Raw genomic sequence first — 144,179 nt, 5'->3', positions numbered from 1 at the left:
CGGAGGATCGGTCAAGAGAATTCTCGACAGATCGCAAGTGCCGGGTTTCAGCGCGTGCGCTTCGTGTGCCTAAACGCACCTCGTACGCAACCTTGGGGGGGGGGGGGGGGGGGGGGGGGGGGGGGGAAATAATTCGCAAAATACGGCCCACTATACTGTCCGTGGAATTGCGAACGGTACTTTAAATCTTCAACTTACCTGAAATTGATAATTAGGTTAACAAGGCCGTAAAAAAATGCCTCGGTTTCTAGAGGAATAGAAGAAGTGAAAAGCAGGGAAGTTATGTTAAACTCATTAAGAACCTCAGCTTTAGACCACACTTGGGAGTACTGTGCACAGTTCTGGTCGCCATGTTATGAACAGGATATAGAGGCACTGGAGAAGGTGCAGAAGAGATTCACAAGGATAATTCTAGAACTGAGGTTATAACCATCAGGAAAACCTGAACAGGCTTGGGGTCTTTTCTCTGGACACGAGAAGGCCGAGGGGTGACCTGATAGAGGTCTTTAAAATTAAGAAAGGGTTTGATAGGGTAGACGTAGAGAAGATGATTCCAGTTGTGGGGGGGGGGGGGGGGAAAGAGACCAAAACTAGAGGCCATCAATATAAGATGGTCACTAATAAATCCAATCGGGAACTCAGGAGAAACTTCTTTACCCAGAGAGTGGTGAGAATGTGGAACTCGCTGCCACAGGGAGTGGTTGAGGCAAATAGCGTAGATGCATTTAAGGAGAAGCTAGATAAACACATCAGGGAGAAAGGAATAGAAGGATATGTTGATGGGGCGAGATAAAGAAGGGTGAGAGGAGGCTCGTGTGGAGCATAAACACCGGCACGGACCAGTAGGGCCGAATGGCCTGTTTCTGTGCTGTAAATACTATACAATTCTAATAAACTCGCAGATAATCAGGCCGGGGGGTTACAACACGTTGCTGGGGAGCCGGCAGAGGTCAACGAGTCCAAATGCTTGTGGATCGACCAGTAATTTATCAACAGCAATTGGTCCTGTGACATTTCCCCTCCGAGCCCCAGACTCGGAAACACCTGTAAGTCACCCAATTGTAACAGGCACCACTAGTAAAACCCGTCGCATCGAGCAGACACGTCAATAATGCGCAGACTTGCACTGGACATTACGTACTCAAGTGGCACGTACTCCAGCTTTCTTAAAACTGGTTGTACTCGCGAAGGGGCGGTGGGGGGCGCGGGGAAGGTAGAGCGGGCGGGGTGAGACTGCGTGTTAGTGAGGCCATAAACGTCACACTTCAGCTACAGCAACTGCATTAGAAAAGCTCCAATAAACGAGGTGAAAAGGTGAAAGCCGCACGATGGCATCCAGCCACTCGAAGGACATGAGGAATTGATCATGGCAAAGAAAGAATTCTGCCAACCTTATGCCAAGGAATATAGAAAGACTTGCATTTCTATAGCGCCTTTTACAACCTCAGGACGTCCCAAAGAGCTTTACAGCCAATGAAGTACTATTTGAAGTGTAGTCACTGTTGTAATGTAGGAAACGCGGCAGCCAATTTGCGCACAGCAAGCTCCCACAAACAGCAATGTGATAATGACCAGATCGTCTGTTTTTTCCACTGACGTTGGTTAAGGGATAAATAGTGACCTCAGGGCACTCGGAATAGTGGCCGTGGGATCTTTTGCGTCCACCTGAGAGCGCAGACGGGGACTCAGTTTTTAGCGTCTCATCCGAAAGACGGCACCTCCGACAGTGCAGCACTCCCCCAAGTACTGTGGGAGTGTTGGCCTGGATTATGTGCTCGAGTCCCTGGAGTGGGGCTCGAGCCCACGACTTTCTGACTCGGAGGCGAGTGTGCGACCCACTGAGTCACTGGCCGACACCTTCTATAGGCTTCAGACCGCATGCAAAATTCCAAGTCGCTTCAAAAGGATGTTGCAAATGGCGCCTCCTACTGGATACCTTTTGTTGACTTTCGGTATTTTGGACTATCCCGCCTCTATCTGACCTTTTACAGGGGGTGGAGCCAAGTCAGATTTTGTTATAGGCCACTCATACAGACTTCCAGGTAGAGTATTGGAGGCAATTATAAAAGCACATGGAATCCTGGATTTTTGTAAAGGAAGTTATGCTAAACCTTTATAAAAAACACAGGTTAGGCCTCAGCTGGAGTGTTGTGTTCAATTCTGGTCACCGCACTTTAGGAAGGATGTCAAGGCCTTGGAGAGGGTGCAGAGGAGATTGACCAGAATGTTTCCAGTGATGAGGGAGTTCAGTTACGTGGAGAGACTGGAGAAGCTGAGGTTGTTCTCCTCCTTAGAGCAGAGAAGGTTAAGAGGAGATTTGATAGAGGTGTTCAAAATCATGAATGGTTTTGAAGAGTAAATAGGGAGAAACTGTTTCCACTGGCAGGAGGGTCGGTAACCAGAGGACACAGACTTAAGATCATTGGCAAAAGAACCAGAGGGGAGATGTGTAAGAATTCGCAATAATTTACAGTTCTGAAGATTCATTTTTTTGATTAAAGAATCCCTGGCGATGTGCTTTTAAATTTCCAGGGGTAAAAATGGCTGTCACCACATGGCCGAAGACAAAGGACAATGCTTTGTTTACAAAGCAATTGAATGCTATTAGCATTTGTTTGTATATCGAGTGGATACATCTAAACTGCAGAAGAGACTTTTGCACCTTGAATGGGAATCGTTCAAGATTTGAATGGGTTTTAAATCACCCAGCACTGGACAATAGAGCAGTTGTATCTCCCTTTTGTTTCAGCCCAGGGAGCTCCGGAAGACACATTAACCCAGTCTAACCACTCTGAGGTAGCCAATCACAGCTTTCTCTTGTGTATTGGACCCTTTTGGGTGGGGAATTTTGCACACAGCCCTTGCAAGGCAGGACGGCAGGGGCTGCACCAGGTATAACGATAGATGCTGAAGCTATCTCTCTCTCTTACTTCGCTGGACCACAGGTGAGCAGGGTGTTCTGACTCCTCAGCATAGCAACCTAGTTAAGGAGTTTGGGGGATGGTGATTTAAGGGAATTGCTAAGATTTTTTAAATAACATTGTAGCCATTGTATCCCTCGTTTTCGCCGTCTGCAACCCCTGTTATATAGTTTTACTGTAATTACTGTGTTCGTGGTATAGTTTGATATTTTGATTATAGTTTCTTTTAGTTAATAAAACTTGATTTTTTTCTCTCATCCAAACTATGCGTCTGTTTTAATATCAATAATTATAAGCCCTGCAGTCAGAACTGGAAGGTGGGGTAGCGATTCGAAACCGCTGTTTTAAAATTGGTTTTATTTTAAAATTGGTCTGAGTGCAGGCAAAGGCTGCAAGACCAGGAAAATTACTTTAAACCAGTTTAAAGAAGCCCCAAACCCTTACAGATGAGGAGAAATTCTTTTGCACAGCGAGTTGTTGTGATCTGGAACGCACTGCCTGAGAGGGCGGTGGAAGCAGATTCAACAGTAACTTTCAAAAAAGAGAATTGGATAAATACTGGAAAAGGAAAAATTTGCAGGGCTACAGGGAAAGAGCAGAGGGGAGTAGGACTCATCTCGCAAAGAGCCGGCACAGGCACGATGGGCCAAACGGCCTCCTTCTGCGCTGTATGATTCTACAAATTAGCAGTTGGGTACAGTGATTTTGCGTGGGGGGGGTGGGGGAAGAGGTGAACGATGATGGGCCAAATTGCCTTCCACACCGGGACCCATTTTCTGATCACTGAAGTAATGTACAATTCCCTGACCTGTAACATACACAATAGAAAACAGAAAGTGCTAAAAAAAAAACACACTGCAAAAACCACGGCAGGTTTGTCGACAAGTATAAAGGGAAGAGACAGGTTAATCTTTCAGCAGTGAAACCCCCCTCAGCGTTAACCCATCTCTTCCCAGAGGGCAGGCCTGCTACGTATCTCCAGCATTGTGCTCGTTTCTTCCAGCCCCTTTCCATTTCTCAAAATATCCACGCTCCCCCACCCCCCCACCCTCACTAAATCCTCCCCCAACCCAGAGAGAACCTTTATTGACAATGACTGACTCCTGGCTTCAATCACCACTGAATCATTGAGCACAGGAGGAGGCCATTCGGCCCGTCGCGTTCTTTGAAAGACCTATCCAATTAGTCTCACCGGCGCACTCTATCTCAAAGCTGCCCGGGTCCTCAGTTCCACTTCATCCTTCGACTCATCCGACGCTTCAACAAAAAAACTTTTCTTCTTCCTTTCCGATGTCAAGGATCGCAAGCTTCGTCAACTCTTGGACACCAACGCCCCTCCGGAACCTTCTTCCCCTTCACTTTCCTCTGACCCCCCCTTCCCCCAATCTCACCCCCTGCCGTGTGTTCACTATCCCCTCTGACCTTCCACTCTCTGACCCTGAACGATCAGTCCTCAGCAAAGGCCTGAGCTTCATCCCCTTACGCCCCCACCTCAATGAATTTCGAGCTCGGCACGATGCTGAGCTCTTTTTCGCCGCCTTCGTCTCCGTGCCCACTTCTTTGGCCAGGAGTCCTCCCCCCGGCACAACTGACCCTTTCTCCCGCTTGCAGAATTCCCATTCTACCTGGACCCCTCCCCCTGGCCTCTTACCCTCTCTAGATCTTTTCATCGCTAACTGCCGCCGTGACATCGGCCGTCTCCATTTCTCTGCTCCCCTCACTCACTCCAACCTCCCTCCCTCTGAACTTGCAGCACTCCATTCTCTTAGATCCAACCCTGACATTGTCATTAAACCCGCTGACAAGGGTGGTGCTGTTGTTGTTTGGCGTACTGACCTCTACCTAGCGGAAGCTGAACGCCAACTCTCCGACACCTGCTCCTACCTCCACCTGGACCATGACCCCACTACCGAACATCAAACCACCGTTTCCAAGACTGTCACTGACCTCATCTCCTCTGGAGATCTTCCCCCCGCTGCCACCAACCTCATAGTTCCCCAACCCCGCACAGCCCGCTTCTACCTCCTTCCCAAGATCCACAAACAGGACTGCCCTGGTAGACCCATCGTTTCAGCCTGTTCTTGCCCTACGGAACTTATCTCTTCCTATCTTGACTCTATCTTTTCTCCCCTTGTCCAGTCTCTTCCCACCTACATCCGCGACTCTTCGGACGCCCTCCGCCACTTTAACAGTTTCCAGTTTCCTGGCCCCAACCGCTTCCTTTTCACCATGGACGTACAATCCCTCTACACCTCATCCCCCACCCGGATGGCCTGAGGGCACTCCGCTTCTTCCTCGAACAGAGGCCCCGACCAGTCCCCATCCACCACGACCCTCCTCCGCCTGGCTGAACTTGTTCTCACATTGAACAACTTCTCCTTTAACTCCACTCATTTCCGCCAAATCAAAGGTGTTGCCATGGGTACCCGCATGGGTCCTAGCTATGCCTGCCTTTTCGTGGGCTATGTGGAACAATCTTTGTTCCAGTCCTACTCGGGTCCCCTCCCTCACCTCTTTTTCCGATACATTGATGACTGTATCGGTGCCGTTTCCTGCTCTCGCCCCGAACTTGACCATTTCATTCACTTTGCCTCCAATTTCCACCCTTCCCTCACCTTCACATGGTCCATCTCTGACTCTTCCCTTCCCTTCCTCGACTTCTCCATCTCCATCTCTGGGGATAGGTTATCGACCAATATTTACTACAAGCCCACTGACTCCCACAGCTACCTGGACTACACTTCCTCCCACCCCGCTTCCTGTAAGGACTCTATTCCATTCTCCCAGTTTCTCCGCCTCCGCCGTATCTGCTCCGACGACGCCACCTTCCACACCAGTGCTTCAGACATGTCTTCCTTTTTCCGCAACCGAGGATTCCCCTCTACCGTGGTTGACACTGCCCTCGACCGTGTCAGTTCTATCTCCCGCACCTCTGCCCTCACCCCTGCCCCTCCCTCCCGGAACCACGATAGGGTTCCCCTTGTCCTCACCTTTCACCCCACCAGCCTCCACATTCAACGGATCATCCTCCGGCATTTCCGCTACCTCCAAAGTGATCCCACCACCAAACGTATCTTCCCCTCCCCTCCCCTTTCAGCATTCCGCAGGGACCGCTCTCTCCGAGACACCCTAGTCCACTCCTCTATCACCCCAAACAGCCCTTCCCCTTCGCCTGGCACCTTCCCGTGCAAGCGGAGGAGATGTAACACCTGCCCCTATACCTCCCCCCTCCCCACTGTCCAGGGCCCCAAACACCCCTTCCAGGTGAAACAGCGATTTACTTGTACTTCTCGCAATCTAGTATACTGTATTCGCTGCTCACGATGCGGTCTCCTCTACATTGGGGAGACCAAACGCAGATTGGGTGACCGCTTTGCGGAACACCTCCGTTCAGTCCGTAAGGGTGACCCCGAGCTTCCGGTCGCCTGTCATTTCAATTCACCGCTCCATTCCCACTCGGACCTCACCGTCCTCGGCCTCTTGTACTGTTCCACGGAAGCTCAACGTAAACTCGAGGAACAGCACCTCATCTTCCGATTAGGCAGTCTGCAGCCTTCCGGTCTCAATATCGAGTTCAACAATTTCAGATCATAACCTCGGCCCCTATTTCATTTTCACTTATATTTTTCCACTCCTTTCCTTTCCCCCCCCCCCCCTTTCCTTTTGTTTCTCTCTCACACCTGGCAGCTATCTTTTGCCCTGCCAGTACACTTTACACCTAATCACAGCCTATTACCATCTCGTCTAGCTTCTAATCTCTTTTACTTCTTTTGGTTCTTTAATTCTTTTGTCCGATCGCAGCCCTGCCTTCGATCTAGTTCCTTTTCTCTCCAGTTTTGAAGAAGGGTCAAACCCGAAACGTCAACTCAAATTTCTCTCCACGGATGTTGCCTGACTTGCTGAGTTTTTCCAGCATTTTCTGTTGTTATTTCAGTCTCACTCAAATGTTCCCTTTAATTGTTTTTTGGGTGCGCGGGCCCTTCAAAACACCGTGCACGCGTGGTTTTTCCTATTTAAAAGCCGGTGAGCCGGCTGTGCGGCTTAAAGGAAACATCGGTCTGACTCACCTGCACCCCCCCCCCCTTTCTCCAATACCCCTGCAAATGCTTCTTTTTCAAGTACATATCCGATTCCTCTGTTGATAAATACTGGCCAGAACACCGGGGAAGAACTCCCCTGCGCCTCTTCGAAACAGTGGCCGTGGGATCTTTTACTTCCATCCGCACTGCCGGTTTAACGTCTCATCCTCTGGAAACACACCGAGTCTGCTGACCGGGGGGGGGTCTCCACTTGAACGATTAGCCCAACCTGTAACTTTCCTTTCTAGTCGCCGACACACTTGCCGTGTATTTCTTTTATTTTTGAACTAGTTTTCTATCGTAGGTATCGTGGGTCGCTGATTTGTACAACATTACCATCACACTTCAATCCCCCACCCCAACCCTCGCCAAACCCAACCCCGTGTAAATGCAAAAATCCACGTACCAAAATGTTTTCATATCAAAGTTACTCATTTCTCCCGGTCACAATACTTTTGTTTCCAAACTCTTCTCGAACATAGTTTATATTTTGGGGGGGGGGGGGGGGGGGGTGGTTACACGAGTGGCAACAAGAAGGGTGCGAGAGGGACAAGTGCAAGGTTCCACAAGTTGGTCACTGGAAGCACTGACAGAAACCGCGAGCGTCTCTGTCGCCACCCCTCTCCTCTTTTCAGAAGCTTCTTAAAACCTACCTCTTTGACCAAGCTTTTGGTCACCTGCCCAAATATCTCCTTATGCGGCACGGTGTCAAATTTTTGGCTAATAACACTCCTGTGAAGCATCTTGGGATGTTTTACTACAATCAAGGCGCTATATAAATACAAGTTACTGTTGCCGTCTCAACCAAGCACTGGGTTTGGAGGTGTCGGCCGTAGCTCAGTGGGTAGCACTCTCGCCTATATGAGTCAGAAGGTCGTGGGTTCAAGTCCCCACTTAGGAGACTTGGATCACATGATCTAGCCCAGCACTTGTGTGCAATACTGAGGGAGTGCTGCACTGTCAGAGGCGCCGTCTTTCAGATGAAACATTAAACCGAGTCTGCCCTCTCAGGTGGACGTAAAAGATTCCATGGCCGCTATTTCGAAGGAGGGCAGGGGAGTTCTCCCAGGTGTCCTGGGCCAATATTTATCCCTCAATCAACAGATAATCAAGGGGCCACAGGGAGGGGGGAGCTAAAGACAATCACTATGGAAATAGTACAGGAGACTTTCTGGTATCCGGCACTGACGGGACCGAGCTGTTGCCGTCCCATCAAAACTGCCGTAGAAACCAGCGCCAATATTAAAACATACGGAGCTCAGAGAGCTCCGTGTGAAGCAACAAACCCTGTTGCTTAGCAACAGCTTCAAAACAGGCAGCTGCAAGCGTCTCTGTAGCTAAGCAACAGCTTCAGCTAGACCTTGCAGAGCCTGACTGGAGAAAAAAAGCAATGAAAAGAAAAAAAAATCTGAACCGACTCCTGAATTTTGCCGGTGGATAGGGCTTTCCGGACATTTAACCTCCGGATAAACAAAAGTTTCCTGTACTTGGTAAAATAATGGGACTAAAAGATGACAAGTCCCCTGGACCAGATAGCCTGCATCCCAGGCTCTTAAAAGTGGCTGCAGAGATAGTGGATGCATTGGTTGCAATATACCACAATTCCCTGGACTCTGGAGAGGTCCCACCAGATTGGAAAACCACAAATGTAACACCCCTAGTTAAGAAAGGAGGGAGACAGAAAGCAGGAAACTACAGACCAGTTAGCCTAATATCTGTTGTTGGGAAAATGCTGGAGTCCTTCATTAAGGAAGCAGTAGCAGGGCATTTGGAAAATCATAATGCAGTCAAGCAGAGTCAGCATGGTTTTATGAAATGGAATTCATGTTTAACAAACTTACTGGAGTTCTTTGAGGATGTAACAAGCAGGATGGACAAAGGTGAACCAGTGGATGTGGTGTATTTGGATTTCCAGAAGGCATTCGATAATGTGCCACATAAAAGTTTACTGCATAAGATAAGAGCTCACTGAATTGGGGGGTAATATATTAGCATGGATAGAGAATTGGCTAACTGACAGAAAGCAGAGAGTCGGGATAAATGGGTCATTTTCTGGTTAGCAAACAGTAACTAGTGGGGTGCCACAGGGATCAGTGCTGGGGCCTCAACTATTTACAATCTACATTAATGACTTGGATGAAGGGACCGAGTGTAATGTAGCCAAGTTTGCGGATGATACAAAGATGGGTGGGAAAGCAAGTTGCGCAGAGGACTCAAAGAATCTGCAAAGGGGTATAGACAGGCTAGGTGAGTGGGCAAACATTTGGCAGATGGAGTATAATGTGGGAAAGTATGAGGTTATACTTTGGCAAGAAAAATAAAAAAGCAAATTATTTTTTAAATGGAGAAAGATTACAAAATGCTACAGTTCAGAGGGACCTGGGGGTCCTTGTGCATGAAACACAAAGTTAGCATTCAGATACAGCAAGTAATCAAAAAGCAAATGGAATGTTGGCCTTTATTGCAAGGGGGCTGGAGTATAAAGCAGGGAAGTCCTGCTACAACTGTACAGGGTATTGGTGAGACCACACCTGGAGTACTGCGTACAGTTTTGGTCTCTTTATTTAAGGAAGGATATACTTGCATTGGAGGCAGTTCAGAGACGATTCACACGGTTGGTTCCTGAGATGAGGGGGTTGACTTATGAAGAAAGGTTGAGCAGGCTGGGCCTATACTCATTGGAATTTAGAAGAATGAGAGGTGATCTTATTGAAACATATAAGATACTGAGGGGGCACGACAAGGTGGATGCAGAGAGGGTGTTTCCCCTTGTGGGGAAATCTAGAACTCGGGGCCATAGTTTCAGAATAAAGGGTCGCCCTTTTAGAACTGAGATGAGGAATTTCTTCTCCGAGGGTCGTAAATCTGTAGAATTCTCTGCCCCAGAGAGCCGTGGAGGCTGGGTCATTGAATACATTTAAGGTGGAGATAAGGGAGTGAAGGGTTATGGGGAGCGAGCGGGGAAGTGGCTTTGAGCCCAAGATCAGCCATGATCTTACTGAATAGCGGAGCAGGCTCGAGGGGCCAAGTGGCCTATTCCTGCTCCTATTTCTTATGTTATGATCACTAATACAGATTATCTGGTCTATCACATTGCTGTTTGTGGGAGCTTGCTGTGCACAAATTGGCCTGTGTTTCCCACATTACAACAGTGACTACACTGCATTGGCTGTAAAGCACTTTGGGACATGCTACGGTCGAGACAGGCTCTATAGAAATGTAAATCTGTTTCTCTGCTTGTAAATTAGAGACTGACTCAGCCACAAGGATCAGGAAGGTCCCTCAGAATTTGAGCCCCGGTCTGCACGGAGTCAACTTATCCCTACCAGTAGGAGGCGCTACAGTTGAATTCAATGCCCAGTGGGTTGAAGGGGGGGGTGAGGGAAAAATCCATGGCCAAAACCAAAAAAAGTCAGATCACTCCCCGGTGACCCACTTAAGTAGGTGAAGACAGCAATGAGCTCAATCGTGTTAACCCCCCACCCACAGCCGAATTGAAACGTATAAAATTCTGACAGGGCTAGACAGACTGGATGCAGGGAGGATGTTTCCCCTGGCTGGGGGGGGTCTAGAATGAGGGGTCACAGTCTCAGGATACAGGGTGGGACATTTAGGACTGAGATGAGGAGAAATTTCTTCACTGAGGGTGGTGAACCGGTGGAATTCTCTACCACAGAAGGCTGTGGAGGCCAAGTCACTGAATATATTTAAGAAGGAGAGGAGATAGATTTCTAGACACAAAAGGCATCAAGAGGTATGGGGAGAGAGCGGCAATATGGTATTGAGATAGAGGATCAGCCATGACCGTGTTGAATGGCGGAGCAGGCTCGAAGGGCCGAATGGCCTACTCCTGCTCCTATTTTTCGATGCTTCTAATAGAACCAGAGAAAATTGAACCAGAGGAGGCCATTCCATCCACTGTCTGTGCTGACTTTTTGCCAGATAACCCTCAAAGCAATCCAGGAACATAGATTTCTCGTAACCTCAGTCTCTGAGGATATTAAACTGATTGACCCTTCATCACTGACTTCCCGGCCAGAGAAAAGTCTTTCCCCTTTGCACTCCATCAAAACCTCTATTAAATCTCCTGAGCCTCATCGACTCCCGTGCAAAAAAGGGAAGGCAAGAGAAAACATTGATATAGCGCCTTTCACGACCTCAGGAATTAGTGTTTTACAGCCAATTAAGTTCTTTTGAAATGGAGTCATTGTTGTAATGTCAGAAACGCGGGAGCCAATTCGCGCACAGCAAGCTCCCACAAACAGCAGTGATAATGACCAGGTAATCTGGATTTTTTTTTAATTTTTTTTAATTGATGTTGGTTGAGGGATAAATATTGGCCTAGGACACCGGGGATAACTCCCCTGCTCTTCTTCGGAATAGTGGCCGTGGGATCTTTTACCTCCACCCGAGAGAGCAGACTTGACCTCGGTTTAACGTCTCATCCGAAAGACGGCACCTCCGACAGTGCAGTGGAAGCTGCCTCCGCACCGCACTGGGAGAGCGTCAGCCTAGATTCTTTTTGAATGGCCGAGCTGGATGGACAAGTGGGCTTCCCTCGGCATTCGCGATTACGCACGTCAAACGCCAGGAGTGAAGAAAACAGCGGAAGGGCCAGGACTGCTGAATCAGGAACCCATCCCACCGTATACCGCGCATTGTGACCCGTACCGAGTGGCCAACATAAGCATTGGAGAAGGAGAGAGAGTAGCAGAATGTAGTGGCAGCTGGCCAGCAAGGCCCTGCACAAAACTCAAAACTAACCAAAAGTTTGAGGGGCTACTGTTCGCCAAGATGAGAAAGTGGAAACGTGCCACAGCAAGATAAAAATGCGTGGAGATACACACAGCCAAGCCAAGACCACACACACACATTCGACACACGACAGGGAGGAAAAGAAAACAGGATTTTCCCAACGGCCCGACATGTACAAGACAAACAACCACCGCTTCCACCGCATCCTTCACTGCCCAGATTCTTTACATCGAATGTACAGCACAGAAACAGACAGGCCATTCGGCCCAACCAGTCCATGCCGGTGTTTATGCTCCACTCGAGCCTCCGCCCACCCCCATCAGCACATCCTTCTAGTCCTTCCTCGCTGGGGCGCTTCCCCGGCTTCCCCTTAAACGCATCCATTTCAAATTTACAAAGATTCTAACTTGCGGTTATACTGTGACCAGACTGAAGATGAAGCATTGCAAAAGTGGTCTCGCATCACATAGTAAATACCAAGCTGAAGCTCGTTCAGCTGCAGTTACATCGGATACACAGCACAGAAAGAGGCCATTCGGCCCAACCAGTCCATGCCGGCGTTTATGCTCCACTCGAGCCTCCTCCCGTCTTTCCTCATCTAAATCTATCAGCGTAACCCTCTATTCCCTTCTCCCTCATATCCTTGTCTAGCCTCCCCTTAAATGCATCGATACTATTCGCTTCAACCACTCCCTGTGGTAGCGAGTTCCACATTCTCACCACTCTCTGGGTAAAGTGTCTTCTGAATTCTCGATTTGATTTCTTGGTGACCATCTTATATTGATGGCCTCTACTTATGCTGTTCCTCACGAGGGGCCGAATGGCCTACTCCTGCTTATGTTATGTTAAGTGGAAGCGCACTCTCTATCTACTCTATCCAAACCTTACATAATGTTAAAAACCTCTATTAGGTCACCCAGCATGTTCATCCTTTCCCGATAGGTGTACCCTCACAGTTCTGGTATCATCCTTGTAAATCTTCTCTGCACCCTCTCCAGTGCCTCTCGGTCCTTTTTATAATATGGCGACCAGAACTGTAGACAGGAACTCCAAGTGTGGTCTAACCAAGGTTTAGCTTAACTCCTCTACTTTTCAATTCTATCCCTCTAGAAACAAACCCCACCGATACGCTTCAACCAATATTTAAATTATTCGGTACACTAGCTTCAGTTGGCACTTTGGCAAAAGAGGAAGAGTCAAGAGTTGGCAAGTGTAAAAATCAGGAGTGCCTCTTGACCCGGTGCGTCAGAGGGGCCACAAGAGGCCGTGCCCAGCTTGACCTGGTATGCGTCCCGGACAAGGTTGGGAAAAATGGAACTTCCACTATTTGAAGGGGCTGCTCCTCAACTTTTGGTTGCACTTCAGTCCCACGCTCCTGCTCCTTGGCCACCAGGTGCGCAGGGGGAGCGGGCATATCGGAGGACCTCCTCGTGGGACTGGCCAAGACTTGCATTTCTATAGCGCCTTTCACGACCTCAGGACGTCCCAAAGCACTTTACAGCCGACGAAGTACTTTTTTTTTGGAAGTGCAGTCACTGTTGTAATGTGGGTAATGCGGCAGCCAATTAGCGCACAGCAAGCTCCCACAAACAGCAACGTGATAATGACCAGATAATCTGTTCTAGTGATGTTGATTGAGGGATAAATATTGGCCCCAGGACACCGGGGAGAACTCCCCTGCTCTTCTTCAAAATAGTGGCCGTGGGATCTTTTACGTCCACTTGAGCGAGCAGACGGGGCCTCGGTTTAACGTCTCATCTGAAAGACGGCACCTCTGACAGTGCGGCACTCCCTCAGTACTGCACTGGGAGTGCCAGCCTAGCTTTATGTGCTCAAGTCTCTGGAGTAGGGACTTGAACCCACAACCTTCTGACTCAGAGGCGAGTGTGCTGCCCACTGAGCCACAGCTGACTGAATGGACAAACCTTTCTGACTACCACCTCCCTTCTGTATCGATAAACTACAGTGGGGAGGGCCCCCGCCCCGCCCCCACTTCTAAAAGTCTGCGTCATCGACCCAACAAACAACCCCATCAGTACAGGATACATTTCACTGTCATCAGTGTACAGCCACAGATATCATGTGCCAGCAAGTCTAGAACGATCGCGATGTCGATGACCAGGGGACAGACACACGCACACAAACAGGAGGCATCAAGTAGAGTGGATTATATACGGTGAGGCAGACATTACCCAGCCATGGCCAGAGTGTCCCTGGGGACAACCTATGGTATCAGAAGACCATCACAAACAGGACTGGCTACAGCTCCAGGCCAACTCCCACAGCAAGGCAGCGCAGATTCCCAAAGCACTTCACAGCCAATGAGTTACTTCTGAAGTGCAGCCCACTGTCGTAATGTAGGAAACGCAGCAGTCGCACTACGCACAGCGAGAGCCCACAAACAGCAATGAGGTACGCGACCAGATTATCTGGGTCTGATGTGGGTGGAGGGAAATATGGGTGATGAAACAGTCAGCAATACGTCCGACCAGACTTGGCGACCCTGTGTCTTCGAAAGGTGCCAGGTGTCCTTAGAGATGCGTGGGGATTTAGAGCTACTGAACTCTGCTCTCAGGTTAATACAAGGCTGCACGGGGAGAGGTACTGCGTCTGAAGGGGAATGCAAGGATCGCTCAATGCTACAAAACACAAATTGACATGGTCTGTAACTTAAAAGTAAAGCAAAGAAATCTGTTTAACGAAATGTACTCCTCTCCCACCGTAGCACTCTCACTGAGCACTCATCTTTCTTTTCACTTGGAAGTATTACATTTCTCTCCAACAATAATAATTTGCATTTATATAGCTGCTTTAATGTAGTAATACATCCCAAGGAGCTTCACGGGAGCGTTATCAGACAAAATTTGCCACTTAAGGAGATATTAGGGCAGATGACCAAAAGCTAGGTTTTAAAGAGACTCTTAAAAGGAGGAAAGAGATGTCGTGAGGCGGAGGGGTTTAGGGAGGGAATTCCAGAGCTTAGGGCCTCGGCAGCTGAAGGCACGGCCCCCAATGGTGGAGCGATTATAATCAGGGATGCTCAAGAGGGCAGAATTGAAGGGACGCGGAGATCTTGGGAGGGTTGTGTCCTGGCCAAAATTTCTCCCTCAACCAACATAACAAAAAAACAGGATTATCTGGTCATCATCACATTGCTGTTTGTGGAAGCTTGCTGTGCGCAAATTGGCTGCCGCATTTCCCACATTACAAGTGACTCCACTTCAAAAAAAGTGCTTCATTGACTGTAAAGCGCTTTGAGAAGTCTGGCGGTCATGAAAGGCGCAATATAAATGCAAGTCTTTCTTTTTTGTAGGGCTGAAGGAGATGAGAGAGATAGGGAGGAGCGAAGCCATGGCGAGATTTGAAAACAAGGATGAGAATTTTAACATCTAGGCGTTGCTTAATGGAGGACGGAGGGGTCAGGGGTTGGGTTTTTTTTGTGAGAGGAGCAATGACAGCAGATTTGAAGGAGAGGAGGAGAGGTTTAGGAAGGGAATGCCAGAGCTTAGGGCCGAGCTGAAGGCACGACTGCCAAAATTGGACAAAGGTAAAGTTCTCGGGGGTGGGGGTGGGAGGGGGGTTGTGGAGATAGGGAGGGGCGAAGCTAGAGAGAGATTTAACAACTCATCAAAGCTGCAATGAGAGAGACAACCTACGTAACTTGTTTATTTTAAACAGACCAGGTTCGGTCTCCAGACCTTGTTGACTGTCTGATCTCAGTGGGAGCAGTCGGAGAAACGCTATCCCTGGTCTCAGCACACCCAGGGTAGAAGGAGGCAAAAAAATTAAAAAATGGCCAGAGTTCAACCCATGCTGAGAAATAAGGGAGGTTTTGTGTGTTCTGGGTGTTGGGGTGGGGGGGAAAGAAACGTCAATCGAGGAGAGGATTGGGCACGGCCGTGGAGCCTCCCACAGTGGAATAGCCAGCTCAACACTCAGCGTGCTGAACCATCGCTCGGTCAAGATGTCAACGGGCACCCAGCGCCCGTGTAGCCCTCCCCAGAGAGAAGCCCACGCCTCCGAGGCGGATCAAAAAACCGGGTGGGGATGGAAGGGAGAGTCGGGACGGCGCACGGTTGATGGTACAGGGTTCCTCGCTTGAAGAATTGAAAACTGCGATTAACACTGCCCATGTACACTGGGTCATTAGACTGCTGTTAACACACTGGTATTTACAACACTTCGAAATCAGCTTCCAGTAACCATAGTAATACAAGTTCATTATCAAGGAGTGGAAAAAACTGATAGTAGATTCCTGGGAGCACGAGAATTAACTGAAGGCCTGCATGTGGCATTGGACCTCAGCCCACGCTGGAGTCGGTGCCATTCTACAATTGCTCTGTGGTTGAGTCCAAAGAAATTGTCCATATAGAACTTTTATTGCTATATAATCAGGAGCAGATCACCAGGCACATTAGAGGTTTCCAATTCGCAATCTCAATCCTGGGATTACCTAGCCAGTTATCCAACTGGGAAAAAATCTGCAACATGCATAGGAGGGAACTGAGAGAGAGAGAGAGAGAGAGAGAGAGAGAGAACTGAGAGAGAGAGAGAGAGAGAGAGAGAGGGAACTGAGAGAGAGAGAGAGAGAGAGAGAGAGAGAGGTGGGACATCACACCACTGTCTCCGGATTTAACCCGATGCAAGTGTACAACTGTGTGTTTTTCAGAAAACACAAGGTGACACGGTACAAAAATCTCTCGTCCATTATCCTTTTATCCTTGGCTGAGAAACTTTCCTGGCTGGATTGCAGCCTAGTATCTGTTACCCAACTTCTTCATTAAATGAAGGGCCACACCCAGAAACTGAACCTTTCTTTTTCAGATCGTCAATCAACCAACCTACTGTGCATTTCCTGTTGACTCCAGGCCACACACAGAGATATTAGGGCAAGTGACCAAAAGCTTGGTCAAAGAGTAAGGTTTTAAGGAGCGTCTTAAAGGAGGAAAGAGGTGTCGGGAGACGGAGAGGTTTAGGGAGGAAATTCCGGAGCTCGGGGCCGAGGCAGCTGAAGGCACGACCGCCACTGGTGGAGCGATTATAATCAGGGATGCGCAAGAGGTCAGAATTGGAGGAGCGCAGGTATATCGGAGGGTTGTTGGGCTGGAGGAGATTCTCCTACTTCTTAGGCAGTCCCTCGGAATCGAGGATGACTTGCTTCCACATTAAAAATACGAGTTCTCAGGTGACTGATGAGTCCAATGCGGGACCTACAGTCTCCGTCACAGGTGGGGCAGACGGTGGTTGAAGGGGCGGGTGGGGTGCTTGGGTTGACGTACGCGCCTTCCGCTGTTTGCGCTTGGCTTCCGCTTGCTCCCGGCAAAGAGACTCGAGGTATTCGACGCCTTCCCGGATGCTTCTCCTCCACGTTGTACGGTCTTGGGCCAGGGATTCCCAGGTGTCGGTAGGGATGTTACACTTTTTCAAGGAGGCTTTGAGGGTGTCCTTGAAGCATTTCCTCTGCCCACCTGGGGCTCTCTTGCAGTGTCGGAGCTCCGAGTAGACCGCTTGTTTTGGGAGTCTCGTATCGGGCATGCGGACGATGTGACCCGTCCATCGGAGCCGATCGAGCATGGTCAAAGCTTCGATGCTAGGGATGTTGGCCTGAGCGAGAACACTGACGTTGGTGCGCCTATCCTGCCAATGGATTTGCAGGATCTTGCGGAGGCAGCGTTGGTGGTACCTCTCCAGTGCTTTGAGGTGCCTGCTATACATGGTCCATGTCTGAGGCATACAGCAGGGCGGGTATCACTGCTGCTCTGTAGACCATGAGCTACAGAGCTATATGTGACTCCACTCTCACACTGACACGGATGACTCTTAACTGACCTCTGGTTTGCTCGGTCAATTCATTCAGTTGTGTCCAAACCATCACCGGCCATTCAAGAAGGCCCACCATCGCCATAACTTTCTCAGGGCAACTAGGGAGATGGGCAACCAACACCGTCCTAGCCAGTGACCCCCCCCCACCCCCGAGAATGAATACCAAATTAAGTAACCGCCTCCGGCCAGGAGGAGACTGCTTCAGCAAAGCATCGCGCTTCAGCCTGAAACGAACACAGCAAGGCACTGCGGCCAACTGACATCATCAATGGGCCTCATTACTGAGGCAGAACAGACCACAAACGTTCCGAAGAATTACACTGAATTCATAGCACAGAAACAGGCCCAACCGGTCCATGCTAGCCCCTGTGCTCCACACGAGCCTCCTCCCACCCCTACTTTATCTCACCTCATCAACATATCCCTCCATTCCTTTCTCCCTCATGTGTTTATCCAGCCTCCCCTTAAATGCATCTATGCTACTCGTCTCAACCACTCCCTGTGGCAGCGAGTTCCACATTCTCCCCACTCTCTGGGTAAAGAAGTTTCTCCTGAATTCCCAATTGGATTTATTAGTGACTATCTTATACTTATGACCCCGAATTTTGGACTCCTCCACATTTTTCTCTACGTCCACCCTTTACAATTTTATAGACTTCTCATAGGTCACCCTAAGGCTCTACACATAAAACACTAGTCCGTGCTTTCTCTATCCAGAGATGCTGACTGACCTATTGTGTAGTTGCAGCATTTGCTGTTTTTATTACCAATCACTAAATGTTGAGATTAGTGCACTTGCCCTGTACAGGTACGTACACCTGTATGATTGGATAGAGGGGTAAACGGATGGGATCAGCTGTGGCTCAGTGGGTAGCACTCTCGCCTCGGAGTCAGAGAGTTGGGGGTTCAATCCCCGCTCCAGGGACTCGAGCACAAAAATCTAGGCCGACACACCCAGTGCAGCGCCGAGGGAGTGCCGCACTGTCGGAGGTGCCGTCTTTCGGATGAGACGTTAAACCGAAACCCCGTCTCGGGTGGACGTAAAAGATCCAATAACACTCCGGCACAGACACGATGGGCCGAATGGCCTCCTTCTGTGCTGTAAACTTCTATGATTCTACAAAATCAGCCTAAGAAAACCTATGGGATTTCACAAAACCGAGGATGGTATCAAAGCCCCAGACGCACACTAGGAGAAGTCCTTCATCTGAATAAAATGCTGTCACACTTAGTCCGAGTTTAATCCCATTTGTGAAGACACGATGCTTCCCCGGATGATCCCGAGTTCAACCCCAGATTCACGTCGGGTTTGTCGATCTTAGTGGGCGGCAATGATGGGGGAACTACAATGTCTCGAGGCCCCTGGGAAGGTGAGGAAATAAAAACCAACCACAATTCTTGCTCCTGATCATTATACAGCAACCACTGCAGGATCAGCCGTGATGTCCCTCCCACCAGCCCACCCCCCAACGATCCCTCTAATTTTATTTTTTTGAGCGCGGTGCCTTCAGATTTGTTTCGTGGCCGCGCGCGCGCGAACACTGCCCACCACCCAGGTCAAGTGCCCTGCCGACATTCACCCTTTAGGCAAGGTACCAGAAGGTACCCCAGCACAGAGTCAACGCTTCCAGGGGACGGGAGGGAAATCGTAGGGGAGGCAACCGACATAATACAGCCAGCAAAAAAGAACAAACTTGCATTTCTGTAGCGCCTTTCACGACCTTAGGAAACCCCAAAGCGCTTTACAGCCAATCACAGAATCTTACAGCACAGAAAAAGACCATTTGGCCCATCTTGCCAGTGTCGGCTCTTTGAAAGAGAGTCCCACACCGCTATTTCCCCACAGCCCTGCAAATTTGTCCTCTTGAAAGTATTCATCCAATTCCCTCTAGGAAGTTACTATTCAATCTATTTCCACCACCTTTATAGTGAAGGACTTTGAAGTGTAGTCACTGCTGTAATGTAGGGAATGAGGCAGCAAATTTGCACACAGCAAGATCCCACAAACAGCAATGAGAAAATTACCAGATTATGTTTTTTTTTTTTTTTAAAAAGTGATGTTGGTTGAGGGATAAATATTGGCCCCAGGACACCGGGGATAACTCCCCCCTGCTCTTCTTCGAAATAGTGACCGTGGGCTCTTTTACATCCTCCCGAGAGAGCAGACGGGGCCTCGGTTTAATGTCTCATCCGCAAGACAGCACCTCCGACAGTGCAGCGCTCCCTCAGTATCAAGGGATATGGGGATAGGGCAGGAAAAGTTGAGGTCGAAGATCAGCCATGATCTTATTGAATGGTGGAGCAGGCTCGAAGGGCCTGCTCCTACTCCTAGTTCCTATCTTTATGTTCTTAGTACTGCACTGGGAGTGTCAGCCTGGATTATGTACTCAAAGTCTCTGGAGTGGGACTTGAACCCACGGCAGTCTGACTCAGAGACGAGAGTGTTACCCACTGAGCCACAGCCGGCACTCGAAGAAGAAAATAAATGAAGACACATGCACTCTAGCTGCAGACTCTGGACCCTGGGCTATGCTAAAGATATTGATTAGAGCTGATTACGTGCCATTGCCACTGCACTCTCTCTGTAGTCCCTTGGTTTCATTAGTAACTGTTCTTAAACAATTTCAGTTCATTTGCAAAGAGTAGGTACTCCAATCTAGAATCCAGAGAGAGAAAGAGAGAACGCGAGAGAGGGGGAATGGATGGATCCCCACCCAAGGAGTTAGGGGGGTAAAAAGGATGAACTAAGAATTCAAACACTCACAAAAAGGAAAAGCAGGCAGCATCAGGATTATCCACCCAAGGGGACTAGGGGTGAAAATTTCTGCCTGAACTGGGGGGCTAGTTGGAAGCACATAGCCAAGGGGGCTAAAGGCAAGGGGTGGGCAAGCAGGAGATAAATGCACAAGTGCCCACCCAAAAAGGGGAGTGGGCGAGGGAGCACAGAGAGGGGAGGAAGGAAACCAGGGTTATAAACAAGTACCCAAGGGGAAGAGGCGCACTGGGTGTTGAATACCCTGGGGAGGGTGGGGGTATAAAAGGGATCATTAGTTGAAGCCCCCATCGAGGTGGGACAGGCAGGGCCTGGCATGAATACCAGCCAATGCCCCCTCCCCCCTTGCCCCCCAAGTAGCGACTGCAGGAGCAGATACAGAGCCCCGGGAAAGAGCGGAGAACATTTCCCCAAGCATTTACAGCGGGCCAAGGGGGGGTGGAGGAAGAGAAAGAGAGTCGGCCGCCTGCTTCACCCTCCTCAACAGCCAGGGACCGGAGTAAGGCGAGGAGGCCGAGCAGAGTTAGGGGGAACAGAGAGGGGGACAGAGAGAGGAGGGGGGCTCGGGGCTGGGTCCGTGCGGCCTTGCAACCTCTGCACACAGAGCAGGGAGAAAGAGAAAACCGAGGAGGAAAGAGAGGGGAAAGGCGGATCCCCGGCCCCCGGGAGCTGAGAGTCACCGGCGGCCCCAGCAAAACCCAACACAACCCCAGCCCCAGCAAAACCCACCCCAGCAAAACCCAACACAACCGCAACACAGACACAACCCAGCCCCTGTATCCCAGCCCAGGAAGCGATACACCCTCCCATTGTTCTCCGACACAATGTTGCCCCGCTCTCTCTCGCTCCTTTACCTTCTCGGGCTTTCAGCAGCACCGTGTTCGCTACAATGTTTTCTAACTCCATCGGCGCCCAAGCCCGCTCTCCCTCTCACACTGACTCTCCGCTTCAGCTGCCCCAACACACCCCTCCCCGCACCACCCTCATTGGTGCTCGCCCGCCAACTACACCCCCTGATTGGCTCACTCCCAAATCTTAGCATTATTATTATTTTAGATATATGTATGTGTGTGTGTACAGTTCAAACCCGTGTGTGTTTATATTATATATATATGTGTGTGTGTATATAAGTATATACCAGTATACCTATATATGTATGTAGCTATATTTATATATATAAAATAATAAAACCTGTGTGTATATATAATTTATATGCGTGTGTATAAAACCAGTGTGTATATATAACCAGTATTATATATATATGTATGCAGATATATTTTTATATATTCATATATATAAACAGTGTGTATATGTGAAAGAAAGACTTGCATTTATATAGCGCCTTTCACGACCACCAGACGTCCCAAGTACTATATATTTATATTATGTGTGTGTGTATATATAGATATAGATATATATGTAGGTATATATACATCAAACCAGTGTGTATATATATATGTATGTGTATGTAGGTATATTTTAGTAATATATATAACGTGTGTATATATAAAAAACCAGTGTGTATATATACATATATATGTATGTAGGTATATTTTATATATATATATAATGTGTGTATGTATAAAACCAGTGAGGTTATATACATGTGTTTGTGTGTATGTAGGTATATATTAAATATTATATATATATAACCTCTGTGTGTGTATAAAATCAATGCATATATATATAGGTATAGTTTATATATATAAAACCTGTGTGTATATATATATATATATATATATATGAAAGGTCATCACCTGAAATGTTAACGTTATTTATCTCTTCACAGATGCTGCCTGACCTGCTGAGCATTTCCAGCATTTTCTGGTTTTATTTCAGATTTCCAGTATTTTGCTTTTTGTGTATGTGAAAGAAAGACTTGCATTTATATAGCACCTTTCACGACCACCAGACATCCCAAACATTTTAAAGCCACTGAAGTACTTTTAGTCACTGTTGTAATGTAGGAAACGTGGCAGCCAATTTGCTCACAGCAAGCTCCCACAAACAGCAATGAGATAATGACCAGATAATCTGTTTTTTAATGATGTTGATTGTGGGATTAAATATTGGCCCCAGGACACCAGGGACAACTCCTCTGCTCTTCTTCGAAATAGTGTCATAGGATCTTTAACGGCCACACAAGAGGGCAGACAGTGCCTCGGTTTAACGTCTCATCCAAAAGACAGCACCTCTGACAGTGCAACACACCCTCAGTACTGCACTGGAGCAGCAGCCTAGAATTTTGTGCTCAGGTTTCTGGAGTGGGACTTAGAACCCACAACCTTCTGACTCAGAAGTGAGAGTGCTGCCCCCTGAGCCATGGCTGACACTTTCTTTTCTTTCTGTATATATTCTATATATATATGTGTGTGTGTGCGTGTATGTGTATATATATGTGTGTATTATATATATATAATATGTGTGCATGTGTATGTATATATATGTGTGTATTATATATATATATAATATGTGTGCGTGTATATATGTATATATATGTGTGTATTATATATATATATATAATATGTGTGCGTGTGTATATGTATATATAGGAAAATGAGCAGGCCATTCAGCCCCTAGAGCCTGTTCCGCCCTATTCTAGTTAGAAAGGCTAACATTCCATTAGCTTTATTTATGATTTTTATATCTGACTAGAAGCTTTTGGTCACCTGTCCTAATATCTCCTTATGCAGTTCGGTGTCAAATTTTGTTTGATAACGCTCCCATGAAGCGCCTTGGGACGTTTCACTACGTTAAGGGCGTTATATAAATTCGAGTAGTTGTTGTGTTGTAGGCATCAGCCCCTTGAGTCTTCCCTGCATTGCCTCCAGGGTCTAAATGTCTCCCTTGTATCTGAGTGACCGGAACTGGACACAGTCCTCAAGATGTGGTCCGACCAGTGAGCTCTGTACAATCTAAATGTGATTCCTCTGACTTGGCAATTTACTTGCTTCATTTCCCTACAGCGACTACACTTCATAAAATACTTCATTGGCTGTAAAGCGCTTTGGGACGTCCTGAAGTCATGAAAGGCGCTATATAAATGCAAGTCTTTCTTTTCCTTTGTTGATTGATGCTTCACACAGAAATCTTTCCTCTCGGAGTTGCTGCTGTGACTGGTTTGTAAAAATGTGGGACAGGGAGAGAGGATATTATCTGTCAACGAGACATTTTATAACATTTATGCACAATTTTGTATTTATTTTTTATTGAATTTTCGTTTCTTCCCCTCTGTGGTGATGATGTGTTTGGTGATGTAATCAAATCACTGCATCAAAGAAAGACGAACTTGCAGAAACCCCTTGGCCACATAATCCAGGCTGACACTCCCGGTGCAGTGCTGAGGGAGTGCGGCACTGTCGGAGGTGCCGTCTTTCAGATTGAGACTTTAAACCGAGGCCCCCCCTGTCTGCTCTCTCAGGTGGATGTAAAAGAACCCATGGCACTATTTCGAAGAAGAGCTGGGGACTTCTCCCCGGTGTGTCCTGGCCAATATTTCTTCTTCTCCTCATCTTAGGCAGTCCCTCGGAACCGAGGATGACTTGCTTCCACATTAAAAATGAGTTCGCAGGTGACTGATGAGTCCAACGTGGGACCTACAGTCTCGGTCACAGGTGGGGCAGATGGTGGTTGAAGCGGCGGGTGGGTGGGGTGTTTGGGTTGACGTGCGCTCCTTGCGCTGCCTGCGCTTGGCTTCCGCTTGCTCCCGGCGAAGAGACTCGAGGTGTTCGGCGCCTTCCCGGATGCTTCTCCTCCACTTTGTGCAATATTGGGCCAGGGATTCCCAGGTTTCGGTGGGAATGTTACATTTTTTCAAGGAGACTTTGAGGGTGTCCTTGAAGCGTTTCCTCTGCCCACCTGGGGCTCTCTTGCCGTGCCGGAGCTCCGAGTAGAGCGCTTGTTTTGGGAGTCTTGTATCGGGCATCAAGCAAGGCTGTGTCATCGCACCAACGCGCTTCTCGATCTTCCTGGCTGCAATGCTCCATTTCACCCTCAGTAAGCTCCCCGCTGGAGTGGAGCTAATTTACAGAACAAACAGGAAACTGTTCAACCTCCATCGCCTCCAGTCCAGATCCAAGGTCGTCCCATCCTCTGTCGTCGAATTACAGTATGCAGATGACGCTTGCGTCTGCGCTCACTCGGAGGTCGAACTCCAAACCATCGTCAACACCTTCACCGAAGCGTACGAGAGCGTGGGCCTTACACTAAACATCCGTAAGACAATGGTCCTCTACCAACCTGCCCCCGCCACACAGTACTGCCCCCCGATTATCAAAATCCACGACAAGGCCTTGGACAACGTGGACCAATTTCCATACCTCAGGAGCCTACTGTCAACAAGGGCAGACGTCGACAAAGTCCAACACCGCCTTCAGTGTGCCAGTGCAGCCTTCGGTCACCTGAGGAAGAGAGTGTTTGAAGACCAGGACCTCAAACCCGGCACTAAGCTCATGGTCTACAGAGCAGCAGTGATACCCGCCCTCCTGTATGCCTCAGAGACATGGCCAAAATGTATCCCTCAACTGACATCACTAAAACAGATTATCTGGCCATTATCACAGGAGCTTGCTGTGTGAAAATTGGCTGCCGCATTTCCTACATTGCAACAGGCTGTAAAGCACCTTTTGGACATCCTGAGATCCTAAAAAGCACTAGATAAATGCAAGCCTTTCTTTCTTTCTTTCTTAATCTCACAATCTGTGTTTGACTCAGGGCAACTCGGGGTGTGTAATGATCAGTAACATGTCATTCTAGAATGGTACACTAGGTGGAGCTGTATGTTTAGTAGTGGGCTACCCACAAGGCAGTAGTCAAGATGGATGCCTGTACACTAGTCCACGTGGCTGAATAAATGACTAGCTCAAGCTAGCTGTTCACAATGAAAACGTCTATTTATTTATGAACATAATAACAGGGTGGACATTAGATGCTGTCTTGCGAGCGTGGTCCACATTCCAAGAATTAAAAACAAGACTTTGTTCATTTATTTTCTCTGTCATTTTCTTCACCCTCATCGCTCTTGAAGGCACTGACCCCTTGCTAGTTCCACGGGCATCTCACACCCTCTGCGCCTAACCCAAGTAGCCATTATTCATACATAGTGGAACTCGCTGCCACAAAGTGTAGTTGAGGCGAATAGTGGAGATGCAATTAAGAGGAAGCTACATAAACACATGAGGGAGAAAGGAATAGAAGGATATGCTGATGGGGTGAGATGAAGAAGGGTGGGAGGAGGCATAGACCAGTTGGGCCGAATGACCTGTTTATGTGCTGTAAATTCTATGTAGTGAAGGTTAGGAGGTTTCTACATTACCAGAGTGACTGCACTTCAAAAATACTTAATTGGCTGTAAAGTGCTTTGGGATGTCCTGAGTTTGTGAAAGGCGCGATATAAATGCAAGCTTCTCTTTCTTTTACTTGATGTTGAACCTGATCCTGTTCCCTCCCAACGTCCGCACGTGTAACAGGGGTCACTGGACAGCAGTTGGGAGCGGGAAAGCCGGCCGATGTTTCCTGCTCTAAGTTGGAGGGCTGCCTGGCTACGTTAAGCTAACTCCGCAAGGACCAGAGATCGAACTGTGGGGGGGGCGGCGGGGGAGGTCTGTTAGGGTCGCCAAACTCTGGCTGGATGTATTCCAGGAGGTTGCGTCACACGACCTCCCACCTCCAACCACCCCGCCCCCACCCTCCCGCCATTGGTCGCCTGCCTCATCCATCCCTCGTGGCCCCAGCCAATTGGACAGCGAATAAACTGTTGGTTACCCAATTGGATGAATCTTAACTGTCAGTCAAACAGCCTCCTTGAAAAAGTGTAACATCCCCACCGACACCTGGGAATCCCTGGTCCAAGACTGCACAAAATGGAGGAGAAGCATCCGGGAAGGCGCCGAACGCCTCGAGTCTCTTTGCCGGGAGCAAGTGGAAGCCAAGCACAAATAGCGGAAGGAGCGCACGTCAACCCAAGCACCCCGCCCACCCGCCCCTTCACCCACCGTCTGCCCCACCTGTGACAGAGACTGTAGGTCCCGCATTGGACTCATCAGTCACCTGCGAACTCATTTTTAATGTGGAAGCAAGTCATCCTCGGTTCCGAGGGACTGCCTAAGAAGAAGAAGTTCCCATCTTGAATATTTTTCTAGCTATTGGAGTTCAAAGAAAGTAAATAAAACACCATTTTTTTTAATTGCCAGTGTGATATTTCTCCTGGGTTTTGCACCCAGCGGTGTCCTAGAGATTGCTCTTTAATTCCTGAAGACTCCAGGACAATCCTGGAAAGTTGGCAACCATCTTGTCCATGTGGCTCAGTGAACTCACTAGGGGCAATTTTCTGAGGTTGTCTTTTGAGTGTCAGCTGTGGCTCAGTGGGTAGCACACTTGCTTCTAAGTCCAAAGGTTGTGGGTTCAAGTTCCACTCCAGGGACTTGAGCACATAAAGCTAGGCTGACACTCCCAGTGCTGGGAGAGTGCTGCACTGTCAGAGGTGCTGTCTTTTGGATGAGATGTTAAACCGAGGTCACATCTGCTCTCTTGGGTGGATGTAAAAGATCCCCTGGCACTATTTTGAAGAAGAGTAGGTGAGTTATCCCTGGTGTCCTAGGCCAATATTTATCCCTCAACCAACGTAACAAAAAAAAACAGATTAACTGGCCATTATCACATTGCTGTTTGTGGGAGCTTGCTGTGCGCAAATTGGCTGCTGCGTTTCCCACATTACAACAGTGACTCCACTTCAAAAAAGTAAAGTGTTGTAAAGCGCTTTGAGACGTCCGGTGGTCGTGAAAGGCGCTATATAAATGCAAGTCTTTCTTTCTCTGCTGAGGGAGGGGACCTTATCTGCCGAGAGCGCCTGGTCGGAAAACCATGGGCGACACGCACCTGACTTAACGACCTGGGAGCTCAAAGTCGGAAAATTAGCCCAGGAGTCCTCGAGGAAAATAACTTGCAATGTTTAGGGCGGCACCCGGAGGACTTATTGACATCTTGAGTGGGTCACAGGGTTTGTCTGAATGGAAATGACAAAAGTCTATTCAAAACAAGGAGCGTATCTTCATCAAATGTTTCTTTCAACACAAGATGTTTTCTCCTGGACAAATAGCCAACTGTATCTTCTCTCAGTTTGTTGCTATTCATTTTACATTCCATTCTTAAAGGAGAATATGTGTATTTGTGTGTGTGCCTCTGTGTGTGTACGTGTGTGTGTCTATGTGTTTGTGTTGTGGGTGTGTCTGTCTTTGTGTCTATGAGTTTGTGTGTCTGTCTTTGTGTCTATGAATTGTGTGTCTATGAGTTTGTGTGTGTCTGTATATCTATGAATTGTGTGTCTGTGTGTCTATGAGTTTGTGTGTGTCTGTATATCTATGAATTGTGTGTCTGTGTGTCTATGAGTTTGTGTGTGTCTATGAGTTTGTGTGTCTGTCTGTGTGTCTATGAATTGTGTGTCTGTGTGCCTATGAGTTTGTGTGTCTGTCTTTGTGTCTATGAATTTGTGTGTGTCTGTGTGTCTATGAATTGTGTGTCTGTGTGCCTATGAGTTTGTGTGTCTGTCTTTGTGTCTATGAGTTTGTGTGTGTCTGTCTTTGTGTCTATGAATTGTGTGTCTGTCTGTGTGTCTATGAGCTTGTGTGTGTCTGTGTGTCTATGAATTGTGTGTCTGGCTGTGTGTCTATGAGTTTGTGTGTGTCTGTGTATCTATGAATTGTGTGTCTATCTGTGTGTCTATGAGTTTGTGTGTGTCTGTGTATCTATGAATTGTGTGTGTCCGTGTGTATCTGAGTTGTGCGTGTGTGTCTGTGTGTCTAAGAATTGTCTGTGTATCTGAGTTGTGCGTGTGTCTGTGTGTCTATGAATTGTCTGTGTATGAGTTGTGCGTGTGTCTGTCTCTGCATCAGTGTGTTTGCCTGAATATTTTCCAATTAATTTGCTGCCTCCCCTTGTAGTTTCAGGAAGGAACTCTCTTACCTCATAGGAGAAAGCTTTGCATTGGTTCCCACCCAGTAGCCCCTAGAGCCCTGTCACTCCTGGTCTAAAGACACCCTAGGGAGCTCCTGAGTTACATCGATTGCCTGCTCCACCTGGCCCAGATTAATGAGATCAGTATTATTTTCAATCTCAGATGTTTTTTTTGGGAGCCATCAGAGTTCGAGAATATGAGCACTGACTGTGCACTGCTGTTCCTGGTCAGGGCTGAGTTTCTAAGGTATGCGTTTAACTGTGCAAGGAGAAAATATGGTTTCAAACACCGCAGAATCTGGTTTTTTTTTCTCACTCCTCTCCGCAGGCATCTGTTGCCCTCTCCTCTCCCCCCTCACCCACCTGACTATCACTTGTATACGATATAATTTAAGGTGTCAGCCTTGGCTCAGTCGGTAGCACTCTCGCCTCTGAGTCTGTGAAGGTTATGGGTCTCAAGTCCCATAACTGAGCACATACTCCAGACTGATACTTTAGTGCGGTACTGAGGGAGCGCTCCAATGTTGGAGGTGCCGTCTTTCAGGATGAGACGTGTTAAACCGAGGCCCCGTCTGCTCTCTCAGGTGGATGTAAAAGATCCTGTGTCACTATTTCGAAGAATAGCAGGGGGAGTTATCCCCAGTGTCCTGGCCAATATTTATCCCTAAAAAACAGATGATCCGGTCATTATCACATTGCTGTTTGCGGGAGTTTACTGTGCGCAAATTGGCTGCCGCGTTTCCTACATTACAACAGTGACTCCACTTCAAGAATACTTCATTGGCCGTAAAGCGCTTTGGGACGTCCTGAGGTTGTGAAAGGCGCTATATAAATGTAAGTTCTTCTTCTTCATAGCTCAGATACTGACTGCGTTAACCCACTGAGTCTTTCATTGATGTGGGATGGGGTGGGGTGGGGTGGAGAGTGAGGGGAGTGGGAAGGTGGGGCGCATATTTATTTTAAAGGGGTATCACATTTGTGGAAAAAAGTTTGGCAAACATTTTTGCTGCCATTTGTTAGTAAACAGATGATGCAACGACAACAGATTGTTGTTACTTTATAATCGCAGCTGTTGTTACCGCCTGGGAATTGCTGCTGTAACATGTTATGCTCTCCCATTTTTTTGTTCTGCTCTCAACTTTGCTTTGACAATTGACGGTGCAACTCCCTCAACGGGAAAGTCAATGGCCGTCTGCCTGGACTGAGTGATCCACGCTTTACCTAAACAAGCACTGAGCTTCTTCTATAGCAAGACACAGCATGCGGTTACATGACACCTTTCAGCCGTGTCAGCTGTGGCTCAGTGGGTAGCACACTTGCCTCCTGAGTCAGAAAATTGTGGGTGACCTAAGAAAACTACTAGGCACTTGGTCTAAGCGTTAAACAAAGCTTTAATCAACTGTTTTTTAACATGGAGATCTAGTTGTGTCCTTCACTAGTTCCTGTTAAAGAATGTCCTGAGCAAGCTGGGCCTGTGCACGAGTATTTATACTCTCCCTGGACAGCGCCACCAGCAGGCCGCCCAGTATTATTTCATAAGTCATTTCCACAGGAATGACAAGATTCATGTCAGTGGGTTCAAGTCCCCACTCCTGTAGAACTAAACACAAAAATCTAGGCTGCCACTCCCAGTGCAGTACCGAGGGAGCGCTGCACTGTCAGAGGTGCCGTCCTCTGGATGAGACGTTAAATCCAGGCCCCATCTGCTCTCTCAGGCACTATTTCGAAGAAGAGCAGTGGAATTATCCCCGGTGTCCTGGGACCAATATTTATCCCTTGATCAACAGCACTGGAAAAACAGATTATCTGGTCATTATCACATTGCTGTTTGTGGGAGCTTGCTGTGCGCAAATCGACTGCGCATTTCCCACATTGCAACAGTGACTCCACTTCAAAAAAAGTACCTCATTGGCTGTAAAGTGCTTTGGAATGTCCTGAGGCTGTGAAAGGCGCTGTAGAGTGTGCCAGTGCAGCCTTCGGTCGCCTGAGGAAGAGAGTGTTTGAAGACCAGGACCTCAAATCCGGCACTAAGCTCATGGTCTACAGGGCAGCAGCGATACCCGCCCTGCTGTATGCCTGAGACATGGACCATGTACAGCAGGCACCTCAAAGCACTGGAGAGGTACCACCAACGCTGCCTCCGCAAGATCCTGCAAATCCATTGGCAGGATAGGCGCACCAACGTCAGTGTTCTCGCTCAGGCCAACATCCCCAGCATTGAAACTTTGACCACGCTCGATCAGCTCCGATGGACGGGTCACATCATCCGCATGCCCGATACGAGATTCCCAAAACAAGCGCTCTACTCGGAGCTCCGGCACGGCAAGAGAGCCCCAGGTGGGCAGAGGAAACGCTTCAAGGACACCCTCAAAACCTCCTTGAAAAAGTGTAACATCCCCACCGACACCTGGGAATCCCTGGCCCAAGACCGCACAAAATGGAGGAGAAGCATCCGGGAAGGCGCCGAATACCTCGAGTCTCTTCGCCGGGAGCAAGCGGAAGCCAAGCGCAGGCAGCGCAAGGAGCGCACGTCAACCCAAGCACCCCACCCACCCGCCGCTTCAACCACCGTCTGCCCCACCTGTGACAGAGACTGTAGGTCCCGCATTGGACTCATCAGTCACCCAAGAACTCATTTTTAATGTGGAAGCAAGTCATCCTCGGTTCCGAGGGACTGCCTAAGAAGAAGCGAAGATGCAAGTCTTTCTTTCTTTTCTTTCATGTCCTTCAGGTGACCCAAAGCGCTTCACGGCCGGTGAAGTACTTTTGAAGTGCAGTCACTGTTGTAATGTAGGGAAACACGGCAGACGATTCGCAGACTGAGATAGATAGAATTTTGTGAGACAAGGGCTATGGAACCAAGGCGGGTGGATGGAGTTAAGATACAGATCAGCCCTGATCTCATTGAATGGCGGAACAGGCTCGAGGGGCTGAATGGCCTCCTCCTGTTCCTGTGTAACAGGCTCGAGGGGCTGAATGGCCTCCTCCTGTTCCTGTGTAACAGGCTCGAGGGGCTGAATGGCCTCCTCCTGTTCCTGTGTAACAGGCTCGAGGGGCTGAATGGCCTCCTCCTGTTCCTGTGTAACAGGCTCGAGGGGCTGAATGGCCTCCTCCTGTTCCTGTGTAACAGGCTCGAGGGGCTGAATGGCCTCCTCCTGTTCCTGTGTAACAGGCTCGAGGGGCTGAATGGCCTCCTCCTGTTCCTACGTTCCTATTTCGGTGTCCAAGCTTTTATCACTTTGTGGCCCACTGAGGTTCATCTCCTGGAGCCTCAGGGAGCCTCGCATAAAGTTCAAACAAAACGTCCCCATTAATTTGCATTCACAGATCTCGGTTGCAGCATTTTATTCAGCACTGAGTGAACAGCGCTGGAAACCCACAATGTTCAAACAGAAGAGACCAGCGACTGAGAAATATAAAGAGAAGCAAATAGCGCTGAGTTGCTTGGGCTGGGGGTTCGGGGCCATGTGAGTCCCATGGGCTGCAGTTTACCCCAGCAAAGAGTCATAGAGTCATAGAGTCATAGAGTAATACAGCACGGATAGAGGCCCTTCGGCCCATCGTGTCCATGCCGGCCATCAAGCCCTGTCTAATCTAATCCCATATTCCAGCATTTGGCCCGTAGCCTTGTATGCTATGGCATTTCAAATGCTCATCCAAATGCTTCTTAAATGTTGTGAGGGTTTCTGCCTCCACAACCCTTTCAGGCAGTGAGTTCCAGACTCCAACCACCCTCTGGGTGAAAAAGTTCTTTCTCAAATCCCCTCTAAACCTCCCGCCCTTTACCTTGAATCTATGCCCCCTAGTTATTGACCCCTCTACTAAGGGGAAAAGCTCCTCAGCATCCATCCTATCTATGCCCCTCACAATTTTGTACACCTCAATCATGTCCCCCCTCAGCCTCCTCTGCTCCAAGGAAAACAAACCCAATCTGCCCAGTCTCTCTTCATAGCTGAAGCGCTCCAGCCCTGGTAACATCCTGGTGAGCCTCCTCTGCACCCTCTCTAACGCGATCACATCTTTCCTGTAGTGTGGCGACCAGAACTGCACACAGTATTCCAGCTGTGGCCTAACCAGTGTTTTATACAGCTCCATCATAACCTCCTTGCTCTTATATTCTATGCCTCGGCTAATGAAGGCAAGTATCCCATATGCCTTTTTTACCACCTTATCCACCTGTTCCGCCGCCTTCAGGGATCTGTGTACCTGCACACCCAGATCCCTCTGACCCTCCGTCTTGCCTAGGGTCTTTCCCTTCATTGTGTATTCCCTTGCCTTGTTAGACCCCCCAAAGTGCATCACCTCGCACTTTTCCGGGTTAAATTCCATTTGCCACTGTTCCGCCCATCTGACCAACCCATCTATATCGTTCTGCAGACTGAGGCTACCCTCCTCGCTATTTACCACCCTACCAATTTTAGTATCATCCGCGAATTTACTGATCATACCCTTTACATTCATATCCAAGTCATTAATGTAGACCACAAACAGCAAGGGACCCAGCACCGATCCCTGTGGTACCCCACTGGCCACAGGTTTCCAGTCACAAAAACAACCTTCGACCATCACCCTCTGCCTTCTGCCACTAAGCCAGTTTTGTATCCAATGTGCCAAGGCACCCTGGATTCCATGGGCTCTTACCTTCTTGACCAGTCTCCTGTGCGGGACTTTATCGAAGGCCTTACTGAAATCCATGTATACCACATCCACTGCGTTACCCTCATCCACACACCTAGTCACCCCCTCAAAAAATTCAATCAAATTAGTCAGACATGATCTTCCCTTGACAAAGCCATGTTGACTATCCCTGATTAATCCTTGCCTCTCCAAGTGGAGACAAATTTTGTCCCTCAGGATTTTTTCCAGTAATTTTCCTACCACTGATGTTAGGCTCACTGGCCTGTAGTTCCCCGGTTTTTCCCTACTACCCTTCTTGAATAATGGTACTACATTAGCGGTTCTCCAGTCCTCTGGCACATCCCCTGTGGCCAGAGAGGTCCTGAATATATGTGTTAGAGCCCCCGCAATCTCCTCCTTTGCCTCACACAGCAGCCTGGGGTACATTTCATCCGGGCCTGGGGATTTATCCATTTTTAGGCCAGCTAAAACCGCCAATACCTCCTCCCTCTCGATGTTAATATGTTCGAGCATATCACAGTCCCCCCGCCCTATTTCTATGTCTACATCGTCCTTCTCCATAGTGAAAACAGATGCAAAAAATTCATTTAGAACCCCTCCTACATCTTCCGGCTCCACACACAGATTGCCACTTTTGTCCCTAATGGGCCCTATTTTTTCCCTAGTTATCCTTTTACCCTTAATATACTTATAAAACATCTTCGGATTTTCCTTTATTTTGCTCGCCAGTGTTATTTCATGGCCCCTCCTTGATCTCCTAATTTCTTTTTTAAGTATCCCCCTGCACTTTTTGTACTCCTCTAGGGCTTCCTCCGTCTTTAGCCTTTTGTATCTACCAAAAGCCCTCCTTTTTTTCCTAATCCATTCCCGTATATCCCCTGACATCCACGGTTCCCTGTGGTTTTTGGAACCACTCTTGACATTTATGGGAACATGTTGCCCTTGTATGATCTCAATCTCCCTTCTGAAAGCCTCCCATTGCTCCGATGCGGATTTTCCTACAAGTAGCTGATCCCAGTCCATTTTGGCCAGATCCTGCCTTATCCTATTAAAATCGGCCTTCCCCCAATTTAGAACCTTTATTTCCGGCCCATCCCTGTCCTTTTCCATGACCACCTTAAATCTTACCATATTATGGTCACTATCACCAAAGTGCTCACCTACTAGCACTTTTTCCACTTGGCCGGCCACATTCCCTAGAATTAGGTCCAGTACCGCCCCCTCTCTTGTAGGACTTTCTACATGCTGGCTCAAAAAGCTCTCCTGGATGCACTTTAAGAATTCTACACCCTCTGAGCCTTTCACACTTTGACTATCCCAGTTAATATTGGGGAAGTTGAAATCCCCCATTATTATTACCCTATTATTTGCACATTTCTCTGAGATTTGCCTACATATCTGTTCCTCTATTTCCCCCTGACTGTTTGGAGGCCTATAGTACACTCCCAGCAAAGTGCTTGCCCCCTTTTTGTTTTTAAGCTCCACCCATATGGCCTCATTAGAGGACCCTGCTAATATATCATCCCTCCTTACTGCAGTAATTGACTCCTTAATTAATATTGCGACACCCCCTCCTCTTATACCTCCCCCTCTGTCTCGCCTGAAGATTCTGTACCCCGGAATATTGAGCTGCCAGTCTTGCCCCTCCCTCAACCATGTCTCCGTGATAGCAACAATATCATACTCCCATGTGTTTATCAACACCTTCAGTTCATCCACCTTATTTGCAAGACTCCTTGCATTAAAATAGATGCCATCCAGCCTTGCCCTTATGTCAATGCCTTCTGTACAGGGGTGGATGAGGGGGTGGATGGGGTGGGTGGAGAGGACTTATTTTCAAATGAGAAATCAGTCAATAAGCCCACCGTTATATAAGTCTGGTATACAAGCCCGCTGTTATACAGATTTGTTATTGTACCAGCCTGCTGATATATAAACCCGTATGGCTGAGTAAACCGACTGTTGCAGAAGTCTGGGGTTGTAGAATCCCGCTGTTGTACAACCCTGTTCTTATACAAATCGACTGTTGTAGAATCCTGCTACTGTACAAGCCTGCGATTACATGGGCTTACCGTTGTACAAGCCTACTGTTGTACAAACCTAGTGTTACACAAGTCTAGTGTTACACAAGTCTAGTGTTAGGAACATAGAAACAGGAGGAGGCCATTCAGCCCCTCGAGCCTGTTCCGCCATTCAATTAGATCATGGCTGATCTGTATCGTAACTCCATCTACCCGCCTTGGTTCCATATCCTTTAATACCCTTGCCCAACAAAGGTCTATGGGCTGGATTTTCATTCAGGAGTCGGGTAGGAGGCGGGACTACAACTTTCGGGGTTGTAGTCCCGCCTCCATCGAGTTCTAGCCAACCCATGCAATTTTAACTTGATTGACCTTGTTGAGCCCGCCCAGCGGGCTCAGCAGGCCAATTAAGGGCCACCCGGCAACAGGTGATGTCACAGGCTGAAATTTCATCTGTCAAGAGGTTTTGACAGATGAAATATCAGTGTTTCACAGCTGTTGTAAGCTGTCAAACACTGACAGTCTTACTTCTCCACAGACTCAGTTAGAAATCTCACCGGCACAGAAAGCTGAAGGCTGTCACTTTTGACAGTTCGCAGCCATTCTGTTTTCCGTGCCGGTGAGATGAGGGACTCCCGAGATCTAAAGAAAGGAAGGCTGAAATGTTAAGAAAAGGTCATTTAAACTTCTTTAATCACTTTAGACACACCAAACACACTTACCTTTGCACTCATGCACACATCACTCACCTGAACACTGACATCTCGACCCCTCCAAGTCCTTCAACCCGACGGCACGCCTCCTCTAACTTGGTGTGGTTTGGAGCCGTCGGGAATCCCACACTTCAACCTTAAAAATAGGGATTAGGCTAAAAACTGCCTGTGGCAGTTAATTGGCACTAATCCCTTCCTGCCTCGGGGAGGCGGGTCCCAGTGCGGGGCGGGTACCCGCCTCCTTTGAAACTGGCATGGAGGCGGGTTGGGGGCGGGATGGGTTCGTGCCCCCGATTTCGGGATTTTAACCCCCCCCGCACGCCTCCAATCCCAACTCCACGGCCCAACAAAAATCCTGCCCTATGTATCTCAGTTTTGAAATTTTCACTTGGCCCCCCAGCATTAACAGCTTTTTGGGGGCGAGAGTTCCAGATTTCCACTCCCCTTTGTGTGAAGAAGTGCTTCCTGACATCAACTCTGAACGGCCTGGCTCTAATAGTTTCTCTCCACCTACCTTATCTATTCCTTTAATCATCTTAAAACATGTCAATGAGATCACCCCTTAATCTTCTCAACTCAAGGGAATACAAGGCCCGTCTATGCAACCTGACCTCATACTTTAACCTTTTAACCCCAGTATCATTCTGGAAAATCTGCGCTGCTCCCCCTCCGAGGCCAATATATCCTTCCGGAGGTGCGGTGATGTGCCCAGAACTGAACGCAACACTCTAAATGGCCTCTAACCAGTGCTCTGTATAGCTGTAACATAACTTCCAACTTTAGAAGATTAAGAGGTGATTTGATCAACGTGTTCAAGATATTAAGGGGAACAGATAGGGTAGATAGAGAGAAACTATTTCCGCTGGTTGGGGATTCTAGGACTAGGGGACAGAGTCTAATAATTAGAGCCAGACCTTTCAGGAGTGAAATTAGGAAACACTTCTACACACAAAGGGTGGTAGAGGTTTGGAACTCTCTTCCACAGACAGCAATTGATGCTAGATCAATTCATTTTAAATCTGAGACTGATAGATTTTTGTTCACCAGAGGTATTAAGGGATATGGGCCAAAGATGGAGTTAGGTCACAGATCAGCCATGATCTCATTGAATGGCAGAGCAGGCTCGAGGGGCTGAGTGGCCTCCTCCTGTTCCTGTGTAACAGGCTCGAGGGGCTGAATGGCCTCCTCCTGTTCCTGTGTAACAGGCTCGAGGGGCTGAGTGGCCTCCTCCTGTTCCTGTGTAACAGGCTCGAGGGGCTGAATGGCCTCCTCCTGTTCCTGTGTAACAGGCTCGAGGGGCTGAATGGCCGACTCCTGTTCCTGTGTAACAGGCTCGAGGGGCTGAATGGCCGACTCCTGTTTCTGTGTAACAGACTCGAGGGGCTGAATGGCCGACTCCTGTTTCTGTGTAACAGGCTCGAGGGGCTGAATGGCCGACTCCTGTTTCTGTGTAACAGGCTCGAGGGGCTGAATGGCCGACTCCTGTTTCTGTGTAACAGGCTCGAGGGGCTGAATGGCCGACTCCTGTTCCTGTGTAACAGGCTCGAGGGGCTGAGTGACCGACTCCTGTTCCTGTGTAACAGGCTCGAGGGGTTGAATGGCCGACTCCTGTTCCTGTGTAACAGGCTCGAGGGGCTGAATGGCCGACTCCTGTTCCTGTGTAACAGGCTCGAGGGGTTGAATGGCCGACTCCTGTTCCTGTGTAACAGGCTCGAGGGGCTGAATGGCCGACTCCTGTTCCTGTGTAACAGGCTCGAGGGGTTGAATGGCCGACTCCTGTTCCTGTGTAACAGGCTCGAGGGGTTGAATGGCCGACTCCTGTTCCTGCATGGGACCCGGGTTCGAATCCGGCCTCGGGTGACTGTCTGTGTGGAGTTTGCACATTCTCCCCGTGTTTGCGTGGGTTTCCTCCGGGTGCTCCGGTTTCCTCCCACAGTCCAAAGATGTGCGGGTTAGGTTGATTGGCTATGATAAATTGACCCTTAGTGTTAGGGGGATTAAATATGTGGGGTTACAGGGATCGGGTGGGATATGTGTCGGTGCAGGCTCGATGGGCCGAAATGGCCTCTATCTGCACTGTGGGGTTTCTGTGGTAATTCTGTGGTAATAACAGGCTCGAGGGGCTGAATGGCCGACTCCTGTTCCTGTGTAACAGGCTCGAGGGGCTGAATGGCCGACTCCTGTTCCTGTGTAACAGGCTCGAGGGGCTGAATGGCCAACTCCTGTTCCTGTGTTCCTATCCCTTTGTATTCGACTTCCCTTGAGATAAAGGCTAACATTCCATCAGCCGCTTTAAATCATTCTTTTGGTACCTGTCCATGAGCTTTTAGTGATATCTGTACACGGGGCCCCTAAATCTCTCTGCTCCTCCACAGTTTCGAGCATTTCACCATTCAGAACATACTCTGATCTATCTGTCTTAGGTCCAAAGTGGATGACCTCATGCTTTCCCCACATTGAACTCCATCGCGCCACAGTTCTGGCCACTCACTTAACCTTATCAATGTCCCTCAGCCACCTTTGCCGGTTCTGACGAAAGGGTCATCGGCCTGAAATGTTGACTCTGTTTCTCGCTCCACAGACGCTGCCTGACCTGCCGAGCGCTTCCCAGCATTTTCTGTTATTATTTCAGATTTCCAGCATCCGCAGTGTTTCTTTTTCGCTTTTGTTTTCCCTCAGTAACATCCTGCTCCCATCCACACGACTTACTGTGCCTCCTAACTTAGCATTGTATAGGCCTGTATTATATAAGCCTGCTGTTGATCAAGTGCACTATTGCTCAAGCCCACAATTACATAAACCTGCGATTGTATTACCCTGCTAAACAAACCTTTGTTGTGAAATATTGCTGGGTAGGAAGAATGCTCTGTACACGCCTGCATTCCACATTTACCTCACGCGATTTAAAAAAAAAATTAGGCACAAAGTTACTAAATAATTGGTCCACTCTGATCTGTTATGCCTGAAGATTAAGTTACAACCAGAAAGGCTGGTTGTGATTTGCTAAAATACCAACAACAAAAAAAAGGTGGCTCCGTCTATAACAAAGTGTCGGCAGCTTTCCAAATCCTTCCCTTGCTCTGGCAATGGAATGATGTCACACCCATTGTGTCCAGGTTCTTGCTGCCGAACCAGATCTTCCTCGAGTACGAAACGAGCGAGATGTTTGTTATAAATCTCATCATTCATCAAGAAACTACTCATGAAATATCGCCGGATGGCCAGCTGGTGGCGCCGTCCAAGGAGTATAAATACTCGGGCGTCGGCCCCAGCTTTGCAGGGACATTTTGTAAGACAAGGAACTAGTGAAGTACAACTAGACCTCAACTTATTTCAGAACATGGAGGTCTAGTTGTACTTCACTAGTTCCTGGGGATAGGTTATTGACAAACATTCACTACAAGCCCACTGACTCCCACAGCTACCTGGACTACACTTCCTCCCACCCTGCCTCCTGTAAGGACTCTATTCCATTTTCCCAGTTTCTCCGTCTCCGCCGCTTGATTAAAGCATTGCTTTATGCTCAAACCAAGTGCGTAGTGAGTTTTATTATGTCAATTTAATCAACTTGTTTCAGAACATGTAGGTCTAGTTGCACTTCACTAGTTCCTTGTCTTACAAAATGTCCCTGGAAAGCTGGGGCCCACGCTCAAGTATTTATACTCCTTGGATGGCGCCACCAGCTGGCCGTCCAGTGATATTTCACGAGTAGTTTCTTGATGAATGATGAGATTTATAACAGTGTTCATTCAGATTCAGCGGTGCGCTGCCCTGCATTTGCACTTCCAACCCTCTCCGTCATGTTCACTGTTTTTGCTTCACTCTTGTGTCTTTACCACCGCCTCTCACCAGGCTTCTCACTTTAGGCTACTGCAGGGCTGCGGAGGTTGTTCTGGGTCTCTGCGGGTTGCTCCGTTGGCTCTGGGAGGGGGGGGGGTTTATTACATAGAATTATGTTGAATATACGGCACAGAAAGAGGCCATTCGGCCCAACCAGTCCATGCCGGAGCTTATGCTCCACTCGAGCCTCCTCCCGTCTTTCCTCATCTAACTCTATCAGCATAAGAAACTCAGCAGGCCAGGCAACATCCATGGAGAGAGAAACAGAATCAACGTTTCGGGTTGAAACCCTTCTACAGAACTGAGAAAAAAGGCAGGAAATGCCAGAACCAGGGGTCACAGTCTAAGGATAAGGGGTAAGCCATTGAGGACAGAGATGAGGAGGAATTTCTTCACCCAGAGAGTGGTGAACCTGTGGAATTCTCTGCCACAGGAGGCAGTGGAGGCCAATTCATTAAATATATTCAAGAAGGAGTTAGATATATTTCTTAAGTCTAAAGGGATCAAGGGATATGGGGAGAAGGCAGGGACAGGGTACTGAATTTGGATGATCAGCCATGATCTCATTAAATGGTGGAACAGGTTCGAGGGGCCGAATGGCCTACTCCTGCTCCTATCTTCTATGTATCTCTGAAACAGCTTACAAGGCAGTTTGGGGGCTGGGAAATGGTGGAGGGGATGAAAGAAGAGACATTAAGAGATATTCAAGGCGAGACGAGATGGTAATAGGACAGGTAAAGAGACAAAGGATGGCTCTAGATGAGGTGTGAAATGCGCTGGCAGAGTGAGAGACAGCTGCCATGTGGGAGAGAGAGGGAAAAAAGGAAAAGGCACAAACCAAAAGTGTGGATAAAAAATATAAAAATATAATAGGGGCCGAGGTTATGATCTGAAATTGTTGAACTCGATATTGAGTCCGGAAGGCTGTAAAGTGCCTAATCGGAAGATGAGGTGCTGTTCCTCGAGCTTCCGCTGAGCTTCCGTGGAACAATGCAAGAGGCCGCGGACAGTGAGGTCCGAGTGGGAATGGAGCGGTGAATTAAAATGACAGGCGACCGGAAGCTCGGGGTCACCCTTACGGACTGAACGGAGGTGTTCCGCAAAGCGGTCACCCAATCTGCGTTTGGTCTCCGCAATGTAGAGGAGACCACATCGTGAGCAGCGAATACTGTATACTAGATTGCAAGAAATACAAGTAAATCACTGTTTCACATGGAAGGGGTGTTTGGGGCCCTGGACAATGGGAAGGGGGGAGGTATATGGGCTGGTGTTGCATCTCCTGCGCTTGCACGGGAAGGTGCCGGGCGAAGGGGAAGGGGTGCTGGGGGTGATAGAGGAGTGGACAAGGGTGTCTCGGAGGGAGCAGTCCCTACCGAATGCTGAAAGGGGAGGGGAGGGTAGGGGAAGATGCGTTTGGTGGTGGGATCACGTTGGAGGTGGCGGAAATGGCGGAGGATGATCCGTTGAATGTGGAGGCTGGTGGGGTGAAAGGTGAGGACAAGGGGAACCCTATCGTGGTTCTGGGAGAGAGGGGCAGGGGTGAGGGCAGAAGTGCGGGAGATAGAACGGACCCGGTCGAGGGCCGTGTCAACCACGGTAGAGGGGAATCCTCGGTTGAGGAAAAAGGAAGACATGTCGGAAGCACCGGTGTGGAAGGTGGCATTGTCAGAGCAGATGCGGCGGAGACGGAGAAACTGGGAGAATGGAATAGAGCCCTTACAAGAGGCAGAGTGGGAGGAAGTGTAGTCCAGGTAGCTGTGGGAATCAGTGGGCTTGTAGTGAATGTTTGTCAATAACCTATCCCCAGAAATGGAGACAGAGAAGTTGAGGAAGGGAAGGGAAGAGTCGGAGATGGACCATGTGAAGGTGCGGGAAGGGTGGAAATTGGAGGCAAAGTGAATGAAATTGTCTAGTTCAGGGCGAGAGCAGGAAACGGCACTGATACAGTCATCAATGTATTGGAAAAAGAGGTGTGGGAGGGGACACGAGTAGGGCTGGAACAGCATTTTCCAGCGTTTTCTGTTGTTATTTCGGATTTCCAGCATCCGCAGTATTTTGCTATCGTTCTATCAGCATAACCCTCTATTTCCTGCTCCCTCCCCTTAAAAGCATCTATACTATTCGCCTCAACCACATCCTGTGGTAGCGAGTTCCACATTCTCACCACTCTCTGGGTAAAGAAGTTTCTCCTGAATTCCCTATTTGATTTCTTGCTGACTATCTTATATTGATGACCTCTAGTTTTGCTCTTCCCCACAAGTGGAAACACACTCTCTGTGTGTCTACTCTATCAAAACCTTTCATAATTTTACTGACCTCGAGGTAGATCCCTGAAGGTAGCAGGACAGGTAGATAAGGTGGTTAAGAAGGCATACGGGATACTTTCCTTTATTAGCTGAGGTATAGAATATAAGAGCAGGGGGGTTTATGCTTGAACTGTATAAAACACTAGTTAGGCCGCAGTTAGAATACTGCGTACAGTTCTGGTCACCACATTACAGGAAGCATGTGATTGCATTCGAGGGGGTGCAGAGGAGATTTACGAGAACGTTGCCTGGGCTGGAGAATTTTCGCTATGAGGAAAGATTGGATAGGCTGGGGTTGTTTTCTTTGGAACAGAGAAGGCTGAGGGGGGGACCTAATTGAGGTGTATAAAATTATGAGGGGCCTGGATAGAGTGGATAGGAAGGACCTATTTCCCTTAGCAGAGAGGTCAATAACGAGGAGGCACAGATTTAAAGTAATTGGTCGGAGGTTTAGAGGGGAGTTGAGGAGAATTATTTCCACCCAGAGGTTGGTGGGGGTCTGGATCTCACTGCCTGAAAGCGTGGTAGAGACAGAAACCCTTATCGCATTTAAAAAGTACTTGGATATTCACTTGAAGTGCCGTTACCTACAAGGCTACGGACCAAGTGCTTGAAAGTGGGATTAGGCTGGATAGCTCTTTGTCGGCCGGCACGGACAAGATGGGCCGAATGGGTTCTGCTGGGAATCCGGGGTTCTGCTGGGACTCTGGGGTTCTGCTGGGACACTGGGGTTCTGCTGGGACTCTGGGGTTCTGCTGGGATCTGGGGTTCTGCTGGGACGCTGGGACTATGCTGGGTCTCTGGGGCTCTGCTGGGGCTCCGGGGTTCTGCTGGGTTACTGGGGTCCTGCTGGGACTCTGTGATTATGTTGAGTTTCTGGGGTTCTGCTGGGACAATGGGGTTCTGCTGGGACTCTGGGGTTCTGCTGGGGCTGTGTCAGGCGTGGCTCAGTCTTGCCTCTGAGTCAGAAGGTTGTAGATTCAGCTTCCTCTTCTGTAACCCGGGCAGCAAGATCCCTTGAAGAAGAGCAGGGGAGTTCTCCCCGGTGCCCTGGCCAATATTTATCCCTCATCCAAAACCTAAAAGAGATGATCTGGGTTTTTATCTCATTGCTGTTTGTGGGAGCTTGCTGTGCACAAATTGGCTGCTGTATTTCCTACATTACAACAGTGACTCCACTTCGAAAAGTACTTCATTGGCTGTAAAGCGATTTGGGACGTCCTGAGGCCATGAAAGGTGCTATAGAAATGCAAGTCTTTCTTTTGTTTGTTCTTTCTTCATGAACACAACGAGTGCGAAATTCGGTTACGCCCTGTCTGGGGGCGGTAACCGAATTAAGGCCGGACATTGAGCGCCTGGCGCGGAAGTACCGCCCCGGCCGCTAAATTCCACTCACTGCCCCGCACAGGAAGTGGAGCGCAGTCTCGGGCACCCCACTTCCTGGTGGGGCGGTAACCGAGGTGGTGTCAGGCCGCGATCGGCAGCGCTCCGTGGAGGCTTCAGCTAAAGGGGAAGGGCCACTGCGCACTCTGCAGGGCCTCCGATGGCCCCACACTAGGCCACCAGGGTGGCGTGCTGCCGCGGCCTCAGCCCGACACCGAGAATTTTATATCGAGTTTGAAAGTGATTTTAGTTAAATCCGAATCTAGGGTCTTAAATCTAAACAAAGCAAACTACGTAGGTATGAGGGGTGAATTGGCTAAGGTAGATTGGGAAACTACATTAAAAGGCATGACGGTAGACAAGCAATGGCTAGCATTTAAAGAATTAATATATAATTTACAACAAATATGCCTTTCTTTTGAGGTTGTTACTAGCAGAATAGATAATGGGGAACCAGTGGATGTGGTGTATTTGGATTTTCAGAAGGCATTCGATAAGGTGCCACACAAGAGGTTATAGAACCATAGTCATAACGGCACAGAAGGAGGCCATTCGGCCCATCGAGTCGGTGCCAGCTCTCTGTGGAGCGATCCAGTCAGTCCCACTCCCTCGCTCTATCCCCGCAGCCCTGCAAGTTTATTTCCCTCAAGTGCCTATCCAGTCTCCCCTTGAAAAGATTGAATGTCTCCACTTTATTAAACAAAATTAGGGCTCATGGGATTGGGGGTAATATACCAGCATGGATTAAGGATTGGTTAACGGACAGAAAACAGAGAGTAGGAATAAACGGGTCATTTTCGAGTTGGCAGGCTGTAACTAGTGGGGTACCGCAAGGATCAGTGCTTGGGTCTCAGCTATTCACAATCTACATCAATGATTTGGATGAGGGGACCAAATGTAATATATCCAAGTTTGCTGATGGTTCGAAGCTGGGTGGGAATGTAATTTGTGAGGAGGATGCAAGGAGGCTTCAAGGGGATATAGACAGGCTAAGTGAGTGGGCAAGAACATGGCAAATGTAATGTGGAGAAATGGGAAGTTATCCACTTTGGTAGGAAAAATAGAAAAGCAGAGTATTTTTAAATGGTGAGAGATTGGGAAATGTTGGTGTTCAGAGGGACCTGGGTGTCCTTGTACACAAATCACTGAAAGTTAACATTGCAGGTACAGCAAGCAATTAGGAAAGCAGATGGTATGTTGGCCTTTATTACAAGAGGATTTGAGTATAAGAGTAAAGACATCTTACTGCAATTATATAGGGCCCTGGTGAGAGCACACCTGGAGTATTGTGTACAGTTTTGGTCTCCTTACCTAAGGAAGGATATACTTGCCATAGAGGGAGTACAACGAAGGTTCACCAGACTGGTTCCTGGGATGGGGGGATTGTCCTATGAGGAGAGATTGAGTAGACTAGGCCTATATTCTCCAGAGTTTAGAAGAGTGAAGGGTAATCTCACTGAAACGTACAAAATTCTTACAGGACTTTACAGGGTAGATGCAGAGAGGATGTTTCCCCTGGCTGGGGAGTCTAGAACCAGGGGTCACAGTCTCAGATTAAGGGGTCGGCCATTTAGGACTGAGATGAGGAGAAATATCTTCACTCAGAGGGCGGTGAATCTTTAGAATTCTCTACCCCAGAGGGCTGTGGAGGCTCAGTCGTTAAGTATATTCAAGACAGAGATCGATAGATTTTGAATATTAAGGGAATCTATGGGGATAGTGCAGGAAAGTGGAGATGAGGTAGAAGATCAGCCATGATCTTATTGAATGGGAGAGCAGACTCGAGGGGCCAAATGGCCGACTCCTGCTCCTATTTCTTATGCTCTAATGTCCTTATCTGCTTATGATGGTGGCCAGGACCACACCATGGCCCACCACGGAGAGCTGACCTGGAGGTCGGTCAAAAAAAGAAAATGGCGGCGCGGGTCACGGCTGCACCTCCCCTTCAATTACCGCCCGCGAGCAGAGGTCATCACGGTATCGCAACCCGCGAGGCTGGCGCTGACATCGCCCATGGCAGGATCGCCGGGCGCAGCCGAATTTCTACCATGGGGCGGTGAGGGGACGCTACAGGGGACGCACGGCGACGACGCCATTGCCGGAGACGCGGGATGCTACCGGCGGGGGCGCGGCACTATTGGGTAGCGCCTCAGCAATGCCTCGCCGAATTTCCTAGGAGGCGTTTTTATCGCCCCTTCCCCCCCCCCCCCCCACCGCCGGCCGATAAACCCTTTACGCCCCGTTAGCGCCCCCGGAGGCGATAACGGCAGGCGTGAAGGAGCCGAATTTCTCGCCCTTGCTTATGGTTTGCAAACAGGTGTACTGCATCGCCACCTGCTGTCACAGAACGGGACTTCCACACCAGGCTGGCAAACTACAGCAGTGCTTTTCAAATATTTTACGTGGACCAGCAACCCCCTGCAAGTATTGACAACACTCTAGGAGCCCCCATCACCCCGCCACCCCCCCCCCTCAGGTGGATGGAGTTAAGATACAGATCAGCCATGATCTAACTGAACAGGCTCGAGGGGCTGAATGGACTCCCCCTGGTCCCACTCTCCTAACTTTAAAAAAACCTCCGTCAGGTATCCAAAGGAAGATCGTGCTATTACCCACAGGGGAATTGGGCATTTTGATGTCCCATTATGAATCAGTTCGAACAGATACTCTACGTTGTGCTTCCCTGTGTGTTTTCCACTTTCCTTCCTCTCTCTCTCTCTCTCTCTACCTCAGTCACGCAGCCGAGTGTGGATCGGCTTCGGTTTGTCGCTGAAGTGATGTCATTGAGTCGGCCACCTTACGACGATTGAATACGCCGTCTTTCGGATGAGTCGTTAAACCGAGGCCCCGCCTGCTCTCTCAGGTGTACGTAGAAGATCCTACGGCCACTATTTGAAGAAGAGCAGGGGGGTTATCCCGGGTGTCCCGGTCAATATCTATAGGGGAAAAATTAGCAGGGCTATGGAGAAAGAGCAGGGCTGCGGGACTAATTGGACAGCTCTTTCAAAGAGCTGGTCCAGGCAAGATGGGCCGAATGGCCTCCTTCTGTGCTGTACTGTTCTATCCCCCCCTGGCCTCGCCCCCTCCCTATCTCTGTAACCTCCTCCAGCCCTACAACCCTCCGAAATCTCTCCGCTCCTCCAACTCTGGCCTCTTGTGTGATGTGCCTCAATGAATCCGAGACTCGACGTTAACGGAGCAAAGCAAGGCTTTTATTAACTCAGAAAGTAATACACATTGGAGAAGTGTCTCTCATCCAGAGATCTGCTGTACTGCTGTGAGACACGCTGGGGCTTGCTTAAGTAGGGGCCAGGTATGGGCGGAGCCCTACACACAATACAATACAGGTAAGGAAATGAAACTGAAACTAAACTAAACACAGGGAATACAGTGCCTGATGAATGGCATATTTCATCACATTGTGCATCCCCGATTTTCTTTGCCCCCCATTCGGAGGGTTGTGGGGCTGGTGGAGGTCACAGAGATGGGGAGGGGTGAGGCCATTGAGGGATTTAAAGACAAGGATGAGAATTTTAAAATCAAGGCATTGCCGGACTGGGAGCCAGTGTAGGTCAGCGAGCACAGGGGGTGATGGGTGAACGGGACTTGGTGCGAGTTAGGACACGGGCAGCAGAGTTTTGGATGAGCTCAAGTTAACGGAGGGTGGATGATGGGCGGTGGGCCAGGAATAGCAGCCCCCATTGCAGTGTCCAATTGTTTCCAGGGTTCCTGCCTCCACCATTCTGTCCTGAAGCTTATTGATCGCTCCCTGTGTGTGAAGAAGAATCTCCCGATACCAGTCCTGAAATGACCTTTTACTAGTTCCCCCCCCCCCCCGTGTCCCCTAGTTCTACACCCCCCTGATATAAAGGAATATTCTCGGTTAACTTTTTCTATACCCTTAGAAACCTTATAGGATTCTTCCCCCATCCCCCCCACTCAGACACACCCTTTCTAGGTTGAATAGCCCGAGTCCCTCAGTCTTTCTACATAACCACTGACAGCAGGGAGAGCAATTTTAATCTAACCTGCTCATTGGGCAGCTGACGGGATCGGGCTCACTGCTGGTTTTACACAACGCCCAATTCTGCTCTCTACTGAAGTCGATGGGCGGGTCGTAAAACCGACCCAACATCGGGGCGGTACTCCTTCAGTACTGGGCCAATGTAAAGCAAGGGTAAAGGGCAAGGCTGGGGTGGATGAACATAAGAAATAGGAGCAGGAGTAGGTCACACGGCCCCGTCGAGCCTGCTCCGCCATTCAGTAAGATCATGGCTGATCATCTGCCTCAACTCCACTTTCCCGCACTATCTCCATATCCCTTGATTCCCCGAGAGTCCAAAAATCTATCGATCTCCACCTTGAATATACTCAAAGACTCAGCATCCACAGCCCTCTGGGGCAGAGAATTCCAAAGATTCACAACCCTCTGAGTGAAGAAATTCCTCCTCATCTCAGTCTTAAATGGCCGACCCCCTTATTCTGAGACTGTGACCCCCCTAGTTCTAGACACTCCAGCCAGAGGAAACAACCTCTCAGCATCGACCCAGTCAATGGAGGGGAATCTCTTGAAGGAGTTGAAAGGAAATCCCTTGAGGTGTTCTGGAGAAATTCACAAAATGGAAAGAAGAAAACAAAATAATCAAGGCTCAAAAAATGAAAACTGTGCATTCATTTCCAATCCATCATAAGAACATAAGAAATAGGAGCAGGAATAGGCCACTTGGCCCCTCGAGGCTGCTCCGCCATTCAATAAGATCATGGCTGATCTTGGGCTCAAAGCCACTTCCCGCCCGCTCCCCATAACCCTTCACTCCCTTATCTTGCAAAAATCTGTCTATCTCCACCTTAAATGTATTTAATGATCCAGTCTCCACGGCTCTCTGGGGCAGAGAATTCCACAGATTTATGACCCTCTGAGTGAAGAAGTTCCTCCTCAGCTCAGAAGGAGAGGGAGTTGCACATTCCCGATATTGGGTTGGGCTGGTCAGGTTGGTGGAGGGAGGGAGGAGAGAGCTGGATAAGAGAGGTGAGAATAGAATACGACATCCCGCCCGAGAAATGTAGCACTTGGGTGCGAAGACTCTCGGCGGAGCAGGCCCAGAACTGAAGGGGCTGGGCACGGTCATCGTGTTCCTATTTCAAAGCAATTCTGCAAAAATGTTGTGAGAGTTACACAGTGGCTGCCACATTCTTACCGATCCCTATAAAACCACCGGCCGGAGCAGGGGGAATTGGGGAAGAGCATTAAGTCGACAGAAGCGGCGAAGATGAGGAGCTCCTCCTACAGCCAGAAGACCACATCCATGAGCCAGTCCGGCAGGAGCGGAGTGAGGGTCCAGAGCCCGTCTCCGTCCCGCTACCGCTCCCACTCCACCGAGTCCTGGCTCTATTACGGCTCCCGGGGCAGGGCGGGAGGCTTCTGCGCCAGGGCCATCGAGGCCGGCCCGGAGATCCGGACCAACGAGAAGGAGGAGATGCAGCAACTCAACGGCCTCTTTGTTGGCTACATCGACAAGGTGAGGGGCCTGGAGCAGCGCAACTCCCAGCTGCGGCAGGAGCTGGTGGCCCTGAGGGCCAGGTTCAAGGTGCCCCGGGGGCTGGGGGATGAGTACCAGCGGCAGTTCAAGGAGCTGAGGGAGCTGATCGAGAGGCTGACCCACGAGAAAGGGGTGGCTGAGATCGAGATGGGCAACACCGAGGAGGAGATCGACTCCTGGAGGCTCAAGTGCCAGGAGGAACTGGACCTTAAAGGTAAGCCTACCTGTTCTCATTGGGTGGACATCAATTGACATTGGAAAAGGTGCCAAGCTGAACCGTGTTCACCCATCATCTTGTCGTGTTCAATAACAATACAGTAATAGTAATAGAGTACAAAAGAATAATAGAATACAAGACTTTCAATATTTCAATACAGATAGGTGTGAGGTGCAGGAAGGATGTTCCCGATGGCGGGGAGTCCAGAACCAGGGGTCACAGTCTATAGATAAGGGGTAAGCCATTTAGGACTGAGATGAGGAGGAATTTCTTCACCCAGAGAGTGGTGAACCTGTGGAATTCTCTACCACACAGGGCGGTGGAGGCCAGTTCATTAAATATATTCAAGAAGGAGTTGGATATATTTCTTGAGGCTAAAGGGATCAAGGGGTATGAGGAGAAGGCAGGGACAGGGTACTGAATTTGGATGATCGGCCATGATCTCATTGAATGGCGGAGCAGGCTCGAGGGGCCGAATGGCCTACTCCTGCTCCTATCTTCTATGTTTCTATGTGTTGCATTTTGGTAGGAGGTATGAGGAGGCCACGTACTGCTTGGCTACTAAGAGTGCGAAATGGGGAAGAGGAGCATAAGGGATCTGCGGGTGAGACCACACCTGGAGTACTGCGTACAGTTTTGGTCTCCTTATTTAAGGAGGGATATACTTGCATTGGAGGCAGTTCAGAGAAGGTTCATGAGGTTGATTCCTGGGATGAAGGGGTTGTCTTATGTGAGAAGGTGGAGCAGGTTGGGCCTATACTCACTGGAGTTTAGAAGAATGAGAGGTGATCTTATTGAAACATATAACATTCTGAGGGGGCTCGACAGGGTAGATGCAGGGAGGATGTTTCCCCTCGTGGGGGTATCTAGAACTCGGCGGCATAGTCTCAGACTAAGAGGTCGCCCATTTAAAACGGAGATGAGGAGGAATTTCTTCTCTCAGAGGGTCGTGAATCTGTGGAATTCTCTGCCCCAGAGAGCTGTGGAGGCGGAGTCATTAAATACATTTAAGGTGGAGATAGACAGTTTTTTGAACGATAAGGGGGTCCAGGGTTATGGGGAGCGGGCAGGGAAGTGGAGTTGAGGCCAAGATCAGATCAGCCATGATCTTATTGAATGGCGGAGCAGGCTCGAGGGGCCGAATGGCCTACTCCTGTTCCTACGTCTTATGTTCTTTTGTTCTTGTATACACTAATCACTAAAAGTAGCAAGTAAGGCCATAAAAAAGAGCAAACCAAGCAGTGGGGTTCATTTTGGTCACCAATGGTGGAGCGGTGAAAATCGGGGATGCGCAAGAGGCCAGAACTGGAGGAGCGCTGAGATCTCGGAGGGTTGTGGGGCTGGAGGAGGTTACAGAGATAGGGAGAGGGGGGGCGAGGCCACGGAGGGATTTGAACAGGAGGATGAGAATTTTTAAATCGAGGTGCTGCCGGATCGGGAGCCAATGTAGGTCAGCGAGCACAGAGAGGGTAGAAACATAGAAACATAGAAGATAGGAGCAGGAGTAGGCCATTCGGCCCCTCGAGCCTGCCCCGCCATTCAATGAGATCATGGCTGATCATCCAAATTCAGTACCCTGTCCCTGCCTTCTCCCCATATCCCTTGATCCCTTTAGCCTTAAGAAATATATTCAACTCTTTCTTGAATATATTTAATGAACTGGCCTCCACCGCCCTCTGTGGTAGAGAATTCCACAGGTTCACCATTCTCTGGGTGAAGAAATTCCTCCTCATTTCAGTCCTAAATGGCTTACGGGATTTAGGGCTCCTTCAGGGAATTCCGGAGCTCAGGGTCTCGGGCAGCTGAAGGCACTGCCACCAATTAACATCCCGGTGTGAGTGCGTGGCTTTGCAATGTGCGATTTCAAAGGCGAGTCATTAATTTTGATGAAGAGCAGGCATTCTTCTGTTTCTCATTAAGGGAGGAATTACCATGGGATGGGGGAAGGGCTGGGTGGAGAGCCACCTCAGAACACTGGAACATCAATCACAATATTTACAAATAGCTTTGAGACTATTCTTTCATTCCCAGTTCAGAACATCTGGCTTTGGGGAACAGAGGAGGGCGAAATTCCTCCTGTCATTAGTTTTTGGAGGAAATATCGACGGTAGTGCACTTTACAAACGCACTTTACAAACAATTACGTAGAATCTACAGCACAGAAAAAGGATATTCGGCCCAACTGCTCCGTGCTGGTGTTTATTCTCCACAACAGCCTCCTCCCGCCCTAGGCCATTGAAGAAGGGTCAAACCCGAAACGTCAACTCAAATTTCTCTCCACGGATGTTGCCTGACCTGCTGAGTTTTTCCAGCATTTTCTGTTGTTATTTCTCCTCCCGCCCTACTTCATCTCACCCCATCAGTATAATCCCTTTATTCCTTTCTCCCTCATGTGTTTATCCAGCTACCCCCCCCAAATGCATCTCTGCTATTCGTCTCAACCACTCCCTGTGGTAGCGAGTTCCTAGACACAAAAGGCATCAAGGGGTGACGTAAGAAAACTACTAGGCACGTGGTCTAAGCGTTAAACAAAGCTTTAATCAACTGTTTAACAACATGGAGGTCTAGTTGTGTCCTTCACTAGTTCCTGTTAAAGAATGTCCTGAGTAAGCTGGGCCCATGCCTGAGTATTTATACTCTCCCTGGACAGTGCCACCCGCAGGGTGCTCAGTTGATTCATGTCAAGGGGTAGGGGGAGAGTGCGGGAATATGGTGCTGAGATAGAGGATCAGCCATGATCATATTGAATGGCGGAGCAGGCTCGAAGGGCCGAATGGCCTACTCCTGCTCCTATTTTTCTATGTTTCTATGTTTCCACATTCTAACCACTCTCTGGGTAAAGGGGAGTTATCCCCGTGTGTCCTGGGGCCAATATTCATCCCTCGGCCGACATAACAAAAAAACAGATTATCTGGTCATTTATCCCATTGCTGTTTGTGGGAGCTTGCTGTGCGCAAATTGGCTGCCGCGTTTCCTACATTACAACAGTGGCTACACGTCAAAAAAAAGTACTTCATTGGCTGTAAAGCGCTTTGAGATGTCCGGTGGTCGTGAAAGGCGCTACAGAAATGCAAGTCTTTCTTTCTTTAAAGGGGTTTCTCCTGAATTCCTTATGGGATTTATTGGTGACTGTGTTATATTTCTGGCCCCTAGTTCTGGACTCCCCCACAAGCGGAAACATTTTCTCTACATTTACCTGATCGAACCCCTTCATAATTTTAAAGACCTCCTTCAGTCATCCCTTTAGGAGAGAAAACAACCTCAGCTTGTTCAATCTTTCCCGATAGGTACAACTTTATTGTTAAAATTGATGACATGAGGAATATCGCTCCCAAAGTGTTTTGTCAAAGGATTGTCACAGTACCTTAGACTGTGCGTGAGATCTGCCACTGGGACACCGCTAGAAGGAGTTCACCCTGAGCAGTAGTCGACCAGGTGATACGGTGAGGGGTGCGGGGGGCGGTGGGGGGGGGAGAGATAACATTGTCATGAGAAAGAAAAAAGAAGACAGACCTTTCATTACCTCAGGACGTCCCAAAGTGCTTTGCAGGATGATGATCAGATGTCAGAGCCCCAACAACAACTGGCATTTGTATAGCGCCTTTAACAGAGTGAACCGTCCCAAGGCGCTTCACAGGAGCGTAATCAAACAACATTTACCACCGAGCCACGTCAGGAGATATTAGGGCAGAAAGATAGGTTTTATGGAGGGCCTTAAAGGAGCAGAGAGAGGCGGAGAGGTTTAGGGAGGGAATTCCAGAGCTTTGGGCCCAGGCAGCTGAAGGCACGGCCGCCAATGGTGGAGCGATTACAATCAGGGATGCGCAAGAGGAATCGGAGGAGCGCAGAGATCTCGGGGGTGGGTGGGTGTGGTTGTGGGGCTGTAGGAGGTTACAGAGGTAGGGAGGGGGAGAGGCCATGGAGGGATTTGAAAACAAGGATGAGAATTTTGAAATCGAGGCGTTGCTTAACCGGGAGCCAATGTAGGTCAGCGAGCACAGGGGTCATGGGCGATCGGGACTTGGTGCGAGTTAGGACACGGGCAGCTGAGTTTTGGATGAGCCCAAGTTTATGGGAGGTAGAACGTGGGAGGCCGGCCAGGAGTGCTGATGGCTGGGTGTAGTGTCCCTCCTGCTGATCTGGCGGAGACCAGTAACCCAACAGAATATTGTTCTTCTACAACTTCTCTGGATCCCAACTACAGTACAGATTGGGGAGGGAGAGCAATGAACTAAACACCTTCAATATACGTCCCCCACTTTCTGTGCTTGACTCTGATCGAATGTACAGTAAATGGGCGACGCTGTAAATAGGCACATTCGGCAGTCAGTCAGAGGCTGCCGGCTGTTGCTGAGATTGGAAACTACTTGTAAATTCCTGGCTCCAGGTTGGAAGAAACCAACAATAAACTGGCTTTCTTTCTCTTTTTTAAAAAATCTGTTTTTTTTAATAGTTTCACTGGTAGATTCCCTCTCTGCTCAGTTGTGATTTGTTGTTTTATGAATGATATTTGAGCCAATTGGGTGCAAGTGTGATGCACAGTTTGCACGTGTGACACTTTCAGGTGTGAGACTTTGTAGACAGGCACTAAACACAAGACTTTTATATATAAATAGGTGTGTTTCTGTCTGTGTGTCTGTGTGTGTGTCTGTGTCTGAGTGTGTGTGTGCGTGTCTGTGGGTGTTTGTGGCTGAGTATGTGTCTGTGTGTATGTGTCTGTGTGTGTGTGTGTCTGTGTGTGTCTGTCTGTCTGTGTGTGTGTCTGTGTGTGTGTGTCTGTGCCTGTGTGTTTGTGTCTATGTCTGTGTGTCTGTCTATGCGTGTGTCTGTGTCTGAGTGTGTGTGTGTCTATGTGTGTGTCTGTGTCTGAGTGTCTGTGTGTGTGTCTGTGCATGTGTCTGTGTGTGTGTGTGTGTCTGTGTGTGTGTCTGTGTCTGTGTGTGTGTCTGTGTGTGTGTCTGTGCGTGTGTCTGTGTCTGAGTGTGTGTGTGTCTGTGTCTGAGTGTGTGTGTGTCTGTGTCTGAGTGTGTGTGTCTGTGTGTGTGTCTGTGTGTGTGTCTGTGCGTGTGTCTGTGTCTGAGTGTGTGTGTGTCTGTGTCTGAGTGTGTGTGTGCCTGTGTGTGTGTCTGTGTCTGTGTATGTGTCTGTGTGTGTTTACTATGCAAAGTATAAAGTCAAATAAACCCTTTGCTTTCACCGTCCAAGATGAAGCGGAGAGGATCCTGAGAGATTTCCGGAAGGACGTGGACGATGCCACCTTGCAGAAGGCCGACCTGGAGAGAAACATCGAGCAGCTTGTGGCAGAGATCGGCTTCCTGAGGAAGATGCACGAGGAAGAGGTGGCTGACCTTGTCCGGCAGATCGAAGAGTCCAAGGTCTCGGTGGAACTGGACTCCACCCGCCCAGACCTGGGAGCCGCCTTGCGCTCCGTTCGAGAGCAGATGGAAGAGATTTCCGCCAAGAACTTGAGGGAGGCCGAGGCCTGGTACAAGACCAAGTTCGACAGCCTGCGGCACCACGCCACCAAGTACGACGAGCAGATCCAGAGCACCAAGGACGAGATCAGCATCCTGCGCCAGCAGATCGTGGACCTGCAGGGCGAGATCGGCTCCCTGAGAAGCGCCAACCAGTGCCTTGAGAGCCAGCTGGAGGACATGGAGGCCAGTCACCTGGAGAAAGTGGCAAGCCTGCAGTGCGCCATCGCCCAGCTGGAGTGCCAGCTGCGGGAAACCAAAGCCGAGATGGCGCAGTACTTGCGGGAATACCAGGAGCTGCTCAACGTCAAGCTAAGGCTGGACGCAGAGATCGCCACCTACAGGAAGCTGCTGGAAGCTGAGGAGCAGAGGCTGGGATTGTCCGCAGGTAGGTCGAGTGCCTGGAGCCTTTCCTTCTCTCTCAGCAGGTACAAAGTATTTACAGCACAGAAACAATCCATTCGACCCAACTGGTCCGTGCCGGTGTTTCTGCTCCACACGAGCCTCCTCCCGCCTCCTCTTCATCTCACCCTATCAGCATTTCCTCCTAGTCCTTTCTCCCTCATGTGTTTATCCAGCTTCCCCTTAATTGCATCTATACTGTTCGCCTCAACCACTCCCTGTGGTAGCGAGTTCCACATTCTCACCACTCTCTGGGCAAAGAAGTTTCTCCTGAATTCCCGATTGGATTTATTAGTGATTATCTTATATTTATGGCACCTAGTCCTCGTTTCGCCCACATGTGGAAACATCTCTACATCAACCCCATCAAACTCTGTCGTAATTTTAAAGACCTCTATCAGGTCATCCCCTCATCCTGCTCGAGAGGAAAGAGCCCCGGCCCGTTCAGTCTTTCCTGATGGGTAGAACCTCTCAGTTCTGGTATCATTCTAGTAAATCTTTTCTTGTATCTTCTCCAGGGCCTCCATATCCTTTTTATAATATGGAGACCAGAACTGTTCACAGTAACTCCAAGTGCGGTCTAACCAAGGTTCGATACAAGTTTAACATCACTTCTCTGCTTTTCAATTCTATCCCTCTACAAATCAACCCCGGTGCTTGGTTTGCCTTTTTTTATGGTCTTATTAACCTGTGTCAATGTATTTAGTGATTTGTGGATCTGTACCCCGAGATCCCTTTGTGCCTCTACCCCATTTACACTCTTACTATCCAAGCAGTTCTTCCGACCAAAATGTACCACCTGACACTTGTCTTTATTGAAGTTCATTAACCAATTACACGCCCATTCTGCAAGTTTATTAATGTCTCCTTGTATTTAGTAGAACTTTTTTCTCCTTTTATTGATATTTTATCCACGATTTTCATCATTCTTCTCGATCTCTTACCCTTTTCATCATCCGATCCATACCACCCCCCCGGTCCAATATCGCATAAAATCATGAAGGGGTTTGATAGGGTAGACGTAGAATCATAGAATCGTAGAATGGTTCCAGCACAGAAGGAGGCCATTCGGCCCGTCGAGCACCGTGCCGGCTCTCTGCAAGAGCACTTCAGCTAGTCCCACTCCCCCGCCCTTTCCCCGTAGCCCTGCAAATTTTTTTCCTTCAGGTACTTTATCAGGTATATATTCAAGAAGGAGTTAGATATATTTCTTAAGGCTAAGGGGATCAAGGGATATGGGGAGAAAGCAGGGACAGGGTACTGAATTTGGATGATCAGCCATGATCTCATTGAATATCGGAGCAGGCTCGAAGGGCCGAATGGCCTACTCCTGCTCCTATCTTCTATGTTTCTATGTTTCTATCCAACTCCCTTTTGAAAGCCACGATTGAATCTGCCTCCACCACCCTTTCAGGCAGTGCATTCCAGATCCTAATCACTCGCTGCGTAAAAAAGTTTTTCCTCGTGTCGCCTTTGGTTCTTTTGCCAATCACCTTGAATCTGTGTCCTCTGGTTCTCGACCCTTCTGCCAATGGGAACAGTTTCTCTCTCTCTACTCTGTCCAGACCCATCATGATTTTGAACACCTCTATTAAATCTCCTCTCAACCTTCTCTGCTCTAAGGAGAACAATCCCAGCTTCTCCAGTCTATCCACGTAACTGAAGTCCCTCATCCCTGGAACCATTCTCGTAAATCTTTTCTGCACCCTCTCTAAGGCCTTCACATCCTTCATAAATTGTGGTGCCCAGAATTGGACACAATACTCCAGTTGGGGCCAAACCAGTGTTTTATAAAGGTTCATCATAACTTCCTTTCTTTTGTATTCTACACCTCTATTTATGAAGCCCAGGATCCTGTAAGCCTTTTTAACTGCTTTCTCAACCTGCCCTGCCACCTTCAACGATTTGTGCACATATACCCCCAGGTCTCTCTGTTCATGCACCCCTTTCGTTTATATTGCCTCTCCTCATTCTTTTTACCAAAATGTATCACTTCGCACTTTTCTGCGTTAAATTTCATCTGCCACGTGTCTGCCCATTCCACCAGCCTGTCTATGTCTTCCTGAAGTTCATCACTCTCCTCCTCACTGTTCACTATACTTCCAAGTTTTGTGTCATCTGCAAATTTTGAAATTGTGCCCTGTACTCCCAAGTCTAAGTCATTAATATATATCAAGAAACACAGTGGTCCTAGAACTGACCGCTGGGGAACACCACTGTGTACCTTCCTCCAGTTTGTAAAACAATCGTTCACCATTACTCCCTGTTTCCTGTCACTCAGCCAATTTTATATCCAAGCTGCCACTGTCCCTTTTATTCCATGGGCTTCAACTTTGCTGGCAAACCTATTACTGTATGTGGCACTTTATCAAACATAGAGAAAATGTTTCCACTTGTGGCAGGGTTGGGGGGGGGGCGTGGAGGAGACCAAAACTAGGGGCAATAAATATAAAATAGTCATTAATAAATCCAATAGGGAATTCAGGAGAAACTTCTTTACTCAAAGAGTGGTGGGAATGTGGAACTCGCTACCACATGGCGTAGTTGAGGCGAATAGTAAAGATGCATTTATGGGGAAGCTAGATAAGTACATGAGGGAGAAAGGAATAGAAGGATATACTGATAGAAACATGGAAAGATAGGAGCAGGAGTCGGCCATTCGGCCCTTCGAGCCTGCTCCGCCATTCAATATGATCATGGCTGATCATATTATATAAAGTAGGGGTGGGAGGAGGCTCGTGTGGATGGACCAGTTGGGCCGAATGGCCTGTTTCGACACTAAGTGTAAAATTCACCTCACTGTGTTATTTAACTGCAGCAGTGAGCATAGAACCCAAGGACATAGAAACATATGACACTGACGGGCAAGCAAAGACCAGCTGGTCCATCAAGCTGGCCCCACACTCACAATGACTGCAGCATCATGACTGGACACTTCCCACTGTGGCAGGATTAAGTTTATATGCCAGACGTAACAATTTGGATTGGATTTTGAAGTTATTTAAAGAACAGTTGGACTGTGCGGAGGGGGGGGTGGGGGTGGTGGGGTGCGGGGGGACTGCAAGATTTTGTTTTTGCAAATGGATGAGCAGGGACGAGCATGATGGGATGAAATTTTAAAAAGTTTTGATTTTACGGCACATCTCCCTGAGTCTGCCCGCGGGGCTTTCAAGTGTTGTTGCTGTTGCCTTGACCTCAGCCCGTCTTATTATTATTTAGCAGGAGCTTCCTCCGTTACCAAAGAGAAGAAAACGGAATCCATCACTCGTAACGTAGAAACCCACACGGCCCATAAAGTGACTGCCTAAGTGAAGACCGAGGGACCCACGAGAGACTTCACGTCCGCACGGCCGATGAAAGTCGGAGCCCACCCCGTATTAATATCTCCTCGTGCGAGTGATCTCAATTTTAAAATGTTTGGTGTTGACAAAATGATGGGAGGTTTTCTGCAGTAGTGCACACGCGAGTGATGTAAAGATACTAACGTTTAATAACTTCACATTATATTGTCTTGAAATGTGTGCGTCGCGATGTAAAATGAATGTGACGGCAATCAGCAGGAGAGTCGGAGCCTGCAGCAATAAAGCTTATGTGACAGCACGACAATTGTACGTCGCCCGTTTCTTCTTCGAATACTATTGGCAGCTTCCAATCCCAGAGAATTTTTATCTAAAAGAGACTTGCATATATATATAGCGCCTTTCACGACCACCGGATGTGCCAAAGCTCTTTATAGCTAATGAAGTACTTTTTGAAGTGTGGTCACTGTTGTAATATAGGAAGTGCGGCAGCCAATTGCACACAGCAAGCTCCCACAAACAGCAATGTGTGATACTGACCAGATAATCTGTTTTTGTGATGTTGATTGAGGGATAAATATTCGCCCAGGACACCGGGGAGAACTCCCCTGCCCTTCTTCGAAATAGTGCCGTGGGATTTTTTACATCCACCTGAGAGGGCAGACGGGGCCTCGGTTTAACATCTCATCCGAAAGACGGCACCTCTGACAGTGCAGCACTCCCTCAGCACTGCACTGGGAGTGTCAGCCTAGCTTTTTGTGCTCAAGTCTCTGAAGTGGGACTTGAACCCACAATCTTCTGACTCAGAGGCGAAGGTGCTGCCCACTGAGCCACAGCTGACACACATTAAATACGCAAAACTCAGATCTACACATTTAAAAAAAAAATTAGACAAGGTCATTTTATCAGAAAATCAAGTGGGTTTTTCAGGTCAAAACCATTTAGGCTTTGTGACATGACCTTGAACTTTTAGAAAAAGTGGGACTCAGAAAGCTACAGAAAATAGTTTGAGATGAGGAAAGGTCATTTAGACCACCTTAGCCCAACTGTCCAGATAAATCTACAGCCCACCCCGGTCCCGTCACAGCACCCAGTTGGCTCTTCAATGATCCCAAGGGTTTTGCCGCAACTACCCAACTTGGTTACCCACTCCCAAGTTGGTAATTCTTAGTCCGAAGAACTTCCTAGTTAGGATCATAGGAACAGGAGGAGGCCATTCAGCACCTCGAGCTTGTTCCGCCATTCAATTAGGTCATGGCTATATGTATCTTAACTCCATTTACCCGGCTTGGTTCCATAACCCTCAATATACCCCTACCTAACAAAAATCTATCAAACATGTTTTGGAATTTTCAATTGACCCCCAGCCTCAACAACTTTTGTGGGGGGCGGGGAATAGGGAAAGAGCAAGAGTTCCTGATTTCCACTACCCGTTGTGTGAAGATGTGTTTCCTGACATCACTCCTGAACAGCCTGAATGTTCTTAAAACATGTCATACCAGTTCTGAAAATATAGTTACAATGAACGTGCTGGAAAATGGGACGTCACCTCCACTGTGCCACAGGTTGGTTTAAATACATGAATACGCAGACAGAACAGCTATCAACATCTCTACTTCTAAAGATGTATTGTTGGCCTAAAGCCGTTGAATAGATGTTGACCCAAGAACCCAAACTTAGGCTTCACCACGTAAACTTTCTGGTAAAGCATTTTCAGAAAACATGTCCTCTACGCAATCCAGTGCGAGCTACCAGTGCCACACCAAAACATACAACAAAAACCCATCTGGTTCACTTAATGCCCTTTAGGGAAGGAAATCTGCCGTCCTTACCCGGTTTGGCAATGTGGTTGACTCTTAACTGCCCTCTGAAATGACCTAGCAAGCCACTCAGTTAAGGGCAATTAGGGATGGGCAATAAATGCTGGCCTTGCCAGCAACGCCCACATCCCGTGAATGAATTAAAAAAAAACCTTAGGCTTCACCATGCAAGCCACCCGGTAAAGCATTTCAGAAAACACGTCCTCTATCCAATCCATTGCCACACCAAAACATACGTTATACCCACTCGCAGGAATCGCCTTTCAGTATCGAAGCCTTCAGAGTCAAACACTATTTCAAGCTAAAGCATGACGGTAGAGCAAGAGGACTCACAATCGAGCCTTGGCTCAGCGGGTAGCACTCTTGCCTCGGAGTCAGTAGGTCGTGGGCTCAAGCCCAAATCCAGAGACTGGAGTACATCATTCAGACTGACACTCCAGTGCAGTGCTGAGGGAGTGCTGCACTGTCAGCTGAGACGTTAAACCGATGACCCGTCTGCCCCCTCTCAGGTGGAGGTAAGCGATCCCACAGCACTATTTCGAAGAGCAGCAGGGGAGTACGCCCTTGCCTTAGTTTAGTTGCATATATGTTATTAATCTAGCTTTGTAAGTAAAATAATGCAGAAGAAATTTACTAAGTGTGATAACAGAAGTGTCCTGGGCCAGTATTTATCCCTCAACCAACATTACTAATACAGATTATTTGGCTATTTATCTCATTGCTGGTTGTGGGACCTTGCTGTGCGCAAAATGGCTGCTGCCTTTCCTTATGTCACAAACAGTGATTACACTTCAAAAAGTACTTCATTGGCTGCAAAGCATTTTGGAGCAATCTGAGGTCGGGAAAGGCGCTATATAAATGCAAATTCTTTCTTTCTATTTCATATATACATGACAGGCCAAGAAATAATTTTCAGCAGACAGTATCTCCAAATAGGTCTCGGTTTTATTTATATATTCCTACAAAAACGAACGTCAAAATTTGCTGCTCAAATGCAGATTTGCTTAGCATCACCGCTTTAGCTATTACCCTGATGTCGAAACACAGTTATTGGAGGCAACGGGCTGTGGTGAAGACGCTTCACCTCACAGTCATCTTCAACCACGATTTTCAATAGCAAAAGGTTGCCTAGTTTCAACAGAGTTTTACCACGGACCCGATTACACCCGAGCTTTGGCGAGATCTTCACAAACGTAGGGCCCCGGATACTCGAGCTGTCGCTCCAGCCATTCTGTATTAGTCAGCACAATGCATTCCGGGCATTAGCCGCAATACATTGCAATGTGTTCCCAGCATTAGCCGTTATTCACTATTACATGTCCCATATGCATGTACAATGTAATGCAATACTGCAGAATGAGACGGGTCCAACAGCACGCACCCTGCAGCTCAACCAGCTGAGTTATTAACTAACAAATTTCACTTAAACCTGCACACAGCTCCCGAGTACGGTAAGAATTCACGTCAAGCTGTACACTGCTCCAGAGTGCATTAGTAATTCATGTCAAGCTGCACACTGCTCCCGAGTGCAGTTAAGTATCTGCTCCAGGTTATGAAACTACCACATTGACGTAAAAACCCGACTGGTTCACTAATGCCCTTTAGGGAAGGAAATCTGCTGTCCTTACCCGGTCTGGCCTATGTGTGACTCCAGACCCACAGCCATGTGGTTGACTCTCAGCTTCCCTCCGAAATGGCCACTAGCAAGCCACTCGGTTCTCCGCTACGAAAAACTGCAGCGGTTGAAGGCGGCGGCGGCTCACCACCAATACTTTCTCAAGGGCAATTAGGGAATGGGCAATAAATGCCGGCCTTGCCTGCGACACCCACGGCCCGCAAATTAATTTAAAATAAAAATCTGAATGAGCTGGACCAGATGATAAAACAATAATGGTGATCAATCTTGGAATGCTTGGGCCGTCTTGCACATGAAACCCAGAATATGTTGGAAATGCACAGTAGGTCCAGCAACATCGGAAAAAGATAAACCCAGGTCACCGTTTTGGAACAGAAACGTTGAGCCGTTTACAGATGCTGCCTGCTGTGTAATTCGTGCATTTTCTGCTTTTATTTCAAATTTTCAGTAGGTGTGTAATTTTTTAAAAACAAAGTGTTCACATCATTAAATAAAAAAACCCCAGTAAACAGTAAGCTTACAGCAGGCGTCGGGTGTTGTGCTGCGTGGCTAAGAGCGAACCCCCTGGAGAATCACTCCGTGTAACATTCACCCCTTGCGCCTGCCATTAACTGGATGGTGACTAAAATGCTCGCAAAGCCCCGTCGCAGCCCATCACAATGAAGGGTGGGGTTGGGCGGGTGAAGATTTATTTAATAACTTTTTTGCACAATTCAATCCACGGAGCGTGGGAAGTTTTAATATATGTTCCGCGCCACCTCCTCAGGAGTGTGTGACGCTCGCAAGGGCAGCATCCCCTCAGTCACAGGAAGTGGCACACTCTCCCGGTGAAAGGGTGAAGGTTCTCAGAATTTCCTCTTCTTCCTCTTCATGGCCTTCCACTCGCCCTCTTGGGTGGCCAGATTGTGGAACAACATCTTCACCTTCCTCTTCCTCTCTGCATCCCTGCAACAGTAAGCAAGAATGTCAGCTGAGCACGACACCACGTGTTTAAACAGCCCGCTTTAGTCCCTTCACTTCTCCCTGATTTTTCATTATCACAGACTGCACCGTAGGCTTTTTACACAATTCCATTGAGGTGCTAACATCACAAGATGGATATAGATGATCCAGAAAGACAACCATATCAACACGTGGCTACAAGGACAGGTTGGAGAAGCTGGATTTGTTTTCATTACAGCAAAGGAGGTTTTAGGGGTGATTTGATAGAGGTGTACAAGATTATGACGGGTTTGGACAGGCTAGATGGGGAAAGGCTGTTCCCACTAGTTGATGGTACAAGGACCAGGGGACACAGATTTAAGGTTTTGGGCAAGAGATTCAGGGGGGATGTGAGGAAAAACTTTTTTACGCAGCGAGTGGTGAGGACCTGGAATTCGCTGCCGACGGAAGTGGTGGAAGCGGAGACACTCAATGTTTTCAAGGGGAGACTGGATAGGCACTTGAGGGAAATAAACTTGCAGGGCTGCGGGGATAGAGCGGGGGAATGGGACTGACTGGATTGCTCTACAGAGAGCCGGCGCGGACTCGATGGGCCGAATGGCCTCCTTCTGTGCCGTTATGACTCGATGACTCTAAGGCCAAGGCAGAGGCTGGGTACTCGGCGATGAGTAATGACCCCTCAAACCTCTCCACCGTCTGCAAGGTGCAAGTCAGGAGTGTGATGCAACTAGATTGATTCCTGAGATGAGAGGGTTGTCCTATGAGGAGAGATTGAGTAGAATGTGCCTATACTCTCTGGAGTTTAGAAGAATGAGAAGTGATCTCAGTGAAACATACAAGATTTTGAGGGGGATTGACAGGGTAGATGCTGAGAGGTTGTTTCCCCTGGCTGGAGAGTCTAGAACTAGGGGGCATCAGCCATGACCTTATTGAATGGCGGAGCAGGCTCGAGGGTCCGTATGGCCTACTCCTACTGTTCTTATGGAACGCTCACCTCTTGTCTGGAAGGGCTCAGCTGCAAGAGGCTCAACAGCATCCAGGTCATAGCAATCCGCCTGATCGATTCCCCTGCCACTGGACTCAATGCGCCGATCACAGGTGCGCCGCGGCTGCAGTACGTACCATCAACAGGATGCACTGCGCAACTCGCCAAAGGTTAACTTTGACAGCGCCTTCTAGCCCCGCGACGTCTGGCAGCAAGATGGACAATGCTGTGGAAACAGCGTTACCTCCAACTTCTCTCCCTGACTTGGGCATTTAATCACCGATCTTGAGTTCAGGACCCTGGCACTCCCTACCCAATGCCACGGTGGGCGCACCATCACCACACGGACTGCAGTGATTCAAGGAGACGGTCCACCACCACCGCCATCAAGAAAACTAGGCATGGGCAACAAATGCCAGGCTTGTCAGTGCCACCCACATGCTGAGAACACACAAAAAAGGGGGAGGTGGAAGGGGTTGGGAACTTTTTTGTGGTTTTTTTTTTGGTCGGTCAGTCAGTCCTAGATGCCTCACTGTATATATATACACACACACATACACTTACTGAAGGTTTTATTAAGAAATAAACTGCAGTTGTTTATTCGGATATTCTATGCCTGCCCACTTATAGTGGACTTAATTTTTGGTAAGCAGCTAAATCAGGCCAGCCTAGTGTGGGATGCCTGAATGAAGAGTGGGAGAGTGTGGAGAGGTAGGAGATTCGAATAAACTCGGGTGTACGTAAAGGCGCAGGGCAGGGCATAAGAACATAAGATGTAGGAGCAGGAATAGGTGATTCGGCCCCTCGAGCCTGCTCCGCCATTCAATAAGATCATGGCTGATCTGATCTTGGCCTCAACTCCACTTCCCTGCCCGCTCCCCATAACCCTCGACTCCCTTACCATTCAGAAATTTGTCTATCTCCACCTTAAATATATTCAATGACCCAGCCTCCACAGCTCTCTGGGGAAGAGAAGGGCAGGTTACCCGGACAACCTGTTAATCCCGTCTGGATAAACCAACACATTTTAACATACTGGTTCAGTCCAGATGGACACAATTTATTCAGTATGTCACAATCGTAATTATGTTTGGAACATGAAAAATTTAATTGTGGAAACAGTTTAGGTGTAAACAAGAGAAAATGTTCATATCCAAAATGCTAAAGGAATAAAATGCGACGCTTTGTAATTCAAGGTCCTAATCGGAGTCAACCGCATTAAATGGCAAAAAAACCCATGAACTGGGAAGGATCGGGAACCCCATCCAAAGGCTCAGATCAGCCAGGCCGTATCATTAGATGTTAGCCGTGACTCAGTGGGAAGGAATCTCTGCGTCAGAAGGTCGTAGGTTCAAGCCCCACTCCAGAGACTCGAGCACACGAGGGAGTGCTGCTCTGTCGGAGGTGCCGTCTTTCTGATGAGACGTTAAACCGAGGCCCCGTCTGCTCTCTCAGGTGGATGTAAAAGATCCCACGGCCACTATTTTGAAGAAGAGCGGGGGAGTTCTCCCCGGTGTCCTGGCCAATACTTAACCCTCAACCAACAGCACTAAAAAAAATATAGATGATTTGGTCATTATCTCGTCGCTGTTTGTGGGAGCTTGTGACGTCCCGAGGTCATGAAAGGCGCTATATAAATGCAAGACTTTCTTTCTTATACCCTGTACAGGGCTAGGTCACTGACTGCTTACCTTTCCATGATATCAGAAAACTTCTGCCTGGCCAGGAACTGTGCGTCTTTGCGGATTTCTCGAACAGCTCCTTTAAATTCCCGTTTATGCTTGTGGACAAGCCTCATTTGCTCTCTCTCTCGCTGGGTGCCACCTCGCTTTCGGCCGTAGTCTGAGCTGGAAGCACAAGTTTCAATCCTGTTATATCAAAGCAATTCCCCCCCCCTCCACCACCTCGAAGGCATCGACTCCTTGCTGGGGTACAACTCCAAGGGAAACCTATTGATACCCAGCCCAAGTGACCCTTCGTTGACAGTGAACCTCAACCAACACTCAAGAAGCTCGACACCATCCAGGAGAAAGCAGCCCGCTTGATTGGCACCCCATCCACCACTTTAAATATTCACTCCCTCCACCCCCGGCGTACCGTGGCTGCAGTGTGCACCATCTACAAGATGCACTGCAGCAACTCGCCAAGGCTTCTTCGACAGCACCTCCCAAACCTCTTCCACCTAGAAGGACAAGGGCAGCAGGCACATGGGAACACCACCACCTCCAAGTTCCCCACCAAGTCACACACCACCCTGACTTGGAAATATATCGCTGTTCCTTCATCGTCGCTGGGTCAAAATCCTGGAACTCTCTCCCTAACAGCACTGTGGGGGTATCTTCACCACACGGGCTGCAGCGGTTCAAGGCGGCGGCTCACCACCACCTTCTCGAGGGCAATAAATGCTGGCCTTGCCAGTGGCACCCACATCCCAGGAACGAAATAAAAACATTTCAGCAGGTAACTCAACCACAAAGGTCACTGGTCCTATCCTTACCCAATCCCCATGCACACGCTCAAGCAGTAGGGGGGGGGGGGTCGCTGGATAGCGAACAGTAGTCAGAACCCTGGCCAGTTCTCCCCATCTAATGTAAGGACCCTGCAGTAGATCGTGGCCACGCTGGCTCAAATCAGGCATAGACCGAGAACTGAACCTGGGACCTCTCTGGTGTGTGGCTCAGTTTAGGTGAACTTACTGAGCCATCGAGACAGCGCACTTCCTTCTCGGTTAAACTGCTTCAAAGACCCTTTGAATAAAATCGAGAGAGATAATGGAGGCCATTCAGCCATTATAGCTCATCGATTCAGGAAAAAAAGTACTTGCTCTACCCGCTCCTCCCATCACATCATTTAACGGAATCCTGAATGAATCTAAAGCCTCTTTCCTACTGACATTGTGTAATCCAGATTCTGGCTCTACAAACCAGTTCCTGGTGCTTACACAGTGGGTTCTGGCTCCCTGGTCCCGGCAGCAGTCTCGTAGACCCAGTCTTCATGCATCCCGGTACCAGGACAGGAATCAGATTGATCAGCATAGACACTGGTAGCCGACTCTTGGATTCTGGGAGACCGGCCCCTGTATCATACAGCGCCAATGGAAAAGCAGCTTGCTGTTTTCGCCTCCGCAACCCCACCCAGAAGGTCATTCCAAGCGTTGATCACCCTTTTTGTGTGAAGATGTTCTGCCTGACATCTATCCTTAATTGAACCCGCCAGCTTTAGCCTGTACCCATTCCCCCACCTGGTTATAGGAATTGCCGGACGAAGAGAGACCGGGGTCCGTTTAGTTTGCCTTCTGCCATCCCGGTAGTCACACGATACAACGATAATGGAGCTGTTGACTAATCACAGCAATCACCATCAACTAGTCTACAACAGACCCATACATGAGGCGTGGAAATACCCGCAGTGGTGGAGAGCTCTGGGAACCATAGGTCCAAAGTCACCTTTTCCTCCCAAGTACGCTACACTCACCACATTTCATGTCTCAAATTACTCCTATACTGCATCCCAAAATGTTATTTTACATACGAACACAAGAATTAGGAGTAGGAGTAGGCCATACGGCCTTTCGAGCCTGCTCTGCCATTCAATAAGATCATGGCTGATCTTCGACCTCAACTCCACTTTCCCGCTCGATCCCCATATCCCTTGATTCCCCTAGAGTGCAAAAATCTATCTACAGGAAACTTTCTTTTATCCGGCATGGACGGGACCGACGTGGTGCCGGTTCATCAACAATTCCGGATAACCGAACGCTATAGTAAAAGATACGGAGCTCAGAGCTCCGTATAAAGCAACAAACCCTGTTGCTTCAGAACAATCGGCACAAGTTGCAAGCGTCTCTGTAGCTTAGCAACAGCTTCAGCTACACCCTTGCACAGCAACAAATGGAGTAAAAAAAGTAATAAAAGTAAAAAAAGTTACCTGAACCGACTCCTGAATTTTGCCGGTGGATAGAGTGTTCCGGTTATTTAGGGGCCGGTTAATTGAAAGTTTCCTGTATCTCAGATTTGACTATACTCAACGACTTACCATCCACAGCCCTCTGGGGCAGAGAATTCCAAAGATTCACAACCCTCCAAGTGAAGAAATTCCTCCTCATCTCAGTCTTAAATGGCCGACCCCTTATCCTGAGACTATGCCCCTAGTTCTCGGCTCTCCAGCCAGGGGAAACAACCTCTCAGCATCTACCCTGTCAATCCCCCTCCGAATCTTGTATGTTTCAATGAGATCACCTCTCATTCTTCTAAACTCCAGAGAGTATAGGCCCATTCTACACAATCTCTCCTCATAGGACAGCCCTCTCCTCCCAGGGATCAATCTAGGTGAACCTTTGTTGCACCGCCTCCAAGGCAAGTATATCCTTCGTTAAATAAGGAGACCAAAACTGTGCACAGTACTCCAGGTGTGGTCTCACCAAAATACCTGTACAATTGTAACAAGACTTCCTTACACTTATACTCCAACCCCCATTGCAATAAAGGCCTTCCTAATTGCTTGGAATAAATCTATCTGATTTGCATTTGAACGAATCAATATTAATTGTATCCAGCGCCTCCCTGGAGAGCCTGTTCCACAGATTGACCACTCACTCACTGAAGTAGTGACCGTCATGGCTACTTTGAAAGAATTAAATGTTGTTGATTTTCCGAAGGACTACAGAACTACACGAATAGTGCTAGTTTAGTTTAACCCACGAGTCGCACTGCTTCATGGTCTCGTGCATAAATGCAATCACTGCCACTCAACACAATGCGTGATTCAGCGTACTTACACTTCCACTATTTTGGGTGTGAACAGCTTTAAGGGGACTGGCTTCTTCTTTTCGAACTCGAGCGGCCGATAGCATGTTGGCCTGTCTTCCATTTCCTTTAGGACCTCGTGATACAGTTCCTACACATTAGGAATGAGCTCGGTTTAAAAACAAATAACAACTTGCATTTATATAGCGCCTTTAACGTAGTAAAATGTCCCAAGGCGCTTCACAGGAGCATTATGAGATATTAGGGCAGATGACCAAAAGCTTGGTCAAAGAGGTAGATTTTAAGGAGTGTCTTAAAAGGAGGAAAGAGAGGTAGAGAGACTTAGGGAGGGAATTCCAGAGTTTAGGGCCTTGGCAGCCGAAGGCACGGCCACCAATGGTGGAGCGGTGAAAAGCTGGGATGCGCAAGAGGCCAGAATTGGAGGCGAGCAGAGATCGCGGAGGGTTGTAGGACTGGAGGAGGTTACAGAGATAGGGAGATAGCCACAGAAGGACGTATATTTTATTCCATCACCCTCGTACCGAGACATGAAATACCATCTTGGCCGCCTCGCCCCTTCCATTTTGAACAGGTCAGCCGAATTATTTTGCACCAGGAGGTGAAAGAAGATAGGAGTTTTCAGTCAGAATTTCTCAGCTATTCGTCACTGTGGGGGGGGGACACCACTTCAAACCTCCGTGGCAAATATTTGTGCGTCAAGTCAGAACATGAGTAAGTAACGCTGGGGCTCTTTACTCTAGAAAAGAGAATGCTGAGGGGTGACCTGATAAGAGGTCTTTTACAATTATGAAAGGGTTTGACAGGGTAGATGTAGAGGAGACATTTCCACTTGTGGGGGATTCCAAAACTAGGGGCCATAAATTTAAGATAGTCATTAATAAATCCAATATTGAGTTCAGGAGAAACTTCTTTACCTAGAGAGTGGTGAGAATGTGGAACTCATTACCACAGGGAGTGGTTGAGGGGAATAGCATAGATGCATTTAAGGGGAAGCTAGATAAGCACATGAGGGAGAAAGGAATAGAAGGCTATGTTGATAGGGTTTGATGAAGTGGGGTGGGAGGAGGCTCGTGTGGAGCATAAACACCAACATAAAGCAGTTGTGCTGAACGGCCTGTTTCTGTGCTGTAGATTCGAAGGAATGAAATGCCGTCCAGCCCGGTCACCAGGGAAACACACGGGCAGTAAACGCCTGGACAGAGATGGAACCAGGTTCCTACCTGGAGCTGTGCGGGGTAATCGGTCACAGGCAGGTGCGAGGTGAGGAGAATTTCCAGCGGACGAATTATTTCCCGAAATGCAGGCAGCGACCTATACAAGGAGGAACACCGCTTGCACAGATTGAAACACAACGCTATGCAGGAGAACCTACAGCAGGACTCAAAAGAAAATTAAATCAGTTGGATCCAATAAATGATGAACACCATTAAAATCACAATTATTTTAACCCTTACTGGATTAGCCTGCCTGCACCAAGATGCATTTTGATTTGAACTTCTTGACGATTTTCTCCCCTTCCTCTTCCAGAAGGGGGTTGAATGCTTGTTGGTTCCACAAGGCTCGGGAAGCCGCAAGTAATTTACTGCGCTGCCTTCTGCAGTTGGATAGCCTGCCACCGCTCACCGCCAAAGTTCGCACATGAATAATGGGCCACTTGGGCGGGGAGCCTTTGAGCAACCAGTGCACTCGAAACCGTCCCTGGTAAAAAAAAAACCTCTACGCCTTCAGAAATGGGAAAAGAAATGTAGGAGCCAGTCAGTCATAGAATCATAGAGCACAGGAGCCCATTCGGCCCATCGTGCCTGTGCCGGCTCTTTGAAGGAGCTATCCAATTAGCCCCACACTCCTGCCCGTTCCCCGTAGCCCTGCAAAATTTTCCCCTTCAAGTATTTATCCAATTCCCCTTTGAAAGTTACTATTGAATCCGCTTCCACCGCCCTTTCAGGCAGCGCGTTCCAGATCACAACAACTCACTGTGTTAAAAAAAAAATTCTCCTCTGGTTCTTGTGCTAATTATCTGAAATCTGTGTCCTCTGGTTACCGATCCTCCCGCCAGTCAGTCACGGGTAACTGTTGGAGCAACGAAGTGCAGGCTACCACTCACCTGAAGTGCGCTGTTTGCAATTCATTTTGCTGTTCCACCCCCTGTATCCTGCTCATTGGCAAGGATTTCATTTCCCACGATTCTGCAGCCTTTTTATCTTTCACCACCAGCAGGTTGGAGGAGTTCCCAGCCGGTTTAAAAGGTGGCACCAGCGTGTACCCTGCAGTGAGCAACCAAGAACAACATTAACCCCGAGGTGCAGCATTTGTGGCCACCTATGTTTCTCCCCCGCGTACAGACAAGAGCTTCTTATCTTCCACCTTTCTTTGAAACAGATGTTAATGAGGAAAGGAAGAATGTAACGTGTATAAGGTTCTTGGGACTTGACACCAACTTGGTTGCAAATAATCTTTGAATTTGACCGAGTCTTGACACACGCAACATCTTAAGCAATAGTCATAGAGAAATGAACAATAATACCCACTTTCGCTTTGGATAGAGAATGTAACCTTCATTGATTCTTTCGTTCTTGTCTCTCTCTCTCTCTACGAATTGTGAAGGAAAGCTTAATATCTTTATAGGGCTCTAGTCACGCACATCCATCCCTTAAAAGGACTGTTTGAGCAATGAAGTGCAGGCAATGACTATCTTCCACAAGGGTCTAACCACCGCCCCTTGACATTCAACGGCATTACCATCGCCAAATCCCCCACCATCAACATCCTGGGGCGTTCACCATTGACCATAAACTATACTGGACCAGCCACATAAATACTGTGGCTACAAGAGCAGGTCAGAGGCTGGGTATTCTGCGGCGAGTGCCTCACCTTCTGACTCCCCAAAGCCTTTCCACCATCAACAAGGCACATGTCAGGAGTGTGATGGAACACTCTCCACTTGCCTGGATGAGTGCAGCTCCAACAACACTCAAAAAGCTCGACACCATTCAAGACAAAGCAGCCTGCTTGATTGGCACCCCTTAAACATTCACTCCCTCCACCACTGGTGTACCATCTACAAGATGCACTGCAGCAACTTGCCAAGGCTTCTTCGACAGCACCTCCCAAACCCGTGACCGCTACCACCTAGAAGGACAAGGGCAGCAGGCACATGGGAACACCACCACCTGCAAGTTCCCCACCAAGTTACACACCAGCCTGACTTGGAAATTTATTGTTGTTCCTTCATCATCGCTGGGTCAAAATCCTGGAATTCCCTCCCTAACAGTACTGTGGGAGTACCTTCACCACATGGACTGCAGCGGTTTAAGGAGGTGGCTCACCACCACCTTCTCAAGGGCAATAAATGCTGGCCTTGCCAGAAATGCCCACATCCAATGAATGAATAAATTGATCATTGTTTGTTTGTAATATAGGCTACCTTCTTATCTGGGAAACCATTGACCCTATTCATTATACCTTGCTAACAAAAGACCTCTCCTTGTTGAAAAAGCTCCTTTCTTGCTAAAGGTCAGCCATACCCTGAGGAATTCTGGGAATGAGCAACTTGCCATTGTATTATTTCTAGCTACAGTGCAAGTTGACAAGCTATTTATAAGTGAAAAGAAAGCAAAAACGTTAATCATAGGAGATTAAACCAAACCTAATCCTAAGTATATATGTAGATAAGAATAGGGGCCAAGAGTTTCTGCTTTGAGCATGATCAGGGCACAATTTGCACTAGTTTCGTGAAGTGAATGGTTTGCTCACGTTTCCACTCAAACTCATTTGTGCATCGCCGAATGTAAAACCTTCCACGAACCAGGGCAATCAGGCAGTGTTTCAGAAGGTAATGGGCCGTATATTCCGATCCCTACGGGTGTGTACGGGCTGTGTACACACCCGTAGGGACATCGGAAACGATGGTTTCAGGCATGTGAAGCGCATGCGCTGAAAACCGGCACTTCCGATCTGTCAAGAATGCTCTTCTAATGCGGATAGTTCTGCTTTCTGGAGAACCTCCGCCTGCAGAAAACCCTTAGAAATCTTACGCCTGGTAAAAGGCCTGCGAACCGCCTGCGCCTCTGGGATACGTGGGCCCTGCACATTTCGAGTTGGAGAGGCCCAGGAATGGAAGTATACGCACCTTGGGAGCCCTCAGGTAAGTCCGTAGATTTTTTCCAGATCGGAGGCCTCCGCACGCAGGAAGCCTCCGATTGGAAAATACGGCCCAATGTTTTTGAAAATTATCCATTGAGAAATATGCCTGGAAAGCTGGTGCAGTTTTATTGATACAGGTGAAAAAGGGTTTATCACAAAAAAAACAAGCATTTTTAAAATCACGGCATCTATTCCACCACCTGCCAGTAACCCGATTTTAAACAACTGAAAATGACTTTAAAGAAGTATACAGAACCATTTACTGGTTACACTGGTGTAGAGTGGTCAGTTTCTTAGTAAATTAAAAATAAACGATTTAAAAAGTTTTAAATCGTGTCCATACACCTAAATTTGAAGAACCTCCGGGCCGGGGTATCTTGCACATGCAAACCTACCCAGGGTGCCTTTACTGGGGACGGCCATGTGGAGAATTCCCAGCAGGAAGTTGACGACCTCGGGAATGAACCGCTTGGAGAGCCAAACGTAGTCCAGGAAGAGGCAGCACACGAACAGTCCAGCGGCCACATCCCGCAGCGAGGTGACGGAGCACTGTGGTTGACAGGAAACACCAACAAGTACCATACGGTGAGTGCAAGGACGGGTTTGAAGCTATAAATACGGCGACACCACTCGCATAATGTTACGAGTGCGACAAAAATTTAAACGAGGAGGGAAAAGAGGGCGGTGAGCATGAAAAGGAGAAAATCTGAGGGGGTGGGGGGGAAGGAAAGACAAGAGGTTTCTGCAGGCAGACAAAGGTGCAACAAAGTGAAGCGAGAGCATTTAAAATTAGTCCCACTCCCCTGCTCTTCCTCCACAGCCCTGCAAATTTTTCCCTTCAAGTATTTATCCAATTCCCTTTTGAAAGTTACTACTGAATCTGCTTCCACCGCCCTTTCAGGCAGTGCATTCCAGATCACAACAACTCGCTGTGTAAAAAAAAAAAAATTTCTCCTCATCTCCCCTCTGGTTCTTTTGCCAATTATCTTAAATCTGTGTCCTCTGGTTACCGACCCTCCTGCCAGTGGAAAATGTTGTTGGGTGCTAAGGTGGGGAAGAGTTAGAGAACCATTATGTTCTCATCTGTTTAACGTTTCGTTTAATCCGGAGAATACCGAAGAAGGAAATTATTCAATAAATTAGCTATAAAGGGGCTGCACTGAAGTACTGCTAATCGGGTCAGTTGGAAGTTTTTAAAATAGCAGGTTAACAAAGCCATTGAAAGTGCAAACCGAGCACTGGGATTCATTTCTAAAGGACTAGAATTCAAAAGTAGAGAAGTTATGTTAAACTTGTACAGGAAACTTTCTGGTATCCGGCACGGACGGGACCGACGTGGTGCCGGTTCATCAGCAATTCCGGATAACCGAACGCTATAGTAAAAGATACGGAGCTCAGAGCTCTGTATAAAGCAACAAACCCTGTTGCTTCAAAACAATCGGCACAAGTTGCAAGCGTCTCTGTAGCTTAGCAACAGCTTCAGCTACACCCTTGCACAGCAACAAATGGAGTAAAAAAAGTTACCTGAACCGACTCCTGAATTTTGCCGGTGGATAGAGCGTTCCGGTTATTTAGGGGCCGGTTAATCGAAAGTTTCTTGTATATAACCTTGGTCAGGCCACATTTAAGAGTACTCTGCACAGTTGTGGTCTCCATATTACAAAAAAGATATAGAGGCAACAGAGTAGGTGCAAAAAAGGATGATACTAGAACTGAGGGGTTATAACCATCAGGAAAGACTAAATCAGCTGGGGGGGTCTTTTCTCCAGAAAAGAGAAGGCTGAGGGGGTGACCCGACAGAGGTCTTTAAAATTATGAAGGGGTTCGATAAGGTAGACGTGGAGAAAATGTTTCTACTTGCGGGAGAGTCCAAAACTAGGGGCCATAAATATAAAGATAGTCACTAATAAATCCAATAAGGAATTCAGGAGAAACGTCTTTACCCAAAGAGTGGTTAGAATGTGGAATTCGCTACCACAAGAAGTAGTTGAGGCGAACAGCAGAAATGCATTTAAGGGGAAGTTAGATAAGTAAATGAGGGAGAAAGGAATAGAACACAGCAACAGAAGTTAGGCTGAGAGTGAGATGATGAGGGGTGGGAGGAGGCTCGTAGAAAGCATAAACACCCGGCATAGACCAGCTGGGCTGAATGGCCTGTTTTGTGCTGCAAATTCTATATAATTCTAGGCAACAGGGTCCAGGATAAGTGCAGGACTTGGTACCTACCTTGGTGACCATCTGACTCATGTGCACCAGCGCAGGGGTCACCACTGCGTGTCGGAAATCAGAGGTGGGGAACAGAGCCGCGGTAATCTTTACGTAGAGCAGCTGAAAGAAAACGCAAACTCTGCATCAGCGACAGAAAGTCACGACGGGAACAGATTTCTGCTGCCGCGTTCATACAAAAGGTCAGTGAGCACAAAATTAATTCGATCACCATCAGCAGCAGTGAGTTACTTGAGGACAGGGATTTTACTCATTCTTTTCATTGCCAGTTTGCTGCCCTCCCCGAAGGCATTGACTCGCTTGCTGGGGAGCGGCGATGGGGACGGTGAGCACCCTCACTCCGTTAGCCACTCCTCGCGCCAAGTATTGGCAGGCTACTCGACTGCAGGGGCAACACAGCCAAGCACGGTCCTATCCTCACGTCCACACAGGTGTTGCTGGATAACAACCGGGAGGCAGAATCATGGCCGATTTTCTCCTCTCTCAACGGTGGGTGCCGAGGCCAAGAGTAGCACCCCTACCGATGCCCGGGGTGAGATCAGCGAACTCACCACAGACTTTCCTTGTATGTTACAGCTCAGTTACTCAATGGACAACCCACTGAACCATTAGTGGTGCGGAGATACACCTTCATAATGCAAAGCAGCATCAGAAACTCAATCCTCCGTCACCCCCAACAGCCCCCCCCTTCCCACGGCACCTTCCCGTGCAAGCACAGGAGATGCATCAACACCTGCCCTTTTACCTCCTCCCTTCCCACTGTCCAGGGCCCCAAACACTCCTTCCAGGTGAAACAGCGATTTACTTGTACTTCTCGCAATTTAGTATATTGTATTCGCTGCTCACGATGCGGTCTCCTCTACATTGGGGAGACCAAACGCAGATTGGGTGACCGCTTTGCGGAACACCTCCGTTCAGTCCGTAAGGGGGACCCCGAACTTCCGGTCACCTGTCACTTTAAGTCTCCGCTCCACTCCCACTCTGACCTCGGCCGCTTACACTGTACCAACGAAGCTCGAGGAACAGCACCTCATCTTTCGATTAGGCACTTTACAGTCTTCTGGACTCAACATCAAGTTCAATAATTTCAAACCATAACCTCTGCCCCTATTTTTTCACAAGGCAGCTGTTGATGATTTTACCATTCCCATTTACACCTCTTCTAGACTCATCTGTTGTTTCGTTACTTGTCCCATTACCATCTCCTTTTGCTTTGTACTATCATCCCTTTTGTCATTTAATCTCTCCTGTCTTCCATCCTATCACAGACCTTCCCTTTTGTTCTTTCCTCCCCTCCCCCTTTCCCTGCCCCTGCACCTGTTTAAAACCAGGTTACATCTCTAACTTTTTCTAGTTCCGATGAAAGGTCATTGACCTGAAACGTTAACACTGTTTCACTCTCCACAGATGCTGCCTGACCCGCTGAGTATTTCCAGCATTTTCTGTCTTTATTTCAGAAACTCAATGGGGGAAAAATTCGGTTGGTTAGTGCCTCCGGGGCACTAGGAACTTAGCATCTGAGCGCGGCGATTTTAGCGCCACTCGCAAAATTGACCAGTTGTTTTGCAGCGCCGCTAAACACTACCGCCACGATCTCCTGCGCCTGCAGGTCGTGATGTCAGTCGAGCGTGCACTGCCCCGGACCGGATACTGAGTCGCGCCCCCTGCCTTAGCGCCTGCCGCTAGGAACGACAGGTAGAGGGGAATGTTTTCAAGTCGGGAAGGGGCTGGGGGAGCGCTATTTAAAGGGGGGCGCTTCATGCCTTTTCTTGTCGGCAAAGTTTTTGGTATATGCAGGCTGAGAGGGAGAGAGACGTCTCGAAAAATTTAATGCTGTCCTAAGGAGTTTTGGCCTTCAACACCACTTTTGAGGTTCCTAAGCGCCGAGCTCTTTCCCTGGGCCTATCCATTAGTGCTTCCAACACAATTGCTTTCGAGGTCTCTCCAGGCCGAGATTCAAGGCTGCAATGAGCAGGATGTGGCTGGCCAGCAAGATGGCCCTTCCCCATTAAGAACTGGACGGCGGCAGTCTGTCTGGCTTCCATGGTCAATTACTGGTCGGCAATGAGTTAGCTGATCTTGCCCTGGGCAGCAGGAGGGGCTCTACTGTGGGACTCAGCCAATGACCAACGGCAAGGGAGGTAGAAAAACAATTAAAATGGCCCGGGTTCTCATTTCCCCAATGCTATCCAGTAGCCACTGCTGAAAGGCTGTGTGTGTTAGGTGATGACAAGTTCAGACAGGCTGTGATGGCTGTTCCTCCCACCTCATGCCCCACCAGAGGTCGGATAACACACTCCATCCGTCAACGATCGAACACGAAAACTCGCCATTACAGTGAGGCTCCCGGCGCCCAGTCAGTACATTCTATGGACTGGGGGGAGTGGGGGGAAGAGAAAAGAACATAAGTAATAGTAGCAGGAGTCGGCCATTCGATCTTGCTCCACCATTCAATATGATCATGGCTGATCTTTTGCCTCAATTCCATTCACCGGCCTTATCGCCATATCCCTTGATGCCCTTACTAGTCAGAAATCTATCGACTTCTGTTTTGTATATACCCAATGACTGAGCCTCCACAGCCCTCTGGGGTAGAGAATTCCAAAGATTCACCACCCTCTGTGTGAAGAAATTTCTTCTCATCTCAGTCCTGAATGGCCTACCCTTTATCCTGAGGCTGTGGCCCCTGGTTCCAGACTCCCCAGCCAAGGGAAACATTCTCCGAGCATCCATCCTATCAAGCCCTGTAATAATTTTGTATGCTTCAATGAGATCCCCTCTCATTCTTCTGAATTCAAGAGAATACAGGCCTAGTTTACTCAATCTCTTCTCATACGACTGTCCCGCCATCCCAGGAATCAATCTCGTGGACCTTCGTTGCACTCCCTCTATGGCAAGTATATCCTTCCTTAGGTAAGGAGACCAAAATTGTACACAGTACTCCAGCTGTGGTCTCACCAAGGCCCTATATAATTGGAGTAAGATTTCTTTACTCCTGTATTTAAATCCTCTTGTAATGAAGGCCAGCATACCATTTGCCTTCTTAATGGCTTGCTGCACCTGCACATTCACTTTCAGTGACTCATGTACAAGGACACCCAGGTCCCTTTGAGCATCTGATTTCCCCAATCTTTCACCATTTAGGAAATACTCTGCCTTTCTGTTTTTTCTACCAAAGTGGATAACTTCACATTTATCCACATTATAATCATTGTTAACTCTGTTTCTCTCTCCACAGATGCTGCCTGACCTGCTGAGTATTTCCAGCATTTTCTGTCTTTATTTCAGAAACTCAATGGGGGAAAAATTCGGTTAGTTAGCACCTCCGGGGGGGCGCTAGGAACTTAGGCCTAGAAATTCGGTGGGCTGCGCCACCAGTTAGCGCCCAAAGAGGGCACTTAGTGGCTTTAGCGCCACTGGCCACGCCCCCCGCGAAATTTAGCGGGGTGCTAATGGCGGCGTTAGCCTGTAGCGCTGCGCCGCCACCGATGATATCATCGGCATGTGCAGCGCCCCGCTACCGCCCCTATCGCGATATTGGGTCACGCCCCCCGCTGTAACGCCGGTCGCAATCTGCGACCGGTTCAGGGGGGCCGACCTGTGGTGGTAGTGGTGCTAATTAAAGGGGCGGTGCGGGGCGGCCATTTTTTTTTGCTGGCCGCCTGCCAGCACCTCCTCGCGCCGCCGTCCCCGGCCTCCTGAGCCCCCCCCCCCGGGCAGTGCCGGCTGTGTCCCAAGCGCCCGGCACCTCTCCTCGGTGCCGGGCTCTTTTGCTGGCACACGTGATCTCTGATCGCGCTGGTGCAGGCCCCTCCCCTTTAAGAAGGGGAGGAAGGCCTGCAGTACCGCGGCACGTTGCGCTGCGATATTCAGTTGCAGCGCCCCAAGAGGGACGCGGGGCGCCTCGAGCAGCGCCCCGCTTCCGTTTGGGGCGCTGAAACTGAATATCGCGCTGGCGCAAGCGGCTCCGTCCGGAGCGGAAATTCCGGCGCCCAGGCGAGCTTGGTGCCCCAAACGGGCGCCACCGAATTTCTAGGCCTTAGTATCCAAACGCAGCGATTTTAACGCCGCTCACGAAATTGACCAGTCGTTTTGCAGCGCCGCTAAACACTACTGCCACGATCTCCTGCGCCTGCAGATTGTGATGTCAGTCGTGCGTGCAACGCCCGGGACTGGATATTGAGTCGCGCCCCCTGCCTTAGCCCCTGCCGCTAAGAACGACAGGTAGAGGGGACTGTTTTCAAGTCGGGAAGGGTCTGGGGGAGCGCTGTTTAAAGGGGGGCGCTTCATGCCTTTTCCTGTCGGCAAAGTTTTTGGTACACGCAGGTTGAGAGGGAGAGAGACTCTGCAGCCTTCCGGACTCAATATCGAGTTCAACAATTTCAAATCATAAGCTCGGCCCCTATTTCATTTTTTCTTGTAATTTTTCCACTCCTTTCCCCCCCCCCTTTCCTTTTGTTTCTCTCTCACACCTGGCAGCTATCTCTTGCCCTGCCAGTACACTTTACACCTAATCTCAGCCTATTACCATCTCGTCTAGCTTCTAATCTCTTTTACTTCTTTTGTTTCTTTTATTCTTTTGTCCGATCGCAGCCCTGCCTTCGATCTAGTTTCTTTTCTTTCCAGTTTTGAAGAAGGGTTCGACCCGAAACATCAACTCAAATTTCTCTCCACGGATGTTGCCTGACCTGCTGAGTTTTTCCAGCATTTTCTGTTGTTATTTCGAAAAATTTAATGCTGTCCTAAGGAGTTTTGGCTTTCAGCACCACTTTTGGAGGTTCCTAAGCGCCAAGCTCTTTCCCTGGGCCTATCCATTAGTGCTTCCAACACAATTGCTTTAGAGGTTTCTCCAGGCCGATATTCAAGGCTGCAATGAGCAGGATGTGGCTGGCCAGCAAGATGGCCCCTCTCCATTAAGAACTGGACGGCGCCAGTCTGTCTGGCTTCCATGGTTACTGACATCGCCTGAGCTTCGGTAGCGTTCTGAGGTAGTGCCTCGCTCCCCGACGTTTGCACCTTAAGAGAGGTGTGTAGCACCTGATTTAGCACTCAAATCACCTCCAGGGGTGACAGAGGCGATTTTTGCAATCGGAGGCTATAATTAGCACTGGGCGCTAAACTTTGCACCCGATCGATATTAGCGCCCCAAAATGGGCAATACCCAATTTTCCCCCAGTACCTTTTGAGTTATGTGGATGCAAACCTGCATAGTTCCATTCCACAAAGCACTGGGGCTCGGAATCACTGTGCCTGACTTTACCTTTATACACTGTAGTGTATTTCTGCACAAAGAGGAGATTTACCAGGATGTTGCCAGGACTGGAGAATTTTAGCTATGAGGAAAGATTGGATAGGCTGGGGTTGTTTTCTTCGGAACAGAGAAGGCTGAGGGGAGATTTAATTGAGGTGCATAAAATTATATGGGGCCCACATAGAGTGGATAGGAAGCACCTATTTCCCTTAGCAGAGGGGTCAATAACCAGGGGGCACAGATTTAAAGTAATTGGTAGAAGGATTAGAGGGGAGTTGAGGAGAACTTCTTTCACCCGGAGGGCGGTGGGGGTCTGGAACTCACTGCCCTGAATGGGTGGTAGAGGCAGAAACCCTCATCGCATTAAAAAAGTACTTGGATATGCACGTGATGTGTTGCAGCCTACAGGGCTATGGACCAAGAGCTGGAAAGTGGGATTCGGCTGGATAGCTCTTTTTCGGCCGGCAGAGACACGGTGGGCCGAATGGCCTCCTTCTGTGCTGTAAATTTCTATGAAAGGTAAAGTTTAGAAATGAGAGTGAGCGCCCCCGGTGGCTCAGCTGGTTTCTCTGGTTAAGTACCAGAACCACAGCGACTGGGAAGCTCTCGGGTTCCATTACTGGTCTGCAATGAGTTAGCTGATCTCGCCCTGGGCAGCAGGAGGGGCTCTACCGTGGGACTCAGCCAATGACCAACGGCGAGGGAGATAGAAAAACAATTAAAATGGCCCGGGTTCTCATTTCCCCAATGCTATCCAGTGGCCACTGCTGAAAGGCTGTGTGTGTTGGGTGATGACAAGTTCAGACAGGCTGTTCCTCCCACCCCATGCCCCACCAGAGGTCGGATAACACACTCCGTCCGTCAATGATCGAACACGAAAACTCGCCATTAAAGTGAGGCACCCAGTCAATACATTCTGGGGACTGGGGGGCGGGGGGAGAAAAGAACATAAGAAATTGGAGCAGGAGCAAGCCATTCGGCCCTTCGAGCCTGCTCCGCCATTCAATGAGATTGACATAAGAAAACTACTAGGCACTTGGTCTAAGCGTTAAACAAAGCTTTAATCAACTGTTTTACAACATGGAGGTCTAGTTGTGTCCTTCACTAGTTCCTGTTAAGAATGTCCTGCGCAAGCTGGGCCCGTGCCCGAGTATTTATACTCTCCCTGGACAGCACCACCCGCAGGCCGCTCAGTATTATTTCATACGTCTTTCTTTCATGAATGACTGATTCATGTCAGAGATCATGGATGATCTGCTGCCTCAATTCCATTCACCGGCCTTATCGCCATATCCCTTGATGCCCTTACTAGTCAGAAATCTATCGACTTCTGTTTTGAATATACCCAATGACTGAGCCTCCAAAGCCCTCTGGGGTAGAGAATTCCAAAGATTCACAAGAAATTTCTTCTCATCTCAGTCCTGAATGGCCTACCCTTTATCCTGAGGCTGTGGCCCCTGGTTCTAGACTCCCCAGCCAAGGGAAACATTCTGCCAGCATCTATCCTAATTTTGTATGCTTCAATGAGATCCCCTCTCATTCTTTTGAATTCAAGAGAATACAGGCCTAGTTTACTCAATCTCTTCTCATACGACTGTCCCGCCATCCCAGGAATCAATCTCGTGAACCTTCGTTGCACTCCCTCTATGGCAAGTATATCCTTCCTTAGGTAAGGGGACCAAAACTGTACACAGTACTCCAGGTGTGGTCTCACCAAGGCCCTATATAATTGGAGTAAGACTTCTTTACTCCTGTATTTAAATCCTCTTGTAATGAAGGCCAGCATACCATTTGCCTTCTTAATGGCTTGCTGCACCTGCACATTCACTTTCAGTGACTCATGTACAAGGACACCCAGGTCCCTTTGAGCATCTGATTTCCCCAATCTTTCACCATTTAGGAAATACTCTGCCTTTCTGTTTTTTCTACCAAAGTGGATAACTTCACATTTATCCACATTATAATCATTGTTAACTCTGTTTCTCTCTCCACAGATGCTGCCTGACCTGCTGAGTATTTCCAGCATTTTCTGTCTTTATTTCAGAAACTCAATGGGGGAAAAATTCGGTTAGTTAGCACCTCCGGGGGGGCGCTAGGAACTTAGGCCTAGAAATTCGGTGGGCTGCGCCACCAGTTAGCGCCCAAAGAGGGCACTTAGTGGCTTTAGCGCCACTGGCCACGCCCCCCGCGAAATTTAGCGGGGTGCTAATGGCGGCGTTAGCCTGTAGCGCTGCGCCGCCACCGATGATATCATCGGCATGTGCAGCGCCCCGCTACCGCCCCTATCGCGATATTGGGTCACGCCCCCCGCTGTAACGCCGGTCGCAATCTGCGACCGGTTCAGGGGGGCCGACCTGTGGTGGTAGTGGTGCTAATTAAAGGGGCGGTGCGGGGCGGCCATTTTTTTTTGCTGGCCGCCTGCCAGCACCTCCTCGCGCCGCCGTCCCCGGCCTCCTGAGCCCCCCCCCCCGGGCAGTGCCGGCTGTGTCCCAAGCGCCCGGCACCTCTCCTCGGTGCCGGGCTCTTTTGCTGGCACACGTGATCTCTGATCGCGCTGGTGCAGGCCCCTCCCCTTTAAGAAGGGGAGGAAGGCCTGCAGTACCGCGGCACGTTGCGCTGCGATATTCAGTTGCAGCGCCCCAAGAGGGACGCGGGGCGCCTCGAGCAGCGCCCCGCTTCCGTTTGGGGCGCTGAAACTGAATATCGCGCTGGCGCAAGCGGCTCCGTCCGGAGCGGAAATTCCGGCGCCCAGGCGAGCTTGGTGCCCCAAACGGGCGCCACCGAATTTCTAGGCCTTAGTATCCAAACGCAGCGATTTTAACGCCGCTCACGAAATTGACCAGTCGTTTTGCAGCGCCGCTAAACACTACTGCCACGATCTCCTGCGCCTGCAGATTGTGATGTCAGTCGTGCGTGCAACGCCCGGGACTGGATATTGAGTCGCGCCCCCTGCCTTAGCCCCTGCCGCTAAGAACGACAGGTAGAGGGGACTGTTTTCAAGTCGGGAAGGGTCTGGGGGAGCGCTGTTTAAAGGGGGGCGCTTCATGCCTTTTCCTGTCGGCAAAGTTTTTGGTACACGCAGGTTGAGAGGGAGAGAGACTCTGCAGCCTTCCGGACTCAATATCGAGTTCAACAATTTCAAATCATAAGCTCGGCCCCTATTTCATTTTTTCTTGTAATTTTTCCACTCCTTTCCCCCCCCCCTTTCCTTTTGTTTCTCTCTCACACCTGGCAGCTATCTCTTGCCCTGCCAGTACACTTTACACCTAATCTCAGCCTATTACCATCTCGTCTAGCTTCTAATCTCTTTTACTTCTTTTGTTTCTTTTATTCTTTTGTCCGATCGCAGCCCTGCCTTCGATCTAGTTTCTTTTCTTTCCAGTTTTGAAGAAGGGTTCGACCCGAAACATCAACTCAAATTTCTCTCCACGGATGTTGCCTGACCTGCTGAGTTTTTCCAGCATTTTCTGTTGTTATTTCGAAAAATTTAATGCTGTCCTAAGGAGTTTTGGCTTTCAGCACCACTTTTGGAGGTTCCTAAGCGCCAAGCTCTTTCCCTGGGCCTATCCATTAGTGCTTCCAACACAATTGCTTTAGAGGTTTCTCCAGGCCGATATTCAAGGCTGCAATGAGCAGGATGTGGCTGGCCAGCAAGATGGCCCCTCTCCATTAAGAACTGGACGGCGCCAGTCTGTCTGGCTTCCATGGTTACTGACATCGCCTGAGCTTCGGTAGCGTTCTGAGGTAGTGCCTCGCTCCCCGACGTTTGCACCTTAAGAGAGGTGTGTAGCACCTGATTTAGCACTCAAATCACCTCCAGGGGTGACAGAGGCGATTTTTGCAATCGGAGGCTATAATTAGCACTGGGCGCTAAACTTTGCACCCGATCGATATTAGCGCCCCAAAATGGGCAATACCCAATTTTCCCCCAGTACCTTTTGAGTTATGTGGATGCAAACCTGCATAGTTCCATTCCACAAAGCACTGGGGCTCGGAATCACTGTGCCTGACTTTACCTTTATACACTGTAGTGTATTTCTGCACAAAGAGGAGATTTACCAGGATGTTGCCAGGACTGGAGAATTTTAGCTATGAGGAAAGATTGGATAGGCTGGGGTTGTTTTCTTCGGAACAGAGAAGGCTGAGGGGAGATTTAATTGAGGTGCATAAAATTATATGGGGCCCACATAGAGTGGATAGGAAGCACCTATTTCCCTTAGCAGAGGGGTCAATAACCAGGGGGCACAGATTTAAAGTAATTGGTAGAAGGATTAGAGGGGAGTTGAGGAGAACTTCTTTCACCCGGAGGGCGGTGGGGGTCTGGAACTCACTGCCCTGAATGGGTGGTAGAGGCAGAAACCCTCATCGCATTAAAAAAGTACTTGGATATGCACGTGATGTGTTGCAGCCTACAGGGCTATGGACCAAGAGCTGGAAAGTGGGATTCGGCTGGATAGCTCTTTTTCGGCCGGCAGAGACACGGTGGGCCGAATGGCCTCCTTCTGTGCTGTAAATTTCTATGAAAGGTAAAGTTTAGAAATGAGAGTGAGCGCCCCCGGTGGCTCAGCTGGTTTCTCTGGTTAAGTACCAGAACCACAGCGACTGGGAAGCTCTCGGGTTCCATTACTGGTCTGCAATGAGTTAGCTGATCTCGCCCTGGGCAGCAGGAGGGGCTCTACCGTGGGACTCAGCCAATGACCAACGGCGAGGGAGATAGAAAAACAATTAAAATGGCCCGGGTTCTCATTTCCCCAATGCTATCCAGTGGCCACTGCTGAAAGGCTGTGTGTGTTGGGTGATGACAAGTTCAGACAGGCTGTTCCTCCCACCCCATGCCCCACCAGAGGTCGGATAACACACTCCGTCCGTCAATGATCGAACACGAAAACTCGCCATTAAAGTGAGGCACCCAGTCAATACATTCTGGGGACTGGGGGGCGGGGGGAGAAAAGAACATAAGAAATTGGAGCAGGAGCAAGCCATTCGGCCCTTCGAGCCTGCTCCGCCATTCAATGAGATTGACATAAGAAAACTACTAGGCACTTGGTCTAAGCGTTAAACAAAGCTTTAATCAACTGTTTTACAACATGGAGGTCTAGTTGTGTCCTTCACTAGTTCCTGTTAAGAATGTCCTGCGCAAGCTGGGCCCGTGCCCGAGTATTTATACTCTCCCTGGACAGCACCACCCGCAGGCCGCTCAGTATTATTTCATACGTCTTTCTTTCATGAATGACTGATTCATGTCAGAGATCATGGATGATCTGCTGCCTCAATTCCATTCACCGGCCTTATCGCCATATCCCTTGATGCCCTTACTAGTCAGAAATCTATCGACTTCTGTTTTGAATATACCCAATGACTGAGCCTCCAAAGCCCTCTGGGGTAGAGAATTCCAAAGATTCACAAGAAATTTCTTCTCATCTCAGTCCTGAATGGCCTACCCTTTATCCTGAGGCTGTGGCCCCTGGTTCTAGACTCCCCAGCCAAGGGAAACATTCTGCCAGCATCTATCCTAATTTTGTATGCTTCAATGAGATCCCCTCTCATTCTTTTGAATTCAAGAGAATACAGGCCTAGTTTACTCAATCTCTTCTCATACGACTGTCCCGCCATCCCAGGAATCAATCTCGTGAACCTTCGTTGCACTCCCTCTATGGCAAGTATATCCTTCCTTAGGTAAGGGGACCAAAACTGTACACAGTACTCCAGGTGTGGTCTCACCAAGGCCCTATATAATTGGAGTAAGACTTCTTTACTCCTGTATTTAAATCCTCTTGTAATGAAGGCCAGCATACCATTTGCCTTCTTAATGGCTTGCTGCACCTGCACATTCACTTTCAGTGACTCATGTACAAGGACACCCAGGTCCCTTTGAGCATCTGATTTCCCCAATCTTTCACCATTTAGGAAATACTCTGCCTTTCTGTTTTTTCTACCAAAGTGGATAACTTCACATTTATCCACATTATAATCATTGTTAACTCTGTTTCTCTCTCCACAGATGCTGCCTGACCTGCTGAGTATTTCCAGCATTTTCTGTCTTTATTTCAGAAACTCAATGGGGGAAAAATTCGGTTAGTTAGCACCTCCGGGGGGGCGCTAGGAACTTAGGCCTAGAAATTCGGTGGGCTGCGCCACCAGTTAGCGCCCAAAGAGGGCACTTAGTGGCTTTAGCGCCACTGGCCACGCCCCCCGCGAAATTTAGCGGGGTGCTAATGGCGGCGTTAGCCTGTAGCGCTGCGCCGCCACCGATGATATCATCGGCATGTGCAGCGCCCCGCTACCGCCCCTATCGCGATATTGGGTCACGCCCCCCGCTGTAACGCCGGTCGCAATCTGCGACCGGTTCAGGGGGGCCGACCTGTGGTGGTAGTGGTGCTAATTAAAGGGGCGGTGCGGGGCGGCCATTTTTTTTTGCTGGCCGCCTGCCAGCACCTCCTCGCGCCGCCGTCCCCGGCCTCCTGAGCCCCCCCCCCCGGGCAGTGCCGGCTGTGTCCCAAGCGCCCGGCACCTCTCCTCGGTGCCGGGCTCTTTTGCTGGCACACGTGATCTCTGATCGCGCTGGTGCAGGCCCCTCCCCTTTAAGAAGGGGAGGAAGGCCTGCAGTACCGCGGCACGTTGCGCTGCGATATTCAGTTGCAGCGCCCCAAGAGGGACGCGGGGCGCCTCGAGCAGCGCCCCGCTTCCGTTTGGGGCGCTGAAACTGAATATCGCGCTGGCGCAAGCGGCTCCGTCCGGAGCGGAAATTCCGGCGCCCAGGCGAGCTTGGTGCCCCAAACGGGCGCCACCGAATTTCTAGGCCTTAGTATCCAAACGCAGCGATTTTAACGCCGCTCACGAAATTGACCAGTCGTTTTGCAGCGCCGCTAAACACTACTGCCACGATCTCCTGCGCCTGCAGATTGTGATGTCAGTCGTGCGTGCAACGCCCGGGACTGGATATTGAGTCGCGCCCCCTGCCTTAGCCCCTGCCGCTAAGAACGACAGGTAGAGGGGACTGTTTTCAAGTCGGGAAGGGTCTGGGGGAGCGCTGTTTAAAGGGGGGCGCTTCATGCCTTTTCCTGTCGGCAAAGTTTTTGGTACACGCAGGTTGAGAGGGAGAGAGACTCTGCAGCCTTCCGGACTCAATATCGAGTTCAACAATTTCAAATCATAAGCTCGGCCCCTATTTCATTTTTTCTTGTAATTTTTCCACTCCTTTCCCCCCCCCCTTTCCTTTTGTTTCTCTCTCACACCTGGCAGCTATCTCTTGCCCTGCCAGTACACTTTACACCTAATCTCAGCCTATTACCATCTCGTCTAGCTTCTAATCTCTTTTACTTCTTTTGTTTCTTTTATTCTTTTGTCCGATCGCAGCCCTGCCTTCGATCTAGTTTCTTTTCTTTCCAGTTTTGAAGAAGGGTTCGACCCGAAACATCAACTCAAATTTCTCTCCACGGATGTTGCCTGACCTGCTGAGTTTTTCCAGCATTTTCTGTTGTTATTTCGAAAAATTTAATGCTGTCCTAAGGAGTTTTGGCTTTCAGCACCACTTTTGGAGGTTCCTAAGCGCCAAGCTCTTTCCCTGGGCCTATCCATTAGTGCTTCCAACACAATTGCTTTAGAGGTTTCTCCAGGCCGATATTCAAGGCTGCAATGAGCAGGATGTGGCTGGCCAGCAAGATGGCCCCTCTCCATTAAGAACTGGACGGCGCCAGTCTGTCTGGCTTCCATGGTTACTGACATCGCCTGAGCTTCGGTAGCGTTCTGAGGTAGTGCCTCGCTCCCCGACGTTTGCACCTTAAGAGAGGTGTGTAGCACCTGATTTAGCACTCAAATCACCTCCAGGGGTGACAGAGGCGATTTTTGCAATCGGAGGCTATAATTAGCACTGGGCGCTAAACTTTGCACCCGATCGATATTAGCGCCCCAAAATGGGCAATACCCAATTTTCCCCCAGTACCTTTTGAGTTATGTGGATGCAAACCTGCATAGTTCCATTCCACAAAGCACTGGGGCTCGGAATCACTGTGCCTGACTTTACCTTTATACACTGTAGTGTATTTCTGCACAAAGAGGAGATTTACCAGGATGTTGCCAGGACTGGAGAATTTTAGCTATGAGGAAAGATTGGATAGGCTGGGGTTGTTTTCTTCGGAACAGAGAAGGCTGAGGGGAGATTTAATTGAGGTGCATAAAATTATATGGGGCCCACATAGAGTGGATAGGAAGCACCTATTTCCCTTAGCAGAGGGGTCAATAACCAGGGGGCACAGATTTAAAGTAATTGGTAGAAGGATTAGAGGGGAGTTGAGGAGAACTTCTTTCACCCGGAGGGCGGTGGGGGTCTGGAACTCACTGCCCTGAATGGGTGGTAGAGGCAGAAACCCTCATCGCATTAAAAAAGTACTTGGATATGCACGTGATGTGTTGCAGCCTACAGGGCTATGGACCAAGAGCTGGAAAGTGGGATTCGGCTGGATAGCTCTTTTTCGGCCGGCAGAGACACGGTGGGCCGAATGGCCTCCTTCTGTGCTGTAAATTTCTATGAAAGGTAAAGTTTAGAAATGAGAGTGAGCGCCCCCGGTGGCTCAGCTGGTTTCTCTGGTTAAGTACCAGAACCACAGCGACTGGGAAGCTCTCGGGTTCCATTACTGGTCTGCAATGAGTTAGCTGATCTCGCCCTGGGCAGCAGGAGGGGCTCTACCGTGGGACTCAGCCAATGACCAACGGCGAGGGAGATAGAAAAACAATTAAAATGGCCCGGGTTCTCATTTCCCCAATGCTATCCAGTGGCCACTGCTGAAAGGCTGTGTGTGTTGGGTGATGACAAGTTCAGACAGGCTGTTCCTCCCACCCCATGCCCCACCAGAGGTCGGATAACACACTCCGTCCGTCAATGATCGAACACGAAAACTCGCCATTAAAGTGAGGCACCCAGTCAATACATTCTGGGGACTGGGGGGCGGGGGGAGAAAAGAACATAAGAAATTGGAGCAGGAGCAAGCCATTCGGCCCTTCGAGCCTGCTCCGCCATTCAATGAGATTGACATAAGAAAACTACTAGGCACTTGGTCTAAGCGTTAAACAAAGCTTTAATCAACTGTTTTACAACATGGAGGTCTAGTTGTGTCCTTCACTAGTTCCTGTTAAGAATGTCCTGCGCAAGCTGGGCCCGTGCCCGAGTATTTATACTCTCCCTGGACAGCACCACCCGCAGGCCGCTCAGTATTATTTCATACGTCTTTCTTTCATGAATGACTGATTCATGTCAGAGATCATGGATGATCTGCTGCCTCAATTCCATTCACCGGCCTTATCGCCATATCCCTTGATGCCCTTACTAGTCAGAAATCTATCGACTTCTGTTTTGAATATACCCAATGACTGAGCCTCCAAAGCCCTCTGGGGTAGAGAATTCCAAAGATTCACAAGAAATTTCTTCTCATCTCAGTCCTGAATGGCCTACCCTTTATCCTGAGGCTGTGGCCCCTGGTTCTAGACTCCCCAGCCAAGGGAAACATTCTGCCAGCATCTATCCTAATTTTGTATGCTTCAATGAGATCCCCTCTCATTCTTTTGAATTCAAGAGAATACAGGCCTAGTTTACTCAATCTCTTCTCATACGACTGTCCCGCCATCCCAGGAATCAATCTCGTGAACCTTCGTTGCACTCCCTCTATGGCAAGTATATCCTTCCTTAGGTAAGGGGACCAAAACTGTACACAGTACTCCAGGTGTGGTCTCACCAAGGCCCTATATAATTGGAGTAAGACTTCTTTACTCCTGTACTCAAATTCTCTTGTAATGAAGGCCAGCGTACCATTTGTCTTCTTAATGGCTTGCTGCACCTGCACATTCACTTTCAGTGACTCATGTACAAGGACACCCAGGTCCCTTTGAGCATCTGCATTCCCCAATCTTTCACCATTTAGGAAATACTCTGCCTTTCTGTTTTTTCTACCAATGTGGTTAGCTTCACATTTATCCACATTACAATCCATCTGCCATGTTCTCGCCCACTCACTGAGCCTGTCGAGATTCCCTTGAAGCCTCTTCACATCCTCTTCGCAACTAACACTGCCACCTAGCTTTGTGTCATCAGCAAATTTGTAAATGTTACATTTAGTCCCCTCATCCAAATCATTGATATAGATTGTGAATAGCTGGGGCCCAAGCACCGATCCTTGCGGTACCCCACTAGTCACAGCCTGCCATCCTGAAAAAGACCCGTTTATCCCTACTCTTTGTTTTCTGTCTGTTAACCAATTCTCAATCCATGCTAGTATATTACCCCCAATTCCATGTGCCCTAATTTTGTTCACCAACCTTTTGTGTGGGACCTTATCGAAGGCCTTCTGAAAATCCAGATACACCACATCTACTGGTTCCCCTTTGTCTACTCCACTAGTTACATCCTCAAAGATCTCCAATAGGTTTGTCAAACAGGATTTCCCTTTCATAAATCCATGTTGACTCTGCCCAATCTTACTTACTATTAGTTTCTAAGTGCCCAGTTATTGTATCCTTTATAATAGATTCCAGCATTTTCCCAACTACTGATGTGAGGCTAACAGGTCTGTAAGTTCCCTGTTTTCTCTCTCCCTCCTTTCTTAAATAGCGGGGTTACATTTGCTATTCTCCAATCTTCAGCAATCATTCCAGAATCTATAGAATTTTGGAAGATGACAACCAATGCGTCCACTATCCCAATGGCCACTTCTTTCAAAACCCTAGGATGTAAGTCATCCGGTCCTTGAGGTTAATGAACTTTTAGTCCCATTAATTTTGCTAGCACTGTTTTTTTACTAATAATAATTTCTTTAAGTTTCTCGTTCTCACCACACCCTTGGTTTTCTTGTATTTCTGGGAGGTTTTTTGTGTTTTCCTCCATGAAGACAGAAACAAAGTTTTTATTTAATTTCGCTGCCATTTCCTCATTCCCCATTATAAATTCTCCCGTCTCTGACTGTAAAGGGCCTACATTTACCTTCGCCAGTCTTTTCCTTTTCACATACCTATAGAAGCTTTTACAATCCGTTTTTATATATTTCGCTAGTTTGTGCTCCTATTCCATTTTCCCTTTCTTTATCAATTTCTTGGTCCCCCTTTGCTGATTTCTAAAAAGATCCCAATCCACAGGCTGCCCGCTTTTTCTGGCAACTTTGTAAGCTTCCTCCTTTGACTTAATACTAGCTTTAATTTCTTTTGTTAGCCATGGTTGGATCACTTTTCCTTTTGGGTTTTTATGCCTTAGAGGAATGTATGTTTGTTGCAAATTATGCATTATTTCCTTGAATGCTAGCCATTGTATGTCCACCTTCATACCTTTTAGTGTAGTCTCCCAATCTACCATGGCCAACTTGTCCGTCATACCCTTATAGTTTCCTCTGTTTAGATTGAAGACCTTAGTTTCAGATTGGACTACATCACTCTCAAACCTGATATAAAATTCAATTATATTATGGTCACTTGTCCCTAAAGGCCTCTTTACCACAAGATTATTGATTAGCCCTTTCTCATTACACAGTACCAGATCCAGAATAGCCTGTTCCCTGGTTGGTTCCTCCACATACTGATCCAGGAAACCATCTCGCATGCAATCCAAGAATTCGTCCTCCACACCATTAGTGGTAATTTGATTTGCCCAGTCAATATGTAGATTAAAGTCCCCCATGATTACCGTATTGCCCTTGATTGATACTGTGCCCTACATTACCATTACTGTTTGGTGGCCTATACACAACTCCCACCAATGATTTCCACCCTTTGCTGTTTCTTAGCTCCACCCAAACTGATTCCAGTTCTACATCACGATCTGCCGAGCCAAGATCTTTTATCTCTACCGTACCTCATCCCTTATTAACAGCACTACGCCACCTCCTTTTCCTTTTTGTCTGTCCTTCCTAAATGTTGAGTACCCTGGAACATTCAGTTCCCAGCTTTGGTTACCCTGCAACCATGTCTTTGTAATGACAATTACATCATACCCATTTACTTCTATTTGTGCCATTAATTCATCCACCTTGTTGCAAATGTTACGTGCATTTAGATAAAGTGCCTTCAACTTTGCCTGTTTAATATTTTTCTGCACTTTGACCCTCTTTACTGTTGGCCTTTGTTTCTGCTCCCTACTAGTTTTGCTGACTACTTTTCTAACTTGCACTTCCAGCTTTGTTTCTCTCTGTTCTGGGCTCACACTTAGGTTCCTAGCCCTTTGATAAACTAGTTTAAATCCTTCCCATCAGCACTAGCAAACCCCCCTGCGAGGATATTGGCCCCGGTTCTGCCAAGGTGTAACCCGTCCAGCTTGTACAGGTCCCACCTTCCCCAGAATCGGTCCCAAAGCCTCAGGAATTTAAATCCCTCCCTCCTACACCATCTCTCCAGCCACGCATTCATCTGGTCTATTCTCCTATTTCTGCTCTCGCTAGCACGTGACACTGGGAGTAATCCTGAGATTACTACCTTTGAGGTCCTGCTTTTTAATTTATTTTCTAGCTGCCTATATTCTGCTTGCAGGACCTCGTCCCTCTTTCTACCTATGTCGTTGGTACCGATATGGACCACGACCTCTGGTTGTTCAGCCTCCTCCTTCAGAATGTCCTGCAGCCGCTCAGTATCAAAAGGAAAGATACTTGCGTTTATATAGTGCCTTTCATGATCTCAGGACCTCCCAATGCGCTTTACAGCCAATTCATTATTTTGGAAGTGTAGTCGCTGTTGTAATGCAGGGAAACGCAGCAGCCAAAAGGTCCCACAAACAGCAGTGATAATGACCAGATAATCTGCTTTACATAGAAACATAGAGGATAGGAGCAGGAGTAGGCCATTCGGCCCTTCGAGCCTGCTCCGCCATTCAACGAGATCATGGCTGATCATCCAAACCCTAGCACCCGGTCCCTACACCGACAGCCATCCCACACAAGCCCTATCCCCGTAACCCCACATATTTAATCCCCCCTAACACTAAGGGCCAATTTTTATCATGGCCAATCAACCTAACCCGCACATCTTTGGACTGTGGGAGGAAACCGGAGCACCCGGAGGAAACCCACGCAAACACGGGGAGAATGTGCAAACTCCACACAGACAGTCACCCGAGGCCGGATTTGAACCCGGGTCCCTGGCGCTGTGGCAACAGTGCTAACCACTATGCCACCGTGCTGCATTGATGTTGGTTGAGGGGTAAGTATTGGCCAGGACGCTGGGGATAGCTCCCCCTGCTCTTCTTCTAAATAGTGGCCGTGGGATCTTTTACGTCCACCTGAGAGAGCAGGCGGGGCCTCGGTTTAACGTCTCATCCGAGAGACGGCACCTCCGACAGTACAGCACTCCCTCCGTACTGCACTGGAGTATCAGCCTGGATTTCTGCGCTCTGGTCTCTGGAGTGGGACTTGAACCCACAACCATCTGACTCAGAGGCGAGGGTGCTACCCACCGAGTCACAGCCGACACCCAAAGTGAGAAATGAGTATTTATCTGAAATAGTGTGTTGAGGGTCACAGTGCTGTTTTTGCCCTCACATACTTCAAATCGGGATTTTGGTTTGGTTTGTTTGCCTTTCTAAAGAATATTTCATCCTCAGTTTATTCCACGCTCTGTGCGAGTCGTATCATTTTCAGTACAGTGACTCTACAGATTAGCTTGGAGAAAATGGCTCAAATCCCCCTGCTTCTGGAAAACATAAATTTGCTTTAAGGACTTGGACTGTTCAGCCTTGAAAGAAGGTGAACGAGAGGAAACTTTATGTAAAAGTTTACAAGACTAAATGGGATAGAAAATCCTGAGCACTATTTCAATTTAGACCATTACTGCAGGCCAATGGGATACAGCTATAAACTGGATCATGGCAACTCCAGGACGCACATTTCCACACAGAGTGGTCAATATGTGGAATGGTATCCTGGGCGGTGGAGGCAAAACACTGAAGGCAGGCAAAATGGTGTGATGGGTAGACCACAGGTTTTTAATGGAAGGGTGGGCTAGCTGTGTCAATACTCTTTTATCTGTAGTAACCTTGGCAATTAAAGGCCCACCTCATAATATTCATGCTGCGCTTTCAAGCAGGTATGCAGACAGGTTTACCTTGTCTAATCCAGGAAACGTGGCTCGACCTTTGGCCTGCAGCTGGTCCTCCAGTTCCTGCACACTTTGTCTAAGGGTTGACTGAACACAGCTGCATGCAGCTTCAGGGAACATCTGGGATAAGTCATACAACTGGCTGCAAAAAGAAAAGGAAAAAAAAAACTGACGTGAGTGCAATCCCTAGAAGCGTAATGCAAACATTTCTCAAAGCTGGCTTCCTTGTTAAATACTCTCATTGGGTTTCTACACTCCTTTTAAGCTGCTTGCTGGGGGTACGGTTCCACATTACTTGCGGCCCTCCTGTAACTCACCCAAAGTAGCCGTTTTTCACACGCAAGCCTGGAAAGCTGAATGACTATCCGACCTTATGGGGCATCGCAGCCGAACCAATTGCTGATTGCACGATAGCGATCAGAAGCAGGACCCCAAGGGACACGGAGGCCAAGTGGCTAACATCAGCACAGGTGAAAGAGTCTAACATGGGAGTTTCCTGCCTACACCAGCCGAGCCATCGGAGGACTAGGTTTCCCGTTTGATTAGCTGAAGGTGATCCGAGTTTGAGCAGATATTCTTCCTCCCTCAATAATAAAATAACATTGCCCGAGTGGGAAGCTGGCAACCAGAGAGAGAAAAAAATAAGCCACCCTTTTATACCGAGGAAGATGGAGACACAAAAGCTGCTGGCTATTATAGCCATCTCATTCCTGCACTTTTCTCTAATCTATGTACATATTTCTTCCTTTACCTCCATTTCACTGTTCAGCAGTCTATAATAAACTCAGCAACAACTTGCATTTCTATAGCACCTTTAGCGTGGTAAAGTGTCCCAAAGCGCTTCACAGGAGCGTTATCAAACAAAATTTGACACCAAAGGAGACCTTAGGACAGGTAACCAAAAGCTTGGTCAAAGAGATAGGGCCAGATTTTCAGTGTGCCGTGAGGTAGGCTTTCAGGCGTGCGGGGGGAGCAAAAATCCCGAATTCGGGGGTCCCGACACCATCCCGCCCAAAACCCGCCTCCACGTAAGTCTTAAGGGAGGCGGGTACCCGCCCCGCACTGGGACCCACCGACCCGAGGCGGGAAGGGATTAGTGCCAATTAACTGCCTGTTAACAGGTAGTTAACAGGCAGTTTTTAGCCTAATCCCTATTTTGAGGGGTGTTGTGTGGGATTCCCGACGGCTCCAAACCACGCCAGGTTGGAGCAGGCGGGCCGTCGGGTTGAAGGACTTGGAGGGGTCGCGATGTCGGTGTTCAGGTGAGTGATGGGTGCATGAGTGCAAAGGTAAGTGTGTTTGGTGTGTCTAAACTGTGTAAAGAAGTTTTACTTACCTGTACTTACCTTAACAGCCTTTCTTCCTCTAGGCTGCGGGAGTCCATCACTCAGCCGGAACTGAAAGCTGAACGGCTGCGATGTCAAAAGTGAGAGCCTGCAGCTTTCATTGCCGGTGAGAGTTCTAACTGAGTCTGTGTAGAAGGACTCAGGTTAGAAGTCAGACTGTCAGTGTTTGACAGCTTCAAACAGCTGTGAAACACTGATATTTCATCTGTCAAAAACTCTTGCCAGATGAAATTTCAGTCTGTTACGTCACCTGTTGCCGGGTGGTCCTTAATTGGCCTGCTGAGCCCGCTGGGTGGGCTCAACAAGGTCAATCAAGGGAAAATTGTGTCGATTGGCCGGACGTTGATGGAGGCGGGACTAAAACCCAAAAGTTGTAGTCCCGCCTCCTTCCCGACAGCTTAAGGAAAATCCAGCTCATAGGTTTTCAGGAGCGTTTTAGAGAAGGAGAGAGGTGCAGAGGGGCGGAGAGGTTTAGGGAGGGAATTCCGGAGCCTAGTGTCTAGACGGTTGAAGACGCAGCCACCGATGAGGCGAAGGAAATCGGAGATGCACAAGGGGCCAGAGTTGGAGGAACACAGAGTTCTCGGAGGGTACAGAGATGGGGAGGGGCGAGGCCATGGAGGGATTGGAACACAGCTCCCTTCTTAATCCTTAATCCGAAAATGTTTTTTTCCCACCGAGTGGTGCATAAAGAGAACAACTGCACCAACAGCCCCTGCGGCAGGATGATGCCAGGGATGGCACGTTTCCCTCCCCAACACAACAGCACTTAGGGCTTATTGTGGAACACCTAGCGCTGCCCAGGCTAACACGGACAACAGGGATTGATCCTGGTCCTTTCCTATTCTGAATGGCTCTGCAATTCCACTGGATAAACTCAGCTAAATTTTTATTTTATTTATAAGAGCTAATTTTCAAATCTTTTATTCAGGGATAGCCACCTTGGAAACGGCACTTGTGATTAGCAGCATGGCTGTCTGACCTCCAGTTCGTGTCCACATGGATTGTAAAAGTTTAAAATTTCATACCAAACCATATAATGTCAAAAAAAAGGAAGGCAGATTAGTATCTGAACGGCAATAGATTTGGAGAAGGGGAGGTGCAACGAGACCTGGGTGGCCTTGTGCACCAGTCGCTGAAGGTAAGCATGCAGGTGCAGCAGGCGGTTAAGAAGGCAAATAGTATGCTGGCCTTCATAGCGAGAGGATTAGAGTACAGGAGCAAGGATGTCTTGCTGCAGTTGTACAGGGCCTTGGTGAGACCACACCTTGAGTATTGTGTGCAGTTTTGGTCGCCTTATCTGACGAAAGACGTTCTTGCCATGGAGGGAGTGCAGCGAAGATTCACCAGACTGATACATGGGATGGCAGGAATGACATATGAGGAGAGATTGGGTCGATTGGGCTTATATTCGCTGGAGTTTAGAAGAATGAGAGGGGATCTCATTGAAACTTATAAAATTCTAACAGGACTAGACAGACTAGATGCAGGAAGGATGTTCCCGATGGCGGGGGAGTCCAGAACCAGGGGTCACAGTCTAAAGATAAGGAGTAAGCCATTTAGGACAGAGATGAGGAGGAATTTCTTCACCCAGAGAGTGGTGAACCTGTGGAATTCTCTACCACAAAAGGCAGTGGAGGCCAATTCATTAAATATATTCAAGAAGGAGTTAGATATATTTCTTAAGGCTAAAGGGATCAAGGGACATGGGGAGAAAGCAGGGACAGGGTACTGAGTTTGGATTTGGTTGGGATTACGGAAACATGGCTCAAGGACGGCCAAGACTGGGAACTCAACATCCAGGGGTATTCGATATTCAGGAAAGATAGGCAAAAAGGAAAGGGAGGAGGGGTAGCATTACTGGTTAAAGAAGGGATTAACACAATTGTAATGAAGGATATTAGCTCTGATGAGGTGGAATCTGTATGGGTAGAATTGAGAAATACTAAGGGGAAAAAAACATTAGTGGGAGTGGTATATAGACCTCCAAACAGTAAGGCGGAGGTTGGGGATGGCATTAAAAGGGAAATTAAAGAAGCGTGCAATAAGGGCACAGCAGTCATCATGGGTGACTTTAATCTACATATAGATTGGGCTAACCAAATTAATAACAATACTGTGGAGAAGGAATTCCTGGAGTGTTTACAGGATGGTTTCCTGGACCAATATGTCGAGGAACCAACCAGAGATCAGGCCATCTTAGACTGGGTATTATGTAACGAGAAAGGATTAATTAGCAATCTTGTTGTACGAGGCCCCTTGGGTCGGAGCGATCATAATATGATCGAATTCTTCATTAAGATGGAGAATGAAGTCGTTGACTCAGAGACTAGGGTCCTCAATTTAAATAAAGGAAACTACGATGGTCTGAGGAGCGAGTTGGGTAGGATTGATTGGGGAATGGCACTCAAAGGGTTGACGGTGGATAGGCAATGGCAAACATTCAAAGACCGAATGGATGAGCTGCAGAATTTGTTCATCCCAGTCTGGCATAAAAATAAAACAAAAAAGGTGACTCAACCGTGGCTAACAAGGGAAATTAGGGATAGCATAAGATCCAAGGAGAGGACATACAAATTGGCCAGAAAAAGCAATAATCCTGAGGATTGGGAGCAGTTTAGGATTCAACAAAGGAGGACAAAGGGATTAATTAAGAAGGGGAAAATAGAATATGAGAGTAAGCTTGCAGGGAACATAAAAACTGACTGTAAAAGCTTTTATAGATATGTAAAGAGGAAAAGATTGGTGAAGTCAAGCGTAGGTGCCTTGCAGTCAGAATCGGGGGAATTTATAATGGGGAGCAAAGAAATGGCAGACCAACTAAATACATATTTTGGTTCTGTCTTCACAAAGGAGGACACAAATAACCTCCCAGAAATACCGCGGAACATAGGGTCTGATGAAAGGGTGGAACTGAAAGAAATCAGTATTTGTAGGGAAATGGTGTTAGGAAAATTGATGGGACTGAAGGCCGATAAATCCCCAGGGCCTGATAATCTACATCCCAGGGTACTTAAGGAAGGGGCCCTAGAAATAGTAGATGCATTGCTGGTCATCTTCCAGAACTCGATAGACTCTGGAACAGTACCCATGGATTGGAGGGTAGCTAATGTTACCCCACTATTCAAAAAAGGTGGCAGAGAAAAAGCGGGGAATTATAGACCGGTAAGCCTGACATCGGTAGTGGGGAAAATGCTAGAGTCCATTATAAAAGATGTAATAGCAGAGCACTTGGAAAGCAGTGACAGGATCGGACAAAGTCAACATGGATTTACAAAAGGTAAATCATGCTTGACTAATCTACTGGAATTTTTTGAGGATGTAACTGGTAAAATAGATAAGGGAGAACCAGTGGATGTGGTGTATTTGGACTTTCAGAAGGCTTTCGATAAGGTCCCGCATAAGAGGTTAGCGTGCAAAATTAAGGCACATGGGATTGGGGGCAAGGTATTGACTTGGATAGAGAACTGGTTGGCGGACAGAAAGCAAAGAGTTGGAATAAACGGGTCGTTTTCCGAGTGGCAGGCAGTGACTAGTGGGGTACCGCAAGGATCGGTCCTAGGACCCCAGCTGTTCACAATATATATTAATGATCTGGACGAGGGAATTAGATGTAATATCTCCAAATTTGCAAACGACACAAAGCTGGGTGGGAGGGTATGCTGTGAGGAGGATGTCGTGAAACTCCAGTACGATTTGGACAGGTTGGGTGATTGGGCAGAAACATGGCAAATGCACTATAATGTGGATAAATGTGAGGTTATCCACTTTGGTGGCAAAAACAGGAAGGCAGATTATTATTTGAATGGCAATAGATTGGGAGAAGGGGAAGTCCAAAGAGACCTGGGTGTTCTTGTGCACCAGTCGCTAAAGGTAAGCATGCAGGTGCAGCAGGCGGTTAAGAAGGCAAATGGTATGTTGGCCTTCGTAGCAAGAGGGTTTGAGTACAAGAACAAGGATGTCTTGCTGCAGTTGTACAGGGCCTTGGTGAGACCGCATCTTGAGTATTGTGTGCAGTTTTGGTCACCTTACCTGAGGAAGGACGTTCTTGCCATGGAGGGAGTGCAGCGAAGATTCACCAGGCTGATACCTGGGATGGCAGGAATGACGTACGAGAGATTGTGTCTATTGGGCTTATACTCACTGGAGTTTAGAAGATTGAGAGGGGATCTCATCGAAACCTATAAAATTCTGTCAGGTCTGGACAGACTAGATGCAGAAAGGATGTTTCTGATGGCCGGGGAGTCCAGAACCAGGGGTCATAGTCTAAGGATAAGGGGTAAGCCATTTAGGGCTGAAATGAGGAGGAATTTCTTCACCCAGAGAGTGGTGAACCTGTGGAATTCTCTGCCACAGAGGGCGGTGGAGGCCAGTTCATTAAATATATTCAAGAAAGAGTTGGATATATTTCTTGAGGCTAAAGGGATATGGGGAGAAGGCAGGGACAGGGTTCTGAATTTGGATGATCAGCCATGATCTTATTAAATGGCGGAGCAGGCTCGAGGGGCCGAATGGCCTACCCCTGCTCCTATCTTCTATGTTTCTATGTCTATATAAAAGAACAGGATGAATTCTATGAGAATAGGAAGTTTTCTAACATGCTTTAAACACCTAAATATCTAAACATGCATCTAAATTTTAAAAAAAAACAATTACAGTGCTCTTAAGACCGTCTCATACTTACGGCACCATCCTGTCAATTGTCTTCAGCTCTGCTGGACGCTTGGTTGCCAGCTCCCCAACATATTCCCACAGGAATCCAAACAGTTTCTGCCAACAGACAGGACAGATGCAGTTGAGGGATCGAGAGAGATGGTGGAGAGGGAGAACTGGGCGTCATCAGGATAAACGTTGCCGAATGAATCTTCCTCTGCTTCAAATACTTATCCAATTTTCCCTTAAAGGATGCAACGGTCTTTGCCTCAACTACTACTCCTCGTGAAAAAGGTTTCCCATGCTGCAACTACCCTGTCTCAAAGAAGTTTCTCCTAACCCTTCTGCTCAATCTTAGTGATAATTTTAAATTGATGGCCCCCCCCCTCGTCGCAGACTCAGGTGAAATTCCTCATCCCTCTATCAAAACCCTTCATCATGTGACAAACCTATTAAATCTTCTCTCAGCCTTCTCCGTTCGAGTGGAAATAGCCCCAGTATCTCGAGCGTCTCCTCATAATTATAGTTAACCATCCCTGGCATCAGTCTGGTACATCTACACTGTACACCCTATTGTTTAATGTCCTTTCTATAACGGAGCACCCAAACCGGCACACAGGACAGTAACTGTGGCCTAACCAATGTTTTCTACAAACTATGACTTCTTTAATCTTGTACTCCACGCGCCTCTTTATAAAACCCAGTGTGCCGCTGGCTTCTTTTACGGCTTTCTCTACCTACGCTCGCACTTTCAGGAAATTGTGGGTTTGAACCCCCGAGGTCGCTCTGTTTATCCACACCCTTCAGTGTATTCCCATTAAGTGTACAGTCGCCATTCCCAAAATGTGTTACGTCACACTTTTTCCACCTTAACATCGCTTCTGCTGCCTGTCTGCACATTCCATTAACCGGCCCATGTCTTCCTGAAACCCTGCGCTGTCCTCCTTGCTGCTTGCCAACTTTTATGTCACCAGCATATTTCAAGATTGTGTTTCCTATGGTCTAAATCATTTATATCCACACACACACACAATAAAACTAGAGCCAGCACTGAGCCATGGGGCACACCAGTTGTAGGCGGATAATTCTACAATCAGTACAAAGAAGGTTCACTTGGTTAATCCCGGGGATGAGGGGGTGGTCATATGAGGAGAGGTTGAGTAGATTGGGACTCTACTCATTGGAGTTCAGAAGAATGAGAGGCGATCTTATTGAAACATATAAGATTGTGAAGGGGCTTGATCGGGTGGATGCGGTGAGGATGTTCCCAATGATGGGTGAAACTAGAACTAGGGGGCATAATCTTAAAATAAGGGGCTGCTCATTCAAAACTGAGATGAGGAGAAACTTCTTCACTCAGAGGGTGGTAGGTTTGTGGAATTTGCTGCCCCAGAAAGCTGTGGAAGCTACATCATTAAATAAATTTAAAACAGAAATAGATAGTTTCCTAGAAGTAAAGGGAATTAAGGGTTACGGGGAGCAGGCAGGAAATTGGACATGAGTCTAGGTTCGGAATGGTCATGGCCCTGTGGGTAGTGGAGTGGGCCCAGGGGCCGTGTAGCCTGGTTCTGCTCCTACTGTGTTCTAATTCTGTGTTAGATTTCAGGAGATGGTTTTATTCCTGTTCCTGGCTGGGGTGGAGATCGCCTTTACAGAAGGTAAGTACTATAGAAAATATAGGGACAGCGTGATCTCCTGGAAGAATTTTGATCGCCTAGATGGGTCGGAGAGGAATTTCCCAGGTTTTTTTCTCCCAAATTGGCCATTGGGTCTTTATCTGGTTTTTCGCCTCTCCCGGGAGATCACATGGGTTCGGGTGGATGCACAGTGATAGAAGATTTGAGGTTAGGATCAGATCAGCCATGATCCGATTGGCCTACTCCTGCTCCTATTTCTTATGTTCTTATGTTCTTGCTGCTGGCTACTTATGGCAGAATCGCAAGCAACATCTTCACACGTGCGTTTGTGGGATCTTGCTGCGTAGTAAAGCAGTCATTGCCCACAGAGCAGCCACTGCACTCCAAAACAGTAATTCACGGTGTGAAGCACACTTGAAACTGTGCCGAGAGACGTGACAAGGCTCTATGCAAATACAGAACGATCTAAACTGTATAGGAAGCGGAGCTGGAGGGGCAGTTTTACAACATGCAATGCATATTTCACAACTCTCCCTTGCAATTAATCACACGTTCATGTGTTGATATATTTTATGGTGCAGCGCACAGGGCAGCTTAGAAATGACAGAATTAGCATACAAGTGTTTAATAAGGCTGGATGGATATTTTGCTGTTTTAATGGAGCTTTAAAAAGTGTTTATTTTAAGAACCTCTGTTGAAACAGTAATTTGCAATGCCTAGGTTTGTGCATGGTTCTATGGACATAAGAAAAGATATTAGGCAACTTGGGACAGGTAATAAATGTGACCATGCCGGCACCTTGCACATCCCAAGGACAAATATAGATTTTTTTTAAAAAGATAGTGAGTGATATGGAGCCTGTCTTATATAGTGCCCTACAGACCACTTGCAGTCTGGTTCTGATGGATGATGCACCCCCCCCCACCTCTTGTTAAAAACGAAACCACAATTGCGCATTGGATCCTTTATGATGCGAAGAACTCACCTCTAACTTGGCTTTGTTTCCTGCCGCAAGACTCGGGTGGTTACACTTCTGAATGCGCTCCACTATTAGGCACTGTTTTTCTGTTACCTGTCCCGTTAGCAGGGACTTCAGATCAACATACGACTCGGGGACTGTGGAAAAAAAAAACATTAGATAGGGAAGGAAATCTACCGCCCTTACCCAGGCCCTTACCCAGGTCTGGCCTATAGAAGGGGTGCAATGAAGGTTCACTAGGTTGATTCCTGAAATCAGAGGGCTGTTCTACGAGGACAGATTGAGTAGAATGGGCCTATACTCTCTGGAGTTTAGATGGAGAGGTGATCTCATTGAAACGTATAAAATTCTTAGAGCGCGTGACAGGGTAGGTGGCTGGGAGGCTAGAACCAGGGCTCATAGTCTCAGGATAAGGTGTCGACCATTTAGGACTGAGATGAGGAGAAATTTCTTCACTCAGAGGGTGGTGAATCTTTGGAATTCTCTACCCCAGAGAGCTGTGGAGGCTCAGTCGTTGAGTATATTCAAGACAGAGATCGATAGATTTTTGGACTTCCAAGATTTTTGGGGGGCGCTAAGGGAATCAAGGGATATGGGGATCGGGCAGGAAAGTGGAGTTGAGGTCGAAGATCAGCCATGATCTTACTGAATGGCGGAGCAGGCTCGAGGGGTCGTATGGCCTACTCCTGCTCCTATTTCTTATCTTATGTTCTTAACCCCAGCACTACAGATGTGTCAACCCAACTCCAGCAGCACAGATGTAACAACCCAACAACAGCATTACAGATGTGGCAAGTGGCAACCCAACTCCAGCAGTGCAGCACCAATTATGCAGCTGTTCCATCTTAACTCTATCAGACCAGCTGTTCCACCCCCATAATGATGCGATGCAGATACGATTTTTATAAAGTTCCTCAAACACCTGTTCCTACTAGCGCAGAGCCGAGTCCTGGATCTGTGTCAGCGGAGTCTCAGGCATGGACCCATGCTAGCCACTGCCCTCCCCAAAAAAAGATGGCTCTCACTAACAGAAGCCCATGACTTACCGGGAAAAGTAAAAGGGAGCTCGGTCTTGGCTGTTTCCATCATAGCCTTCCTTGCCTTTTCACTTGGCACCTTCTCTTTATTCGAGGTGGACTTGGGCGTGCTCTTAACATCTGCACCCTCACCCTTCTGACTTTCAGCCTCGGAGTCTAGATCCGAATGGCTGTCATCCTCTAGATCTGAATGACTATCTTCGTCATCCTCTTCACTTTGGTTCTCTTCCTCATTTTCATCCTCATCACTGTCTTCCCCATTTTCATCTTCCGCATTTTCCTCTTCATTTTCACCACCCAGCTCCTCCTCTTCCTCCAACTTCTCTAGCTTTCCTTCCTTTTAATATAACAAAAACTAAGGTCATATTCCATTTACCAGCTCAGACTTCTTGTTTTGGAGCAAGTCCTTAAGCACATTGTAAAACATCTCGACAGAAAAATAACTTTCATTAGGTACGGGATCATAGTGGACTAGTAATCCAGAGTATTGCCAGCATTTTCTGTTTTTATTTCAGATTTCCAGCATCCGCAGTATTTTGCTTTTGTATTAGTAATCCCGAGGCCTGGGCTAATGATCCCGAGACATGAGTTCAAATCCCACCACGGCAGCTTGGGAATTTAAATTCAGTTAATTAAATAAATCTGGAATAAAAAGCTAGTATTAGTAATGGTGACTAATGGAAACTAACGGATTGCCGTAAAACCCCATCTGGTTTGCTAATGTCCTTTAGGGAAGGAAATCTACCGTCCTTACCCGGTCTGGCCTATATGCAGCTCCAGACCCACAGCCATGTGGTTCAGTCTTAACTGCCCTGTGCCAACCAGTTGTATTCAAGGTGGCGGTGAGCACAAGGGCAATTAGGGATGGGCAATAAATGCTGGCCTTGCCAGCGACGCCCACAGCCCGTGAATGAATAAACAAAAATTCAATCACATGATTAACACACAAGATATTTTTATATCTAGAATATTTCACTACTCAGTCATCCAGATTGGGTGAAATTATAGGGAACATCAAGGATGAGAAAAGGCCATTCAGCCTATTGAAGCTCATCCCTCTGGTACATTAACTCTCCCATCGTTGGCATCTAACTGCACTCTGAATAATCCCAATGTTGTTTCCTCTAATACCTAGCTTGGTGGATTACTCTGAACATTCATCACCCTTTGCTGGGGCATGGTTCCACATGTGCCTCACCTTCCCGTATGTTGCCCAAAGTGGCCATTATTCATGTGCCGATGTTTACAGGCTATTAAACCGTGCATGGCATCACAGCTAATCCTGCTGCTGTCGGCACGATGTCCACATGTGCGAGGTTCAATTACCCCATAGCGGCCGGATCGCACTGCCGCTTTTCACTACTGGCTCAAGTTACACTTAACATGCGTGCGGTAGCCAAAGTTTACACTGTCCACTGATGCAATTCAACAGGAGCTCTGGATCCTAATGGTCTGAGAATAAGGTTGTATTAGGTGGGACGTAGCGAAGCAGCGTGTGCAGGAGAGTAAGAAACTGAACCTGAGTAATTGCGATATTTATTTTCAGAGTTATCTATCAAAAAACCAAACATGTCTTCAGTCGCCTCAGCCCCTACACTCCGGACTTCCCTCCGTAAATCCCTACACCTTCCTTTCCTTCTTTAAAACCCGCCCCTTTGACCCAGCTTTTGGTCACTTTTGCTAGTATCTCCTGCTTTAACCCGGCCTCCACTTTTTTGATTCTGCCTCTGTGAAGCATCCTTGGGACCAATGTTCCCCGTGAGCTGCGCTTCATTCTGCGCGGCCTGCTTCTTTTAGTGCGCGGTCCCTTTAAATTTCCGCGCAGGCGCGGTATTTACAATGGAGAATCCGGTGAGCGGCCTGCGCGGGACCTATCCCATTACTGCGAGGCTGCGCCGCTTGGAGGGAACATTGCTTGGGAGCTTTTCTATATTAGTGCAAATTGCTGTTGTTGAGATTACACTGTGTAACATTAGCAACAAAGAGTTAATGAAATTCCAGTCTGCTGCTTTAACAAAGGGCTTAACCCAAAACAGATGAATGCCTTTAAAAGAGCAGACAAAAGAATTTCAAAGGAACACGCTAATGCATTTATCACTAATATCACACAGTGCTATCAAGGCAATAAAACAACCCTTTTCGTGGTACGGTGTAAAACTCTCTCAACTCCAACCAACGGCAGTGCTTAGATTCTAACCGCTCTTGAGCCTCACCTTGTAAACAAGGCAAGGCTTGTCAACCTTGTCTAGTATGAAGCCATCGTACAAGTCATCTGCGGATATGTGTTTCGATTGGTTGTTGCTTTTCTCTTCAAACTCTCCACGCATCCGACGTACTCTCTGTGCCTGAAATTCAGAGTCGAAACACATTATCAACACCCGGTGTTAATTTATGGTACGCTGAGTGAAGCCATAAAGTTCAACAGAAACACAATTCAAACCACATTAATTTTTTTTAATTAAATGCACCCCAATGTCCTAATGGGGCCATTGCATATTAGATCCCTACTCTGTATTAAGTTACCTGCTATCACCCAGATCAGCGGAGGGAATGTTAACACGCCTCAGTGCCACTCAACTGGGGAAGGGGGAAAAAGAGATAAATCACCTAGGATTCCTGTTTGCTGTCCGAAAACCCTGCTCGAAGTACACCCATGGCGATGTCTGTGTCATGAATCTTACCATTCATGTAGAAATGACTCATGAGATAACACCGGGCGGCAAGCTGGTGGCGCCGTCCAAGGAAAGTATAAATACTCGGGTGTGGGCCCAGCTTGCTCAGGACGTTTTTGTAACCAGGAACTAGTGATGTAACTAGAACTCATGGTTGTGAAACAGTTGATTAAAGCCTTGTTTTATACTCAAACCAAGTGTTTAGTGAGTTTTCTTACGTCAGTCAGCCTTGGCTGTTATGACTCCCCTAGTTGAATAGCCTGCCGACACTCACCGTCGAGACGCGCATGTGAAGAATGGCGACTTGCGTGAGGTGACTTCGGCAGGTGAGGGAATGGGAGAAAATTGGCGACAGAAAAAAAAAAAGGAAAGGATTTCCTCGGTTACTTTGTAGATGATGCACCATTTGGGTGTTATACCGAGCAAATAATGGTCGGCAAAATCCCAGGTCGGATCCCGAGCTCGTGTTGAGTTAGCCAATCCAAGCATGACAACTATCTGGAGTGCCCCTGGGCCAGAGAGGGGGGGGGGGGGGGGCGGAGGGGGGGAAAAACAAACTTGGGCTGCTTTCCAGATCTGGGATCTATTTAGTGGAAGTGAACCCGTGTGGACTCGAGGGATATGGGGATCGGGCGGGAAAGTGGAGTTGAGGTAGAAGATCAGCCATGGTCTTACTGAATGGCGGAGCAGGCTCGAGGGGCCGTATGACCTACTCCTGCTCCTACTTCTTATGTTCCTATGGACCCCAGGATCAGGCTATGCTGCCACACCTTCAGTCAACCAGCTGGCCAAGAGTCACAGTTTTAGTATGCAAGAACTGACTCTAATGTGAAATACCAAACCCTGCGGTAACCGTACCCCATCATGAATCACCAGACCCCCACCCTCCCCACACCCCCAGCAAAGGCAAATATTGGCCTATATTTGAAGATAACCGAATAAAGCTGCCTATCTCATTTGCTTTAGCCAAGCACACCAAAGCTATCCCTTTCACTGCAATTGGAACCATAGGATCTATCTGTCTCAACAAGACCACGCTGGGTTAAATCTGAGCACCTTTTTTTTAAATTTACAGATTGACTCCATTGTATAATATGCTCTAGTTAATGTCCTCCTTTAGCTAGGATCGTCTAGACTGCAGACTTCTTCACTACTGTCATCAGTGTTGCTTTGTGATTAGCAAATAATGAGTGTGCTGACCACAGCCCGGGCAGCGATGGGCCACAGTGCTCCTGGGTTCACAGGTGAATAATGGCCACGGTGCTGAAGGTCGATCAGGGCCCGCGGGACTGAACCAAGGCCTTAACAGCTTCGAGGGGAGGAAACTGGTAGAAAATGAAAGCAATCCAACTGTGGTAAGTAGAGGGTCTTTGGATAAAGGAGCGATTTGTAGGTTCAGGTCAGTAATTATTAACCGTAAAAGGCAGTGTAATGCATTGCATACAAGCCACACCAGAGGCTTCCCACATTACAACAGTGACTACACTTCAGAAGTACTCCATTGGCTGTAAGGTGCTTTGAGACGTCCGGTGGTGGTGAAAGGCGCTATATAAATGCAAGTCTTTCTTTCTGGCAAACATAACTTGTGTAATTTGTACTCTGCATGGACAGTGCAACTTATATACTGGATGTTACGGTACTTATTCAACTTATATACTGACATTACAGTATTATTCAGATTATATACTGGACATTACAGTATTTATTCAACTTGTATACTAGATTTTATGGTACTTATTCAACAGCACTCCAGCTGTGGTTTAAAGTAGTTACCGCATATACTTGTATGCAACATTTATGTCACTAATTAGCGGTTTGTGGGTGTGTAGATTATATATGGGTTGTTATGGTTGATGGCAAAGTACCCGACGCTGTGGAGCACATTCACCTGCTGCTGACCCCATCCAGTCTAATCTGGACTCCATTTCCGTCGTTCAGGCACTTGACCTGGCTCCCACCATTCCTCTCGGGGTTCATTTCTCCCCCGCTTCCCATTTCATGAGACATCACTACCTCGCACACTCAGCTTGCATCATCATTAACTTTCCTGCTCTGTAGTGACTGACAAGAGGGGGAATTTTACACAGCCCCGACTGATTATAGCGGGCACGTTGGTGTTAATGCGACTTGCCCGCTATAAGTGGTGGACCGTGAAAGAAAGGCTTGCATTCATATAGCGCCTTTCACGGCCACCGGATGTCTCAAAGCACTTTACAGCCAATGAAGTACTTTTGAAGTGGAGTCACTGTTGTAATGTGGGAAACGCGGCGGCCAATTTGCGCACAGCAAGCTCCCACAAACAGCAATGTACTAATGATCAGATAATCTGTTTTTGTTATGTTGGTTGAGGGATAAATATTGGCCAGGACACCGGGGACAACTCCCTTACTCTTCTTCGAAATAGTGGCCATGGGATCTTTTACATCCACCTGAGAGAGCAGATGGGGCCTCGGTTTAATGTCTCATCCGAAAGACGGCACCTCTGACAGTGCAGCACTCCCTCAGCACTGCACTGGAGTGTCAGCCCAGCTTTATGTGCACAAGTCCCTGGAGTGGGACTTGAACCCACAACCTTCTGACTCAGAGGCGAGGGTGCTACCCACTGAGCCACAGCTGACACCACAATAGGTTGTAGCGATGAAACAGCAAGTCTTGGTCGAGCGTAACTAAGAGCACGTCCGCACCCAGAACCCTCATCTGGCCGTCAGGGCATTTTTCTGCACGTAGTGAAACATTTCACATGCAGTGCTCAAAAAAAAATCAGGCTCGCCGCAGAACGCCTGAAGTCTGCACTTTCCAACTGCCTAATCCTTAACAGTTGTGTGCGAAACGACGGCGTTGCTAAGAATCGCATCACTGAGGTAATCGCACTTTAATGAGCTGACTGAAGACCGGACATTGCCTGAAATCAGCGGAGCTTTTAAAATCGGTAAATAGGCGGGGTTGTGTCATTAATGAGGTGCGAAGGGCTTACTGCACTGCCCGGAATAGCCAGCGCACCTAATGCACTGTGAGCGGGACCTTCATAACTAACTACGAGGGAAAACAGTTCCAGTTAAATGCCTGATACTGAAGGTTGCCCACCTTAAGCGTGGGGGCTGGACACCAAATATTTTTTCCAGGTTTATTTGACTGGAAGGTGAAGGGGCTGTAATACACACGAGCCACCTTGTACTCGAGTAAAAATGGTGCCAACATTTCGGAAGCGGTCCAAAGATATGACTAAAATACGTCACTGTAAGGAGAGCGTACCTGACAAATAGATCTTACGTAACCCAGTGCCAGTTGCAGCTGACAGATTGCCAGGTTACATTTGGTGAGATCAGGCAGCAATCATTTCTACTCGCACCAAAAAAGAATGAACTTTTATTTATATAGCCTCTTTCACCATCTCAGGACGTCCCAGTGCGTTTTACAGTCAATTAATTTTTTTTTTTAACGTGTAGTCACTGTTGTAATGTAGGAAATGCTGCAGCCAATTTGTGCACAGCAAGCTCCCACAAACAGCAATGCGGTAATAAGCAGATAATCTGTTTTAGTGATGTTGGTTGAGGGATAGATATTGGCCCGGGACACCGGGGAGAACTCCCCTGCTGAAGAGTTCAGTAGAGTCCGTACCTCAAGTTTCTGCAGACGCTCTTGCTCCTCTCTTGCCAGCTCCTCCTTGGTCTTCAGCCGGTCAGAGGGCTGCGCCTTCATGTCAAAGAACAGCTCTCGTACAATAATATCATAATCTCCAGCCTGAAGGAGCAAAGACCAAACATTAAAACAAAATCACATTTTAAGTTTCTACTTTACAATTTTTGGCATGAATCTTACATAGATTGTACGGCACAGGATCAGGCCATTCGGCCCAACTGGTCTATGCCGGGGTTTAGGCTCCACACGAGCCTCCTTCTACCCCCTCTTCATCGAACCCTATCAGTATAATCCTTCTATCTTGTGTTTCTGATTTAACTGTGTCTTCTCCACAGCAAACTCTCTGTAAGCAAAACACGTTGCTTCACTCCCTGTTACAGCGTCCAATTTTAGCCAACAGGAAACAGATCTTAGAATGATGGAAATTTACGGCACAAAAGGGGGCCATTCGGCCCATCGTGTCCACGCCGGCCAAAAAAGAGCTATCCAGCCTAGTCCCACTTTCCAGCTCGTGGCCCGTAGTCTTTTAGGTTACGGCACTTCAAGTGCACATCCAAATACTTTTTAAATGCGCTGAGGGTTTCTGCCTCCACCACCCTTTCAGACAGTGAGTTCCAGACCCCCACCGCCCTCTGAGTGAAAGAAGTTCTCCTCAACTCTCCTCCAATCCTTCTACCAATTACTTTAAATCTGTGCCCCCTGGTTACTGACCTCTCTGCTAAGGGAAATAGGTCCTTCCTATCCACTCTATCTAGGCCCCTCATAATTTTATACACCAGATACGGTAAAATAGCTGGTGTTGCCCTTTAAACAATATGCTTAGCTTTCCCCTCTCCATCATCCCAATGGCTCAGCTGGTTAAGGCAATGAGTGTCTGAGCTATTAAGGCCAGGAAGGTCGCATGTTCAATCCTCACTATGCCCTGGGTTTCACCCGGCCAGACGGTACGGGAGCAACAACTGGCGTCACGCATGTCAGAACTTAAGGCCATAAGACGTAGGATCAGGAGTAGGTCATTTGGCCCCTCGAGCCTGCTCCGCCATTCAATAAGATCATGGCTGATCTGGTCTTGGCCTCAACTCCACTTCCCTGCCCGCTCCCCATAACCCTTGACTCCCTTATCGTTCAAAAATCTGTCTATCTCCACCTTAAATATATTCAATGACCCAGCCTCCACAGCTCTCTGGGGAAGAGAATTCCAAAGAAGAATTTCCTCCTCATTTTCATTTTAAATGGGTGCCCCCTTATTCTGAAATTATGCCCCCTAGTTCTAGATTCCCACGAAACCAATGAAATTTGTGGAGCTACCATTCTCTACTTTCATAGAATGATACAGCACAGAAGGAGGCCACTCGGCCCATCGTGCCTGTGCCGGCTCTTTGAAAGCACTATCCAATTGGTCCCACTCCACCCCCCCACCCCCCGCTCTTTCTCCAAAGCCCTGCAAATTTCTCCTTTAATGGAGTATTTTTACAAAAAATTACAATTTGCTTTGAACTGAATATGCCTAATAATAAATTATATCTACCTATAAAAAAAAGTCTTCAGTGCTTCTGTCACTCTTCAGATAGCACCATTTTAAACACCGAGAAGTTGCAACTGAGTAATATTGATTTTGAAAGAGGCACAAAAGAAGAGAAAGAAACTAAGCATTTAATGCTGATGTCAATTCGTTTTGGTGAGGGAAGTTTATAGATTGACCTGGCGTTGGAAATTTGGAAGCAGTTACGTGATCTACAAACTTCCCTCAAGTAAACGCTAATTGGCCTCCAGCTTCCACTTATTTGCAGCACCTAGACCCTGGCTGCTTCGCATCTTTTACACTGACGCATAGTGACTTTCAGGTGGGTATCAATGCAAAACAAATTTTCCATATAGCTCAGGGGACGACAGACCAATCAAGTCTTGAGGTACTACACGCCTTTTAAATACTTTCACACACGGAGTCAAGTTACTCGGGAGACAGAGGCCACCTTAAACACACCTCCACCTTCAAGGCAGAATACCACATGGCGCGTTATATGGTATAACACCCCTGTTGTTATAAAGCAGCACGTTCGTCCACAGAGTTACAATGTGCGGTGACACAGGACATCCGCGAGCGTAGATAAATGCTTCTTAAAATGCTGCAACTGTTGTAATGGTTAACAGGAAAATCTGTTTCTTCGATATGCTCTTCCAAAGAGCCAGCACAGGCACGATGGGCCCAATGGCCTCCTGCCGCGCTGTAAGTTTCTGTGATTCTACGGCCTGGAATTTGCGGTCAGCGGCGAAGCAAAGGCGTTCGCCGCTGGCCCCGAAGAAAGCTGCCCACAGAGATCTCACGTTTTCAGTGTAATATAATGGGGATCCCCTAGTGCGTGCTGCGGTGACGTCAACAAGCAGCCAATCACAATGCAAAATTCTCACAGATGGGGAACAAGGGAATGAGGAAGCTGCTTTTATTCTGACTTTTTAAAAATGTTAGAGAGCAAAACAAAGATTGGGGCTCTCACAGGGGGAAAAGGTAAACCTGAAATAAATATGAGCAAACTTAAAAAAAATATAAAAACATTTTTTTTAAAGTTTCTTAAAAATTGTTATTTTCATCATTATGGAGAAATTTGACACTTCACAAAATTAAAATCAGTTTCTCAGCCATACGTTTGTTTAGCAGTCAACATGCTGTTAAAACCCCAGTTACACCTAATCCAACAAGGCTTAACATCGAATGGGGTATTTAACAGCGATATTACCGCAGAAAAGCCCAAGTTTTCGTCAGTGTCACTGATTGCCGGCTATGGGGAGGGGCGGGAGGTGGACCCACAGTGCAGCCAGTGTCGGAGCAGTGAATGACTGACCGCAACTTCAGGATTTCAGTGTTTAGAGGCGCATGCGCTACATCCCGACGTTGTGGTCGGTTTCAAAGGGGCAATAACAGCGAAAAGTTGTTAGTTTGCCGTTATTACCCACCACAAATTCCGGCCCTATATGTCTTTTAAATGACATTAGTTTTCAGTTTAAGGTGAAAAAAAAAATAGATGACATTAATAAACGCAATGCCTAAAACAATGCCCCGAATCCCACGCAATAAGACTGAGCTAAACATTTGAGAAAAAAGATGGGAAGCGTACAAGGGAAAATTTTAGGGTCCAGACAGTTGGACAATGCGTACATTTTTGCGTACCGATTTGCCCTAAACTACTCCTGGAGTGATTCACAGTGCGCAATAGCACTATTTAGTGCCAGGAACCAGGCACTACTAGCAACTGATGAATAACATTGTAACGGAGTGAGAAAATTCTGATTTTTTAATTTTTTTAAACTGGCTCATCCCTAAATAAGCAGCTTAATCGATGGCGGAGGTCATATGACGGAGCCAAAGTTTTCTGGAATCGCTTACCTTGGGTTTCTCCTCCTTGTGCTCGGCTTTGGGGGCTTTGTGAGCCAGCAGGGAATGGATTTCTTTCCAGTCTTTGTCCAGCTTCTCAGTCAGCTCCTGGGCCTTGTCTCGTTGCACCTGCCGCTCGTGCTGTTTGGATTAGAAGATTCCACCGTTACCAAAAAATAAAAAACGGCTAATCTGTTCAATCGTACACATAGAAGACGGCGTCACCTCAGGGTGGATTCAAAAACAAACACTGGGAAAGTCAAATACAATGAATTACGTGAAGTGACTGGCTGCACTTGCAATTACATTTCTCTGGCCTCAGTCCACTTTTGCAATTAAAGACTGAACTCATAAAATGTCCAGGTATACCGTTCTGAAATTGAACAAGATAAAATGGCTGCTACTAGGAATACAAGTCAATTGATTCCTGGGATGGGGGGATTGTCCTATGAGGAGAGATTGAGGAGACGAGGCCTATATTCCCTAGAGTTTAGAAGAATGAGAGGTAATCTCATTGAAACGTGTAAAATTCTTACAGGGCTCGACAGGGTAGATGCAGGGAGGATGTTTCCCTTGGCTGGGGAGTCTAGAACCAGGGGTCACAGTCTCAGAATAAGGGTGGTGAATCTTTGGAATTCTCTACCCCCGAGGGCTGTGGAGGCTCAGTCGTTGAGAATATTCAAGACAGAGATCGATAGATTTTTGGATACTACGGGAATCAAGGGATATGGGGATAGTGCGGGAAAGTGGAAGAGAGTTAGATGATCAGCCACGATCTCATTGAATGGCGGAGCAGGCTCGAAGGGCTGAATGGCCGACTCCTGCTCCTATTTCTTATGTTCTTATATTCTTAATTCACATCTGAAATTGTGACGAGGGTTGAACCGGATTGAGGACATGGGGGAAATAAGTGGGAATCGGGTTTCCATACAGAAATGTCTGGAATATGCAGAGGTATTGTACGATATTCAAAAGGGGATTAAATGCACATATTTATATACTTTATAAAAAATACTGTAACTTGGGTGGATCGAGTAACTTTTGAGGGACAAACTCCCGTTGGAGAAACACTGCCCACCAGTGGAAAATATTACGCGGGCTCCAAACACTACAGAGCCACTCGGTTCACTCAGTTACAGATTGCTCCACAATCTTACTTGTGGCGTGGTGTAGACTGGAGGGAGATTGACCTTATTTTCCACAACCAAATCACACATCAATAGCAATTGCGCCTGCACTGTCGCACATGACCCATTGCAATGCTATACCTTTGCTGGCATCATTCTACGTGATAAAGATGTGTAGTGCATAAGGACATGTTCTAATTCCGCTTTTGACATGCAGACAGCCCGGATGAGCCATCACATCTTCCAGCTTCATGTTGGCAAAACCGAAGGCAGCCTCTTGGGCTCCCGTAAATACCTACACGCCCCAGGACTTTAATCCTCCAACCCGACTGTTACTTGCAGGCGCAAGTCCAGAGGTGTGTAAATCTTGGAGCTCCCTCCTCCAACACTCCCATACAAAACCGTTTGCCTTCCACATGTATTACTGCCTCCCCCCGTTACACTGCTGAACCCCACTCTGGACCACTCCAAAGCTCTCTTCGCTGGCCTCCCCACTTCTATGATTCGGAAAAAGGCCAGACATTCAGAATACTGTGACCGGCCACATACTCATCCTCACCAACCTTCACTGGCTCCCTGCGTGCCAGAGAATTGGCTTTAAGATTCTGATCCTCTGTAAACATCAGCTCGTTCAAAACTCAGCTGCCCGTGTCCTAACTCACACCGAGTCCCGTTCGCCCATCACCCCTGTGCTCGCTGACCTACATTGGCTCCCGGTCCGGCAACGCCTCAAAGTTAAAATTCTCACCCTTGTGTTCAAATTCCTCCATGGCCTCACCGCTCCCCATCTCCGTAACTTCCTCCAGCCCTACAACACTCCAGGATATCTGCGCTCCTCCAATTCTGGCCTCTTGTGCATCCCCAATTTCTATTGCCCCACCATTGGCGGCCGTGCCTTCAGCTGCCTGAAGCCTAGGCTCTGGACTTCCCTACCTAAACCTCTCTGCCTCTCTCTCCTCCTCTAAGATGATCCTTAAAACCTACCTCTTTGACCAAGCTTTTGGTCATCTGTCCTAATATCTCTGTTGGCTTGGTGTCAAATTTTGTCAGAATGTTCCTGTGAAGCGCCTTGGGACATTTTACTATGTTAAAAGCGCTATATAAATGCAAGTTGTGTTGAAATCCCTCGAATGCCTTACCCTTTACCTTCCTCTGTGGACTCCTCCAGCCTTGGTCCCTAGCTCACCCTCCCCAAACCCTTGATCCCTGCTCCACTATCAGTAGCCGTTCCTACAGCCACCTTCCCCAGCCACCAGTCTTCAGAAACCTCCTTAAGACCCTCCTCTTTGACCATGCTTTAGCTCCCTTTGACTCTCTTGCTCCCCCTTCCTGCTGGGATGGCAACCACTTGCTCTCCACTGCCCTGTGGAAACACTCAGAGGCGTCTCTTTGTGAGAAACAGAAGGTGTAGTACATGGTCTAACATCAAACGTCACTTAAATAGACAGCCCCCAACTGCAGTCACAGACTACATGGCTAGGAGGCAGATGTTGCGTTATCTGTGCCTGATGTGCCAAGGTTGCCCACCCCCACCAATGGTACGAACCAACAACACCCCCCACCACAAAGTAAATTTTCTGAAAAAGCTTGCATAGTATACCTTCTCCTTTTTGGATTTAGCAATAAGCTCGTCAATGAACTCTCTCCGGGATTTGGGCTTTTCTTCCTCCTCCTCGCCCTTCTGCTTCGACGAAGTCTTTTTCTGCAACAACCCGCCACCTCCGAAGTGCGCAGCAGCAGTGAACTCAGCTGCGGGCAATGAGGGAACATGTTACTTAAGGAGCTCAATAATACAGCCAACCATGTATTCACAACTCATTTCGAGAGCGAACCTTCTCAAGGGCAAGTAGGGATGGGCAATAAATACTGGCCGTAACAGCGACCCCCACATCCCCGGAACGAATAAAACGAAAATAATACTTTGCTGTCATGTCAATATTAGCTGTCGGCCGTGACTCCGTTGGTAGCAATCTTGCCTCCGAGTCAGAAGGTTGTGGGTTCCTGGCTGGCCTCCCACGTTCTACTCTACGTAAACTTGGAAGTCATCCAAAGCTCAGCTGCCCGTGTCCTAACTCGCACCAAGTCTCGTTCACCCATGACCCCTGTGCTCGCTGACCTACATTGGCTCCCGGTTAAGCAACGCCTCAATTTCAAAACTGTCATCCTTGTTTTCAAATCCCTCCATTGCCTTGCCCCTCCCTACCTTTGTAATCTCCTCCAGCCCCACCCCCCACCCCCGCGATATCTACGCTCCTCTAATTCTGCCCTCTTGAGCATCCCTGATTATAATTGCTCATAGAAACAAAAAAGATAGGAGCAGGAGTAGGCCATTCGGCCCCTCGAGCCTGCTCCGCCATTCAATGAGATCATGGCTGATCATCCAAATTCAGTACCCTGTCCCTGCCTTCTCCCCATATCCCTTGATCCCTTTAGCCTTAAGAAATATATCCAACTCCTTCTTGAATATATTTAATGAATTGGCCTCTACTGCCTTCTGTGGTAGAGAATTCCACAGGTTCACCACTCTCTGGGTGAAGAAATTCCTCCTCATTTCAGTCCTAAATGGCTTACCCCTTATCCTTAGACTGTGACCCCTGGTTCTGGACTCCCCGACCATCGGGAACATCCTTCCTGCATCTAGTCTGTCTAGTCCTGTTAGAATTTTATAAGTTTCAATGAGATCCCCCCTCATTCTTCTAAACTCCAGCGAGTATAAGCCCAATCAACCCAATCTCTCCTCATACGTCATTCCTGCCATCCCAGGTATCAGCCTGGTGAATCTTCGCTGCACTCCCTCCATGGCAAGAACATCCTTCCTCAGATAAGGCGACCAAAACTGCACACAATACTCAAGATGTGGTCTCACCAAGGCCCTGTACAACTGCAGCAAGACATCCTTGTTCCTGTACTCAAACCCTCTCGCTATGAAGGCCAACATACCATTTGCCTTCTTAACCGCCTGCTGCACCTGCATGCTTACCTTCAGCGACTGGTGCACAAGGACACCCAAGTCTCGTTGCACTTCTCCTTCTCCCAATCTATTGCCGTTCAGATAATAATCTGCCTTCCTGTTTTTGACACCAAAGTGGATAATCTCACATTTATCCACGTTATATTGCATCTGCCATGCTTCTGCCCAATCACCCAACCTGTCTAAATCATACTGAAGTTTCTCGGCATCCTCCTCACAGCACACACGCCCACCCAGCTTTGTGTCGTCTGCAAACTTGGAGATATTACATCTAGTTCCCTCGTCTAGATCATTAATATATATTGTGAATAGCTGGGGTCCAAGGACCGATCCCTGCGGTACCCCACTAGTCACTGCCTGCCACTCGGAAAAAGACCCGTTTATTCCAACTCTTTGCTTTCTGTCCGCCAACCAGTTCTCTATCCAAGTCAATACCTTGCCTCCAATCCCATGTGCCTTAACTTTACATGCTAATCACTTATGCAGGACCTTTTGAAAGTCCAAATACACCACATCCACTGGTTCTCCCTTATCCATTTTACCAGTTACATCCTCAAAAAATTCCAGTAGATTAGTCAAGCATGATTTACCTTTTGTAAATCCATGTTGACTTTGTCCGATCCTGTCACTGTTTTCCAAGTGCTCTGCTATTACATCTTTTATAATGGACTCTAGCATTTTCCCCACTACCGATGTCAGGCTTACCGGTCTGTAATTCCCCGTTTTCTCTCTACCACCTTTTTGAATAGTGGGGTAACATTAGCTCAACCATTGGTGGCCGTGCCTTCTGCTGCCTAGGCACTAAGCTCTGGAATTCCCTGTCTAAACCTCTCTACCTCTCTTTCCTCCTTTAAGACGCTCCTTAAAACCTACCTCTTTGACCAAGCTTTTGGTCACCTGCCCTAATTTCTCCCTATGTGGCTTGGTGTCAATTTTTTTTGTCTTATAATACTCTTGTGAAGCACCTTGAGACGTTTTACTACGTTAAAGGTGCTATATAAATACAAGTTGTTGTTGTTGAAGTCCCACTCCAGTGACTTGAGCACATAATCTAGACTGACACTCCAGTGCAGTGCTGAGTGAGTGCTGCACTGTCGCAGGTGCTGTCTTTCGAATGAGTCGACAAACCGAGTCTGACCTCCCAGGTGGACGTAAAAGATCCCATGGTATTGTTTCGAAGAAGAGCAGGGGAGTTCTCCCCGGTGTCCTGGCCAATACTTATCCCTCAACCAACATCACTAAAACAAACTATCTGGTCATTATAACATTGCTGTTTGCGGTACCTTGCTGTGCGCAAACTGGCTGCTGCGTTTCCTACATTACTTTGAGTACTTTGCATCTGTCTTTATCAAGGAATAAGATGCTTCCAAAGTCATGGTGAAAGAGGAGGTAGTTGAGATACTGGATAAGATAAAAATTGATAAAAAGGAGGTACTAGAAAGGCTGGCTGTACTTAAAGTAGATAAGCCACCAGGACCAGATGGGATGCATCCTAGGATGCTGAAGAAAGTAAAGGTGGAAATTGCAGAGGTACTGGCCATAATCTTCCAATCCTCCTTTGATACAGGGCTGGTGCCAGAGGACTGGAGAATTGCAAATGTTACACCCTTGTTCAAAAAGGATGCAGGGATAAACCCAGCAACCACAGGCCAGTCAGTTTAACCTCGGTAGTGGGGAAGCTTTTAGAAACTACAATCCGGGACAAAATTAACAGTCACTTGGGCAAGTACGGATTTGTTAAAGGCAAATCGTGTTTAACTAACTTGATCGAGTTTTTGGATGAGGTAACAGAGAGGGTTGATGAGGGCAATGCGGTTGATGTGGTATACCTGGACTTCCAAAAGGCATTTGATAAAGTGCCACATAATGAGCTTCAACTTTGCTGGCAAGCCAATGGAATAAAAGGGATAGTGGCAACATTGGATAAGTGACAGGAAACAGAGTAGTGGTGAACGGTTGTTTTTCGGAGGAAGGTACACAGTGGGGTTCGCCAGGGGTCGGTACTAGGACCACTGCCTTTCTTGATATATATTAATAATTTAGATTTGGGTGTACAGGGCACAATTTAAAAATTTGCAGATGGAGTATTGAATCCAATTCTGGACACCGCACTTTAGGAAGGATGTGAAGGCTTTAGAGAGGGTGCAGAAAAGATTTACAAGAATGGTTCTAGGGATGAGGGACTTCAGTTACGTGGATAGACTGGAGAAGCTGGGGTTGATCTCCTTAAAGCAGGGAAGGTTGAGAGGAGATTTGATAGAGGTATTCAAAATCATGAAGGGTCGAGACAGAGTAGATAGAGAGAAACTGTTCCTGTTGGTGGAAGAGTCCAGAACCAGAGGACACAGATTTAAGATGATTGGCAGAAGAACCAAAGGCGACATGAGGAAAAACTTTTTTACGCAGCGAGTGGTTAGGATCTGGAATGCACTGCCTGAAAGGGCGGTGGAGGCAGACTCAATCGTGGCTTTCAAAAGGGAATTGGATAAGTAACTGAAGAAAAAAAATTGCAGGGCTACGGGGAAAGGGCTGGGGAGTGGGACTAGCTGAAATGCTCTTGCAGAGAGCCGGCACAGGCTCGACGGGTCAAATGGCCTCCTTCTGTGCTGTAACCATTCTATGATTGCAACAGTGACTACACTTCAAAAGAATTTCATTGGCTGTAAAGTGCTTTGTGACATCCTGAGGTCATGAAAGATGCTATATAAATGCAAGTCTTCTTTCTTTAATTCATCAACACCAATTCCTCCTACCACAGCTGTCTATCATGGCAGGAATGACGTATGAAGAGAGATTGGGTCGATTGGGCTTATACTCGCTGGAGTTTAGAAGAATGAGAGGGGATCTCATTGAAACTTATAAAATTCTAACAGGACTAGACAGACTAGATGCAGGAAGGATGTTCCCGATGGCGGGGGAGTCCAGAACCAGGGGTCACAGTCTAAGGATAAGGGGTAAGCCATTTAGGACAGTGATGAGGAGGAATTTCTTCACCCAGAGAGTGGTGAACCTGTGGAATTCTCTACCACAGAGGGCAGTTGAGGCCAATTCATTAAATATATTCAAGGAGTTAGATATATTTCTTAAGGCTAAAGGGATCGAGGGATATGGGGAGAAGGCAGGGACAGGGTACTGAATTTGGATGATCAGCCATGATCTCATTGAATGGCGGAGCAGGCTCGAGGGGCCGAATGGCCTACTCCTGCTCCTATCTTCCATGTTTCAAGCACCCACCGATGCTCCCACTCTAAGGAACACTGGACTCCTTCCCCAACCTTCCTGCAGAAGGGGGGGGGGGGGCGGAGAAGGGGGAAATCAAACATTGTTACAATCTCCTGAATGCTCAATCGTCTCCTCACATCGATTAAGCTCCCTATGAAAGGTGTCTCTTTGAAGAGCTGTCTTACAGGTTTGGATGGTCAAAAATCTACCATTGTCCTGCTGAGCGGCTAAAGCGTGAGAGTTTCCCCACAGCCGCCCTCGTGCTGTGTTAATATCCGACCGAGAACACTGTATGCTGCGCCACAGGACAGAGGGGATTGATAGCGAAACGTTACACAAGCTCTGTACGTTAAAGCGCTTTTAAAGCTACTGGGACTGGTCAAGCCACACGACGTTTCCCATGCTCACCAGACAGCGCGCCCTTTTCCTCCGTCTCGCTGTCACTCTCTGGCAAGTCGTTGAACTTCTCAATGTCCGCCAGGGATTGCCCGTAATGGGTGAGCTCTTCGTCCTCGTTCAGATTGTACATGTTCTTCTTTGTGTGGAGGCGCTGAAACAGTAAGACCGCAAACAATTAGGCAAAACCAGCGAAGAGTTACACACCAATGTGTGTCTAAATGGAAAATGAATTTCAATAAAGGAGAAGTGCCGGGTGGTGCATTTTGGTAGGAGGAACCTGCCTCTTGAGAAAAAAAGTCTAAATGGGATAGAGGCGCAAAGGGATCGAGGGGTACAGATTTTCAAATCATTAAAAGTAGCAGGTTAACAAAGCCATAAACATAGGATCAGGAGTAGGCCATTTAGCCCCATGAGCCTATTCCGCTATTCAATGAGATCATGGCTGATCTGCGACCTAACTCCATCTACCCGCCTTTGCCCATATACCCTAGTACCTTTGGTTAACAAAAATCTATCAATCTCAGATTTAAAACGAATTGATCTAACATCAATTGCTGTTTGCGGAAGAGTTCCAAACTTCTACCACCCGTTGTGTGTAGAAGTGTTTCCTAATTTCACTCCTGAAAGGTCTGGCTCCAATTTTTAGACTGTGCCCCCTAGTCCTAGACTCCCCAACCAGCGGAAATAGTTTCTCTCTATCTACCCTATCTGTTCCCCTTAATATCTTGAAAACGTCGATCAAATCACTCCTTAACCTTCTAAATTCTTGGAAATACAACCCTAGTTTGTGTAATCCCTCCTCATAACTTAACCCTTGAAGTCCGGGTATCATTCTGGTAAACCTGCGCTGCACTCCCTCCAAGGCCTTCCTAAGGTGTGGTGCCCAGAACTGCTCACAGTACTTCAGGTGTGGTCTAACCAGGGCTTTGAGAGCAAACAAAGCACTGGATTAGTGACTGAGAGCTGCTGATTGGTCTCTCCCCAAGACCAGGATTACTGTGGCCAATTGCAGCGCTCCTCCTACCACGCTGGCTGGGATCAGCTAGCGTGATGCAGGAAGTTATCGATCCTGGGACCTTCTGGTCTGTATAGCTCAGTTACATATCAAGGAAGTTCTCGCCCGTTTTTAGTCATCTCGTTTGTCCACAATCAGTTTCCTCCTCGTCTCCTGCCAATTACCCCACTTTTTAAAATATATTAACTCTCGGGATGGGGGCATCGTTGGTGAGGCCAGCATTTATTGCCCGTTCCTAGTTGCCCTTGAGAAGGTGGTGGTGAGCCTTCTCTTTGACTGCTGCAGTCCGTGTGGTGACGGTACTCCCACAGTGCTGTTAGGGAGGGAGTTCCAGGATTTTGACCCAGCGTCTCGTCAAAATTACATTACAAAACTGAACGAGGCAGGCAGGATCAGAACTGTCTACAGTGATGAAAAATCTAGGTCACTATTTAGAACTTAGGTAGGGGAGGTGGGGGAACCACCTACATAAGTAATATACACAGAGGCATCGGGGAAGGTGGGGCTGTAAAGGGAGCTATCGGTTGCAGCACATGCAGTAACATCAAAGGATTCAAATTCTCCACAATCTGGGGAATCGTGGTGACTGAATGGTCAGGTTCCCAGAGCACTTGAATCCACTGGGTGGGGAGGGGGGCGCGGGGAATTAATGACTGACGGACAGAACCCCCTGCAGCATTCCGAGCATCGCAGTCAGACAGTAGAATTCGGACTCATCCAGTGTTCTGAGCTCGGACCAAGGGTCAGCGGCCTGAAATGTTAACCCCACTTTCCTCGCGGCACAGATGCTGCCCGAGTATTTCCACCTTTTTCTGGTTTTTTAAATTTTATTTCCAGCCTCTGCAGTATTTTGCTTTTTGTTCAGTGAGGTGGAGATTGCAGCTGCGAGAGAGATTCGGAGGGCAGAGCTGCGAGAAGGAATTGCCTTAAGCACCTCGTGGAAACAGCCCGAGTGCTTCATTCCCAATGGAATACTTTGATGCACAGTGCCTGCTGTTAAGATAGGTAGACATGTGCGCACAGCAAGATCCCACACACACGCGCGGCAACGAGATAACCAATTCCCGTCTACTTCTGACAATTCAAAATGTACTCCTGATCATTTTTTTGCTACTAATTAAACATAGCAAAGCGGGAATTTAGAGTTGTAATAATTAAATTATCCGATCATTTAAAATTGCCTAATTCAAACGAAGAATGGACCAAATCTGCTTTTGGTAGCATTGAGGAGTCCTCCCTGCTTTTCTTGGAATGACTGAACTGAACAGAGGTGAGACACTTTTGCGTTTCATTTTTAGCTTGTTTATTGGGTTGTTTAGTACTGATACTGGTCTCTGTGGAGTGTGATGCACAGTCATCGGACTCAAGTCATACTGCCAGCTGTGTCTCGCATTGAGCTTAAGGGTAGAGGATCTCTGGCTGGTTACTTTCTTCTTACACTAAATGGTTCAAACAAAACTTTAGACAGTGCCCAGTATTTTGCCCGATAAATTTGGTGTGGTAATATCATATCTGCTTTTACTTCAGATTCTCCGGATATAACATTCAGTACGAGGAGCCCCTGGAGTGTAAGTGTCACGGGATCTTTAGCGTCCACTCGAACAGGCAGACGGGCACCTCGGTTTGAAGTCTCGTGTGTGAAGCAAGACATCTCCGACAATCCAGCCTCCCTTCAGTGCGGCAGCGGAGCGACCACGTACTCGAACCCCTGGCATGGGACTCGAAGCCACGACCTTCTGACTCGGAGGCGATGTACACCTATCAAACAACGTGTACGTCTCCTGATGGGATATTGTAAAGGCGGTCTGAAAGGGCAGCGCGACCAGCGACGAGGAAAAAAACCCACTCAGATTAGCAACATTTTCATCAGGCTGTTTTATATCCTTTGTTTTACCTGCCGCTCCAGGGAGAATCTCTTTGCCATCTTCTCGTCTGGAGTTATCCCGGTATCATATTCACCGAACCGTTTGTCAACAAACTTATTGGCCTTCCCCTTGTTCTGGTACTCCTTCAGCAAAGTCTCTGTGCGCTGGAAGACAAGTGAACAATAAAAGTCTCTTCAATTTTGCCGGTAAAATTGACAGTGCGATTATTCGACAATTTGCTTACACGCTGACTCAGGGATATATTGTGTTGGAAGGAAAGCCTGTTTTAAAACATCCCTAACGATGAGAACTTTAATACAAAAGCAGAATACTGTAGATGCTGGAAATCTGAAAATAATAAATTATTAGAACTTTAATGGTGGCTAAACCACGTGCAACTACAAGCTGAGAAACAGGAGCATTTATTAACAGGCATTATCTGTCAGGCGAAGGCAGCTGATATCCAAGGACAAATCTTGGGATGCTATGGGATCAGCAGAACGGAGTGCTACAGTCTTGAGATAAGACACCATGGGGGAGAAATTCAGTAGGTTGCGCCGCCCGTTAGCGCCTTAAGAGGGCGCTAAGTGGGTCGCAAGCCAACTGGCGCCCGGGCGCAGCACTGCCCACGCCTCCCGCTAAATTCCGCGGGACGTTAGTGGTGGCGCTAACCGTTAGTGCTGCGCAGCTGCCGATGACATCATCGGTGTGCGCAGCGCCCCGCTGACACCCCGGCCGCGATATTTGGCAGCGCCCCGATTTACCGCCGGACGCTATGTCCCGACGGGTTCAGGGGGGCCTACCTGCGGCCGGGGAGACGCAAATTAAAGGTAAGGTGCGGGGGCGGCCATTTTTGTTGTTGGCCGCCTGCCAGCAGCTGCCTGCGCTCCCGTCCCTGGCCTCCTGAACCCCCCCACCACCGCGGAGTGCCGGCTGCGCTCCAAGAGCCCGGCACTTCTCCTCGGTGCCGGGCTCTTTTACCTGCACTCCCGATCCTCGGGGGCCCAGCTGGGTCACAGATCGCGCTGCACAAGGCCCCTCCCCTTTAAGAAGGGGAAGAAGGCCTGCAATATCGCAGCATGACGTGCCGCAGCATGTGGCACTGCGGCATGTAGCGCCACGATATTCACTCGCAGCGCCCCAAGAGGGATGCGGGGCGCCTCCAGTAGCGCCGCGCTTCCCTTTGGGGCGCAACCACTCAATTTCCGGTGCGGGGGTACGAATGTTTCCGGGGCGCTACTTTTAGCGCCCTGGCGAGGCTGGCGCCCCAAACAGGGCTATCCTCAATTTCTCCCCCCATTAAACTGCAACAAGTGACACGCATGATGAAGTAACCCCACGAAACGTTGAACCAATAATGAACAACCAGGGGTATAGGCATGCCTGAAGGAACCAAATCATTGAAACATAGCAGATAGGAGCACGAATAGGCCATTCGCTCCACCATTTAATGAGCTCATGGCTGATCATCCAAGTTCAGTACCCGGTCCCTGCCTTCTCCCCATATCCCTTGATCCTTTTAGCCTTAAGAAATATATCCAACTCCTTCTTGAATATATTTAATGTATTGGCCTCTACTGCCTTCTGTGGTAGAGAATTCCACAGGTTCACCACTCTCTGGGTGAAGAAATTCCTCCTCATCTCTGTCCTAAATAGCCTACCCCTTATCTTTAGACTGTAACCCCTGGTTCTGGACTCCCCGGCCATCGGGAACATCCTTCCTGCATCTAGTCTGTCCAGTCCTGTTAGAATTTTATAAGTTTCAATGAGATCCCCTCTCATTCTTCTAAACTCTAGCAAATATAAGCCTAATCGATCCAATCTCTCCTCATATGTCATTCCTGCCATCCCAGGTATCAGTCTGGTGAATCTTCGCTGAGCTCCCTCCATGGCAAGAACATTCTTCCTCAGATAAGGCGACCAAATCTGCACACAATACTCAAGGTGTGGTCTCACCAAGGCCCTGTACAACTGCAGCAAGACATCCTTGAGGTGTGCATGTGAGAATCACGAAGGAAATGTGGACACAAAGAATATAAGAACTAATACAATATCTAGCTTTTTTTCGCTGCCGTCGGCTAGGACAGACTGGTCCTGGTCTAACGGAAAGAAGTCGTCTAAAGATTCAACAGACTTCAAGTGATCGTCAGTTTGGCCACCGGGTACTTGAAGACTCCAGGACAGGCGTCCCTGTGTTTCTTATCTAAGCTGTGTATTAGAGGTTAAATAAAGATCATCTCTGTGAGAGAGACTGTGTCTTCGTGTGTTTCTGTTAGAGTGGGGTTCGTGGACTTGAATCCACCTTAACACCCAACGTGGGAGGTGCGACAGTCATAGATAATTCCGACAGAGTCAATGTCGAAGAGCCGGCACAGGCACGACAGGTCTGCATGGCCTCCTCCTGTGCTGCAGGTTTCTATGATTGTCTTTCTGGTTAGCCCGGAGAGCGTTACCATGTAGAATATACACGGTATCACTTTTTAACAAAATAACGGCCCAGAATTTGCTGGAGTGGGTCATTTTGCGGCGCGCCCCATGTGTTAGATTTTTTCCCCTCGCTCTCCAGCCTCCGGATTACGTTGCCGGCTGGCATGGTGGGAGCTTCATGCCTTCAAGAGGGAGCTGGGCCGGTTCCTGACTTTAAGCGGCTTGGGATGTTTTACTACGTTAAAGGCGCTATACAAATGCAAGTTGTTGTTGTTGATGACTGGGGCAGAGATCACATCATATGGATGGTAAGTGTCTTTATAGACAACACTCGGTCCGCGTGATCTCCTGGACGGGTTTTGATTGCCTGAGAGGGGTCGGAGAGGAATTTCCCCAGAGTATTAATGGCCCCGGGGATTTTCTCTGGTTTTGCCTCTCCCAGGAGATTATATGGCTGCAGGGGTGGGGTTGGGGCAGGGTGGGGGCGGGAGGGTGGGGATAGGAAGTGTCTAGCCATGATGCTCTGGCCACCGTGAGCGTGGGGCAGGCTTGATGGACCAGCTGGTCTTTTCCTGCCCGGCATTTTTGTACGTTTGGTACTCAGCCATCCCACACCCGAGCCAGAACAGTGCTCTAAAGGTGCAGCCGATGAGGACGATGGTCTGCCGGCCTGGCTCGCCGACGGGGCCTGGTGGGGTTGACCTTTTACTGAGGGCTGGGATTCTGCCCACTCAGAGACAGGTAACCCTTCCAGCCAGTGCCCCCGACTGCTAGGGTGGGTCCTAGTTACTCGAGCAGCAGGCGGAATTGCACGGTGTTTCGCTGGCTGAACAGTACCCCATCACCCACTTGGCGACTTTCCCCGAGCTTCAGAACCTTGCCAATCTGGATTTAAATAAATTAGGAGTGTGATCCTACAGCGAGATTATCCCTACTCTCTATGTGTTTTTCAGCAGTCTCAAAGATGGTGATGGGTTTCAGCTGTACAACACCCAGCTAAAATAAAGAAAACCCGAGCTGATTTATACTGTCTAAAACCCATAACCTGGATTATTTGGCAATTCATTGGCACAGACACTGAAGGCAGTTATAGCTGGATGAGTGCAGCTCCAACAACACTCAAGGAGCTCGACACCATCCAGGACAAAGTAGGCGGCTTGATTGGCACCCCATCCACCACCTTAAACATTCACTCCCTCCACCACCGGCGTACCGTGGCTGCAGTGTGTACCATCTACAAGATGCACTGCAGCAACTCGCCAAGGCTTCTTCGGCAGCACCTCCCAAACCCGCGACCTCTTCCACCTAGAAGGACAAGGGCAGCAGGCGCATGGGAACACCAGCACCTCCAAGTTCCCCTCCAAGTCACACACCATCCTGACTTAGAAATATATCGCCGTTCCTTCGTCGTCGCTGGGTCAAAATGCTGGAACTCCCTCCCTAACAGCACTGTGGGAGCACCTTCACCACACGGACTGCAGCGGTTCAAGAAGGCGGCTCACCACCACCTTCTCGAGGGCAACTAGGGATGGGCAATAAATGCTGGCCTTGCCAGCGACACCCAGATCCCATAAACAAATTTTTTAAAAAGCTAGTTACATATGCCAATTAAACTGTGGGGTTGTTCTCCTTAGAGCAGAGGTGGAGATTTAAGAGGAGGCGTTCAACATTAGGAACGGTTTTGATCGAGCAGATGGGGAGAAACCGTTTCCACAGGCAGGAGGGTAGCAAACCAGAGGAAATAGATTTAAGATAATCGGCAAAAGAACCAGAGGCAAGATGAGTAGTTTTTTTTTTACACGGCGAGTTGTAGTGATCTGGAAAGCACTGCCTGAAAGGGTGGTGGAAGCAGATTCAATAGTAACTTTCAAAAGAGAATTGGATAAATATTTGAACAGGAAACATTTGCAGGGATATGGGGAAAGAGCAGAGGGAGTGGGACTAATTGGAGAGAGAGCTCTTTCAAAGAGCCGGCACGATGTGCCGAAAGTCCTCCTCCTGGGCTGTGTGATTCTATGATCGGCATTACATTATGCGACATACACAACAGGTGGTGCAAAATATAATCTCTTACCCGTTTAATAGATTTGGACCGAGATATTCCAGGCAGACCACGGTCATGCTTCGTCTTCCGGCCGAGAATATCGAACTTCTGCTTGTTTATTTTCACCTCAAACGGATTTGTCTTGATGTCTCGTGTGGATTTTGTCTTCCGTACTTTATCGGAAGTAATCTTCTTCTTCTGAACTTTCCCCATCTTTCACAGTTCTGAATAACTGTAAAAAGAAAAATCCTTTGCAATGCATACAACTGCCTTCACAAGCTTATTCAGCGTATCGGTACGATCATACTTAAGAGAAATACTCTTATAAATATTGCAGCAACATGTGATACTCTGACTGCTCCACCACAAGTAACGGTCCTGTAAACACCAATACTATGGGTTGCTAACTCTGGTTGGATGTATTCCTCGTGGTTGGATGTATTCCTCGAGGTTTCAACACTTGAAACACCTCCAAACGCCCTGACCGCACACTCACCTCCTGACTCTCCAAAGCCTTTCCACAAGGCACAAGCAAGTGTGATGGAATACTCTCCACTTGCCTGGATGAGTGCAGCTCCAACAACACGCAAGAAGCTCGACACCATCCAGGACAAAGCAGCCCACTTGATTGGCACCCCATCCACCACCTTAAACACTCACTCCCTCCACCACCGGCGCACCGTGGCTGCAGTGTGCACCATCTACAAGATGCACTGCAGCAACTCACCAAGGCTTCTTCGGCAGCACCTCCCAAACTCGCGACCTCTACCACCAAGAAGGACAAGGGCAGCAGGTGCATGGGAACACCACCACCTCCAAGTTCCCCTCCAACTCACACAATATTCTGACTTGGAAGTATATCGCCGCTCCTTCATCATTGCTGGGTCAAAATCCTGGAACTCCCTCCCTAACAGCACTGTGGGAGTACCTTCACCACACGGACTGCAGCGGTTCAAGAAGGTGGCTCACCACCACCTTCTCTAGGGCAATTAGGGATCGGCAATAAATGCTGGCCTTGCCAGCGACGCCCACATCCCAGGAATGAATTTTAAAAAAACTCCCGCTATTGGATGCCCAACACTGCCTTCCTTCCCAGCCAATTGGAAAGCGAACACTCTTCACTGCCCGATTGGATGAATCTTGCCCGATTGGATGAATCTTGACCATTCTTAAAAAAGCCTTATTTTCCCCATCTCCGACATTTTTGGAACTAATAAACAAAATGATAATGGGGAATAAGGAAATGGCAGAGAAATTAAAGAAATTCTTTGTGTCTGTCTTCACGAAGACGCAAAAAACCTCCCGGAAATACAGACTGTAAAAGCTTCTATAGGTATGTAAAAAGGAAAAGATTAGCAAAAGTAAATGTGGGTCCCTTACATGCTGAGACAGGAGAAATTATAATGGAGAATAAGGAAATGGCAGAGAATTAAACAAATACTTTGGGCTAGATTTTCGTGGAGCCGTCAGGCGGTGTTTCATGCGTGTGGGGGGGGGGGGATCCCAAATTTGGGGATCCCGACACCATCCCGCCCAAAACCCCGCCCCACGTAAGTTTCAGGGGTGGCGGGTACCCGCCCCGCACTGGGACCCGCCGAAACCAGGTGGGAAGGGATTAGTGCCAATTAACTGCCTGTTAACAGGTAGTTAACAGGCAGTTTTTAGCCTAATCCCTATTTTGAGGGGTGTCGTGTGGGTTTCCCGGCGGCTCCAAACCACGCCAGGTTAGTGCAGGCGGGCCGTCGGGTTGAAGGACTTGGAGGGGTCGCGATGTCGATGTTCAGGTGAGTGATGGGTGCATGAGTGCAAAGGTAAGTGTGTTTTGTGTGTCTAAAGAACTTTTACTTACCTTAACAGCCTTTCTTCCTGTAGCCGTTGGGAGCCCATCACTCAGCCGGCACGTAAAGCCGAACGGCTGCGATCTGTGAAAAGTGACAGCCTTCAGCTTTGCGTGCCGGTAAGAGTTCTAACTGAGTCTGTGCAGAATGACTCATGGTAGAACTCAGACTGTCAGTGTTTGGCAGCTTCAAACAGCTGTGAAACACTGATATTTAATCTGTCAAAAACTCTTGACAGATGAAATTTCAGTCTGTGACGTCACCTGTTGCCGGGTGGCCCTTAATTGGCCTGCTGAGCCCGCTGGGCGGGCTCAACAAGGTCAATCAAGGGAAAATCGCGCGGATTGACCGGACGTTGAAGTAGGCGGGTCTAAAACCCGAAAGGGGAAGTCCCACCGTCTTCCCGACAGGTTCGGGAAAATCTACCCCTTTGTGTCTGTCTTCCCAGAACTTCCCGGAAATAGTTGAGAACCAAGGGTCTAGTGAGAATGAGGAAATGAAAGAAATCAGTATTAGTTAAAAAAATGTACTGGAGAAATTAAATGGACTGAAAGCCGATAAATCCCCATGACCTGACGGCCTACATCCTAGGGTTTTGAAAGAGGTGGCTATAGAGATATTGGATGCATTGGTTGTCATTTTCCAAAATTCCATAGATTCTAGAACGGTTCCCGCGGATTGGAAGGTAACAAATGTAACCCCACTGTTTAAGAAAGGAGGGAGAGAGAAAACGGGGAACTACAGACCAGTTAGCCTGACAGTAGGGAAAATGCTAGAATCTATTATTAAGGATGTGGTAAAAGGGCATTTAGAAAATAATAATAGGATTGGGCAGAGTCAACACGGATTTATGAAAGGGAAATCGTGTTTGACAAATCTGTTAGAGTTTTTTGAGGTTGTAACTAGCAGAATAGATAAGGGGGAACCAGTAGATGGGGTGTATTTAGATTTTCAGAAGGCATTCGATAAGGTGCCACACAACAGGTTATTAAACAAAATTAGGGCTCATGGGATTGGGGGTAATATACTCGCACGGATTGAGGATTGGTTAATGGACAGAAAACAGGGAGTGGGAATAAGTGGGTCATTTTCGGGATGGCAGGCTGTAACTAGTGGGGTGCCGCAAGGATCAGTGCTTGGGCCTCAGCTATTCACAATCTACATCAATGATTTGGATGAAGGGACCAAATGTAATATATCCAAGTTTGCTGGTGATACAAAGTTAGGTGTGAATGTAAAGTTGTGAGGAGGATGTAAAGAGGCTTCAAGGGAATATAGACAGGTCAAGTGAGTGGGCAAGAACATGGCAAATGGAATATAATGTGGAGAAATGGGAAGTTATCCACTTTGGTAGGAAAAATAGGAAAGCAGAGAATTTTTTAAATGGTGAGAGATTGGGAAATGTTGGTGTTCAGAGGGACCTGGGTGCTCTTGTACACGAATCACTGAAAGTTAACATGCAGGTACAGCAAGCAATTAGGAAAGCAAATGGTATGTTGGCCTTTATTACAAGAGGATTTGAGTATGAGTAAAGACGTCTTACTGCAATTATATAGGGCCCTGGTGAGACCACACCTGGAGTATTGTGTACAGTTTCGGTCTCCTTACCTAAGGAAGGATATACTTGTCATAGAGGATGGGTGAGACGAGGATGGGGTTAGGTGGGGTAGAGGAAGGCGGGAATAGGGAGAGGTTAGGTATGTGTGTGTGGCAGGCGGGCGGTGAGGGTAGAGCTGCCTCAGATACACAATGTCAGGACCCAGGCAGCAGTGAGTCTGAGATTAGGGGGTTTTATATAGAGACCGGTTCCTGCCTATTGCAAACAGCATAAACAGCCCCAAATCCCCCAGTCTCCAGACTCCCAACCCTCCCGGGCCCCAGCCCTCCAACCCCCTCAGACCTCCAGTCCCCTGGACCCTCTCCAGTCCACCTGCCCCTCTCCATATCCCCAGACTCCAGTCCCCCTCCGGATCCCCAGATTCCAGTCCTCCGGATCCCCAGACTCCAGTCCCCCCGATCCCCAAACACCAGTCCTCCCGATCCCCAGACTCCAGTCCCCCCAATCCCCAGACTCCAGTCCCCCCGATCCCCAGACTCCAGTCCCCCAGATCCCCAGACTCCAGTCCTCCAGATTCCAGTCCTCCAGACTCCAGTCCCCCAGACCCCAGTCCCCCAGATTCCAGTCCCCCAGACTCCAGTCCCCCAGACTCCAGTCCCCCAGACTCCAGTCCCCCAGATTCCAGTCCCGCAGACTCCATACTCCAGTCCCCCAGATCCCCAGTCTCTAGTCCCCCAGATCCCCAGACTCCAGTCCCCCAGACTCCAGTCCCCCAGATTCCAGTCCCCCAGACTCCAGTCCCTCAGATCCCCAGTCTCTAGTCCCCCAGACTCCATACTCTAGTCCCCCAGATCCCCAGTCTCTTAGTCCCCCAGATCCCCAGACTCCAGTCCCTCAGATCCCCAGACTCCAGTCTCTCAGATCCCCAGACTCCAGTCCCTCAGATCCCCAGACTCCAGTCCCCCAGATTCCAGTCCCCCAGATTCCAGTCCCCCAGACTCCAGTCCCCCAGATCCCCAGACTCCTGTCCCCCAGACTCCAGTCCCCCAGATCCCCAGACTCCAGTCCCCCAGATCCCCAGACTCCAGTCCCCCAGACCCTCAGACCCCAGTCCCCCAGACTCCAGTCCCTCAGATCCCCAGACTCCAGTCCCCCAGACTCCAGTCCCCCAGATCCCCAGACTCCAGTCCCCCAGATCCCCAGACTCCAGTCCCCAGACTCCAGTCCCCCAGACCCTCAGTCCCCCAGACCCTCAGATCCCCAGACCCTCAGATCCCCAGACTCCAGTCCCTCAGATCCCCAGACTCCAGATCCCCAGACTCCAGCCCCCAGTCCCTCAGATCCCCAGACTCCAGTCCCCCAGACTCCAGTACCCCAGATCCTCAGACTCCAGTCCCCCAGGACTCCAGTCCCCCAGATCTTCAGACTCCAGTCCCCCAGGGCTCCAGTCCCCCAGATCCCCAGACTCCAGCCCCCCAGACTCCAGTCCCCCAGGACTCCAGCCCCCCAGACTCCAGTCCCCCAGATCCCCAGACTCCAGCCCCCCAGACTCCAGTCCCCCAGACCCGGATCCCCAGACTCCAGTCCCCCAGACCCTCAGATCCCCAGACTCCAGTCCCCCAGACTCCAGATCCTCAGACTCCAGTCCCCCAGGACTCCAGTCCCTCAGATCCCCAGACTCCAGTCCCCCAGACTCCAGTCCCTCAGATCCCCAGACTCCAGTCCCCCAGACTCCAGTCCCTCAGATCCCCAGACTCCAGTCCCTCAGATCCCCAGTCCCCCAGATCTCCAGTCCCCCAGATCCCCAGACTCCAGTCCCCCAGACCCGGATCCCCAGACTCCAGTCCCCCAGACCCCAGTCCCCAGACTCCAGTCCCCCAGACCCGGATCCCCAGCCCCCCGCCGCTCCCCACATCCTCACTCACCGCCGCCGGTAACCACGGAGAGCGGGTCTGCTCCACGCGCCCGTTGCCAGGGAGACTTCCAGCCCGTCGCTCCACTCCCCACGCGCAGCCCGGGCACCAACACCGACCCGAGTCAAAGGTCACCCGGTGCCTGATCCAGGGCACTTCCGCTTCCGGGCGGCGGCCGCTCGGAGCGCCGCCATCTTTGTTGCTGGCAGGAACTGACCCTCACTGACCCCGCAGGCCTTCACTCTGTCAACAAGCTTATGCCCCATAACCTTAGCCAGAAACAAATGCAGCACTTCGACTTTGAGGAATTTCATCAGGTAAAAGTTGCACACACGAAAAAAATAATCAGGAAATTATTCCAAACCACTGTGTGATTAAGACAAAACAAATTGGGAGGAAAAGATGGAAACACTTAGCAATGTAAGTGCACTGAGCGAGCTTTTGGTCATCTGTCCTAATATCTCCTTCGGTTTATTTTATTCATTCCTGGGATGTGGGCATCGCCGGCATTTATTGCCCACCCCTAATTGCACTAGAGAGGGTGCAGAGGAGATTTACGAGGACGTTGCCAGGACTGGGGAATTTTAGCTATGAGGAAAGAGTGGAGAGGCTGGGGTTGTTTTCCTTGGAACAGGGGAGGCTGAGGGGAGACCTAGTTATGAGGGACCTGTTAAATCCGTGAATCTTAAGGTATGGTGTTCTTCAATAAATAGACGGAGACTGCAGATGAACAATCAACAGGTGTTTACTGGATGAGGGTATTCTAAAAACTAACAGTACAGATCCCTACTCAGGGTTTATATACAGGTGTGGTCACTGCCGGTACTACAGTATACAGGAGCTGTAAAAGTAGTTCTCTTAAAGGTACATACACTACAATTCCTCCCCTTTTAGATTAACAGTACCATAACATTCAAATAACAGTTAACACTTTTAACATGCACATTAACTGAAATAGTCCATTTATAGATTCAGTCTTTGGGGCGGCTTCCTGATCCTTTCTGGATAGCGCCTTTCCTGAGTGTCTTGTCCTTGGTGCGGAGGGGATTCTGGCCCCCTGTCGTCGGTTAGTTCATCAGCTTCCGATGCTACTGTTTCTGGGGTAGATGTTACCGGTATGTCGGGTTCATCACCAGGTACGCGAGACATGGAGTTGACTCGTTCCTGTGACGCTAGGATCTGGTCGACATGGCGTCTCACAATGTTCTCCCCAACATCCACTGTGTACATTAGTGGCCCCTGCCGCGTGCATATCGTTCCTGGTTGCCATTTCTCTGTTCGGTAGTCGCGGGCCAAGACTGGTTGTCCTACATTGAAGCTCCTTGTCGGCTTCTCATTGATGTGCTGGAATTGCTTATTCTCAACATTTCTTCGTACATTTGGTCTGAGCAAATCCAGACGAGATCTCAACCTTCGGTTAAAGAACATCATGGCCGGGGTCTGGTTGGTAACTGCATGTGTTGCATTTCTGTAGGCTAACAGGAAATTGTCCACCTTATGCTGCAGTGGAATGTCGTCATCGCACATGGCCCTTACTGCCTTTTTAAAGGTTTGTACGAACCTCTCAGCCAATCCATTTGTGGCTGGATGATACGGGGCGGATGTGTAATGCCTTACCACATTCCTTCTCATAAATTTCCGAAACTCTTCGGACACAAACTGTGGTCCGTTATCAGAGCAAATCTGTTCTGGCAAGCTGTTCCTGGCAAATATGGTCCGTAGGACTGCAATAGTTTTCTCCGTAGTGGTGGAGGACATTTTGATCACCTCAGGCCATTTCAAGTGCGTATCCACTGCTATTAAGAACATTGAGTCCATGAATGGACCCGCAAAATCAATATGCACCCGTTGCCATGGAGAGGAGGGCCACTCCCATGGGTGTAGAGGGGCATGTGGTGGTGCACTTTGGACCTTCTGGCATCCTGAGCAGCTCTTTGTTAGGTCCTCAATTTGTTGATCGATTCCCGGCCACCACACATAAGCCCTAGCAAGGCTTTTCATTTTCACCCCTCCCAGATGGCCTTCGTGAAGCTCATTGAGTACTCTCTCCCTTAACTTGGGTGGAATTACCACTCGGGATCCACACATCAATGTCCCCTGGCTGTTCTCTTCTGGATGAGAATGCTGGCAACAGTGAGTCGCCATGTGTTGGCCATCCCTTCACCGTCAAATCATATACCCGAGACAGTGTCGGATCATTTCGGGTCTCCTTCTCTATATCCGCGTTAGTTACTGGCAAGCGTTCAATTATAGTTGAATAAAATATTTCGACAGGGTCCACTGCTGGTACTTCCTCCGCAGTAGGCAGTGGCAGGCGTGATAGCCCATCAACGTTTCCATGCTGTTTCGTGCCCTTATACTCTATTTCATATTGGTTCGCCCCTAGAAAAAGGGACCATCTTTGTAGCCGTTGCGCAGTCATCACCGGAACGCCCTTCTTTGGATTAAAGATGGAGACAAGTGGTTGGTGGTCAGTCAGCAAGGTGAACTTCTGCCCGTGCAGATAGTGGTTGAACTTTTTCACTCCCCATACTAGGCTGAGGGCCTCCCTGTCAATCTGGGCGTAGTTGCGCTCGGCTGAGGTTAGTGACCGAGACGCAAAGGCTACTGGCCTCTCCAACCCGTCTGGGAATTTGTGTGACAGCACCGCTCCAATACCATAGGGTGATGCATCACACGCCAACCGAATTGGTAGTGCTGGGTTGAAATGAGCCAACACCTCTTTTGATGTGATCAATTCTTTGCACTTCTGGAAAGCTCGTTTACATTCGTCATTCCACTTCCATGGTACCCCCGTTTGCAGTAGGGTGTTCAGTGGGTGTAATACTGTAGACAAATTTGGTAAGAACTTATGGTAGTAGTTCACCAGCCCGAGGAACGACCTCAGTTGTGACACATTTTCTGGTGCTGGAGCCTTGACTACTGCCTCAATCTTTTCAGGGGACTTATGTAACCCCTCTTCATCAATAACGTGGCCACAATACGAGATCTGCTTCTGAATAAAATTCGTATTTGTGGCGATTAGCTCGTAGCCCATATTCCTTCAATCTAGTGAGCACCTGCTCCAGGTTGGCGAGGTGATCGCTGTCATTTTCGTCTGTGACCAGGATGTCGTCCAAATAACACTGGGTCCCTGGAATCCCTTGCAGGACTTGATCCATTGCCCTTTGCCAAATAGCCGGAGCTGATGCTACCCCGAACACCAGCCGGTTGTATTGGTAGAGACCTTTGTGAGTGTTGATCGTGAGGTATTGTTTCGAGGCTTCTTCTACCTCCATTTGCAGGTACGCCTGGGCCAGATCAATCTTAGTGAAGCGTTTTCCTCCAGATAGCGAGGCGAAAATATCTTCAATCCGCGGAAGCGGATATTGTACCGTGTGAAGGACTGGGTTCACTGTCACCTTAAAGTCCCCACAGATGCGAACCTTCTTTGGTTCCCCAGGCGTATTACTCAACGACCTCTTCATTACAGGAACGATGGGTGTAGCCCACTCGCTCCAGTCCATTTTGGACAGTACTCCTGAATGTTCCAAACCTTCCAGCTCTGCTTCGACGGCTGGGCGGATCGCATAAGGCCTTAAAAAACTTTGGGCTTGCATTTTCCTCTATTTTGATCGTCGCTGTTATGCCTTTTAGTGTTCCGAGTCCCTCCTGGAACACTTCTTGTGCGTCAGTTAGCATTTTTGACAGTCGTCCAGGTGTGACGTCGTCATCATTTTTGGCCTCTACCGTCAGTGCCTGTATGGAATGCCAATCTAACTGTATCTTCCGGATCCATTCACGTCCAAGTAGTGGTGGTCCTCCATCTGGCAATACATATTGTTGTGTATGTACCTTTAAGGGAATAACTGGTCTCAGACTGCAGTACCGGCAGTGACCACCCCTGTATAAAAGGCCCTAGCAGGCTTCTGTAGTTTCAGTTTCCAGGTTGTCTCCATTCAGTAAAGACTTGTTATAATCAACTCCTGCAGTCCGTGTCTCAATTATACACGGACATAATACTGGCAACGAGCAGATACAAACTTACCTACAATCTGCACCACCTCATGGGGATCCATCCCTGAAGTGAAGTTATCAGAGGTCGAGGCCAGAAGGAAGAAAGAAATAGTAGAAACGGGCGTCGACCGTGGGCATCCACCTCTGAGTCAGCGGAGTTGAAGATTTGCAGGAGAGGCTGTTGAGAGCGGGGCTTGGTTATCCTGTCGATGGTGCTTCAGCTAATCGGGCTGGTGGCAGGTAGTACACTGATCCTTCCTGGGCTGCGGCGGTCTAGAGTTCGAGCGGGTGGCTTGCAACGGGGCCAAGCAGCGTTGTCGGGAAGAGGAGAGAGAGAGAGGGTGGAGCACACTGGGCGCGGCTGGTGCTACGAATCCGGGCAGCGTACAGACCCGAGAAGAGGGAGGCAAGAGTCCCGCAGGGTTGTTCCGACGACGGGGAAATAAAAAGAAAAAGAATTAAATGCGCAAAAAGCCGCGAGGAGCTGCAGTTTGCCACGGAAACCGCGGAGAGCGGCGTTAGCAGCGGCGCGGGGGGAAGTGCGCGAAGACCATAGGGCGTCGCCATCAAGGCATAAAACGCCAGCAACAGCGGAGAAGACAAAAGAGTGGGAGGCACCATTTTGTTAAATCGGGGAAGAAGGCAAAGCGCGGGAGGCGCCATCTTAGATTTTCAAGATGCCAAAGACTGGCTATATCACTGCCTTTGATAATGCAATAGAAGACTGGACCACGTATGTGGAAAGAGTCGAGGTATATTGCGAGGCAAACGAAATAGCTGATGAGAAAAAGGCATCGGTATTGCTAAATTTAATGGGCGCAAGAACGTACGGCCTATTGCGGGACCTGATTACTCCGGCCAAACCGAAGGCGAAGAGTTTTAACGAAGTTGTTGCTATCCTACAGGAACACCTAAATCCTACACCGCTGCTGATAGCAGAAAGATTTAAATTCCACAGGAGAAATCAGCATAAAGATGAGAGCAATGCTGATTACCTTACGGAACTACGCAAGCTATCAAAGCACTGCCAGTTCGGAGCAGGACTGGCAGATACCTTACGGGACAAATTTGTCTGTGGACTCCTGAGTGAAGGAACCCAGACGAGGTTACTCTCAGAGGAAGAGCTGACGCTGGATAAGGCTTTCAGCGTGGCGGTATCGTACGAAGCAGCAGCAAGGGGAGCTGCGGAAATACAACAACAGCCACAGGAATACGGCACCCACGAAATGACACGGGGATTTGCAAAATGTTATCGCTGCGGCAGAACAAACCATGACCAGAAGGACTGCTGGCCCAAGGACAAAATATGCAGGCAATGCGGAAAGATGGGACACATTGCACGAGTTTGCAGGTCTGGGAAGAAGACCAACGACAACAAAAAGGCTACTAAGGAACCGTACAGGAAAGTACAAAAGATGACGGACAGTAGTTCCGAAGACCAGATGAGCGATAGTGAATCCGGGAACAAGAGACTAAGCTGTCTCAAACTTCACAACGTAATCGCAAAAGAGGATCACCGAACCATTTGGGTCACCCTCACGATAGCAGGGTCCCAAGTCAAAATGGAATTGGATACAGGATCAGCTCTAACCGTCATGAATCGACGAGACTACGAGCGGCTATTCTCACACATACCCTTGAGAGAGACATCCATTGTCTTGAGGATGTATACGGGGCAAAAAGTATACCCCAGAGGAAAAATAAGGGTGCCTGTCGAATACAACGGCAAGAAAATATGGAAATTGTATCTCTACATACTGCAAGATGGTGGACCATCGTTATTGGGACGTGAATGGATCAGAAAGATAAGTTTAGACTGGCACTCCATTCAGGCACTGATGGTGGCTGGTAAAAAGGATGACGACGTCACTCCTGGACGATTGTCAACAATCTTAGCTGACGCCAAAGAGGTATTTCAACAAGAACTGGGCACTCTTAAAGGCGTAACCGCCTCGATAAAAATAGAGGAGAATGCAATTCCCAAGTTTTTCAAAGCAAGACCGGTACCATATGCAATTCGCCCAGCCGTCGAGGCAGAGCTGGAGAATCTGGAGAATGCAGGCGTATTATCTAAGGTAGACTGGAGCGAGTGGGCGACACCCATCGTTCCTGTCATGAAGAAAACATTAAATAATAAGTCTGAGGAGCCAAGGAAGGTTCGCATCTGTGGGGACTTCAAGGTGACGGTGAACCCAGTCCTTTACACAGTACAATATCCTCTTCCACGGATAGAAGATATCTTCGCCTCACTATCTGGAGGGAAGCGTTTTACAAAAATTGACCGAGCACAAGCATATTTGCAGATGGAGGTTGAAGAATCCTCTAGGAAGTATCTCACGATAAACACTCACAAAGGTCTTTACCAGTATAATCGACTGGTTTTCGGAGTAGCATCAGCTCCGGCGATATGGCAAAGAGCGATGGAACAAGTCCTGCAAGGGATTCCGGGGACTCAGTGTTACTTGGACGACATCCTAGTGACAGGTGAAGATGACAGTGAACACCTTGCCAACCTAGAGCAGGTGCTCAGTAGACTACGTGAACATCGGCTATGAGCCAATCGCCCCAAGTGCGAGTTTTTTAAGAAACAGATATCGTATTGTGGTCATGTGATTGATGAAGAGGGGTTGCATAAGTCCCCTGACAAAATTGAAGCGGTAGTTAAGGCTCCAGCGCCTGAAAATGTGTCGCAACTGAGGTCATTCCTCGGATTGGTAAATTACTACCATAAGTTTTTGCCGAATTTGTCCACAATTCTGCACCCACTGAACGCCCTACTACGAACGGGAGTAGCATGGAAATGGAGCGATGAATGTAAGCGGGCCTTTCAGAAGAGTAAGGACCTAATCACTTCAAGAGAAGTATTGGCTCACTACAACCCATCACTACCAATAAGACTGGCGTGTGATGCGTCTCCCTACGGCATTGGGGCAGTACTGTCACATAAATTCCTTGATGGTTCAGAGAGGCCGATAGCTTTTGCGTCACGCTCGTTAACTTCAGCCGAGCGTAACTACGCCCAGATTGACAGAGAGGCCCTCAGCCTAGTGTGGGGGGTGAAGAAGTTCAATCACTACCTGCACGGTCAGAAATTTACTCTACTAACTGATCATCAACCTCTCGTCTCCATTTTCAACCCTCAGAAGAGCGTACCGATAATGACGGCACAACGGCTACAGAGGTGGTCCCTTTTCCTAGGGGCACACCAATATGACATCGAGTACAAAGGAACTAAACAGCATGGGAATGCTGATGGATTGTCGCGCCTACCGTTGCCGACGGTGGAAGAAGAACTTGCAGTGGAGATATTCCACTCGACCATAGTCGAATGTTTCCCTGTGACGAATGCAAGCATAGAAAAGGAAACACGAAATGACCCGACACTCTCCTGGGTCTATGATTTAACGGTGAAGGGATGGCCAGCACATGGCAAACCACTGTTGCCAGCATTCTCGCCGAGAAGAGAACAGCTGTCAGTGTGCAGAGGAACCTTGATGTGTGGATCCAGAGTAGTCATTCCACCCAAATTGAAGGATAGAGTGCTCAATGAGCTTCATGAGGGTCATCTGGGAGGGGTAAAAATGAAGAACTTAACCAGAGCGTTTGTGTGGTGGCCGGGAATCGATAGAGAAATCGCAGAGATGACCAAGAGCTGTACAGGATGCCAGAAGGTCCAAAACGCCCCACCACAAGCCCCTCTACATCCATGGGAGTGGCCCTCATCTCCATGACAAAGGGTGCACGTTGATTTTGCTGGTCCCTTTATGGACTCGATGTTTTTAATTGCGGTGGATGTGTTATGTTCATTAATAACTAGACATTCTTATTATGAACACAGCTAGCTTCTAGCTAGTCATTTATTCAGTACACGTTCTCTAGGTACAGTATCTGTAGAGATGCAGCATGTGTGCTCCTGTGTGTAGGCTGCCATCTTGACTGTTGCCTTGTGGGTAGCCTAGTGCCTCATGGGTAATGTAGTCTTAATATATATACAGCTGGGTAGTGTAGTCTTATACATACAGCTATATACAGCTCTACGGCTCCACCTAGTGTCCACTATAGAATGACATGTTATTGATCGTTACATCCCCCTTTCTTTGAGGTTTAACAAAATCAATATCAATCAACTTTCAAGAAAACAAGAAAGATAATATCAGTAACACTTTTGTTAGTGCTCTATAAACATAAACATTTTCAAAACAGTCAACACATTTTCAAAGCTTTACATTGTACTCAAAGATTATGTCTATCAGGCTCTTTTACTTCACGTGTGGATCTTCTCAACACGGGTAAGTCTGATGTGTCTTCATGAGATTGTTCTGGCGGTGAATGACAAGATGCAGTTGCGGCATTGTCATCAATCTGCTCTTGTATAGATCGAGGTCTCCTTGCGATCTTTGCTTGGAGAGGGTTTCAGTGTTTCCTTCACTCTTCATGCCATAACTCTCAATGTAGTCAATGCACTCTCGAAAAACTGCTGGCAGCTGGATCCCATCATACAACATAGTCCTCTCAGCAGCCTCGGTTAATGGAACACCAAAGATTGGCCTGAGGAAAGAAGGAGTATCCACCGGAACTGCTTCCTGCTCTGGTGCAGGCTTCTTCTTTTTCTTTTTCTCTTTCCACTGCTTAACAACATCTGCTGTGGTTATATCTTTGGACTTTTTCTCCTTGTGTTTTTCCTCTTTGTGCTTTTCTTCCTTTGGCTTCTCTTTGACCTTAAAGTCTTTTTCTTTCTTCTTGGAGAAACTAGGCTTTTTGAAGACATGGATACCCTTTGGCCTTTTCATCCTTGATGGGCTCTCTGCTTCATCACCTGAGTCATCTGGTCTGCTTATGGCACAGTTTATACGGTAGACTCTCTTGACCAGTTCTAAGTCTTCACAAGCTTTGTCACCTAGTATCGAATCAAGTCTTTCAGCCACAACAGAAAACATGAGATGATGCACTTTGTCTTTGACTGTCACTTTAAGTCTGCATACACCTAAGCTATCTATTTTCTGTCCATTATAGCTCTTCAGTAGTACTGACTTTTTCTGTATTTTGGGCTTTTCTTTCATATTTTTTATGTCACTCATACTGATTAAGTTTGCTTTTGCCCCAGTTTCAATGTATCTAATGCTCCATTTATCTGCAGTGGGATCATCCATTTGTCCACTTTTACTGCATTGACTTTATGTTCAGCATTGTCCATTTCTGAGGGCTGCACATTTTCTGTATCTTTTTTGATATCGTCACATGACACCATTCCTACAAAAAATGTCTCACTTTAATCAGTGTCCTCAATCACATTAACTTGTTGCCCTTTCGTCGTTTTTACTTTTGAAAAGCATTGTTTGGCAAAGTGATTCTTTCCATTACACTTTGTGCACATTTTTCCAAACGCTGGGCATTGTTTTAACTGGTGTTTGTAACCACAGCGTTTACAATTAAAAATTTCATCCTCTGATTGCTTTTCATTTCTGTTCTGCCCACGTTTCTTCCCCTTATAGGACACAGCACCGACAGCAGCATTATCACTCATTACAATTGCATCATTATTGATTTCACTGAAAGTCTTCGTGTGCTTTCGAGCTAGCTCGCTGGCTTGGCATATTTTCACTGCATTTTCCAAATTTAGTTCGGTTTCGCTCAACAGACGTTCCCTGACTTTTTTATCATGAATACCAAACACAATCTGGTCACGAATCATGGATGCTTTGAGCTCAGAGAAATTACATGTCTGTGCTTTCAGTTTCAGTTCAGTTATAAAGCTATCAAAAGTCTCATTTTGTTGCTGTGTCCGAGAACGGAAGATGTATCTTTCATACATCTCATTCTTTTTGGGAGAGCAATGTGCATCAAATTTTTTTAGCACATCTTCTAATTTTTTTCTGTTCTCCGCTGGATTAAATACAAATGTATTAAATACCTCTATCGCCTGTGGGCCTGCAACCGTGAGCAGCAACGCTATCTTCCTTGCGTCTGGCTTCGTACCGAATCCGATGGCTGCAATGTAGAGTTCGAATTGTTGTTTAAAAATCTGCCAATTGTAGTCGATTTTTTCCTCGAGATTCAAACGCTCTGGTGGCTTCAAATTCTCCATGTCACTTTTCACAATTTTCAGCAGATCTTCACCACCCTGGTACCATGTTATGTTCATTAATAACTAGACATTCTTATTATGAACACAGCTAGCTTCTAGCTAGTCATTTATTCAGTACACGTTCTCTAGGTACAGTATCTGTAGAGACGCAGCATGTGTGCTGTGTGTAGGCTGCCATCTTGACTGTTGCCTTGTGGGTAGCCTAATGCCTCATGGCCTTAATATATATACAGCTGGGTAGTGTAGTCTTATACATACAGCTATATACAGCTCTACGGCTCCACCTAGTGTCCACTAAAGAATGACATGTTATTGATCGTTACAGGATGCACATTCAAAGTGGCCAGAGGTAATAAAAATGTCCTCAACCACCACAGAAAAAACTATCACAATCTTACGAACCATATTCGCCAGGAATGGGC

The 144,179-nt window shown here is 48.2% G+C and overlaps 3 protein-coding genes across 3 annotated transcripts in view; 1 reads left to right on the top strand and 2 right to left on the bottom strand.

The window, feature by feature from the left end:
- The window catches only part of LOC147123982 (G protein-coupled receptor kinase 5-like), a 160,841-nt gene extending 139,539 nt beyond the window's left edge, over positions 1 to 21,302 (bottom strand). Inside the window, exon 1 of the mRNA XM_086002705.1 lies at positions 21,206 to 21,302. Coding sequence (XP_085858831.1) covers positions 21,206 to 21,257 — 52 coding nt within the window. The 5' untranslated portion in view covers positions 21,258 to 21,302. The remainder of the gene's footprint in view (positions 1 to 21,205) is intronic.
- Positions 21,303 to 48,472: 27,170 nt separating this feature from the next.
- Positions 48,473 to 58,349, top strand: vimr1 (vimentin-related 1). The gene is made up of 3 exons (XM_085996197.1): positions 48,473 to 48,956; positions 54,165 to 54,830; positions 58,055 to 58,349. Exons 1-3 carry the CDS (start codon positions 48,473 to 48,475, stop codon positions 58,141 to 58,143), a joined length of 1,239 nt encoding a protein of 412 aa, XP_085852323.1. The 3' UTR covers positions 58,144 to 58,349.
- A 2,532-nt stretch (positions 58,350 to 60,881) lies between these two features.
- Positions 60,882 to 133,825, bottom strand: nop14 (NOP14 nucleolar protein homolog (yeast)). The gene is made up of 19 exons (XM_085974636.1): positions 133,689 to 133,825; positions 128,398 to 128,599; positions 123,926 to 124,060; positions 121,026 to 121,167; positions 116,025 to 116,173; positions 113,310 to 113,438; positions 109,907 to 110,029; positions 105,830 to 105,961; positions 103,626 to 103,953; positions 102,586 to 102,716; positions 99,995 to 100,080; positions 93,971 to 94,106; positions 74,653 to 74,754; positions 72,822 to 72,975; positions 70,388 to 70,547; positions 69,504 to 69,651; positions 68,295 to 68,413; positions 65,209 to 65,364; positions 60,882 to 62,535 (listed from the first exon to the last, which is right to left on the bottom strand). Exons 2-19 carry the CDS (start codon positions 128,578 to 128,580, stop codon positions 62,436 to 62,438), a joined length of 2,613 nt encoding a protein of 870 aa, XP_085830762.1. The 5' UTR covers positions 128,581 to 128,599; positions 133,689 to 133,825; the 3' UTR covers positions 60,882 to 62,435.
- Between the last annotated feature and the right edge of the window lie 10,354 nt (positions 133,826 to 144,179).

Source organism: Somniosus microcephalus, chromosome 1 (assembly GCF_052327205.1).
Source record: "Somniosus microcephalus isolate GS21.2 chromosome 1, FLI_Smic_1.0, whole genome shotgun sequence".
Lineage (NCBI taxonomy): Eukaryota > Metazoa > Chordata > Chondrichthyes > Squaliformes > Somniosidae > Somniosus > Somniosus microcephalus.
This window is presented reverse-complemented; position numbering and strand designations above follow the sequence as displayed.

Bases quoted from the DNA above. Each gene is read 5' to 3' on its own strand.
- vimr1 (XM_085996197.1), top strand. From the start codon at position 48,473: ATGAGGAGCTCCTCCTACAGCCAGAAGACCACATCCATGAGCCAGTCC. The intron at 48,957-54,164 runs GTAAGCCTACCT...TCACCGTCCAAG, and splicing joins GGAGGAACTGGACCTTAAAG to ATGAAGCGGAGAGGATCCTG. The intron at 54,831-58,054 runs GTGCCTGGAGCC...ATTATTATTTAG, and splicing joins ATTGTCCGCAGGTAGGTCGA to CAGGAGCTTCCTCCGTTACC.
- nop14 (XM_085974636.1), bottom strand. From the start codon at position 128,580: ATGGGGAAAGTTCAGAAGAAGAAGATTACTTCCGATAAAGTACGGAAG. The intron at 116,174-121,025 runs GTGAGCATGGGA...CATTGCCCGCAG, and splicing joins GGAAAAGGGCGCGCTGTCTG to CTGAGTTCACTGCTGCTGCG. The intron at 62,536-65,208 runs GTAAGCAGTCAG...TTACTGTTGCAG, and splicing joins TTTTCTGATATCATGGAAAG to GGATGCAGAGAGGAAGAGGA.